The 144,179-nt window shown below is 37.1% G+C and overlaps 2 protein-coding genes and 1 pseudogene across 5 annotated transcripts; 1 reads left to right on the top strand and 2 right to left on the bottom strand.

The window, feature by feature from the left end:
• Positions 1 to 46,963: 46,963 nt before the first annotated feature.
• LOC139117076 (ras-related protein Rac1-like) lies at positions 46,964 to 98,835 on the bottom strand. 4 transcript variants are annotated; one of them, XM_070679908.1, is made up of 8 exons: positions 98,608 to 98,835; positions 97,490 to 97,642; positions 96,365 to 96,561; positions 94,961 to 95,129; positions 94,278 to 94,429; positions 93,821 to 93,935; positions 93,166 to 93,358; positions 46,964 to 47,141 (listed from the first exon to the last, which is right to left on the bottom strand). In XM_070679908.1, exons 3-7 carry the CDS (start codon positions 96,545 to 96,547, stop codon positions 93,273 to 93,275), a joined length of 705 nt encoding a protein of 234 aa, XP_070536009.1. In that variant the 5' UTR covers positions 96,548 to 96,561; positions 97,490 to 97,642; positions 98,608 to 98,835; the 3' UTR covers positions 46,964 to 47,141; positions 93,166 to 93,272. The 4 variants fall into 4 exon arrangements, with proteins under 4 accessions (XP_070536009.1, XP_070536008.1, XP_070536007.1 ...); XM_070679907.1 differs by having other exon boundaries at positions 97,490 to 97,763; XM_070679906.1 differs by having other exon boundaries at positions 98,239 to 98,835.
• Positions 88,018 to 92,202, bottom strand: LOC139117641 (rho-related protein racA-like; annotated as a pseudogene).
• LOC139117075 (protein zer-1 homolog) lies at positions 98,143 to 104,180 on the top strand. Its single transcript, XM_070679903.1, has 2 exons — positions 98,143 to 98,226; positions 99,763 to 104,180. Exon 2 carries the CDS (start codon positions 99,786 to 99,788, stop codon positions 100,968 to 100,970), a length of 1,185 nt encoding a protein of 394 aa, XP_070536004.1. The 5' UTR covers positions 98,143 to 98,226; positions 99,763 to 99,785; the 3' UTR covers positions 100,971 to 104,180.
• Positions 104,181 to 144,179: the final 39,999 nt, after the last annotated feature.

Raw genomic sequence — 144,179 nt, forward strand, 5'->3', positions numbered from 1 at the left:
CTTATATCATATTAATTAAGCACAAACGTTTTCAGAGTCAGTTTATGCGCGTGAATAGTACGTAACGGAAATGCGAAGAATGACAATGAAAAGGTATATAAAGTCATGCAATTCAAAATTATAGAGATACTAGAAGAGGCTTTCTGATCCTTGATACATGTTTTATTGCCCAAGTTACCTTCTCATACAAATACAAAGCCAGTATAAGTTGTGCTCTGTCTGTGTATACGGATGTCAGAAGGTTACCCACGCACGAAAGAACTCTGCGAAAATGAATCTTGACTGGTATTTAACGCAAAGCTATAGACGTAACTGACTGATCAGCACCATGGCTAACTTGGGAGAAGTGGTTTGGGGACGGGTGGTAAATTGGGGCGAAGTGTAGCCCTCCGTACAGGTCTGTGTGTTCCCGACGTTGGCGGCCGTATAACGCCGGGAAGTGGTATTTGGGGCGAAGTGGTTTTGGGACGAGGTGGTATTTGGGACGAAGTGGTTTTGGGACGAGGTGGTCTTTGGGGCGAAGTGTCATGGGACGAAGTGGTGCTTGGGACGAGGTGGTTTTGGTGCGAAGTGGTTTTGGTACGAGGTGGCGTGGGGCGAAGTGGTTTTGGTGCGAAGTGTCTGGACCCCCGTGAAATTGCTTGTGCGTCGAAAGTTCACGCAGCTGCGGTACACTCTTAAACAGGAGGACTCAACATTTGTCGAGTGGATGTACTTTGTCGGACTACAATAATTACGACTGATGGTTAATAGCGTTTCATATCAGACAGAACTTTCAATCGCTAGAAAAATACCATCCGTCATGTTGTCTGTTCCCATTGACGAGCATATCGAAGAGCGTCGCGAAAAAGTGCCAACTCACCAAAATTGATTATATTGACATAGAGCGACCAGAGGACAAATCCTGCATTTTTGGTAAAAAGATGACAAACATAGCTTGTGCATGTGATAACAGATCATGGCCCTATTTGTGCTTTAAATGAAGTGTCGCCTAACACAGCGCAAGGGTCGTACTCTTTAATGTGTATTGCATATTCATAATACAATTCTGTAAACCCTGCGCTATGGTATTCCTTAATGTAACTTACAATTCTTTACTATAGCAATGGATAGAAGAAAAGACCAAGATCTGTTGTTACAACGAGCAAAAATTGCATCGCCTTTTCTTTCTTGTCAAATGATATTTGGCTATCATCAGTATCAACGAACAATAAATGCCATTCCCACCTGTAAGTATGCTCGCTAAGCCCTCTCAGGTAGTTACGTCAACATTTACAAACAAGTCTCAGTATCCTGAATATATATGATTCGTCTAGAAAATAGATAGTATCATTCAATTAAACAATGTAGCATTCAATCCATCCGTACTCAAACGCACCTGTCTGTCCATCTTATCCATTCATCCACTTATCTATCCCTCCATCTATCTATCTATCTATCTATCTATCTATCTATCTATCTATCTATCTATCTATCTATCTATCTATCTATCTATCTATCTATCTATCTATCTATCTATCTATCTATCTATCTATCTATCTATCTATCTATCTATCTATCTATCTATCTATCTATCTATCTATCTGTCTGTCTGTTCTTCTGTCTGTCTGTCTGTCTGTCTGTCTGTCTGTCTGTATCTCTATCTATCTATCTATCTATCTATCTATCTATCTATCTATCTATCTATCTATCTATCTATCTATCTATCTATCTATCTATCTATCTATCTATCTATCTATCTATCTATCTGCCTGCCTGCCTGCCTGCCTGTCTGTCTGTCTGTCTGTCTGTCTGTCTCTATGTCTCTTCTTAGGTCTTTCTTCTCAAAATATGTCTATCTATTCGTCTGTTTCCAGCCACTTGTTCATCATGGCTCATCTTTATGCCAGTCCTCTTGTATGGCTGTATTTATTCATGTTTATGTATTTTCATTCATTGTCAAAGGTCTCTACATATTGGTGTCTCCATTGGACTTCTCCATAATCCAAATTAAACTTGAAGGAACTCTACAAGACTGCTCTTCACAATGATCAATCATTAAGTCTCTAATATATGCCTCAAATGTGGATACGAGGATTTATACGAAAAGGTCATCCTTTATCTATATAAGCGCTTTGTTCGGAGTCCGCAGGTGCGAAACAAGTCGAGCGAATACCATGTCGGCGACACGGAGTTTTCTTGATTATTTGAAGCAGGTTAGGTGCAGATCGTGATATTAAAATGGCGACGACAACAATCTGTTTATCTTTTACGTTACTATTATAAATGATATATATTCACGATGTCCGCCGGGGGGCAGGAAAACTATTTGATTTCAAAGCAACGCGTCACCCTAAACCCTTTTCATTGTCCGCAAGGTATGCCCAGAGACAGTATTTTTAATTAAACTGGGAAAATTTTGCCTCCAACTTAGTTCATATGCGCTCCATAATTTTCTGTTATCTGGCTAGCCCCGGGGGACTCCCACTAAATCCATTTGACGACAAACTTTTATTGGATTACAATCCTGAAGACATTTAGATTGAAATACAAATTATGAAGATGAAAAGCAATATCTCCTTTTCTATAGTCAAGACGTATCTTTGCCTACAATCAAACATATTAGAAACTGTATCATTACAATCGTACTTTTTCAGATCTCAATTCCAAGGACGATGGCCAAGCATTTTGATATGATTGAGCAGAATTGCGAAAGGGCCTATGATTTTGTCCTACAAACAAAGGTAAGGGTCAGTCCTTGTGGAGAAGCACGCAATATGTTCTTTTCCGCGGTCATTTAATGCGCACGTTTGCCCGATAATTGACGAAAACATTTTGAAAGTGGTATGTTCTAAAAGTTTGACTGGTCGATTTTTTTGCCTTTCCAAAAAATTGACCATTTTTTAAGTATGCATACAAATAAAGTATTTCACACTTCTCCGAATAATGACAATGAGACGGGGCTTTCCTTTGTATTTGTATATCATCATGAGTGTGTTTTGAGGAGAACCATTTCAGTTTTGTTTCTGGTCCGCTATCCCTACTTTGAATATTACAATGGGACCACTACCTCCTGCAGTGCGGTCCACTACCGTCAGCCGTGCCATACGTCATTCTAGACATGGCGACAAAAACCAATGGATCTGAAGTGGCATCAATAAAATTATGGATTTTGCTTGCCGCGCGAACTGTTTGGTCAAGATGCCATCGTGGATACCTCCTATGAAGTTATTCTGATACATATATGTAAACGGGGGTAAGGTATTTCATTGGCCCCCTACATGTTAGCGAAAATTTTGAATTCGGCAAGATATTCGACGGATGAGAAACGCGTGCGCGATGATAATGAAAACAACATCTCTATAGAATTTTGACAGGAGCATTATTTTTATTGCAGAATGTTATACTTTTGAGTATGTGTCTAATACTACAAATCTAAAACATGACACCGGTTTTACGGGAAGATCTTGAATTTCATTTAAGCTGTATCCATCAATTTCAATGCAGTTAAAAAATTGAACAGCAACGCCGGCAAGTACAACATTTAATGACGTATTTCTTACTTTCGTATTGTAGAGGGACAAACCAACTACAAATCCTTGTACATAATAAATATTTCGACTCTGCGAAGGCGGTGCTATATACACAGTCAAGCAGACTACTCCTGTGAAGTTTCAGCGTGTCTTTCAATGTATTAATAACGTTCAATTTATTCCAAACGCCTGTTCCTCTGGAGTTGCACAACCCTATTTGTAAATACCTTGTTAAACAGGGCATTTGAATGTCCACATTCATACGGGGTTGTTTTAGCTTTTACATCCACATAATGCAGATATCATTGAGATAAATTTTAACTGCAAGAATGACGTAGCAGCTCCTTATTCGGAAGGAAGAAACAGTACAACAGGTACTAGGTTGAGTTATTCTTCTGATAATCGAAACATTTCGTCTTCGTTTCGGATTCTTTTTGAAATCGCACTTAACATCCTTCATCTGCTTATCGACCACATTCTCCTTCCATTAAAACCTCATTTTTGTCTGTTTGATTTCATACCAGATCAGCATGTAACATTAGTTCATTTCATTCACAACAGAACAAGCGACAAGCTACCGTGATAGATAGATAGATAGATAGATAGATAGATAGATAGATAGATAGATAGATAGATAGATAGATAGATAGATAGATAGATAGATAGATAGATAGATAGATCGGTTGGTGGGTGGTTGGGCGGATGGATGGATGGATGGATAGATAAGTAGATAGATTTCATACGTTGCTCTCCATTTTCTTGAAACGAAACCAAATATTAACATTTTCATGTGGCAGCTGTCACATACGTCATATCTATACAGCAAATGGATGATTTTTAGCAAAAAGGAACGCCAAACAAATATAGCGACCGTTAAACCTGCCGATATGCACGTGTTTACTTGGCCGACCTATTAACTTCAATAACGGCTTATGTAAATCCACCATTCATACGATTTGGTATGACAGAGGGATTTGAAAAGCCAGACAGGATGTTCAGCCAAGCAAGAACATTACAACAGAGACGAAATTTTAAAAGGAAGGGCAAGCAAAACGGGCAGAAAATTATGTCTAATGGTGATAGAATGACAAGACGTTACATGTTTGAGAGGTTCAATAGGCGATGTCACCAACTATTGACGCTTTAATCCATCATGGTTGTGAAATCTTGCCCTTGGGAAAATGATGAAACTATAATTTGTTGTGAAAAACATGCAGTGATATGAGACGTTATAGCTCACATCTTTTAATATCACCGAAGAAACATTTTTTATTAATCTGTGTCATATAATAATAAATATTTTGGAAGTAGATGTCGTGTACACTGAATATTATATGTGTTGAGATGCTACAAAAGAGATATTTCCCGGGAAATTTATGTCGTCTTGCAATATTAATACTAATAAGAAACATAACTTGCCATATGTTCCTTTCATGGTCCACAAAAATAGTCTACTCAGTTTTCATCAGACATTAATAAGTCACGTTGCTACTTGATAAAATATTCAAAATCAGGTGACTAGGGTTTCCCCTCATAGCAACCTTTGTCTGTAGTCAAGCTCTGACAGTGATCGATGCGGATGATACTGCAAAGTCTCGCAGGATTTCCTTCAGTCGGCGTTATTTCTGTGCATGAGGACAATGAAGATGGTCACAGTTAATATTGGACAGGGAAGGGTTTACTTATACTCTATGCCTGGCAAGTATACGTGGTTGAAACTTAACTTGACAGGGAATGATCTTTCTTATTCTACCATCAACAAGCTGATTTTTTCTATCTTATTTTTTAAAGTATCCGATATCGGTAGAAACTATTAATACAATTGCGTAGTTTTAACTCCTTTCTGTCCTTGATTGCGGTTCTCGAAGAGTGACAACCCGATTCATCAGGCACCATAATTGCTTATGTGATTAAATTTTAATGATAATTTAACACCGGGGCCATCTGTAATGCTCTGACGACCAAAGAGAAAATTGATCCTGTAGATCCATATCTGCTTCTGGATTTATCTGTTCATCAATAATCCAGATATCATATACAGATTTAACAAAAATAAAACTAGGCCAACATAAAAGATTGACAATCTGACAAGTTATAACGAGGAATCGTATAAACCATGCCAAAAATATTTTCTCCTTGGAATTAGCAGCTCAAACATGTACAAGTCAATTAAGGTGGTTCGCGCCTGGAACACGAAAGACTTAAACCTTTGCTCAAATTTTCGTCAAGAATTCTTTCAGCCATTGTCTTTCAAAATCGAGAATAAATATCGAGGTCACCGTGCAAATTTTGGTACTGGAGAAACAAATTACCCAATTGGACATTAACACGAGTTTGTATCGAGGCATCAGTATCAAACTTCAGGTGATAGTTAATGACCAATCAATGAAGCAGAGACTTTTAAATCCATGAGGAAAAAAGAGTATGGTGGCTTCGGGAGTAATGTTAGGCACGATTTTTCTTCAGAATAAAGCCAAAGCTAAATTGGCTGTGACATATGTTTTTTGCATTCTGTTTCCCTCAAAATACCATCCAATCTTCAGAAAGAGTTTTCAATCCCCTTTAATTAGCTACTTTGTCTTTAGAAAATGTTGTTGTCTCTTTCCATCCATAGTGATGTATTCGGTCGATTGCTTAAAGTTGTTGAGTTATTGCTCGCTGCGGTGAAGTATGACTCTCATTGCAAGTCAAATGTATTTAGTTGTTACAATCTAAGTTGAACGTTCGCCGATAATGTTTAAAAACCGTTCTGTTGTCATACCTTGTGAGAATTTTGACATAAGTTTGTCTCGACTTCAAACGACTTGTCAAGAGCTAATGAGTATATAACAAACATGACACAGTAATGAACAGTTTCTCTCTTACTTCAGAAATTTGATGCAGATATTTGTTAACCTTTATAACTTAAATTTTAAATTTCCAAAGATCTTCGTTGACATTTAGTGTTACTTTTAATGTTTGATGATTCATAACATTCGACGATTCAAGGTTGCTCCGTCTCATTGCAGAATCCAATATTGGACTACTTCGTAAATCACAATTAGACATTGCTGTTTTGGTGTTTTCATTTTATTGCTGTAGTTGCAATGAACATATAAACTTACATTAACACTTGCCTTAACTTGCATTATTAAACGATGCGTATACTGATTGCCCCTTTCGATTTATACTGTGTCGATTGTTGGAATATCGCCTCCGACACATGGCATACAAGGCCCATAATCACCTCAATGGAATTACCGAGATATAACGTCATGTAGAACCACTATCGCTTTCTTTCCCTGCAAGGCTCAAATATTTAAACTGTTAGTTGAACTTTTTACCGCGTTGGAAAATTCGACGCAACTTGAACAAGCACTAAAAACGCCATTTTTTTCAACCAATATTTATCGGGCAGAGAGTTGTGAAAACAGTCCAATGTAGCTTTCTGCCTCTATTGTTTATTAACGTAATGCCTAAGTGTAAACCAACAACAATACAAAATATAAAAATATACAATTAAGGTCAACTTATGTACATTGATATGTCTTCAAACACTTTTAAATCCAAAATGAAATAAAAAACATATACGTTTGCCGCCGTGATGAAAAAAATGCCAAGTGCATTTTGCACGTCTACATCTGGGTATTCGTGACAAAAATACATTCAAACGATACACATTCAATCTTATCCCTTCTATTTGAGTATATCCTTCAGCTAAATTTATCAATGTTTGTAGTAAATCCTGAAACGGTTTTTTTCCTCTGAATGAAGATAGAGATGACTAGGCTGCACCCGCTAGCACAATGTTATGTTGAGAGTAGCGTTGACATTACTTACCACAGTTTGCACAACACCACTCAATTATGATATACAACAAGATGCTGTATTGAACGACAAGAAGGCCAAGGTTGAATATATAATATCTCTATAGAGTCATGTTGCGATGCTAAACTAGAAAAGGTTTAAGCCGACTGACAGCGCATTCGGATCATTTCTGGTATTTGACCAGATAACCTCCACACTATGAGATCATGATGCTGAAGGATGCATTAACAAAATGTTACTGCGGATACAATAACGCGCTCGATCAAATTAAATTGTCATTGTCTTGACAATGCAAAAAAAAGACAAATGCAGACAAAGTCACACTAGATGTGAATCTTAAAATATACATATACACACACACACACACCACACACACATACATATACATACATACATATATATACACATATATATATATATATATATATATATATATATATATATATATATATATATATTATAGTATAGAGATGTTGTGGATAGTTATAGCGCTCGATGCTAAAAGCAGAGCGTTATACATAATAATAAAATTACTTCAAGTACAAAGTAATAATACTGTTATCTGTTAAGTTTAATGCATCCTGCAATCATCAGACAGAAATCTCTGAAATGGGGAGTACAAGAACTCTCTCCTGTAATATTGCAATAAAAAACGACGAGCGTCAGACATGAGTAAAATCCTCAAGAGAACGTCAGTACATAAACAGTCTACAGGACCAGACTATACTGATTGTCTTCTTAAAACGTAGAAGCTGGTGACGTTATTTTCAACAAAGGCAAATGGAATACTGCCATTTCGCTATAACTCTAAGACCCTACGCAGGGGATTATTAACAGACATGCAGGCTACCAAGCATATGAAACATTAAAATTGCATCAGTTTGTCACAATAAAGTTTCTACAGGAAGTACTAAGAAGTCCTATATTGACACGCACCAAAAAAAACTGCTCACTGTTCTCCGAAGAAAGTTTGCCCACAAAGCCTTTTGATGGGACGTGACATTATCGTCATCCTTCAGGCCTGATGTGAAGATGAATGACCAAGACACAAAATCTGTCTTTGTGCAGCAAGTGAAACAATCTTACATTTTTGTTTGATACGTAAAACAGACTGCTCTTTTTCCATACAATAATATTCTCATCAGCAAAATATATATTGGGGACTAAAAAGTGGTATATTCAGTCCTCCAACCAGTATTCCCCGAATACATTTTGGCTGCTCTACCGAACTGAGTTGGTCGAAACTAATGTGGTCGTCCCTCTGTTTCTCGCTCTGTGTGCATGGTGAGTAAGTCAGCTAAACTCATCATCAAACCTTTCTGCCAGGACTCAACAGGGCTCGCATAAAGTCACCGACTTAGGAATCGGTTTTGGCCGTTAGGTTTGCTCATTTGATTGGTGTAAAACCGAAGAAATGATGGCTCAAAATATGAAATTTTGTGAAGTAGAAATAAATCTTGAAATGACAAGTGACCCAAGTCGGAACCGAATTTACACACCCGAACACAATTTGCTCAACCATCTGAGCAAATGGATCAATCGAAATTAAAAGTGGTTAACATACCCCCCCCCACACCACACACACATATATATATATAATATATATATATATATATATATATATATATATATATATATATATATATAATATGTATAATATATGAAATTTAAGTGGTTATCATGGCATATATATATATATATATATATATATATATATATATATATATATATATATATATATATATTATATATATATATGGCTAAGTAAACTTCAGTTGTACAGATAGCTCCCGGTGTTGTTTGTAGCTATATATATGGCTTATAAACCGAGTATTTCTACTTTCTACTTGTTAAATTTGCTCTTCTCAGAAACCACTAGAAGTTGCATATATACAGACTGTAATCACAGCCGAGCTCAAAATGTGTGTTCAAGCCGCGTACGATGTGGACGATATTTTTCTCCAAAAACATTTATTATTCAGTGTTGAAATTTATAGCCTCGAGTCAACTATTTAAGGTAGTGGACTCAGTTTCGTTGACACATATTTTCAATCAAAAGTTTCACATAGAAAACAGGGTCTCACACCCAACATGTGGTACATTTTCTAATAGGTCTATATTTGAAGAAGGTAAAAATTTTGTTTAGTTGTCAAAACATGCATTGGTATGTTTGCTTAAGTCAAAAACATGTGATTTTGAATTTTTTCACTTAAAAGAGTATAAGTAAGAATTGGCAGCACCCCTAAGTGATCTGTTAAGGGCACTAGACAGCTGGATATACAGGGGGAAAAACCGTGTTTTGGATTTTTGAAATTCGCTTTTGTTTCTGCACAGTGAGCCTTCGAAGTGTGAACTGTCGGATTTTCGCATAAATTATCGGCTTTTGTTCACGTTTGTCAAGTTATCGCCACTTCAGGGGGGGTTATCAAAAATCTAAGACACGGTTTTTCAGGTCTATTCATGAAGTGTTAGCATGCGAAGAATCGGGGAAATCCGCCCACGCGTCGCCGACTTACACTCATTTGAAGGTGCGTATACATAGCAAAAATCGGAACTGAGAAAATCGACGATTTGTGTAAACGTCCCATTTTTCACACAAAATCGCCGAAAAAAGTCGGATTTTTGTGCGTTTCAAAAAAAATCATTCGATCTGGGTCTAGGTTAAATATTGGGCATCAGGTTAGAGAATTTCTGACAAGTCCTAAACATTAGTTCGCCTAAAAATGATGAAAATTGTGTGTAGAAACGTGAGGCTGGTCATCGTAAGCGGTGGGTACTATTTACACGATAAACACTAGAAAGATAATTCAGGGCATAATCTGTTTGTCAAATACGTATCTAGCTTATAATTATATTAACTGTACACTGTTTGGTAACGGTTAGAGTCTGGTTGCAAGACAAGAAAAGTTTAAAAAAATCATACAGCCGGACTGGTTTACAGGTCTGCGTTCTGCCGACGACGCGCGCTCGCTTTCTCGCAAGCTTCCGGTCTCACAGCCCGTATTTATGCACGTACCAAGTGTGAAATGGTTGCCTAGTTCATTTTAGTGCCGATTTTTGTGCCCATAGTACAAGGCGTCACTTGCTTGCTTTCGGAGATGAGACGACCAACTCTCGATGCTCAAAAAAATTCTGTAGTTGAGAAGTTCAAGGAATACGGGCAAGTCGCACTTGTTTACGTAGTTTTCACATGTGATCTGCTGCAGTCTTTTTGCTCACCATCAGGAATGATACCGGGTTTTTCGTGGGCTATTTCGCTTTCGACTGTGACATGTACTATTATGGTCCCGGGTATGAAACCAAATCAACTTCAGTTACACGTAAAAGCGATTCTTCATGACATAAAATAAACGACTGAGGCGATACTCGACAGATTCACTGATTGTAAAATTGAAACGGCGACGTATCGCCTCACCAGCGACACTCTCTTGACCACAGATAGAAACAGACCGGCACCGATCGTGAAGGGCATCGTGAAGCGACGTTTCGCGTAAGTTGCTGTGCTCTAAACCGACATAACAGTGTCGGATTGACAATTTAAATACTAAGTCCAAAAGATGGGCTGCTGTTTTAGAACGATATTTTCCAGTGAAGATTAAATAGAGTCTCGTGGGGCGGCAGTGTAATCTACAGTGCTGTACGTTCGCGTGTGTATGGAGTCCGGGTATGGAACTATAGCTCGCGATTGTGCAATACCTTAGTCCAAGCTTAGCCATGAAGCTTGGCGGCGAAGCCCAGAAAAATGGTGAGCCCAAGGTTAGCTGAAGCTTATCCTTGCACACCTTTGTTGAAGCTTAGGGCAAACTAACCTTTATACAAGCTTCCAAATATTGTTCTGAGCTTGGGCAGTAAACCTTGGGCCGAACTTTACGGATAAGCTTTTTATCGTCCTCGTTTCCACTATAGCATTTGGGTCCCTTGACCATCCAGCATTTGACCTCAGCATTTTTGCTTACTTTAGGTAGCCGATTTTGCTGCCGAGTCTTGGCAAATTATTGATTTGAAAGTTATGACCCGCTTTTAAGTATAAAATATAGACCAGTAAGCGGGTTTTGGATACAATAAACACGAACGCGTTAAAATTTTGCGTTGAGACCGACATCTCGACAGGAACACCTCTTATCATCATGGTCCCTCTTTGTCTGCACAGCTGAAGAGTGCGGCTTGATCGACTGCATCACGACTTTTATGAATGAACCGCTATATGACAAGTTTCTTGTTGACAAGGTTTAATACCGATGTACTGAATTATATCGAGTATAGCCATAAATGAGCCACGAAAATCCGGCTACACTTCTGAAAATGCACGACAGCGAAGAGATGCACACACCACACTTTACGATTCATAGCGACTCAGAAAGTTCGTGATCCTGTTCCTTGTAAGTTTTTGACACAAATCATATTACTAGTAAAGATACTCCCAAGAAAGACAAAGCTTAAATGTAGGTCGTTTAAACAAGTTTAGTCATCATATTTAGGTAAGCCAGTGACAAAAATATACGAGCAGACGATGTAAATATATTTGAAATGATTTATTCGTATATTGACAAAATGTATACACAGTATACAAGTTACGAAGAAGTACTGCACTCACTTCAAGTATTCTTAATCCGCTCTCAAATTCCTTTCTAAGATGGTAAATTCAGCATATTGGGCGTGTAAGGAAGGGCATGGATCATTCTTGAAGATGAACTGACTGGCACAAGTAATATTAAATGTACATCCGCGTTGCACTCGTACATGCGGCCGTACAGATTTCTGTAGGTTTTCCTCCGGGAGCTGCGCGAGGTCGATTTTGACCGGATTTTTGGTGGGCCTCGTAACTTTCATGAAGGGCTGTGAGTATTTTTCAGAGCTGAAAAATTTCTCACTTTACACACTCCAGCCTATGTTTCACATTTAATGCGGTACTTCACATAAATATAAACATCCTTCAAATTATGGAAACCCGGATTGACATCTTTATAATTAAATTGTTTAATTTGAAATTTTACCACAACCAGTGAAATGGCCCAAAAGCGGAATAATATCAACAAGTGAAACGGTTGCCATCACTCCTTCGCAAACAACTTACTATATGAGTACAGCGCGAATAATGAATAAACAAGGCCTATTTCTGTCGATTTCCTCGCCAGGGAAATGGTAATAATATGTATGCATGTATGATAAAGGGGTTATTACACATAATGCGTCTGCATTTTGGGTACAACAGTCTAATTTTTACATCCATGCTCGAATACAACGCGATATCGACAAAACTGCGTGTCTGCCTTTTCCGGCCATACGTAACAGCTCCGTTGTTTGTCCTTAGGTGAAGGTTAAAATGCCAAGCTTCACTGAAGCTTAATCCCAGGTACGCTTGATTTAAGATTTGGCAATAACCCTGTTCCAAGCTTTGGACAAAATCCTTATCTCAAGATTTGCAAACAAGATTGGATTAATCTTTATCGACATCAAGCTTGGCCGAAGAGCATTGGCAAACCTTCACCAAGCTCAGAGTACCGCCAAGCTTGTAAGTTGTAGTAGTAGAAGGATAATCGCGTGCTCAACATGATCACGCGTGCAACCATGTTACCATAGTACCAACAAATGTTTCAATGGCAGTTGTGGTATGAGCTAAGTTCAGAAAGTTTCAAATCGGTCCCAACGCTCGCGTCCATCAGCTTTCCATTTTGCTTCTTTGGCCTCCGTTTACGTTTTCTACACCGCTAGCTGCCATGTTGGAATAGCGTCTTTATGAAGACGTGCGCGCATGCGCAACATAGTGCGTAAAATTTACATAATCTCCTTCAAGGTATAACGATAACGCTGACAGTAATCCGGACCGTTAAAACAAAAAGAAAATAATAGCTCGCGCAGTGGTTAGAAGGCCGTGTTTTCACTAAAATTTCAGACCTTTTTTAGTATAATGTTACCTCACAGTTTTCTCTAATAGAAAAATCATATTTCAAGGGTTCAGAAGATGAAATAATCACAAAATTGCTAAAATTGACCAACAAACCTGAGTCACTACCTTAATTACATTCTAAGTGCTAAATAACATGAATTATTACTGCCCATCCTTTACATTGCAAAATGTCCACAGGGCAGGCTGCTACACTGCCATGAATTACTTCTATCCTGTACTAAACTGAGAAAGCTTTGACTTGCCACGGTCGTTTGGGATATATTAAAAATAATGTCTGTTTTAATACTTAATTTCCTATTGGCACTAAACGTTGTTGATGATGGAAGGTTAGATGTCGTATACACAAACATACCTGTAAATGTCAACCGCGCTATTTTCGTAGCTGTATATAGCTTTAACATTAGTTTGCGCTTGATTTCGACGTATCTCAGTCTGTTTGTCGGTGCCCTCTTCTGCCAATCTGTCTGTCTGTCTGTCTGTCTGTCTGTCTGTCTGTCTGTCTGTCTGTCTCTCTTTCTGTCTGTCTGTCTCTGTCTTTCTGTCTTTCTGTCTCTCTGTCTGTGTCTGTGTCTGTGTCTGTGTCTCTCTCTCTCTCTCTCTCTCTCTCTCTCTCTCTCTCTCTCTCTCTCTCTCTCTCTCTCTTCTCTCTCTCTCTCTCTCTCTCTCTCTCTCTCTCTGAAATACAGAGAACATTTCTCCGATACAGGTCATTGACATACTTGACGAGACCCTATTTGTTTTTTTTTCATGGTTTTATCGAGAACACTCATGAAGAACCAACAAAGTAACAATGATATATACAAAGCCTGTGAACGGTTTTTGAACTACGACTGACAATTTTTCAGACATGTTCCGATAGTGGGGATCCGGGAAATGCGTGATCTACAGACATAATCGCCATCGGTCGACGAATTCACGCACTCCTCAAAAGTGCCTTTGTTCGACAAACATTACTTGTATTCGCCGCAAGGAAGGAATGTTGAAACACATCTTGACGCAAACACCTCGATTGAACGCTTTTCACAACATTATTCAAATAACAAAGGAGCGATAGGATTTTTTTTTCGCTTGAACCGGAAGTAGCTGATAACCAGTCAAGTAATCTCTTAATCGTTTGGTCTCATGCAAATTAGGGCGTCTGACATCATCGATTCAGCAGCAATTTGCGTCATCGGTGCGAAACAAACATCAGTGACGTCGTTAGCTTCAAATACCCAACGTGGGCCGAGAATTTGCGCCATTCATTGAAGATTTGGATAGCTGTTTGTAGCGTGAACATATTGACCTGCAAAATATGAATTTCTGTGTCTTGGTATCAATCAACGGGAAACGCTTCTGAATAAAAGCAGCCCACTTACTCTACGAATAACAACTGACAGTGATTTACCGCATTTCAGAGAAATCTCAACCTAGAAAGAACCGTTTGACGGCTTTTACGTGTTAGAGTATCTCGCATCACAAACTTCACAGCCAAATCTTGGTCCCTCGTATACTCGATTGACATTACATCGCTTCCAATGGGTCTATTGAGTACGCATTTAAAATTAAAATAAACCATGTACCTCATATTTTATATGAGAACATTTAAACCATTAGGTCCCACGCGGTAATACTGAGTGACCGTTTTGCGGAAACTCGTACTGTTTATTTTGCCACATACATGAACCATTACATGGTGTAATGTTTTCGTAATTGGTTGTTTCGGTTTTTTAAGGGTCAAATAATTTATTATATGGTAATACTTGACATTTCGTAAATTGTGCACTTACCGGGCAATTCATGCACTCAAACTACGCTACGGATTTTTACAGGTTGTGTGGGTGCATTTTTGAAAATACAGCCCATGCATAAAGACGTCAATCTGATTCTTAAATTTATGTGGAATTAGTGATTGACCAAATAATGAAACGTTCACGCAAACGGAAAACCAAAGTATCGATTAATGAGACCAAAAATATGCACATCTTAACCGACATATTGCATCTTGACATATATATCTCATCTTAACCTACATATCCCCAACGAAGACAAAGGTCGTTCAAAAGACTAATTTTGATTTGTAAAACAAATTGCCTCGTGAAAACGTGAACTTTGAAGTTTAGGTCCTCACCGACAACGTTAAGAAGAAAAATGCTAGCTGGCTAGACAGCTAGCTACTTAAGCTAGATACTTGTATACATACATAGCTACATCGCTGCATAGATACGAAGATACGAAGATAGATAGATAGATAGATAGATAGATAGATAGATATTCCTAAAGAGGATAATCACCTTACAGCTCAGAGGATAAAAATAACGACCTGACAGACATAAAAAAAACAAACAAAACAAAACACAAACTAAGTAAGAAAACACACGGGAAAAAAAATACACTTCAGAGATTGAGTCTCTTAATGGCTGTTGGGACAAAGCTCTTTCTGTACCTTAATTTGTTACACTTCAAGCAGCGAAATCGATTTAGCGAGATAGATAGAATACATAGATACACAGATACACACGAACTTACATACATACATACATACATACATACATACATACATACATACATACATACATACATACATGCATGCATGCATGCATGCATGCATGCATGCATGCATACATACATACATACATACATACATACATACATACATACATACATACATACATACATACATACATACATACATACATACATACATACATACATACATACATAGACAGACAGACAGACAGACAGACAGACAGACAGACAGACAGACAGACAGACAGACAGACAGACAGACAGACAGACAGACAGACAGGCCGAGTGACACACAGAAAGATGGACAGGCATGCAGGTAGGTATGTATGTCAATAAAGTGAGACATACGACATTGAGAAAACCGTTACTTAGTTTATTGCTAATGCATGAAATGAATGTATTTAAATTGCAGCTTCTCATAACATGTTCGATCAAATCTTCAATAAAGTCGTCGCCATTTAGTGCTGGGTATTTTCTGCTATGGATGCAGAGACATGTCCAGCTCGGAGTGATTTTATTTAGTGTGGCCTGAACCAAGTGTACCTCAATCCAGCCCCTCTCTAGCCCCTTTAGGTTTCCTAATAACTTACTACCTTTTATGTGTGCATGGATGAATGGTGCTTTGTAGCTTCTGATGTTTGTGTTGTACCTGGCTTCGGGGAGTCAATGGCAGCCTTTTGTGAGCAAATCTATAAAGGTGTATTGCTGTTTGAGTATTCTTGGGAAAAACAACTATTGACGAGTACATTTGAGTGGGTTTCATCGCATAGTGATATGCATACAAAAAATGTAAGCTTTTAGGTCAAATCCTGGGTCATGCGTTGCTCTCCACTAATTGAACTGTGCTAATAGTTTACCTTCAAAGCTATAATCTTAATGATTTTGACATATAAACTACGTATTAACAGGTAAAAGTGTACTAATTTCAAAAGGTTAAGCATAAATTAATTACTCTTTATTGGGGCAGATCTAGTTTCTGCTATGGGACAAGATGTGATGTGAACTTTTAATATTTAGCTCGATAGGATCAGTTATCGGAACAAATACCCCCAACTTGGTGTTAAACCTTGAGCAATATATCAATTGCTTGTTCGTGTAAATAATCGCGCGTTGGGCGTCTCAAACAAGGGTAGCTGTATAGCGTGGCTTACAGTTGCCTTGGCGTTGCAAACGTGAAAACACGGCATACAAATAAAATAGTGATCTATAGCTTTGGGAAGGACACGGATTTCCTGCACAGCGTGCTTGGATACCGGGGAATCTAGCCCGTGACCTTTCCCCGCGGTGTGTTTTCTCAACAGACGCGTGCAGTCCATTGTCGAGGCTTTGAACATTTCAGTTTTTTTATTTCCCATCAAGAAGAAATGACTGCAGATCTCGTAGCGGCATAGTAGTAATCCAAAGAATTGTCATCATCTTTCTGTCATGCCCCTAATCATTTTTGCCATTATGACTCTATGATGCCGCGACAATTTTTGTGCCGTTATTAGACCCTGGGGGCGGGAAATTTTTCGCGCCACAGAAATCACAAGAAAGCAACAAAGGACGGTCCCAGGCACGACTTTTATCAACTTTGATCGAGAACATTTCATTTACCTGTTTACGCGGGAAATTCTATAGTCATCACGTGATACCTGCGCAAAAATGGAAACAGAAAGTACATCTTTATTTATTTTTCTGATGCAAATCGAAATCGAGCAATGTTTGTCATCAAAAACAATTCACTTTCTTCTGTATAAACAGGAGATATACAGTGTAACACGTGCCGTCGACAATACTTCCCTCTTATCACAAAGGGCATATACACACGAAAAAAATGCACCATTCAATTTTTTTTACTAATTTACTCGAATACCATCAGTGTATTAATTAAACAAAAGCGATGGCTAACCAATAGCCAGCTGATTTCAAAAAGGTAATTTTGTAATACTAAGTAGTTAACCCTAAATAGCAAGGCTTTATGTCAATAAAAGGGTCAAAGATCCTAAATAACAGGGAAAATGTGAGGTCGGGGAAAATTAAATGATTAAATATTTAGGACTTATTAGAGAATACAGTACACTTTTCAAAATAACGTTTTAGACCTCTCTTATTTGATCATTTAGCATGGGCTTCGTCGTTACATAAATGTTAAGTTGTCACTTTTTGTTGTCTGCTTCGTGTACGTTTCTACGTTGATTTCCCGCCGGTCGCCGGCGACGTATCCCAATTGTTCGTTATACTCAGTCCGGGGCTCTGGATTTCCGTTCAACGCTCGCTCAGTTTTAATATCTACTTTCAGGTGCTCAGAATATGAACAAAACAATTTAAGTACTAGAAACATGAAAGCACATACAATTAAATAGTAATAACCCCTTTCGCAGATGGGTATTCACTCGATTTGAGTGTAAATCGGTCCATATAGCACTCGGCCAGCCATTCGTAGTGTATGTTTCGCTGTGTATTCAATTGCCCGACAGCGGACAGGGGTTGTTGTTGTTGTAAATACCGGGATTAATGACCTGAACAATAGTCTTAAGGTAGCTACATACCTTTTAGACACTTTCAGATTTTTATTTTTTTCTCAATTGAACACGTCCCAAACCACAATAAAGTATACATTTTCTGAAAGCCCTGATATAGAGCTATCCGACCAAGCACAGTACATGGTCATTATTTGCAAAAGAGTCACGTGACAAGCGTTTTGCTGATGCTTCCAAAAACCGGTTTTTCCCGCCTTATGCAAACACGCTGCAAGATTTCCGGTTAGAATTTCTTCACTGTCAAGATTTGACACTATCCTTCAAAACCGTGTCTGCGATTTTTTCCCGGAGGCTCCATTCAAATTATATGGCGTGATAATTAAAATTCCTTGAAAAGCACCTTCATCTAACACCTTTAAGAGCGCATTAAAAAAGAACAAAGGCATATAAAGAAAATCCCAGACACGGTTTTGAAGGATATTGTCAAGGCTTGCCAAAGAAGAAATTCCAACCGGAAATCTTGCAGCGTGTTCGCATAAGGCGGGAAAAACCGGTTTTTGGAAGGTTCAGCAAAACGCTTGTCACGTGACTCCTATGCAAATAATGACCGTGCAATGTGCTTGGTCAGATAGCTCTATATCAGGGCTTTCAGAAAATGTATACTTTATTGGGGTTTGGGATGTGTTCAATTGAGAAAAAAATAAAAATCTGAAAGTGTCTAAAAGGTATGTAGCTACCTTAAGACGAATGATCAGGTCTTTTTTGCAGAGGTCACCTGCACAAAGTACCTTCTGAAATAATTACCGATGATCATGTAAAGTCCGGCAAAGCTACTTTCGACAGAATTTTAATTAACCTGTATAAGTCAAATGGCGCACAGTTATATTGTTAAACTTAATATGCTATTGTTTAGGTTATATTCGTGTTTTGAAAGGTACCGTAACGTTAGGCTACAGTCAAATGATGCTTGACGTAAACATTACGCCTTACATTCGATTAAAATTCATCGCTAAGATGTTGTCAGTGAAGGGCAGTAAAATCGTTGAAAGTTTACAGAAATAAGTTTGCTGATACGGCCATTAAAGGAAAATTCTTTGTTTCTCATCTTCTCCCGCGTTGATTTCAACAAGCCGCGTCAGCGATTGTTTTCCGTGCTCAACTAAAGGTAGCGACTCCGTTTCATTGTCACTTATTTTCAATCCTCATTTCTACAAAGAAGACGTGGTCACACACCCGACATGTGGTACTTTTTTTATCTGCTCGGTCACCGAAGAGTTCAGAAAATTTGTTAGTTTTTCAAAAACAGTGCGCATACGGCTGTTTTACTCAAAAACACGTGTTTTTTAGTTTTTTTACTCAAAAAAGTGTAAGTACAAATCTCCAATCGGCCTTGGTGATCTGTTTACGGCAATCGACGGCTGGGTATACTGGGCAAAAAACCGTGTCCCGGATTTTTGAAATTCGCTTTTGTTTTCGCACAATGCACCTTCAAAGTGTCAACTTGACGTTTTTTGCATAAATTATCGGCCTTTGTTCACGTTTGTCAGGATATTTTCACTTCCAGGCCCTTTATCGGAAATCTGAAACACGGTCTTTCAGATATATTCATTCACTGTCCACAGGTGAAAAATCAGGCTAGTCTGTCCAGGCGCCGCCGACTTATACTTATTTGAATAATGTACGCACTGCCAAAAACAGAACTGAGAAAATCGACGATTTGTGTAAACGACCTATGCGTCACACATTGTGACCAAGAAGTCCGACTCGCGCACTATTTTCTGCGAATTTTCTTATACCAGGAATAAGTTGAAATATTTAGAGTCAGTTTGGGAATTTTGAATATGTTTAGGATTGCAGATCGTGTGAAAATAGAAAGAAATTATACACTAAACTGGCAAATGCTTAGTGCCAGCAGTGGGTGGTATTTACACAACAAACACAGAGGGGTACTTAGCGATTTAATCCATTTTCGAACGTTTAACTAGCATATTAACTGTATACTGTTAACTCAACGGTTACAATCTGGTTACCAGTGTTCACAGTCAAGACGAAGACGTCGAAACTTGTGTAAAAAAGTCTATCAGATCGAGACCTGTGTGCTGTCGTCGCGCCGCGCGATCGCGTCGGGCATTCACTTGTTCTTGACTCAAGTTGTCTACTTCCTGTCTCGCGATCGGCAATTTATGCATGTTCTTTGTGAAAAGTGATTGTCAAGTTCATGTTAGCGCCGACACTGTGCGAACGGGACGTCACTTGCTAGTTTTCCTACCTCAAGATGAGACGAACACATGTAACTCTTGACAACTTAAAATGTCTGTCGTATTTTCTTAGCTTTTGCACCGCACTGCAAACTTGTCGCCCTTCGTTACGACGGGAGAGATTGACTCGTGTTATTTTTTCAAACTTTATTTATATGTGTTCTTGTACCGATTTTATCAAAATAACAATTATCACGCCGTAGCGTAGAACAGTGCAGGCTGTCATCGACAGCGTGTTCCGAGAGACAGAGTATCGACTAGTCTACACAGCTAGTGGAGTCACTCGACTTGCGCAATACCAGCGCACACATTATCATTTCGGAGATTTTTACTTTAGTCAAACTTTTGATGACTGACCTCATATAGCAAAAATTGCTAGTTTCAGCACTTCTAGAAGTTGAGCCGGATTTGTTTTACGTTCAGTGTTGAGGTCCAGCTAGCAGCTGTGGAGTCTACGGGTAATTGATAAGTTTAGACAACACGCACACAATAATCATTTGTGAACCCTCGCAATTCACGTTTGACGTATTTAATTTTTGGGTTATATTTAAAGAAAGAAAAGGCATGAAAAAAAAAAAATATTTCATTTCGTTTCGAAAAATTAGCAGATCGGTGAACTTGCTCTTGTGAATCTACATTATGTGTGTATGAACTCCTGCACTGGCTTGGAAACTCCTTGACATAAATGTCACTTGTTGTCGGGTACGGTGTTGTTCAAGGTTTCTCAGCAGACACGAAAAGACTGCACGATAGAAAACTCGAGTTTAAAAATATAAAAGAACACGATACTAACACCAAGCATGTACAGCAAGAGTGATAAAATTATCGCAACTAACAGAAGTTTCATCTCGCTCAGGCTAATTTTTGGACTCGGGTATGCAATCAGCATAGCCTAGAATATGTTCGAAAAGCAGCGTGTCCAAATACTTTCATAGTTGTCTCCGTTATCGTCTGAGTCCTCGGCCAAATCTGACTCTTCACTGCATTCTTGATCGTTATTGCAGGGAGTATGAGTCAAAGTCTGACTGTTTTACATTTAAATCGACCTTTGCGCACGTTGCCATCTTTTTCAGGTCCGCTTTTGTGGACCTCGCTTGCTTTTTCGACGGTACGGAGCGCGAGCGCCGGCTTTGGTCTGCTCGACGTGTTTGCCGTACCGATACATGCGGAGTTCAAAACGCTGAGCATAACGTTGAAGCTAGCGCATGCGCACTATACCGCAAAGCCTATACATAATCTCTGCGTGTTTATCAAAGATATCGTGGTCGGTAATCCGCGACCGTTAAGACAAAAGGGAAATAATGGCACGCGGTGTAGCTGATAGTTTTCCATTTTAGTAATATTTCAGGAATTTCCCGGTACGATGTGACCCAACACCTTTCCCCAAAAGAAAGACCATGTGTCAGTGGTTCGAAATTTGAAATAAAAAAAATTGCTAAATTGACCTTTGAACCTGAGTCGCATCGTTAAAAAAATGAAATAAACAAACTTGGGGAAAATGACAGTATGACACACTCTGCAGAAGGTTTCCACGTCTTTAGGACCGCAGATACATACTATATAAATTTGAACATTGAACCTATCGTCGACTTCTGGTATCTTGCTGTGTAGGATTACCGGTGCGTTCAAATAGAGAGTCTTTTTGTTGTCTTATTCATGCCGTTGGTTGCATCTCGTAAGAAAGCAAACGAGCACAATTCGAACATCCTCGTCATCTAAACGTATTTTGTTACAGACCTACTGGTGGAGAATCAAACCTATCACTTTCCTGGCCAATAGTTGTTTTTATCTGCTTTACGCTTTATGGATAAGAGATAAATGTCAAGAAATGCACAGTGAACATGTCCCGATGACGCTATCTGGATGAGAATGGAGGAGAGGTATCGTGAAATATTGGCGTTCTTGTCATGATAGGCATCGTCGGTAAATTTGCAACACGTAACTTCTAATCTACATCATAAACCCTTCGATACAATACTCAGTCATGTTTACCGTGAAACGGCGAATATAAATGGCGCGAATAAGATACATGTCACAGTGTGTTTCTGCGCATTGATGTGCATAATCGTCCTGGCATCGTCACGTGGAACACTGGCAACTTTTTATGTACTTAGTTTACGATGTCATTTGAGGGGCCTTTCCAAACGAATGTGACTTTATGCCCCTTAGGAACCCCTTCCAAAGCGAATTTTTAATTGGTACGGGGCGTGATCTTTGTAACTGCCATCGAAAATCGCCCGAAGTGATCTCGGAATCGCATTGTTCTCTTGACGTCAAATAGGTTATGTCCAATTACGATCGCCGAAAGTTACCTTTTAATTAGAAAAGGCGAAAATGTCAACGTGTATATATCTTTTCTTCCGTAAGCCCGGTGAAATAAATAAATGATTATTTTGGGTATTCTCTGTCAAGATTTAGTGCGGTTTCTCCGAGTGTCATGCGTCCGGGAACTCATCCAACTTGAAAATCCCATGTATTCATCGATGTATCCTTGCTTGGGGGCCTTGTGTCTGCTTTGATTACACAAGTGACCGACTATTCCCATCGTCTGATCGGAGCTAAAGCCGTTTCCGGGATGTCTGCCGATTTCGTGGATGGCATCTCGCTTACTGCCACATCCACGAGGAGTGGAAAATAGGCAGGATTTACTGTGCTGGGTTTACTGATCATTGCGGATCGACTGATTAATTTTGTGGGATTTTCCTTTTTCCCGTTTTATGCCGGGATGTAAACTCGCTTCGATCTCACATCACACTGAGAAAGTGCAGTGCAGTGGTGAATATATATTGCATTGAATGCTCACTAAAGTGCTCGAAAAATTCTTTGAAAAAAAATAAAAAAATGCAGGGTCAGCCGCAAAGTTCGGAAGGAGCACTACAAAATGTACTCGAGCACACTCCACCACATCAGGATCAATCCCAAGTAATGGGAGAAAACAAAACGGAGAAACGGGGGTTGCGATTCGTTAAAGTGCAAGAAAGAGGCTTTTAAAGTGATGATATCGCCAGAGGACTCTCACTTAAAGCAATATGCAGAGCTTCCAAATGAAAGGTAGAAGTCTTTAAACGAGACTATTCGAAAGAACATGACGCTGGTATGAAGTAAACAAGTTGCACTTCCACGTCTTTGATCAATTGCCGCCGCGATGAACCGTTCTTGAGACACAATGCATGTCTTCCACAGGTTCACTCATTGCTGTCGACAAATAAATAGATATATTGCTGTCAAAGGAAGATGGGCTGGTATGATTTTTTCATTAAAGTTATAGCTAACGTAGATGTATCATGGACAGGATAAAGTGCTGATTTGGTAATTTTGAATCGATAAGGAAAACGTAGGAACCATTTCCTGCCGAACAATCTCAGTTAGTAACCATGACAGTGTGCTGTTTGCACGGCATAAATCGTAAATATTTATGATGAGATAACATTTATAGTTTGTAAAGTGTTAAGCATGCATATGTGAGAGAGAGAGAGAGAGAGAGAGAGAGAGAGAGAGAGAGAGAGAGAGAGAGAGAGATTACGCATGCACATAGCCCCCTTGATATCTGCCAAGCCTCTCTTTTTACTTGTGACAGCATCGAGTTTTTTTTTACGGAAAACTTTGGCGAACTACATCTTTAAGTAAAATCATGTTGCAGATGGTGGATACTTTCGGATCCTTTACAATGTGATTACTGCGAGACAATAGTCAAGATGCAAGGTCTCCGACAGACATTTTCGTCATATAGTCAAAGGTCAGCTTAGTCCTTTGTGAATTCCCTCAATACATTATAGTCTCGTCTTGTTGTTCTGCCCCGCTTTTCCGTTGCCGTATTATCCTCACAAAGCTAAAGGGATGGATTATTACCGATTAAATAAGCAAAATTGCGCAAATCCGACCTCCATTTAGTAAAAGGTTCTGACGTGATTTAACTTCTTTTCTTTTACGGTTTTCACTGGCTTCGTATCGGCGACGAACAGCATCGCGAGTCTTTGCTTTCGTCATTGGAAGGTCGGCGCCCACAACAGATCACAAAAGCAACTAGGAAGGAGGTATGCATTGAGTATTCCGTGCCACACCAAGACGCATTTTGACATTTCGAATTTTCAGAAGGGGAATTCACAGTACATGGGGACATTTTTCATACCTTGCTCGTTCACAGGGTGCGCCATGCAATGCTCATGTGTATGACATATGGAAATTATTGACAGTCACGAGCGGCCAGAGTCACCTATCTGAATGCATTGCGTGATTCTGAATCGGATGTAGAGCGCGCTCTTTCGTTAGGATGCGTCAGATGTACAAGGAATAGTCAGCCACGATGCATCTTCCTGACTAGAATTGATAGCCATGTTATTACGTCATATCCGGTGATCAGAAAATCATTGGAATGTGAGTCGTGATTTAACGTTTACTTGTAAAGCATCAACGTTGCCATCATTACAAATCTTCAACAAAAACTATTCTTTTTGATACTAAAATTAAATTTCAAATCAAAAGGACCCTAAGGTCAAAACATAACACAAAACTAAGAGAGGATATTGTACGTAGTAGCCCATAATCTTTCACTCATGAAATTCTTCATTGTATAAAACGCCAGAGGCCTAAATTACTGAATAAAGTAAACTAAACTCATATAAAATAATATACAATAACATCATTATATATATATATATATATATATATATATATATATATATATATATATATATATATATATATATATATATATATATATATATATATATATATATATATATTCATATATCGAAGATATCGAAGTATACAGATGTCCTCGTGGGAAATTACAGTGCTCAATGCAAAAGCAGAGCGTTATAAATAAATAAACAGATTACTTCAAGTGCAAAGTAATGAAATCTATTACTTAAGTTTCATGCATCTTGAAGTAATCTGTTTATTTATTTATTTATATTTATATATATACATATACATTTATATACACATATATGTACATATACATACGTATTTATATATACATATATGTATATACATACATACACACATATTTATATATATATATATATATATATATATATATATATATATATATATATATATATATATATATATATCGGTATACAGAGAGATAGGCGATAATGTACTACTTCACAAAGTTTCTGTAATGAAATGACACCCAATTTTTCAGTGTTGATGGTTTTGTGATAACTTTGAGAAGCGTCGAGATATATACATGACAGGCTCGATGTAACCAAGATATATCACATGCTCCGCTACATGGCAAGTGTAGAAAGCGAATCGCTCATTGATTGATTGATTGAATTTATTGGCAATATTAAGATAAAATATATAAAATGTACATTTCACATTACTGCCGAGGATAACACAAGAAAGCAATTGATGCTTATTTCCATTGTGGTCCTCGATGTTAAAAAATACAAAATGACGGATTTGATTTTGACAAGACGGCAATTGTTCTGCTTGATGTATTGGAATACATGGGGAAAATGTCATGACAATTATGTTTTAAAAAAGTGTAGCTAGATATATATCATTCATTAAAATCAGAGAAACATTCTTGACATTAAGTGGTCTTTTACTCCTTTTTTGAATACACTGATTGACTCACATTGTCTTAGTGACAAAGGTAAACTATTCCAAATTACGGAACCTGTATAATTAAAGGAATTTATGCCACAACCTTTTACCCTTGGAATCTTGAAAGATGCAACACTATTTCTTGTATTGTAACAGCTTATGTATCTTTGTACTTGATTTCTCATGTAATCGGGAGCATGGTCATTGAAGATATTATGCATATGATTAAGTTTAAGTTGGTTTACTCTCTGTTCAACAGGCAACATACCTACTTGACGGAATTCGCCCGGCCCAATGTGAGCTCTAGGCGGGACGTTCAACAGAAATCTGATAACTTTATTTTGAGCCACTTGTAGCCGTGATTTAGATCGTTTTGTAAGTCCAGAGTACCATGCAGAACAAGCATAATCGAAGTGACATTGAATCAGCGCCGAGACAAGGAGCTTCTTTATATCAAGCTTAAAATCCCTTGCATTTCTGTAAAGAAATGCAAGGGATTCATTCATTCAGTCGATTCATTCGACTTGCCACCGTACATCCGCGATTAAAATTAGAAGCAAATTAAAACGCGGGCCGTGTTCATTTCCTGTAGGTAGTCCGAAAGGAGATTGGATAGGTCGAGTGTAGTTCCTGGCTGAGGAGAAGCAAAGAATCGGCGAGTAGGGGTCTTTCCTTCAGTCGCATCGAAAGAAAGGGGATAAACTCCCTGCTTACGGGGGTATTGACACAAGGAAGTATTAAAGAAACGTGATGACCGGATGCAGTGTCAAGTTGCGGAAGATAAGGGTCTCCATAGCCACGTGACTTAATCCATCCTTAATGTTCGAGTTGCGCACATCGAAATGATGCACGTTGTTTAAGACCGCTCTACTCCGACAGGATGGAGTTTTATATTTTGAAACAAATTTAAATGGCTGTCATAAATAAGCCGATGTCGGCTTGATATCGTTAAAGAGAAATAGCAGTTAAATTAAATGGTACAATAAAAGTAAGGTTTTCTGAAGTTAATCGCCTCTATTAAGTATAGAATTTATCTAGTGAGAAAATGTAGTGCTGTAAATGGAAGCAGGCCAAGTACAATGAATTTGATGAATATTTAAGTATAATCAGTGGTACAGTTAAGATTAGTTTTACTATAGAGACTGCGCTGTACTAAGTACGAGTTATTTTCTGTCAGGCGATTCTGGCCACTCATCCAGGTTTTTTGTCCTACTAATGTGTATCATTAAGCACTGGCCTTGTTCTCTTTTGTCGCGTGATATCTACGTACATCCTGGAGGAGGAAAGACAGTTCGTTAGGGCATGGAACGAATTAACAAGGGGTGGGAGGGGTGGGGCTGGTGCGATTGAAAAAAATTGGAAATGGTGACTCTCTCCATAACTTTTGCATAGGAAGTAGTGACCTTCCCCTAAATTCATGAGCGAAAAGTTATGTCCCTCCTCATATCCATTTTATTTAATGCCTGTAAATATATGAAAGTGATAATTATTATTTTTGACAATTATTAATAACTAAATTATTATTTACATACTAAAATTGTACGGTACTGTGAGACAAAAAACATTGAGTTTAAGTCAGAATATGAAATTGCAACATCAACTTTTTTCAACCTAGAAAAAAGTGATTGCTTGTGACATGAATTGATGTAACGCCACCATACAGTGGCATGGCAGACTTAATTTGGACTGGAACATAAATTTTCAACATCGTAGTTGCAGTGTTTTGTTCATATTCACCAAGGTCTTGTTTGAGTTTTGTTGAACTTGAAATACCTAACAATGACGCCGACGGATGACGTCATTGTCCCTGTCACAAGCTAAGGGTGTTGCTCGTCTTCGCCTGCACGTTTATCGAGTCACGTGATCGTCTGTTACAATTTCCCTGATAAGAGTCGGAATATTTCGTCTGCCCTTCACACTAGGGCCGTTGTAGATGTGGATAGTAAAAAGTACAAGCATACATTAAACTGAAACGATCAATGATACAATTGCCACTTTATTGCCCATGGCTAAAAATAAAAAACTGTTAATTCTCACGTCGTTCATTTCAATTTAGACGCTCATTTCCAATTGGTAGCCCGAAACGAACACAACAACTTCTTCATCAGAGCATTCTTCTAGATTCAGCCAATAGTATCAGTTTGCACTTCCGTGACATTTCATGTCTGAGAGTCAGCCATGCATGCTTTGAGTGGACCGACTATTTACTAAAATCATGATGGAAAGAGTCTTTCGTCCAAATGAGTAATTTTACACTGTTTTATTATGCCAGACTGTCCGAAATATCTCCAGTGTCTAAAAGTACTGATTCTCAGTTACCTAGAGATATTTACACGTCAACTTGGATGAATCTGTTACAGTAGTAAGCTTATAGATAGCCTTGTCTGTGCGATTGCTATGTTGCGAAATTACATGTATGTATGTATGTATGTATGTATGTATGTATGTATGTATGTATGTATGTATGTATGTATGTATTGTTTGGTAGGCTAGCCGTCGCCAAGCCTAGCTTAGTTCAACTGGACATTTTCTCCAATTTTATTAAGAGTGTCAATTTTCATACATACACTTGGTGTCATTTGGTTGAATATGTTCGCACAACGACAATATGAAACTTGAGTATGGTCTCTCTACTAAAAGGTGGCGTGTCAGGGCTAAACGAAATGTGAGTATATCTTTGGGCAGGTCTCACTTTAATTTGCAAATGTATAGAAGTGCGGGTACATAAAGTAGGTATACAGCATTTATATTAAAACTCACAACGACGCACCTGTAGGTGTTGTTGGCCACTATCGTCAACAGCTGCTGGGTAAGGAAGACGTTCAGGGCTGTTCAAACAGTTCAAAGCCACAATGTACTTATCGACAAGGATTTTGTACAAAAAACAATCCTACTTTATAGATTGCAGCTCCCTATGTTGAGGGCGCGAGTCTTGACCATGTCCAAAAATTTCAAAGAAAAAATTTAATTACGTCACACTTGTACTCGTGTACGCGTAAATTGTTTAAATATACACATGCTCGTCTGAACTAATACAGGTCAGACGAAAACGTCGAGATTATTTGGGCTTCCTGGCACGGCGACAATGTGACATCAAAACAGGCCAAGTACCCAGTGTCATTCAAGGTCAATGAGTAATTTACCAGTTGACAAGTTGCACTTGAACAGTCGTGACTTTGGAGTCGGTAAAAATAATTTACTCGTTTTATGTAAATCTTGATGAAACCTCGGGGAGGGGGGAATTAAGTATCGACGAAAGCGATTGGACTTACAGGCCAAATTCTCGGCGAATTAACATTCTTAACCAAGCAATTCTACATACCATACGAGGTATACAAAAATGTCCACAAAGGAGGGAAATATTTCAAGCGTTGATGCCGTATCAGTTCTTCTATCCTGATGTTTATATCGTTACTTTTAAAGCACCCGAACGACTGGCATAATGTTTGAACCTTTGCAATCACGCTTCCTCTATCGCTGCACATTGAGTGATAAATTTTATATCACTTTTTATTAGTAACCTAGCTAGCGAAGAGCTTTGCCAGAGCCCGAAGCGAGCGATTCCGCGCATAAAGCATTGCGTGAGTTATCGCTGCGCTGTAATCGCTCGTCTTGCTTCCCTTTTTCGTTTCCCATCATCTGTGTAACTGGCTAATGGACACCTATCATCGCTTCAAAGAATCTAAGGAGCTTGTCAATATCATGTCCCTTTGGGATCACCAGTCCATTAGAAATATTGCGTTTCCAGTGGTATTCTATCCCAGTCTCTTTTTTCCCTGCTTTTAAAGGGAAGAGAGACCCGTTTTGGAATAGCACAATCTTTATTCTGTTTAACCACGCACTAAATGGGACCGCTTCTGGACAGCATGGTATAGCAATGAGCAAATCCAGAGCTTTACTTCATTCAAATACACCGAAACACTGGTTCACAGTATAGGAACAACCAGTTCCACATACACATGAAAGATGGTTCTCCGCACTGCTTGAAATACATCAACATATATATTCTGTCCACCTTTCATTGTAATAAGAATTTGGGTTTTTTTTATTCCCCTCAAGCGAGTTGTCATTATTTTCTTGCCAAATAAAGCAGAGATCTTCTGAAAATGTTGCTTCCGCTGATAGTTGAAAGCTACCTGATCAGGGGCGACGTCAAAAGTTCAATGTAGGGTAAAAAACTTTAATCCCTAAGTCCCCCCCACCCCGTAGAAACTTAATTGACATATATTGAACCGATTGCCGGGCTCTTTCTATGTAAAGCTAAGGCGAGGATCAGTAAATTTAGGGGTGAAAGAAATGTGACACTTTAAAGATGCTTTAATTTCGTGTTTCATCCAATGTAAATACCACAATAGTAACATTAAACTTGAAGTTTATCTGTGAATGAACAAGAACAAGAACAATAAAGTCCAGGTTTCTCCTTTCAGAGTTATTAAAAACAAGAACTATCTCACCTGTCCTGGTGGTTGTAACATTGCACACTGCTCCATCTAGGGGGACTAATGATGTAGCGAACTATATTTATAGATTCTAAGTGCAACTTAGGGCCAACAGCCTGCATTGTTTGCGCTAACCAGGGCAAGGACAGTCGTGCACGTGTTCAAAAACTCCATCCGCTGGCTTCAACACGAAATAGGCATTTCGGCTGTATTTTATCCCAAAATATTCATTGCCAGGCAATTTTTTATTTTTCAGTAATTTTGTTCCGTCTTTGAAACACCTGAATCAATTTCTTGATCTTCCTCGAAACTCACTTCAACACATGTGTTCAATCAAACTTTGCAGCCTGTGATATGCCTAATGGTTTTGAGTCGGGTTAGAATTCATTTGTCAACAATAACATTGCATATGGACACAATGAAATACTAATAACCTATCACCTTAGAGAATAGAACACAGAAATTGAAAATATCATAAAAGTTTATTATTATATAGTCCATTTAATAAAGGGGAAATATTAGTTCGAAAAAATAATATACTTTTTGATTTTATTGCATTCTGATTCGCAGGTCTGCCTTTCTCGAAGCGTACAAGAATACTCACTGTTTGGAAACATCCTTCTCAGAGAGTACTATGCAAATTGTTGTTTGACAAGATAGTTTAGGTCCGGACTATCCTTCGTCTCGACCAGAGAGTCATTTTTAACAAACGGCACAGAACGCAGAACGTCACAATGTGGCGATTCGCACTAAGGCCCACCTGAAAAAAGAACTGTGCCCATCTTCTAAATGTATTAATCAGTGCTTGTCTACGGGTGCTTTTCGTGATGACTAAATTCAAACGTGCCCCCTAGAATAGTGTTGAATCACAGAAGGTAATCATGGGAAATTATTAAGGTAGTTCGCACCTCGAAATTAAAAGTCTTCAACTTTTCAATTTGTTTGTTTAAACTTTCCATAAAGAAACATTAAACCATTCCATCTGGAAATCAAGGATAAAAATCGAGGGAGGATCACCGTGCAAAATTTGGTACTGGAGGAAAGAATTACCACTTTACTGACACTTAAAAATAAAAATGGCCGCCATCCTTGGACAAAATTTGGTACTGGAGAAACGAATTAGCACTTTACCGACACCTAAAAGTAAAAATGGCCGCCATCTCTGTGTTAACTCTATGAGAAAAAATAAATTTTTGCTTTTCATAAAAATAATCCGATGAAAATTTCATTCACTCTTTGAGCTTCAAAATAAGCCCAAACAAGAGGTAGACCAAAACTATATTCCAAACATATGTCCTATAGAGCCGCATTCTACCTTAACAACGCGCGCAATCAATTCATCGTCGGTGTTTGAAATAAAAAAATGTTCGTTCATGTGTCATTACTGATTTCGATTTTTCTATATCCCGAATGAACCTTCATTCAATAAGGAGTTACGAAATAGTGCTTCGCAGTCTCACAACGCAATAATTCCCCGTGTAGAATTTTCTGCCATTTCAGGCCGTCATCGGGGATTGTCGGAGTCGTTGCACTGATGTGATACCTCTCAGTCAAATTCTCTGAAGTCAAACATCAGCTATGGTCGTCTACTCTGACATCGCGCTGTCAACGAGACATTTAAGCAAAGGTCATCATGTAACTCACTCTCAAATAAGAATGTTCGGCGATCAGATGTGTGGTTATACGCACTGGACAAGCTGAATAAATACGCTCTCTCGCCTTGAAGGTTTGCGGAAAAGCGGAGCTGAGGTAATTGACCCATTCGCATTCCATTACTATTTATAGTACAGGGAAATAGCTCCCCATTCCTTCGGTCTGGCTGCAGTCGTTTATGTGGTTGAAATGATACAGCAAAGGTAAGCGTGTAAAGTATGTCTTACAACTTCAAGTACACCGTCCCGTAAGTGCAACTACGTTAGGGTTGAGAACAAACTTAACTACGTGTCCATTGCAATGTCTCCTGGGTAGAAGTATCCCACGCCACGTGACCTGGCAAGATTCAGCCCAAGAAGCTCATTTTGGATTTATTTTCAATAAAATGATACACGCAGTGACATTACAATCCTACATTTGCATATCTTCTATTGAGAATGTACATTTTCAGCTGCACGATAAAATCCATCCATTTGGAGTTTTCGATATGATTCTTAATTTCGTTGCCTTCAATCTCAAAAACTGTTCCTCGATCTCATAGAAAAAAACCAAACATTTTAAATATTTAAAGGCATATCGCCGAGCTACTCAAATTTTTGGAAGTGCATCCTGGGATAGCATTATGCCAATCATAACTCACTCAAATGTACTTTAGAAGTTGCATCCTGAGTGCGTTTTCTTTTTCAATTTACTCTCAAAATTTTTCTTCAAGGCGAACTGCACATTATTTTAAAAATATACTCTTTTCCGCCGCAAGCTTCACAGGCGTATGTGTAATCACCATCCTTTCCTTCTGTTTGTTAATACCTAAGGGGCTTCAGCGATAGACTGTGATACCATCGAGTATATTTGTCCCCTGTGCTCGAGTTAAGATCTTAACTGAGTATGACTGTACTTAGAAACTGTCTTTCTACCATTTTGAAAGTGAATATATCTTCTAAGTTGGTTCTCCCCCGGCCTGGGCACATGAAACCCGTTAAGCAAGTTAGGCGACAAAAGAATAATGAGGAAGGTGGTCTGTGAGAAAAATATATATCACGATAATTTAAAAGCACGATGCACGTCAGAATGCTAGACAAGTAAAGAAAAACAATTTCAAAGCTACAGAACACTGTAAACTAACAAAATACGTTGATATTTTGTTTGGTGACCCTAATCAAAACCGCGTCGATGGCAGGTCAGGACGAAACAAACTGCGCATGCGCAATGGGTTTCAGCCCCCTCAAGTTCACTTCTTGATGGATCAGTATTTTTATTAGGAAGCTAAAATTTTCGCAAGGAATAAAACGAAGACTGATCGCCCTGAACGTTTGTAAGTCACCTATCAAGTATACCGTACATATCATCATCAAGGTGATAAAAGCGTGAAAATCTTTGAATTTCCTTGTCTTGTTTCGGTTTTTGCTTTAACTACACTCGATCAAAAACTCGACAGCGTTTTACACAATATAAGATAGGTCAATACACAGGGCACGAAGTGCTTTTACACCTACGTTCGTATCATAACGTTGGTGGCAAAACAATATAAGATTACTCAACCAAATTTGATGCGAATATTTGCTCTTGTGACCATTTCGATACACTCACCGCAAAATTAAGATTGTGTTCAGCCTTCTTCAATTTTTTAAATGCTTTATCACGAAAAAGTTTCTGTGTATTTCTGTCTTCCGGTGAAAAGACATATATTCTATCATTTACAGTAAAGAAATCGTGGGTGTTCAAGTTATTCGCATATCATCTTGGTACGGTCACACACATTTAAAATCAGCAAAATAGGCCACAGGGCTTCTGTCTCAATCCCTATGTCTAATTATACTAAATCGTAGTATCCCCATTTCATTGTTAACTACACCAAGAAAAAATAAATCAAAAATGTACCTTCAGGATTGTTCCTTATTCTCTATTCTATAAGAATACATATATAGATTGTGTTTGCATAAGGAGGTCGGTATAACCCACTTATTAATATTTTAACCTAAAAAGCGTTTTCACAAAAAATTAAATTATATCTGAACTGTGGATAATGGCCCATTTACGTACTAATGGTAAATGTGCATCAACTATCAATTGTGATAGCATGTGCAATCTAACTTTGAAAATATATTTCATCGTTTCATTCTGTTCAATTCATTGTTTCATTCAGTTAAGTTACACCTTTGAAGTGTGAATATGCAATGTGGACAAACGCACTCCCATCCTATGCCATGCGCCGATATACAACATGCATCTTATATGTTTCGGTACATTACAACATTAGACAGGTTGTCACGGTAACCGTCTTTGAGATTCACTGACCAGTCAACTTAAAGGCCCAACAAAAAATTGCATATGTATCGCCAGCGTGAGGAGAGTTGACGCTCTGCGGGTGCTCTCCAAGTTTGTGTTTGTGTGTCTGTGTCTGTCTGTCTGTCTGTCTATCTGTCTGTGCGCGCGCACAAAAACCTTTTTTTACAAACAAATAAACATTTTGCATACATTTTCTTTAGCATTGACCAGGAGTAAGCTACGATCGAGAAGAGGGTTGTACAGCTCCCTGAAGGACACGTACGAAGACTTCGGAGATGAATTAGTTACACAGCCTGCAAAGAATGATCCCAATCTCGTTTTTAGGGTCTGTGGTTCAAAACGCCACCCTTCAAATTAATATACATGTAGGGGCAGTAATAGCTATACATCTGCAGTAATAATAATTTATTTCGCAGCCGGTACGTTATAAAATGGTTTTTCACGAAATTCAGAGACGTTTGGCAACTATTTGATTTACAGAGTTTAAAAGTTTTGCACATCCCGCGAAGAGACAGAGATAAAATTTCAATCATTATTTAGCTTTGGTATGCTCTGCGGCGATGCAGAAACTAAAGAGAAAATATGAAAATGTTTATATAGGCTAATATCTCGTTTTGTCTGAAGTTTCAGTACTTTTAGCCTAGGGACACAAGATTAGTAATTGAATTGTTTATTATGTTCCTTTTTAATTAAGTTTTTTCGTCTGAATGTTTGGTTTGCATGCAATGGTGGCTTATTTTTTAAACAACTTTAATAAAATTAATGTAAGCAGAGTCACGACTATTTCAGAATACGCCTGAGGAATTGCACAACGCCGATGTCTACGTCATTGATATTGACGATGTCATCGCCCTCGTGTAAAGATACAACCAACACACAAACAGACATGAACAACATTACTTGCATTAACTTTCACAGAAGGAACAATTATACAAGTTAGTTACCATGACAGCAATGGGCATGTACTGGTAGGCATTCGAACTTCACAGTAGCGCTGGACGTTGAAATAGATGGAAAGATAAACAGACAGACGGACTGACGAACGGGGGACAGGCACACAGAAAGACGGAAGCGTCGAATGTATAGATGGATGGATTGAAAGATAGAGAGTAAGATAGATCGGTGCAAAGGACAAAGCTGAACAGACAGACAAAGAGACAAACAAACACCAAACAAACAAATATACGAGGAAGAATGGCCGGTTAAACCATAGACTCCGCTCCATGATATCACTAAAATGGATAGAGGAGCTAAGAACAGATCCATAGAATGAAGAGATACCGTCTTAAGGGGCAGGTTTGCTTTAATCTGAATAATAGATCCATGCCAAGTACAAGCAAACCGACGTGTTGTCGAAGCAAGCATTAAACGTTGTTCTGAACTACAATATACATAATATTTCATTCACTGGTTGTCCAAACTGTAGAGTAGAAATCATCATTTTTTCGAGAGCTGCGAAAGTGACGTGTGACTGATATGCGATATTGGATCGGTCGCGGTCGGCCGAAGCTGTACATGCTTCTAGAGGACTTGAGTACCATTGAACCTTGAAGAAGTTGACGCTGTTTTCATCTTAGCGGGTTCTCAGAGAATTCCCTCCAAGATGTGTAATTTCCGTTGTACCTTTTGTGTGGCAGCGATACAGGAGGGATTTCATTTGTTGAACAACTGTGAAAGACACGAGCACACCATTGGACGGCCGACAATCACGATTTTAATAAACGCAGAGTGTTTACTTGCTGCAACGTAATTTATCATTCAATTGTCCCTTGCCTCCTTTGTCACTGCATGTATTAAAATATTGAAATCCTGTCCAAACACTCTTCATATTCTGCTTTTGCAGTTTTTGTCTTTGAAGTAGACGTCCTAATCGAGAGTGAGAGGTGGAAGACGGATGCACTTGACCAGAGTAGCGATGTTTCCGGGTTGAATATTTCATGACGAAATATAAAAATTATCGTGCACAACTGTGCTCACGAAGGACGCGGCTTTCTGTGTTTGCCAGACCTGGAACATGGGTTGAGTCGTTTCTATTACACATGAACAACCTTCCTTAAACAATCTTTACATTGGCATTTTAAAAGGATATTAAAGATAAAATTTCTTTTGTTAAAGAGAGGAGATATATCGCCATTTTTAAAACTAACAAAATTGTCGTTATTTGGGTGAAGTATGACGAATCTGTCGAGCTTGTAGGAGCTGGAGGCCTTTCAGATGCCAAATATTAATTAAAACGTCAACGGCCGGTCGCCGGTAAATCCCTAAGCTGTGCAATGATCACATATGAAAAGTGCAGTTCTTTGTCCGTTTGAATGCGGGCAAGATACTGTCGTGCTGTGATTTCCTCCATATCCAATAACAGTACTGTAACTTGCCTAGGGAATGTCCCAGTGATCATACAAAAATGACTCGACTGTCAATATAAAAAATCTGGATACGAGAAGGGTATAGATTGTGTAGCGTGCATCGTTGCCATTAATAATTTCTAAGGGTTTTGGGGGTCCTATTGAATTACCATCGTCAAATTTTCACCTGATTAATACATTTCAAGCAATTATGTAACGTCGCGACAAGAAATGTACAGCGACTTTATTCAGCGAAATTGTCAGGTATTTCTGACGTAATTTTCGGTCAAAGTAGTAGTTACCAAATGCGAATTGTCCGCGGGTATGTAAAGATGATGGGATGCATGGTAAGATAACATTCAGTGATTCGACCATGCCTTGGTGTCAATCAGCGCGTGAGGCCTTTGAGGATGACGCTACACGGGGATATAGCAGATTTGCATAATCCGAAACTAAGCATCACGTCTCACAACGTCCGGTTTACGAGACAAAATGTTTGTGAAGGAAAATGGTACATTAAGCTTGCCGAAATATATGGCATAGTAAGTTCAACTAGATTGTTCATTATGGGAAAGCTGCAGTAGAACTGATAAAAGAATCAAATCAGCTTCGTCCGAGGCAGCTTGGCCACGTGTCGACGCTGGAGGCGCTCTACTTGCGAACCGACCAAAGGTGCTCTCTCAGGCTGCGTTCACAAATAATGGTTAGGACGGGGCGGGGCGGGGGAGGTGGGCTATAGGAATCGTTATTGAAATTTTATTTTTTTTCAAATCCCCCTTAACACCCTCAAAAATTTTCAAGTTCCCCCGTCTATATGATCAAAAGTTTGCAAGTCCACCAATTATCATATAGCCGCATACTTATTAGGCATGCACGCAAAGAAAAAATAAACATGTATTGGTCAGTTCTACTCGCAGATGTTCGACACGACCTGTTAATAGTAGTTTGTAGAGCCATATTCCTGTTAGACATGTTCTTAAATTGATTTATTTTTAAACGTATCAGTGGAATTTTTTGGATTTATCAGCCTAATCCGACGAGCTAATCCAACTCTGGCCAGGTCAATGGCAACAGTGACTGCTGAAGAGCACACAAAATGACGAGCATGAGGGAGTATGCAAATTGTGAATTCCTGGCTCCATTTTGCCAAATGGTCACAGTGAAATACTGAGCACAGTGACCTACCAAAAATATTTTTTCAAAAGTATGAGACATTTAGACTTAAATGCTGCTCAAACTTGACAATACTGGAAGGTTAAAATAATCCATTAAATAAACGTTTTTATCTCTAAAATGTTAGTTTTCAATAATGGGAAAGTTGGTAGAAAATACATAATTCCGTTTAATTACACATTTTTTGTTTAGATTAGTGTCTTTACTGTTCAAAGTTTTACTTTTGTGTTATTTTACGATGAGAATGTGAATATTTAGAAAATCAAGCATGGTGATCCCATCTTTTTTCTTGAATATTTGATTATTCTCATACGCAAAAATTAAAAAATACCTGCAAACCTTCAAGTTTCCTGATCTTTCATGTGTTGCTCTCTGTCCTGATCTTGTTTACAAGTCTGTTTCACTATTCTGAACCTCATTTGAACTTAAGGTAATATGCACCTCGAAAGTGAAAGACTTAAACTTTTGCTCAAACTTTCCTCAGTGAAACTTTCAACCATTCTCTTTACAAAAGCAAGGATAACTAGAAAGCATTTGCAAGCAAAAGCGAAGTTCCAGAGACCAGAGCAGCGGAAGAAACAAGAGAATGTGTGACAAAGATAGGTGCAGAATGAAAGAGTGCTTTGGATTTTAATATTCATGCACGTGCACGTACCTATAGTTAGGGCTGATAGCAGTAAACACAGTTGTATTAAATACAACTAAAAGCAAGGCAGTCCGGGAATTACAGTACACAGATTACAAATGCCTACATGTAGGCCTACGGTAAAAACGCAACAGATACATACGGGAGCGACAACGCACGGAAGACGACATTGTCGCGAGCCAGAGCAATTATTTTCGCTCCGCTGACCTACGCAAAAATCAATCGCTTGACGGGTAGCGCTGAGTTGTTGCCGTAAAGAGGCACGTAGTTTAAGACGATGATCAGACGAGAGGAAACATCGGACCTGGGCCGTTGAAATTGAAAACCGAGGCCACATGCATTTTCATTTGATTAAAAGCACAGACTAAAACAATTTTCATTGCTATGTCGCTGTTTTCACAAGATACTGACCGTTTGATCTTGGAAAGTTGAGTTGCTTTTACGTGCAGCCAACGCATGCCGGTGCGGTGACAGACAGTTCACTATGAATGCCTAGCTCTGCATGGCAGGGCTGTGTGTTACCGGCGTTAAACGGCCTCCCACCACAGCCCCGCAGACTGATATGGGAAAAACCGCTGGTGGCTCCTCAGAAATACGGCGGGCAGTTTCTCCGCCAAAACAGCCAATTTTGAATCCAAATTTTGCATTGATCTTCGTTTTCGAGCACACCCACCTCGCCTAGGTACACGATGTGCCCAGCCGCGCTTGTAAACTTATGGAAAGCCTAATTTTCTCTCTCTATGCGAGCGAGGCGATTGTATGCCGCCGCCATTTTTAATCTCATTCAACCATGAGCATTCGGGCGAAACAGTATAGCGCCACGTACGGCGAGTATTTAGAGAAAAATAAAATCAAAAAGCAACAAAAACAAAGCGAAAGAAAGCTAGAATTATTAATAGCTGAACGCAATATGATAGTTGAGCAATCCAAATAAAAAATAAATACATAAACAAACAAGAAATGCCCGTAAAACCCGTCCGAGCTGAGCGATGACGTCATAAGCGTGCCACAATGCATTCTGGGTAATTAACGGGAAATTTGTGTATAGCATGTTCTAGGTAGTAATACCGGAAAGACAGAAAGAAAGAAAGAAAGAAAGAAAGAAAGAAAGAAAGAAAGAAAGAAAGAAAGAAAGGAAAAAAGTGAGCAAAAACTAACAGTTCCAGAGCTGGTCTCTGGAACTAAAAATCGGGGTCACCGTGCAAACTTTGGTACTAGAGAGACAAATAACTTGTGATTTCTCGATATTTGAAATCCAAATGGCCGCCATCCCTGTGTTAACTCTATGAGAAAAAATAAAATTTTCGATTTTCGAAAAACTAAGACGGTGAAAACTTTTCTTTCGCCAAGAGCTTCAAAATGAGCCCCCACAAGTGGTAGGTCAGAAGAAAAGTGATAAAATTTGAAGGCCTGAATTTCTGTCCCCGAGGTGCGTTCTAACTCTTCTTCAACTGCATCAGAGTCAGAGCTATCTCTGTTCCTGCCGACACTGCAGTAGCAAGGCAGTAGCTGTATTAACTTTATGTTGACAATATTTTCGTTCAGTTTATACAACCGTGCTCTTGTTCTACTCCCTACAGCATGTTGAAATGTCCAGTTACTCAGCTTGCCAACACAGCCTGCGTATGCACACTGGGCATTTGTATTATTGACAAATTACTTTCAGTCTCGATTCTAATTCAATTTATATCATCCTATATTTATATATACAGGCACTGTCGACAAACTGAATATTTTGTGTTTCAGCATACCGTAGGGAGACAGCATGAAACTGTATTTGATATGTTGCATAGAAATATTGAACAAAATGTCAACCGTTGCAACTTCTGTCCCGTTACTTGGCCCACTTGTTTTTTTTTTTACGAGAAATCATACATTTTTAGATTGTCTCGTGATGAAAGTCATGAAATGTGACAAAATGGTTCTAGATTTTGTTTAATTATAACTAACATTAGAACAATTGGATGACATTAATAATACATTTTCCATTTTTCATTGAATTACCTGAAAAACCTTGGAATAGGAAAATGTTAAGGTAAAAAGGAATTTAAAATTTTTCAGGTCCCCCTTATAGGCAGTGCAAAACGTTCAAGTTCCCCCTTCACTACCCCTAAAATTTTCGAATACCCCATGAATTCCTCCAGCCCCCCCCCCCCTCCCCCGTTTTTTGTGAACGCAGCCTTAGGCCATATTTTACTCGGATGGCTTACAAAACATGCAAATGTATGACGCTGTATTACTGGCCTCCGTTTGTGCACATAAAATACACTTGGAAGAAAATTATAAATTTTAACCTCGTTTCTCAGTCTGAGTCTGTCGCAAAGAATTATTAGGTTCAAATTCGACACATGATGTTATTACTGAGTGATGTGAAAGCAACAATAGCGCACACAGCGGTAATTTAGACACATGTACGCAGCAAGATAATTTTACTTTTCAGAATTGTACAGTAGGTATTGTACGATAGTAAAATTTTCCGCCGTGCGTCATTTTTATATTAAATTTTCAAGCAATCGTGAAAACGAGGCTAACGTGGACAGTTGAACGACCACCTTTCCTCGTACTAGGCCACCTGAGCCAAATCACTGTCTAAGCACTGTTTTATTTTCACTAAGAACACTTCTCCTTGCAATTCATCAGTTTGCCATGACTTGATTTCTCATCTGTTATATTTTCGAAAAAAGGAGCCATTGTTTGTCTTATTAAAAGCAATCAAGCTTACTTGGGGGTCTTCTTATGATAAGACTCGTTACTCCTTAAAATAACAAATACATAGCCTTTCAACTTACATTCAGTGGTTTTATTTACAAAATACAGCTTTACTTTATCAGGTGCTTCGTTAAAAACAATCATAAAGAGCAACTAAGATATTATTTTTCTTTGCTAAATGTTTACCATGAATAATATGTACGCTATAATTCAAAAGATTTTGAAGACTTGCCATAGGTGGCGCTGTACACTCTCGGCTCTATAAACACTTTCCACCTGAACATGTTCTTTCGTTTTCAGTCTTCATGTTGATCTAGAGTGTAATTCCAGAGATTGTATTAAAACTGGAAGTTTTGAATGAAGTTCTGTGATACACCGATTACTAAAAGAAATGAAGGAACTATGACAAGGTCACCAAAACGACAAAATTCGTATGAAAGAAAGTGAATGAAGTCAATGTCAAATCGCGCCAAAACCGACTTAGAACCTTGATCAATGCAAAATTTCTAAACATCTGCAAACATAAAGTCACATGAATTCAACAAATATTGTCCTCTAGATGTTCAATAATTTACATTGAAAAATATACCAAACTGACAAATTCTAAGACTGACAAAGTACCCGAGATTTACTGATATTTGAAATTCAAATGGCCGCCATCCCTGTGGTAAATGTATGAAGAAAAATATAATTTTCGATTTTCGAAAAACTAATACAGTGAAGTATTTTTACCCAAAGAGCTTTAAAATGACCCCCACAAGTGGTATATCAGAACAGAATTGTAAAAGTTTGAGAGTTCAAAGTTGGAGTCCGAATATCTATCCCTGAGGTGCGTTTACCTTAATGCAATACAGATGTCTGAATAAAACATTCTGTGACATCATCGATGATGAATCCCTGTGGAATATTTACTCTTTCAATGAAACACCTTTGAAGACTATTTGGTAAATATTTGTTGCAGATAAATCCTCCGCCCCATACTCAAAGACACAGTTAGCGAAAATAAAATCATATCAACGGTAGTGGTAGATTTAAAATGTGACTCGGAGAAATAATGATAACATTAAAAATACTTACATAAGTGCCGATTCAAAAATTTGTTCTAAAATTGATGAATTAGGCAGAAACCACATAAATACAATAGCAGCTATCTATTGTATTGTATTGCTAAGTATTGGAACTCAAAGAACAGATGACATTTTGAAAAGATATGCCATGATTGGTTAGTTTGAAAAACATCAATTGACACAAGTTCCAGGAAAAACAAATTCCACTTAGTTTCTAGCTCTGATGCTGCTAGTGTAATTGAATGGTGTTTCAACAATTTCAATCTCTTATATTTTGATACCAAGATTTCTGTTATAAATGAAGTATTTATCTTTTTGTGTATTTATTTTGATGTAATTTTAGTTTTAAGATGTGATTTTTAATTCAGTTCAAGTGAAAAAACTCTGCGGGTCATCTATGTGAGGGTTCTGTTGAAAAAGGAACAGATAGTCCTCTTATAAAGAAGTAGGTGAACCTTAGTTTTCTTCTTTCTGGAACCTAATTAAAAATTTGACACCTCAAGAATTATGCACCTCAAGGACTGATATTCAAATTCTTAAACCTTATAAAACTTTTTTGTCTACCACTAATGGGAGCTCATTTTGAAGATCATTGAGAAACTTTAAGGTTTTCACCAGCTTTTTTTGTGAATATCAAAATTTATTTTTCCCCCATGGAGGTAACACAGGAACAGGGGCCATTTCGAATTCCATATGTCGATAAATATTGAGTACTTTTGCATGGTGAACCCATGATTTTTATTCTCAATGTTGAAAGAGGATGATTTCAAGTCTCATCACGGAAACTTTGTGTAAAAGTTCAAATCTTTCAATTTTGATTTGCAAACTAGCTTAACCTGAAAGCAAATATCCAAGTCTTTGCAACAGAGTTTCATATTATAAGTTGAAGGAGATAATCAAGCCAAGGAAAGGACAAACGTCCGTGATTAGGCCAAAAAAAAAGAAAAGAAATGTTTCTGGTCAGCGCGCGCGTTACTTGAACAACAGCGCGTCACCCTTTTTTTTCCTGGTTTGTGGCCGGCGGCTGTGGCAAACTACATACTGATTACTATACACCAAACCAAAACGGCTGAAGAGAAAGACAAAATTCTTTGGGGCACATGATCAGTGAATGCATGAACAATTTAAATGTTACTATATTGATAATACTGTAAAACTCAGTGTTCTCCCCAGACCATAGCGGTCCCGCTACGCTTTCGCCTCTCCCCGTACGCTTTGATTCTCCCCGTTACGCTTTCAAATAGTCCCGCCATCCTTTAGTTCACACGCTCTGCGTAGCTACCAGCTGATGCATGCATTGTCTACACATTAGCGCTCACTGCAACTTTCAACCTGGTGGAAGGTGTGAAGTATGGTATGCATCAGATAAGTTGTCCGTAAGTGTTGAGAGGAACGTTAAAACAATAGAAGAATCGGCTGGGTTGTTCACAAATTTTCATTCCAGAACGACGTGACTATTACGACCAACAAAGACCTTTAATACTAAGTAGGCCTATACATCGCGGACAAGTGTTTACAGAGGTAGGCGGTGTAGCACTAGCAGGGCCTTTGATCACATTCCAATGCTTTGATCAACGAAATGGATCGCAAAAGAAACAAGAGTTGACTGGTGAGGTTGATTATGATTGTACAACGATGAGTTTTGTCCTAGTACGATCACGATCGCGATCGAGTTCACATTGCATAAATTTCAATATGGCGGCGGCCATGTTGGTCGACGGGTTTATAACGTGTTGACATTGATACTGGCGTCGCGTGTGGTGCCACTCTGACACGTAGTCTGAAAGATTTTACACCAAATTTTCGAGGGATTCTAGTCGTACTTAGATCATGTCTTGTGATCATCTTGGTGGTATTTTAAAATCAAGAATCGAGCGACGATGTCCAGTGGCAGTAGAAGTTGGGGGGGGGGGGGGGGGGGCGCTGGTTGAAATCTATCCCCGTGATGAAAAATTATTCGCGGTGTTTGTCGTTCAAAAATGATATAAAACTCAATTACATTTGAATTGTGTAAAGCTTAAACTTGTGAATTTTCCTCTTTGTTGGCAAGTTTTGACAATTTATTAGCAACATATGTATTAATGAAACTCCAATCAGACGAACCATTTCTTGCTCTCAAAGTTTCAATCTGAATCTTCTGTTTTAATTGCAATTGTAATTACAATACTGTGATGATTTATTTAAGTGTAATAAGAGTTTCCATGATGTTCAAACTGCACACTTGTGTGTTACCATTGCATTTTGTTGTGAGTGTGTACATGTATGTGTGGATGCATGTGCAAGCTTACATCCATATGCAAATATAAATTAATGATATGCAAATGATTATGCAAATTAGCCACTACGCTTTGGCGCTTTAACTGACCCTCCTCCCTCCCTTGAGGAGGAGAAAAAAGAAGAAAAAAAAAATCCGCGTCGCCGCACCATTTTTTAAAGAAAGGCCTGACCAGAAACATTTCTTTTTTTTTTTTTTTGGCCTTAAGATTATAAAATGAATCATACCTGTGACACATGGAGCAATCCAATGACATCGATGTCTGCCTTTTCAATGCTGTTGGCTGTCTACCTTTTCAACTTCTTTGTGATGTACAATTCGCATAAATTAATCAATCTGTCTTGACAGAACTGATTGGCCAGGGTGAGTATTCCTACTGAGTCGGTCTCTTCGATTGGAGAATGGTCTGTGTATAGGTACTCCAGCAGAGCCAAGAAGCAGTCTAATTCTGTGTCTTTTATTTCAACCTGAGTACAGAATTTCACATTAATTATTAAATATCAATGAAGGAGCATACATTTGAAAAAATAATAACAAAGTATTTCCCTTATAATGTTAAAGCAAAACTGTCATATTTTCACATTCGCAAAATCTTTCACTTGTGACAAATATTGAGACATTGTTTTCAAAGATAGTAATAGGCAACTTTTAGTAGTCTCTGTCATGTGTTTGGTTTCAGTGATAGGGAGATCTTACCTTTGAATTTGAACTTTCAGAAAAATGACCACCAAACATGGCTGACATGACTTCGCATCTCGCAGTCCGGACAACTTTGTGATCATACACAGTCGTACCTGCCAACAATTGACAGAACAAAAGTTTGATAAGCCCTGTGTTACGTCTATGGAGAAAAATAAAATTTTCGATTTTCGAAAAACTAAGAAAGTGAAAAGTTTTCTTTCAACGAGAGCTTTATAATGAACCCCAACAAGCAGCAGATCAGAATAGAATTGATAAAGTTTGAGAGTCTGAATATGTGTTCCCGAGGCGTGATCTACCTTAAATGGCTTATTTTTGTGAACAATTCTGAAAAAAAACAATCATTTAATTTTTCCAATGTAGTTACTAGAACAGTGGGATGGCAGCCTTTTCGAATTAAAGTATTAGTAAATGTTGCATAATTTATTTATGCAGTACAAAATTTTGAGCAGTGACCCGAGATTTTTATTCTTCATTTCAAAAGGAAATGTAAAATGTTTCCTAATGGAAACCCTTTCAAATTTGAAATACAAACTACCTTAACAGGAAAGAATGCATTGAAACTGTGGACTTGTGAACAAACCTGGATAGAACTTACCTCCAACATTAAGTACAATGTCAGTAAACTTTGATTTATTCAAAAACAGTTTCTTCATAACTGCCCCAGTGCAATCATTGAGGTACGTGCCGATGCTTGGGTTCAAGAACTCATCACTGGTTACATTCTTACAAACTTCAGCCAGCCTAGAAAGTTCAAAGATTTTGGCTAGCGCAGCTTTGGTCAAGTTGTAAAGCAACTCATCCGATGGATTTAATGGTAACTTGGGTAGGCCTGTGAAGGACAAAAAGGAAGAAAGTTCAACTCTAATTGTTTTATCAAAAGTCATACGCTATAAAAGTAATAGATTCCATTTCAAAATTAAACGTATACCTATGCAAGAATAAATAGCAGATGAAAACAATTCATTATCATAGGATATTAAAGCCACATTCTATACCTTTAAGGTTGAGACCCACCTTGGTAATTCTAAAAACCCTTTCAAAGTTAAAATGAACCTAAAAACCCTTTATGTAGTGCATTTTGTGTTAACTTCTTATTGAAAATTATGGAAATTATGTTTATTTCTATGTGCCTTTAGAAAAATGTGGATTTTTAAGGGTTTTTACTCAAACACTGTAATTGCAAAAGGTACAGAAAGGCTTCTTCGTACATTGGATACGCACGATGCATTTGCAATGATAGTCAGAATCTGCACAAATTGAATGTATTACGGTATTACACAGCTGAAAATTGAAATACTTAAAATTTTGCTCAAACTTTCGGCAGAAAAATTGAATTTTGATTCTCACACAAAATGCTGGAGAGAACTTTCTTTACTCAATGAGCTCCAAACTGAGCATCTACAAGTGGTAGACCCAAAATTATTTTAAAAGTTTGAGAGTTAGAAAATATCTGTGCCTAAAGCATATTCTACTTTAATTTCCTCTCAAAATATTAATAAATTTATGGCAGGGAAAAAGGACGACTTGCCAATCTGCTATATCAGATGAATGCATACGAGAATTAGTGAGAGAAACTTGCTGACTAAACAATGAAAGAAAGTTTTCAGAAAACGAAATTAAGTAGAATGTTTCTTACCACTGTAGAGGAATTGTAACACATGTTTGAAAGTCTCAAACGTAATGTCTGCACTGATTGTGATCATAGTTTTTGTACCACCAGTGATTTCATAGCCACTTTCATCCATGATGTTAGAAATGCCGATCACTTTTCCATCATTCATGTCATTTCTAGAAAACGGCTTCACTGGTACATTACCCTTGAGCTGATTATTCTGGTGAGAGAAAAATATTGCAGTTGAAAAAGAATAGTAGTGATGATGATTTTCATTAGTGCATACATACAAAGGTGTGGTACTTGTCTTTGGATTACTTGAAAGTATCAGATCTAAGTTCACTGCAAACCTAATGGGTGTACACAATGCAAACTTTCTCATTCTTCAAAAAATTCCATTTAATTTAAATTAAAGGTTGCACCTAAATCAGCCCCATGACAATTTAACAAACCATTTTGATTAGTTTGATTATAAGAAGGACTTACAGAAAATATAAAGCTGTTACAAGTTAAAAAATATTTTGAAAAGGTCTATCTTAGAGACTATCTGAACCATATTATTAGTTAGCATTATCCTAGGGGGTATTATTCGGTTTATTGTTCGAAAGAAAAGTGGATTACTTCTAAAAGACTTTACCCTTTGAATTAAAGGTGTATTGAAATGTGTAATGTTCTAGCTTTATGCAACTTTCTAAATGGAGCATATAGGAAAACTATATTTGACAATTTCACAAAGCTTATGAATTATTACATATGTACCACAGATTACTTGCATCGAAGCGCGCGCGTACTACCGGTATTTGCACTGCAGTGCAATACCAAAAACATTATGCCATACCTTTATGTTAATGAGTATTTACCAACTTTGACCCGGAACTATTTTTGTTTGTAAACACAAAAAATGCCGTCTACAAGATTTCATTTCACTTTGGTTCGATGCTAGTTATAGTAAAATGCATGGCATTACCGATTAAAAACTACAACAAAGAAAATTGTCTGTACTTATTATAGTGTGAGGATGATTTTTATTATCCGGAAGAGCAGTTTTTTTGTCAGCGAAGCAAAAACATGGACAACTGGCGACGTCCGTTTCTAGTTCCATGGATACACGGTGGCCGCCGTACCACGGCGGCCATCATACATCGAAACACATAACTGCGGACGCAGCGGAGCCAATTTAACAAACAGTTAACATTTTCAGAGACGTTTTTGCCAGTAGTTTTCTCACCGGACATTCCCTGTTTACAATAGAAAGTCACTTTTGCATGCAGTTTACTCTGTGCTTGTGTGTCCTACACGCTAATGATAACAGTGATCTCTGTGCAAGGTAGCCTAAACACTGAAATTTGATCGTTCGACAAGTTACGTTTGCCGTATCTTAAATTTCCCGTAAAAATCTTCGAACTGTTATTTGTATCGATCATTTAGAAGAATTTCAAGCTCAAAATGTGAAAAAATCAAAAGCGTTCCATATTCAAAGTTCTCTTCGTTTGGCTATCTGTGGCTACGTATGTATGTGTGAGCGATCGCAAGCAGAGTTACGAGCCCTCCAACGTTCCTCTTACGTCATCCTTGATAAACAAGTAAACAATAGTTTAGCCAATCAAAATAGAGGGTGTGGCGGCGCTGACCAATGAAAATTGAAAGCTGATTCGATGCCTCATTACAGTGATGTCAATGTTATATAACTCCGCAGGGTCGCCCTGAAGCTTTGACAGACAAGTAGTACGCACGACTAATCGTCGATTTTCTCGATAAATGATGCAAATAAAAGATAGAACATATGTAATAATAACAGAACCCCATGGCCGGTGAGTGCAAGCGCGCCGTACTAGAGGTATTTGCACGAGTGCTGCGGTGTATTCGGCGGCAGTCCTTTCACAACCGAAGAGAGTGAAACGACCGCCGAATACACCGCAGCACTCGTGCAAATACCGCTATTACAGCTTGAGCGGACGTACAGAAATTTGCATAATTCAATAGGCTGCAGAGCCTCGTTCTGAATGTAAACAAGCAATATGTCGGAATACACGTCGTTCGAGCGACTTGGTCGTGAAATTGGGCTCGAAAGCTCACAAATATGATTATTTAATGCGAAATTGAACATGCTATGAGGTAATGTACACTTTTGAGAGTAATTTCATCGTATCTATGTATGATAGAAATAAATACTAATGATAATTGACAACTGAATTCGTACGTTGCAATGATGGTTTATACCTCTCAGCTGTGTGCTATTTTTAGACTGTGACCCGAAACACACTGATACAGGTCTTGAACAAAAATAATACTTGTTGTGTCAAACCACTTGCTATTGAACAACGCTTGTGACAAGTTTCGTGAATTTCTGACAGTGCGCCTATATTTGCGGCATGATTTCATGATGCCATGTATGCGCTGTTAGCGTTACTGCACAAGGCCGATCGTACAGCCCAGTGTACGCGTGTACAGCGTACAACGCTATGGCACTGAATGACCAAAGGGTCCTCAGGCTCCGATGATGATGATGTTGTTGTTTTTATTATTGTTGTTGTTGTTGTTGTTGTTGATAGTATTTGCAGAAAAGAACAAAGTATGCGCTGCGAAATTCAATACAGCCTAACTATACATGTGCGTTGCAGCCTAACTATACTATGCGTTGCAAGTTCAATACAGCCTAACTATACATGTGCGTTGTTGCCTAACCATACATGTGCGTTTGCAAATTCAATACAGCCTAACATTACCCAAGGGTTGTCACTTCATTGCCACACACTTTTTTTCAATCGCCAAAAATGCACCTAGCAAGCATCGAAATCGGTAAAATTCGACGTAGGGTCAAAGCACATTAGTCCTTCTCAATCATACTCAGACATTTTTACCTCTTGCCGATGAAAAGTCGACAAATCGGCAGGTTTTTCAATGCATCTCGTCGTCTCTTGATTCCAGATTTAAAGGCCCCGCGAAAGATCTAGTCACGTGGGCGCATTTCAAATCGAACCAATAGCAGAGCTGGATGGGCCCAGCGTGAAAACCCGGCAGTAACGTAAGTTTCTCACGTCTTTGGAAAGAACGTTCTCTTGCTATGGGTGAACTGGAACTGTTAAAGTACCAGAATTTCATACGCAGACGCACGCAGACAGTGTCACCCATAGTCTTCAAAATGATGATATGATGTACGAAATGATAGTGAACAAAAACGAAACACAACTTGTTCATAACAGTGTCAGGCTGTTTAACTTTGTTATTAAATATGCAGGAGAGAATTTCGAAACAGTGCCTCAGTATAAAATCTAGGCGTGGTTTTCAATGAGTTTTTAGATTACGAAGTAACGGCAAAAATTTTATGTAATACAGCAGGAAGGGCTTTGGGAGCTGTTATTTCTAAAATCCATAGATTTAAGGATTTCCATTACAGTACTCTACTTTGTACAATTCCTTGTTGTTTAAATTCAGACTACTGTGCTGGGATATAGGGATTTGGTCAGTTTAAAAACTGTTATATAATACAAGATCGAGCATTGAGATATCATAGGTGTACATAAATATGCACCAAAGTTGGCTTTAAATGGAGACATGGGGTGGGATAACCCAAGTTTTCGTCGAAAGCTTGATATGTTACGTTTCTGGAATAGATTGTTGAAAACACCAGACAACAGAATGACGAAATCAGTTTTTCTGTTGGATTATAGTTTGCAAACAAAAAAATGTACTAACGATATACAAAGTATTTTCTCAGAAAGTGGCTTTCGAAATAAATTTGTTAACCGAGAAACGATAAAATTAGAAGAAGCGCGTGAAATGTTAAGAAATGTTCATGCTAAAAAATGGGAATTACATGTGCTACAAAAGTCAAAACTAAGAACGTATTTTAAAAAGGAATACGGAAAAGAAATGTATTTGACAGGCTGTATGTCTCATGCGAAGGGGTCTCTCATGGCCCAGTTTAGGACGGGCATACTCCCACTTAAAATAGAAACGGGGAGATTCAGTAATCTTGCAGTGGAACAGAGGTTATGCGAATTCTGTCCTCTTAATTATGAAGATGAATTTCATTTTTTGTTTGATTATACTCTGTATGAAGATTACCGCAAGTCACTTTTATACATGATATTGACTGTTATACCAGATTTTTATGACTTAAGCAAGAAAAGCAAGTTATGTATACTTATGGCAAAATTCTGTAATGAAACATTTATAAGGCATTTTATAGAAGAAAAAGCACACTTTTCAAATAATGCATTCCTTTTTCTCTTCAATGTGAATGTGGTATTCAACGTGTCTTATAAGCCAGCGGGCTGGATGTGGCAATAGAAAACATTCATTGTAATTTATTTAAATGGTGAGTAAGTCCACATAGGACACTTTTTTGAATAAATAAAACACAACAACAACAACAACAACTCGCAGGAAATTAAAGTCAAAATAGATAGGCAAAGGACGGGTAGGAGTTCGTTTTTAATGTCAATTATGTTCATTTGATGTAAGTGTAGATTATAATGCGAAATCATATATGTATAATAATTGTAATATGGCTTGACTGATTGTATGATGTATAATGTTTGTGATGATCGATGCTATCCCGAGGTTACTGGTGTAAGGTTCCTATAAAAACGCACATACAGGGGAGCGGTACACCATTATCAGATAGTTTAATTACGTTATTTTACATGGTAACAATATACAAAGACGTGGTCCTACTTCAATATATTTTTAATGGATCTGTTGGGCTGCTGATGTTCGTGCAGAATCGTTTGATCCAAATTTTCATGGTTCGGTTAGCCCCGGGTATTGCTTCACTCGTGTGTTATCCCACAAAACAGGAAGGCCGACGGGTTTAATTTTTGTATGACATCTTGGTATTTCACAAAATGAGGTGACCTTGCATGAATCACAAGATCAAAGCGCTTGCACGAAGTAGAATAAATCTGATAGTCACGTTTCTGTGTACTGTCTTCTTTGCAAGACTTTTTGAGAGTTTATTGGGTAAAGGGTAAAAGTAAATTTCCAGCAGTATGGATTGTTGCTCTTAAGTACATAAGATGAGGCGGCTATAGCTTTTTGACGAATATGACGAATATACAATCAGGTCGATCAGACAATTGTCTATATATATATACACACACACACACATATATATATATATATATATATATATATATATATATATATATATATATATATCAAACATCTACTGTAACACCGAAAGACATCATATATAACACAAGACTCAGAATAACTTAAGGTGTGGTGGTACCTGATCAGTACTGCTTGGGGAGTCAAGGCAGTTGACTGTATTGTTTTCAAATCCCCGAAACAGTCGCCTTGGTAAACAACTGATGAACACCTAGGAGATTTTGATGATGTTATTTCTTTGCTGTATATTAATTGTTATAAACTAATCCTGCTGATGTCATATCTTCATCATTCATATGACACAATCATAGAGAACCCATAATGATCTATTGCTTGCACTTGCATGACGTCACTTTACATCATTGCTGTATTTATTTCCATCCGAGTGAATTTAAGCTGTTTAACTACTTTTGACTATATATATATATCACATGAACAGTCTTCTTATTTTTCCTTGATGTGGATGGACCAAAATTATTGTAACAAATTGCATGATTTTTGTCGCGATTTTGTGTTTTATTTGGCGGACAACTTGCATTAAAGCGGCCCGTCACCCAGGAGATGTGCAAATGTGTACAGGTATACTTTCATTCATAAATCCGATCAAGCTGAAAGTTTGATACATAAAATGGTATCTCCACCAGTCAAACATACGGATTCGGTCACGTGTAAATCATTGTCTCGCGTTGGACCGATGCGAAGACAAGTCAGCTATCGGTTGACATAGCTTTCACCGCGGTAGCGACGGATAGCTATAATATTTTGAGTTATTTAGAATATTTACAATTACATTTATGAAGTTAATGCAACGACACGATTAAACAGTAGTTATCATTCTTAGAGATGCCGTGGCTTTTAAAATATCACATGTTTACGACCTTGGCGAGCCCGAAAGATTCCGATCGATGACACACAGTGTATACGCTTGTAGTGAGCGCAGCACTGCCGTCACCGGTCTCCGCCAGCGGCCACCTCGGTCGTCAATGTTTTCGTCTTATTGACTTTGATAGCTGATATCGCAGCGGTATTGTGGGGCCACAAGTACCGCTGCGATGTCACAGCTAGGACCCTGATGTTTGCTGTGACACATATTTCGCCCGTAGGTACATCCTAATTTTGTTACTTGACGGGAACTCTGTTCTGTTGTGAGTGTTGTCCGAGTCAACTTTCGAAATATATCGGATTCTACAGCGCTGCACTGCAGAGTTAAGGCCACAGCTCGACAGCCTATGTCTTCACTACAGCCTTACGCTGCAGGTATATATATATATATATATATATATATATATATATATATATATATATATATATATATATATATATATATTATATATATATATATATAGGCAATTCGACAAGTCAGAAACTGTTATACTACTCACAAACTGAAGGAAACAACCGAACAAAATCTCTCTCACTTATGGGTAAATATTAACATCTGAGCACGTCTAGAGCTATAGTCATAATTTGTGCCACGTTGCAAAGAAATCTTCTGACATTCCTTTTCGATTGTCCTTTTTGTTTTGCGCTGTTTTTTCTCTCAAGTTCAAAGTCGTCTTTTAGTTTTTCAGTTATATCTCTAGATGTAGTCCAAACTTGTGCATTTGTGGTACTATATAATCAACTCTCCCCAATATTTCACTCGTATCGATATCCTCATTAATAACATACTGTCAAGATACCGTCGTCTGATTTTATAACCTCTGGCACCGTACTCATGACAGGATGTATAGTGACAGTCATTACACCAAGATCATGTCACTTCCTGAAGGTTTTATCGCTTTTCTGCAAGTCAGCACTCATTAACCATCAAGTCATAGTGACAAAAATTCCGTGTATTCCCAGCTGTAACCCGGTGACATTCCACACATTTACCCTATCTATTGATTTTAACATCACACGACACTTTATTTCTAAATCTTTTGTGACATATTATGTATTCCAAGGCTTGTTTACCTTTATGTCAACTTTGTATTTTTCCTAGAGTGTAAATGAAGATACGTGTAGTCTTGGTTTTCATGGTTCGTTCAACGATATCTCTCTTTAATATGTTTAAATTGATTTTCTGTCACAGGTGCTAAAGATTTTAATAATGTACCTCTTCATTAAGAGCACAAGATAGTGTAGAAACTTTAAAGCCTGTCAAAATGATTTATTAGGGGCCCAAGCCGACCGGCTGGGCCCCTATTGGTTTTATAGGAATTCAACTTTCTTCTTCTTCTACTTCTTCTTCTTCTTCTTCCGCTCTTTTTTTGTCGACCTAGAACTCAAACACCGCTTACAGCAAACTTCTGAAACTTGCAGGGCTAATAGGTACCTATGAGATCTCGTGCACCTGGGTATAGAAATTTCGAATAGTCGCGCGACCTGGCGGCCATCTTGGATTTTCGAAAAATTCCGATTTAATTTTAAAAATCTTCTTCTCCAGAACCAACATACAGATTTGGCTGAAATTTTACTCATGTCATCCTTAGAGTGATCTCTTTCAAGTTTGCGAAAGACGTTTGGATCGGTCACGTGATTTGGCCGCCATCTTGGATTTTACGAAAATCGCAATTTAATCATTAAAATCTTCTTCTCCAGAACCAACACACCGATTTAAGTGAAATTTCACTCATGTCATCCTTAGAGTGATCTCTTTCAAGTTTGCGAAAGACGTTTGGATCGGTCACGTGATTTGGCCGCCATCTTGGATTTAACGAAAATCGCAATTTAATCATTAAAAATCTTCTTCTCCAGAACCAACACACCGATTAAACTGAAATTTTACTCATGTCATCCTTAGAATGATCTCTTTCAAGTTTGCGAAAGACGTTTGGATCGGTCACGTGATTTGGCCGCCATCTTGGATTTTACGAAAATCGCAATTTAATCATTAAAAATCTTCTTCTCCAGAACCAAAACACCGATTTAACTGAAATTTTGCTCATGTCGTCCTTAGAGTGATCTGTTTCAAGTTTGCGAAAGACATTTGGATTGGTCACATGATTTGGCCGCCATCTTGGATTTTACGAAAATCGCAATTTAATCATTAAAAATCTTCTTCTCCAGAACAAACACACCGATTTAACTGAAATTTTACTCATGTCATCCTTAGAGTGATCTCTTTTAAGTTTGCGAAAGACATTTGGATCGGTCACATGATTTGGCCGCCACATTGGATTTTCAAAAAATCCGATTTAATCATTCAAAAACTTCTTCTCCAGAACTAACACCAAAATCTTTTCGCAAACTTTATAGGCCACACTACTAGATGCTATATAATAAATTTCAAGGAAATTAACAGGCAGTTTTTGAGAAGAAAATTTTTAAAGTATTATTTTTCTGATTTTTCAATGACCTTTGACCTCCCTATACCTCTGCAGCTAAGCTATACAAATGGCTTATTCTGGCCTATGTAAGAGTCATATCTAATTCTGGGCAATCTAATAGAGCAAGAGGTCAGATTTTTGGTATATAGGGATAACTACGAAAAACATTTTTTTTAACAAAATGTCACATGACTTCGATGACCTTTGACCTCAAATATACATATACGTCCATAACTTAGGAACCACAAGTGCTACATCCTTCATATTTGGTAGGATGGGAGACCTTATGGTGCCATATCCGGTACCTCATTAAATATGCACATATCTAATTCTGGGCAAGCCAATAGAGCTAGAGGTCTGATTTTTGGTATATAGGCATAACTTAGCAATAAAATTTTTTTGACAAATTGTCATGTGACCTCAATGACCTTTGACCTTAAATATACGTATATGTTCATAACTAAGTAACCACAAGTGCTACACCCTTCATATTTGTATGATGGGAGACCTTATGGTGCCACATCCTGTACCTCATTAATTATGCGACAAATCTAATTCTGAGCCAGCCAATAGAGCTAGAGGTCTGATTTTTGGTATATAGGGATAACTTAGCAATACAATTTTTTTGACAAAATGTCACGTGACCTCGATGACCTTTGACCTTGAATATACGTATATGTCAATAACTCAGTAACCACAAGTGCTACACCCTTCATATTTGGTATGATGGGAGACCTTATGACACCACATCGTGTACCTCATTAATTATGCGCATATCTAATTCTGAGCCAGCCAATAGAGCTAGAGGTCTGATTTTTGGTATATAGGGATAACTTAGCATTACAATTTTTTTGACAAAATTTCACGTGACCTCGATGACCTTTGCCCTTAAATATGAGTATATGTCCATAACTCAGTAACCACAAGTGCTAAACCCTTCATATTTGGCCGCCATACTGGATTTTACGTAAAACATGCAATTCCCACTGACACGAACAGTAACTATGAGATGATGTTCAAAATCATACTTCCAAGATCGAATTTTGCACATAATATCATTAGCGCCATCTTGGATTTTACGAAAATCGCAATTTAATCATTAAAAATCTTCTTCTCCAGAACAAACACACCGATTTAACTGAAATTTTACTCATGTCATCCTTAGAGTGATCTCTTTCAAGTTTGCGAAAGACGTTTGGATCAGTCACATGATTTGGCCCGCCATCTTGGATTTACGAAAATCGCAATTTAATCATTAAAAATCTTCTTCTCCAGAACGAACACACCGATTTAACTGAAATTTTACTCATGTCATCCTTAGAGTGATCTCTTTCAAGTTTGCAAAAGACGTTTGGATCGGTCACGTGATTTGGCCGCCATCTTGGATTTTACGAAAATCGCAATTTAATCATTAAAAATCGTCTTCTCCAGAACCAAAACACCGATTTAACTGAAATTTTGCTCATGTCGTCCTTAGAGTGATCTCTTTCAAGTTTGCGAAAGACGTTTGGATCGGTCACATGATTTGGCCGCCATCTTGGATTTTACGAAATTCGCAATTTAATCATTAAAAATCTTCTTCTCCAGAACAAACACACCGATTTCACTGAAATTTTACTCATGTCATCCTTAGAGTGATCTCTTTTAAGTTTGAGAAAGACATTTGGATTGGTCACATGATTTGGCCGCCATCTTGGATTTTACGAAAATCGCAATTTAATCATTAAAAATCTTCTTCTCCAGAACAAACACACCGATTTAACTGAAATTTTACTCATGTCATCCTTAGAGTGATCTCTTTTAAGTTTGCGAAAGACATTTGGATCGGTCACATGATTTGGCCGCCACATTGGATTTTCTAAAAATCGCAATTTAATCATTCAAAAACTTAATCTCCAGAACTAACACCAAAATCTTTTCGCAAACTTTATAGGCCATACTACTAGATGCTATATAATAAATTTCAAGGAAATTAACCAGGCAGTTTTTGAGAAGAAAATTTTTAAAGTATTATTTTTTCTGATTTTTCAATGACCTTTGACCTCCCCTATACCTCTGCAGCTAAGCTATACAAATGGCTTATTCTGGCCTATGTAAGAGTCATATCTAATTCTGGGCAATCTAATAGAGCAAGAGGTCAGATTTTTGGTACATAGGGATAACTACGAAAAACGATTTTTTAAACTAAATATCACATGCCTTCGATGACCTTTGACCTCAAATATACATATACGTCCATAACTTAGGAACCACAAGTGCTAATCTTCATATTTGGTAGGATGGGAGACCTTATGGTGCTATATCCGGTACCTCATTAAATATGCACATATCTAATTCTGGGCAAGCCAATAGAGCTAGAGGTCTGATTTTTGGTATATAGGCATAACTTAGCAATACAATTTTTTTGACAAAATGTCATGTGACCTCGATGACCTTTGACCTTAAAAATACGTATATGTCCATAACTCAGTAACCACAAGTGCTACACCCTTCATATTTGGTATGATGGGAGACCTTATGACACCACATCCTGTACCTCATTAATTATGCGCATATCTAATTCTGAGCCAGCCAATAGAGCTAGAGGTCTGATTTTTGGTATATAGGGATAACTTAGCAATACAATTTTTTTGACAAAATATCACGTGACCTCGATGACCTTTGACCTTGAATATACGTATATGTCCATAACTCAGTAACCACAAGTGCTACACCCTTCATATTTGGTATGATGGGAGACCTTATGACACCACATCCTGTACCTCATTAATTATGCGCATATCTAATTCTAAGCCAGCCAATAGAGCTAAAGGTCTGATTTTTGGTATATAGGGATAACTTACCAATACAATTTTTTTGACAAAATGTCACGTGACCTCGATGACCTTTGACCTAAAATATACGTATATGTCCATAACTCAGTAACCACAAGTGCTACACCCTTCATATTTGGTATGATGGGAGACCTTATGACACCACATCCTGTACCTCATTAATTATGCGCATATCTAATTCTAAGCCAGCCAATAGAGCTAGAGGTCTGATTTTTGGTATATAGGGATAACTTAGCAATACAATTTTTTTGACAAAATATCACGTGACCTCGATGACCTTTGACCTTGAATATACGTATATGTCCATAACTCAGTAACCACAAGTGCTACACCCTTCATATTTGGTATGATGGGAGACCTTATGACACCACATCCTGTACCTCATTAATTATGCGCATATCTAATTCTCAGCCAGCCAATAGAGCTAAAGGTCTGATTTTTGGTATATAGGGATAACTTACCAATACAATTTTTTTGACAAAATGTCACGTGACCTTCATGACCTTTGACCTTGAATATACGTATATGTCAATAACTCAGTAACCACAAGTGCTACACCCTTCATATTTGGTATGATGGGAGACCTTATGACACCACATCCTGTACCTCATTAATTATGCGCATATCTAATTCTGAGCCAGCCAATAGAGCAAGAGGTCTGATTTTTGGTATATAGGGATAACTTAGCATTACAATTTTTTTGACAAAATGTCACGTGACCTCGATGACCTTTGCCCTTAAATATGAGTATATGTCCATAACTCAGTAACCACAAGTGCTACACCCTTCATATTTGGTCGCCATATTGGATTTTACGTAAAACATGCAATTCCCACTGACACGTACAGTAACTATGAGATGATGTTCAAAATCATACTTTTCCAAGATCGAATTTTACACATAATATCGTTAGTGCAAGATCTTTCAATTATGTTATCCGCTTGGGCCCCACCAACGCTGCTTGCAGCTTTAATTTAACTCAGTTTCTAGAAGACAGATCTTTGTAATTCTAGTGCGTTTAAAGTTTTTGTCTTTATCTTTGTCTTTGCTATTTTTGAAAACGTTTGATTGTACTTAACATGTCTTTTGTTAAGTAGTTTTTTCCATGTGGAAATGTTGTTTTTATGTGTCTCGACCTCCTGAAAAGAGGTTTATTGTAAAAAACCCATGGAGTTATCGAGAGCAATAAATGTTTAATAATATTAAATAATAAATAAATAATAATATAGCTTTTTGACGAATCTATGTACAATGAGGTCACTGAGAAAATTGTATAAAATTTCACGCTGAATATAATTTTAACTTTATGTTGTTTTTTCTGTTATTTACATCAACCTGGATATTTCTGTGGGTAAAATTTTATCTGCGATCACTTCAGAACGAAGTAAAAGCGACTTCACTTGTTATAGTCAGCAAAATACTGTGTTTTCGATGGATCTTCAAACAAAATAGAACAATCAATTTGCAACTTTGTATATCAATTTTTGCAACAATGTTGGAAAATGCTGGAAATTATATATATATATATATATATATATATATATATATATATATATATATATATATATATATATATATATATATATATATATATATATATATATATATATACTTACGTCACTTTTGTGTGTCTCCGGCAATGTATCGTCAGCAATGTTATCAAGCGAATGGTGTTGGCATCAATGTTACAGATAGATTGACAAATCTTTTCTATCTTAACCTCTTATTTTTATTATCCTGACGTCCTTGTCTCCAGCTCTTGACCTTCCACTGCAAATTTACATCTTTTTTTTTTTCTTTTTTTTTAACGTTTTTATTGGAGTTATCAAAACTTTTCAAATACATGTCTCATTAAATCTGAGAAAAAAAAAAGACATTACAGAAATCAATAAAGTAGTGATCATACATCATTATTGTGTATGTATTTAACACGGTCCTTGTACATTATAAAAATAATCGTATTAGTACCTTGATTTTTTATCAATTGCATGGGGCACGATAAGATCGATGAAAAATTAAAAACAGGAATCTTTAGAATAGAATTTGCCTTTACCCTATTTGAAAAGTCTCTTATCTCACATATATCAATAAAGATGCATTTATTGCACATGATTAGGAACAATCAAAGATTCATTTCCTCGACTTATGTGTCAATGTGATTCATTCCAAAGGTTAAATCCACCTAGGAGGTGCTTTTTCTGGCAACCTTATTATGCAGTACTTTCTGAACTACTAAAGTTATAGTGCTTTCCAATTCATTGACACAACTCTGCATTTGAAATACACACATTGTACATAAAATGTAAACGATGAACTTTGATAACACATAAAATGTAAATGATTCACTTTGGTATCACTTTGGTATCACATTTCAAAGTTACCAACTCGCAAGTTACAGAAAACCAGCAGAGGGAACTCTTCAGGACCGATAGCTGAACACTTGTTTGCACTTGATCTGTAATGTAACTCTTTTATTATTGCAATCAAAATGAGAAGCTGTTTTCTAAGGTAAAACTGTCTCAAAAATGGAGTTGTGGCACCGAATTCAAACCAGCTTTACGTAGACTCGAAAGCGGACATTTTGAAATTCAAGTATCGGCATAGGCAATTTGACACGTTAATCCAAAGTGGATCTGTGACCGTAGTATAAGATTCTCCGATATTGAAGAGAGTGCCTGAACGTTTATTAATCAAAGTTCGTTTCCGTACTAAGTTCCTACTCACAAAGTGAAGGAAACAACCGAACAAAATCTTTCTCACTTATGGGTAAATATTAACATCTGAGCACGTCTAGGGCTATAGTCATAATTTGTGCCACGTTGCAAAGAAATCTCCTGACCTTCTCTTTCGATTGTCCTTTTTGTTTTGCGCGGTTTTTTCTCTCTAGTTCAAAGTCTTCTTTTAGGTTTTCAGTTGTCTCTTTAGATGTAGTCCATACTTGTACATGTGTGGTACTATATATATCATCAACTCTCCCAAATATTTCACTCGTATCGATCCATACTGTCAAGATACCGTCGTCTGTTTTTAGAACCTCTGGCACCGTACTCATGACAGGATGTATAGTGACAGTCATTACACCAAGATCATGTCACTTCCTGAAGGTTTTATCGCTTTTCTGACTCGTGCTGTGGTGTAATAGGCAGTCCTTTCACGAGCGGGCCGCCGAATACATCGCAGCACTCGTACAAATACCGCTAGTACGGCGCGCTTGCACTCACAGGTCATGGGGTTCTGTCATATTACATTATGTGTTATACTACTGCTACATGTACAATTTATAAGACACACACCAATATATGTTAAAGGGGTAGGATATTTATGAGCTTTATCTGAAAGCAAACCAACAAACTTGAAAACTCTTTCAATAAAAAAGACTGTCTAAACCACGTAAATACTCAATGTCAACAAGAACTACTGCAAGAGCTAGGGATGTATATGTAGGACCACCCTTCCATGGTCAATCCACGCTATTACAACATATTCCTAGCATCACATGGCGAAGAGAAGTTTAAATTTTCAAACGTTTGTTAAAGCCTCGAAACAGTATATACAATGCAAGATCCGAGGTACATGAATATTCCACATTGATTAAGGGTCATTAGCATAGAATTTTAATACCGAAACAATGCTCATTAATGTAATCTGCATATTTGAATAGCATTATACCTCGCATCTTGCACTAATAGAAACAGTAGGCTACAGCAAATTGCTAAAAGTACCCCAAGTCTCTTTAATGACAAGAATGACGAACAGGATATAGATAAGGGAAACAAATAACCGAAACTTTAACCAGTATTTGAAATTACCTACCATTTTTAACTTTTTGTTTCTGCAAAATCAAAAATTTGTTGTTTCTCATAGGGTTAATATTTAAATCTACGAGGAATATTACATTTTCATTTTCACAGAAACAAGACGGTAAAAAACTTGGTTACTCCACATGCTTCAAAATTAGGAAGAAATACAGTAACATGAGAGAAATGTTAGCTAGTGTATCCTTCCGCAAAATTTAGGTCTCCATTTCTAATTTTACTCACTACCTAAGTCATAATGCTGAAATGTTGGGGATTTATGGTTTGTATTTTAAAAAGAGCGGTTGTTTATTAGACGACCTAGTTGGGCAAACATTTCTGATTCGAGTGTTATGTGAAGTTCAAGACTACAGGGAAGCTTGTCCAATATCTCAGATCATGACACTTTTTTGGCATTTGAGAATTGCCTTTAATGTTTTCCTCAAAGGAACCTCTCTCAAAGCGTAGAAGGCTGGATTAAGAGCGGAGTTGCCCATTCCCATCGAAAATGTGATAATTCCCAGAACACCGCTTTCGAATGTGGAATAGATATACTCCAGGACTAACGTGAGCGAAAGGTAGCCAGCAAATAGCAAACACGCCAAGGATCATCACCAGAATCGTGGTCGTTCTCATCTCCTTTTGAACATTTTCAATTGATTTTGTTGGACAGGGGACGAGTGCACGGACTGGCTGGACGAAGCTGCCGTTGCTGGTTGATGCCGAGACAGTCACTATGTCGTTCCGCGAGGTGATGGAAATGTTGTGAAGGGCATGGATTTTCTCCGCTGCTGGACGGCAATGTGAGCAAGTTTACAGTAGAACGCACACATTACGATGAGCGGAAGGAAAAACAACCCAAAACAGAAAAACAGTATAGATAGTCAAAAAATATTAAATAATCATAAATAGGAGTCTATTGGGCAAACTATTAACATTTTCCCCATAAAAACAAGCTATATCTCTACATTTATATGTGTGTTATGATTCATGTTAATGTGCTTTGCTTGAAGTAGCAGGTACAAAATGCATGTGTTTACAAAATAATCGATTTTTGGATTTCATCGATAATGTTGATTCACTATACATGGTAGTCTATGTGAAATCTATGAACGCGTATTTTCCAAAATTCATTTTGAATGTTCAGAATGTCATTCATTAGATTGCAAACTTTCACCAGCGTTTGTAATTAAAAAAAAAAACGCGAAAAATTCAAGATGATCTAATTGTTTATAATAGTTACTAAACATCTCTGTTACAACAATTTCTGTCTACCTAACGGCAAAAAGTGGTATAGTAGTCGATCAAAGAAGGGCATTTTAAGGTAGAATACGCTTCGGAGCCTTTTATGTGCACCCTAAGTTTTGAAGCCCTTGGAGTGAGGAAAATTGTCACCGCCTTAGTAATCGACAAGGGGTGGCGGCCATTTAGAATTTCATATATCGGTAAATGTTTGCAAATTTGTTTCTCTAGTACCAAAATTAAAAGGTGACCTTTGATTTTATTCTTGATTTGGAAGAGTATGGCTGGAAGACTATGAAGAAAGTTTGAGTAGAAGTAAATTAGTCGTTGAGTTTTGAGGCACTTACTATCTTAAGTGCATTTGATTTTCTGATTTGTCATATTATGAATTCTCGTTATTAGAGGTTCGGCTTTTCCTACGAAACACAGAAATAATCACTGCAGCTCAGATGCTTCCAATCAGCACAGCACAGCCGACGGCATTCTCCGTACAGAGATTCTAGCGCGGATAATTCTAAGCTAGCTATTAGAGCGGCCAGTAAGACCCCCTAGCTAGGTTAGCTATAATCTCTGTACGGAGAATGAGCCGACGGTAGACTTTGGAGAATGGAACCAAATGATGAAGACTGAAAGAAGACCCTCATGTGCGTATCCTCGAAAATCACAATATCAACGGACTAATGGTAATCGCAAACTTAAAACTCGTTGGAATTTACAGTCAAAATAGATAGGCATAAAGCGTTGCCCAAAAGTTTAAGAGGACGGGTAGGTATTCGTTTTACTTAATGTTAATTTCATGTAAGTGAAGATTATTATGCAAATATATAAATGTTATATTGTCATGTGGTTTGCCAATTGTATGTCGTCCACTGTAATTATTATTGGTCGTGATGATCGTTGCCATACCCCAGTTACTAGTGTAAGGGTCCGATAATAACGCACATACAGGCGAGTGGTACACCATTATCAGATAGTCTAACAACTATAATTTTACATGGTTACGATATATAGAATGGTCGGCCATTTACAAAGACGTATAGAATTATTCTGACCCAAGTTCTGATGGTTTCGTGAGCCTCGTGTGGTTCCAAAGCACAGAGATGCCGACGGCTTGTTGTATGACATCTTGGTATTTGACAAAATGCAATTATCTCGTGTAATTAACACGATAAAAGCGTTTGCTAGAAGTAAAATATACGTGTTCTTCAGTCACGTTTCTGACTGCTGTCCTTTCAAAAACTTATGGGGACTAAATTAGCTAAAAGTCGATCTCCCGTAAAAGTATGAATTGTTTCTCTTATTAAAGGACATAAGACGAGGCGGCTATATTTAGCTTTTTTACAAATATACGATCAGGTCAGCTTATGGTCGATATCTGATATATTATATATTATTACCTGAATACGTGAGTTTATGTGCCCGAGAGCAGGTGAGAATTTGCCCGACGCCAGGAGGGTGAATTGTCTCATGCTGGACATGACACATGAACTTATGTATTCAGGCAATAATATTTTTATTACATGCCTTTTCAAAGTTAATGCTATATGACATTCAGTGACATTCAGGGCATTTTTCAAACAATTTTAATATAATCGACAAACATCAAACAGATTTTAACGAAAATCAAAATAGCTTTGCACATAAGCTTATGGATATTTTACATCTAGCGTTAAGCGTCTACTTTGACGTCAAAAACGTCGAAGGGCTTCACTGGACCGTGTAACCATGGAAACCGGTCAGTACATCGTTCACGGGCCTACTTACTCCCCGGGTGATCCTATTCAAATAAGTGCACTGATTTGCACTCACATCGAGGCATGTAATATATATGTATATATATATATATATATATATATATATATATATATATATATATATATATATATATATATATATATATATATATATGCGCTTTCGTCACTTTTATGTATCTCCGGCAATGTATTCGAAGCAAAGTGACCGAACGATGGAGTTTCGATGAGTGTCACAGATACATTGGCAGATCCTTTCTATGTTTACTTCTTATTTCAATCTCTTTACCTCCTTGTGTCCAGGTCTTGACATTACACACAGATGTACATGCACATTAAGAAAAATAATCGTATTATGCCCTGATTTTTTCATTCTTTGCATACGAGCACGATAAGAGCGATGAAAAATTTAAAAAAGGAATGCTCGGAACAGGATTTTTCTTTGTGGAAAGTGTCGTATTTCACATTTAATACTGCCCAAGATTAGGAACAATCAAAGATTCATATCATCGACTCATGTATCACTGTGATTTGTCCCAAAGGTTAAATCCATGTAGGAGATGCTTTTCCTGACATTCTTAATTTCGTAGTACTATATATTTTGAACTACTACTTACAGTGCGTTTCAATTCAGTGGCACAACTCTACATGTGAAACATAACATTGTACATAAAATATAAATGATAAGCTTTGCATGGTATCACAATACACAAAACCCGTCAGTTACAGTAATCAGCATGTGGAACTCTGTCTGGACTGATAGCTGAACAGTTGATTGCACTTGATCTTCAATCTAAAGATGCTTTGGTTAACAATTAGAGCTAAAAATTAGAAGATGTTTTCTAAGGTAAAACTGTCTCACTCACAGAGTTGCGGCACATTGAAACGCAACGTACTTAGACTCAAAAGGGAACATTTTGAAAATCAGGCATCGACATAGGACATTTATGACTCTAATCCAAACGTTTGCTATGACCCTGATTATTATTCTTCGATATTGAAGCGAGTGCTTAAACGTGTATTTGAACAAAGTGCGACACCATACTAAGTTCCAACTCTTAAATGAATAGGAAACTGAAGGAAACAGGTCAACAAAATCAGAACACGTTAAGGGCTATGATCATAATTTGTGCCACGTTACAAAAAAATCTCCAGACCTTTTACGATTGTATTTGAGTGTTTCGTGTTGCTTTTTCCCTCTAGTTCAAAGTCTAATTTTAGGTTTGCATTATATCTTTGGATGCAGTCCATACTTGTACGTGTGTGGTACTATATAATCAACTCTCCCTAATATTTCATTCTTATCGATATCCTCATTCACAACATCCTGTCAAGATATCGTCGTCTGATTTTAGACCCCCTGGCACCGTACTCCTCAAAGGATGTATATAGTGCCTGTCATGACACCAAAATCATGCCACTTCCTGAAGGTTTCAGTGCTTTTCTGCAAGGCACCATCTCATGATGACAAAAGTTCCCTGTATTTCCATCAGGAACCCAGCGATATTCCACACATTTATCCAATCTATTGACTATAACATTACACGACGCTGTATTCTCAATCTTTTGTGATATATGTGTTCCGTGACTTGTTTATCTGTCAATTTTGTCATTTTTTCGAAAAGTTTAAATAAAGATACGGTAGTCGTTGGTTTTTCATTTCTCATTATGACAAAAGTTCCCTTTATTCCAATCTAGAACCAGGTGATATTCAACACATTTATCCAATCTATTGATTTTTAACATCACACGACGCTTTACTTCCCAATCTATTGTGACATAAGTATTCCGTGACTTGTTTACCTTTACGTCAATTCTGTAAATTTTTCGAGAAGAGTAAATAAAGGTAAGGTAGTCGTTAGTTTTCATGGTCTGTCAACGATATCTCTTCTCATGTTTCATTTACTTTTGTTTGAACATACACTGGTTTTCTCAATCCATGGATGCATTACCTTTGATTTCTCACTTCAATTTCTGTGCAGTGTTAATTTTCTTTCTGTAGCAGAATAAACGTCCCTTGTACAAAATGTAATGTTCACATTATTATATGTACATTTTCCTCGTGTAATAAACCTTTACATGTCCATTATATGTTACTACAGTCACATGTGCCATTTAAAAGACACACATCAAAGTATTTTAAAGGGGTATGATATACAAACTTGATAACACTTTCAATGAAAAAAAGACTGTTTAACATCGTGCAAATACTTAGTGTCAACAAGAGCTACCGCAAGACATTAAGGGATGTACATTGTAGGCCTGCCCCTTCATGCTCAACCCGTGCTCTTACAACATATTTACTGGTGCTAGTATGACACAGCAAAGAATATTTAAAACTTCAAAAGTACTGTTAAAGCCTTGAAACAGAAAGCTTAAAACTGCAAATTGTGACAAGTATATACTGAAGGAAACTGTATACAATTCTCTTTCGTGGACAAAAATGACAACAGGGCACGGGTCATTATGCAAACTTACGAATAAGAGAAAGAAACAATTCAAATTTTAACTGGTATATTTGAAATTAAATACTAGTACCATTTTAAAATTTTGTTTCTGTAAAAAATCAAAATTGTATTACTCCTCATAGGGTTAACATTTAACTCTATGAGGAATATTAAGTTTTGATTTTCACAGAAACAAGACGGTAAAATTTGCTTCACTCCACATGGCTCAAAATGTGTAAAAATACAGTAACATGAGAGAAATGCTAGCTATTGTATCCTTCCGCACAAGTTAGGTCTCCATTTCTGACTTTTACTCACTACCTAAGTCATAATGCTGAACATGCAGGGACTTATGGTTTGTATTTGAAAAAGGTTGGTTTAATTATCTTTATTTTTTATTCAATCCTTCATTCAACAGGCGAACACCTAATTACAGGACGAGGTACCCATGGCCTTCTACCAAAAGGGCGCAATCGGGAGCAAAGTGCCTGGCTCAAGGGCACATCACAGTGTTAGAGTCTCGAACTAACCAATGTTTTTATTTCCATTTCTCTTTTCCAAACCAAAAAAATATTTTGTACTTTTTTCTCCGTACTCAATCCATTTAGCCCTAGAGCGGATCTGTTTGCCTTTAGTTTCATAGGCATATAAATCGTCAAGTTTTTGTTTAAGAACATTATACTCATTATACAGCGATATTGATGGATCGGTACTTAAAATTTTATCCATTTTTTGTAATTTATCACATATCTCACTTACTTCATTTTTATGACCCATTGATTTTGTTACACAATATTTAATTGTAAATTCTTTTAATTAAAGAATTTAATTAAATCCCATTTCATCTGATTTGACCGAATATTTTCGTATTTTACTTTTAGTTGGTCCATTAAAATGGCAAACTTGTTTAAATACATGGTATCATCCAAAAGACTATTATTAAATTTCCAGTATCCCTTTACTCTCTCATTTTTAGAAATATTTAACTTTAAAACTACCGCTGAATGGTCAGATTTCACTGCAGGGCTTATTTCTGCATTTATCACAAATTTCAGCAGGGATTGACTAACAAGGTGGTAGTCAAGTCTGCATTGAACAAAAGGCAAACATCTACGCCACGTAAATTGTCTTTCATTTGGATGTAGCTTTCTCCAAATATCAACTAAATGATAACGCTTCATAAAATCTATAACGCATTTTCTAGCTTGTCGATTTTCATCCCTCGGTAATTTCGCATCTCCTTTATCTTTATCCAAATCAGGATTTAATGCAATATTTAAATCTCCCGATACAATCATATCATCGTAACAAATTCCATTTTTTTGGACAAATTTTTCCAAAGAAGTGAAAAAATTTTGTTTAACTAATGGTGAATTTGGAGTATAAATGTTAACCAACCACACTTTTTCATCTTCAGTGCTTACCGAGGCGGCTACTATGCGGCCTTCACTATCACAACACGTTTCATTAAGACTTAAATCACTTTCTTTTGAAAACAAGATTGCCACTCCTCTACTATGATGTGATCCATGACTCCAAACGATCTTATTTCCCCACTCTTTTTCCCATAATTTTTCATCTTTTACTGAACTGTAAACTTGTAAAAATATAACATGAAATTTACTTTTTTTACACCAATTAAATACAACAGCTCTTTTTCTTTTATCTCTAAGGCCTCTTACGTTTATCGTAGCAATAATCAAAGTACTCATTTAAGCAGCAAGGAGAAAAAAAAATGTCTAAAACAAACTAACCATCCTACGACAGTGAGTCATTTACTCTGGTCTTGCGGGGTCTCGAACTCGCCATACTTTGATAGTGAGTCCGGTACTACTGCCCCACGGTGCCCACGTTTTGTTTATAAAACGTTCCTCTAGGTGGACATACATTTCTGACGTCGAGCGTAATGTGAAGTTCGAAAGCTAAAGGGAAACGTGTCCAATGTCTTAGATCACACTTTTTGGCATTTGAGAATTGCCTTTATTGTTTTCCTCAAAGGAACGTCTCTCAAAGCGTACAAGACTGGATTGAGAGCAGAGTTTCCCATTCCCGGCGAAAATGCGATAATTCCCAGGATACCGCTGTCGAATGCGGGATAGATATACTCCAGGACTAATGTGAGCGAGAAAGGTAGCCAGCAAATTGCAAACACGCCAAGGATCATCACCAGAGTCTTTGTCGTTCTCATCTCCCTCTTGAATATTTTCAGTCGATTTTGTTGAACAGGGGCGGCCTGGCTGGTCGAAGCTACTGCAGCGTTTGATGCCCAGACAGTCACTAGTTCGTTCCGCGAGGTGTTCGAAATGTTGTGAAGGGCTTGGATTTTTCTCCGCTGCTGGACGGCAATGTGAGCAAGTTTACCGTAGAGCGCGCACATGACGACAAGTGGAAGGAAAAACACCACGAAGCAGAAAAATATTAGGTACTCGCCGCTCATTACTGAGGACGGGACGCAAACGATGCGAGCTTGAAACCGCAAGGCCCGTTGCCAGCCGAGTAGTGGTAGGCTAGCGACCGATCCACCGCTCAACCAGGCACCGGCGATGAGCCCTGCACATCGAAACCGCGTCATAGTTTCGCTATACTTGAAAGGACTTGTGATTATTAAATACCGATCAACAGCTATGAGGACCATATGAAATATACTTGTGGACCAGAGAAAGAACAATGCACACAAAAGGTAGACGCAGTTGTGTCCATCATTTCCCGCCATCTCTGGCACGGCATTGTACACCGCTCCTACTGCAAAGTACAAACCAGTCAACGTGTCCACACAAGCTAAGCTACCCATGAAGGCATGCCTTGTGGCCCGGAGCTCCCTGTTCACAATGACCGAAGCCACGACGAGAATGTTGCCGAACACGATCAAAGCTCCGAAGATTGAAATGCGTATAGCCCCACCAATGTCGTTAGAGAAAATGATGGTCGCGCTGTTGTTCACATATTCATTTGTGCCGTTCAAGATTTCCGTTTGATTGAACAGCAAAATATTGATGCTTCCGTCGTTCATTTTTCTGAATATCCTATTCGTGAGTGATAACCTCCTCGGCTAAAACCAAGACCTGTTGTATATTCTTGCCGACGTCAAGGCATCTTTGTAAAAGCTTACTTGTCAGTGCTTCGTGCACGTGCGTCCAATGTCCGTGTATGACATCATTAATGTACAATGCGAATTTTCTAGCAATGCCAGTAGAGACGTTTCCCGTATCTTTTGCCTTCAGTACAACAACGACTGATGGTACCGCTGTCACAAGTGGCATTTACTGTAGAAGATTTGCACGACAAGGGCAGGCTATTGACGCTGCCGATTTCATGCCGAAGTTTGCAAGCACCATTATTGCCTTGATTTTCATATTTAATTGGTGCCCTCCCACGAATATTTTAATGTGAAGATCACGTGACCGGAGGTAGAGTTGATTTTCGGTGTTGATGTAAAATGTGGATAAAGAAAAAGTGAAGAGATTTACCATCATGTCATGATCTTTAAGAAGAGCTAACCATTGTCTTTCAATCTCTCTTAAGTACGTACGCCCCCATATGACATACGAAACATGCTACACTCTCAGTAGCGTTATAAGCCTCATCAATTGTGCTCATGGGTAAGCTTAATACAAGCAATATAGAATCTTTGGTCAGTAATTTGACATTTCGGTAAAAGCGCTCGAAGAAAATTGTCAGAGCTTATATTTGAATAAATGTCAGTCGCCATCATACCTAACTGATAAAATCTTCCTATTTTTTCGTTTAGATTTTACACGTAAAGCCCAAAATTTCAGCGAGTTTCACGTCACCTGACTTTATTGACAGTCGAATCATCAAGGAAAACCTTTCAGTCTTTACAGATCCGTACTGCAATTCATAATCTCGAAAAAATCAAAATCTTTTTGTATCATTAGCAGAAGGGAAATAATGCTCGCAACGAAGTGAACAATATACCAGTTTCATTAAGTTTACATTAATGCGTATATATTGGGTCGATCGATGTACAAACGAGGATGTTTATGTCATAAACTAAAGTCAGAACATAGAAATGTGGTTTATTCGATCGCAGACGTTCACCGGTGTTTTAAAGTTTTAAAATAAGAAATATATTCAAGATGAGCTAATTATTTTAGTTACTAAACATCGCTATAAAAACTATTTCCGTTTTTTAACGGTGAATAGTTGTAAAGTTGTCTATTGAAGAAGCGCATTTTATGCTAGAATGCGCTTCGAAGACACATGCGGACTTTTACACCATCATTTTTACTCTAAGCCCTCGGAGTGAGGAAAATTGTCAACGCCATAGTTTCGGAAAATTAGGCAATTTATTCTATTCCATGCAGGTGATGACAGGGGCGGCACCCATTTAGAATAATTTTCATATGCCAGTAAATGTTTTGTAAATTTGATTATATTGTAGCAAAATTCCACGGTGACCCCTGATTCACTCTATTCTTGATCTGGAAAAGTGTGGCTGACAGATTCTGAGGAAAGTTTGAGAAAAAGGTAAATTGGTCGTTGAGTTCGGGGCACTTACTATCTTAAGTGCATTTGATTTGTCTTATTATGAATTATCGTTCTATAGATTCGATTTTTTCCTGCATAGTAATGAGGTAATCACTCCCCCTCATATGCTTCCAACGAGCAGAGCACAACCGACGGCAGACTGTAGAGAACGGAACCAAATGATGAACCTTGAAAGAAGACCTTCATGTGCGATCTCTCAAAAATCACCATACAAGGCAGGACTAATAATGGTAATCTTTAACCTAATACTCCTTGGAAATTACAGTCAAAATAGATAAGCAAGAAGCAATGCCCGATAATTTCAGAGGTCGAGTAGTAGTTGGCTTTTCTTACTGTCTATTTCATATAAATGAGGATTATATATATGCAAAACGTGCAGAATCGTTTGACCTAAATTCTGATTGGTTCTTGGTGAGTCCCGGGTGATTGCTTTACCTCGTGTGCTTCCATAGCACACAAAAGCCGACGGGTTTGTATATCATCTTAGTAGTTCACAAAATGAGATCATCGTGCATGAAGCACACATAAAAGCACTTGCGCGAACTAGAATTTATCTGTCCTTCCGAGTCACGTTTCTGACTACTGTCCTTTCTGCAAGACTTATGGGGATTTTATGCCTTAGTTTCCACGCACTCTTATTGCCTTGATTCAGTCTTAAAGGTATACTGTCACCTGTTCCAATTTTCCACAGTTACCATGGAAAGAGAAAATCTAACCAATCACAGATTTTAAGCGGGTGGCCGCTTTTAAAAAAAGCGCCTTCACATGGGCATTTTGAATACCAAAGAACGCCCCTTTGACCATATATGGGCATATTTAGATTACGGTGACTGTATATCTTTAAGAGGTATCCTCCCATTATTGTTAATATCACGAGACTGGAGGTTGAGCTGATTTTCAGTGTTAATGTAAAATGGCGATACAGAAAAAGTGAACAGATTTGCCATGACGTCATGGGGAACTAGAGCTAACCAATCTTGTGCCACACCTCCAAAGTTCTCTCCAAGTACGGAAAACGCCCCCTCCCACATGGTATACAAAACACGTGTAGTTCATGATCATCAGTAGCGTAATAAGCCGCGTCAATTGTGCTCATGTGTTAGCTTAATACAAGCAATATAGAAACTTAATAGGAAAAACCAAGTCTTAGGTCAGTAATGTGTAGTTTCGGTAAAATCTTAGGAGAAAACATTTCACGGTTGTGTTTTTTATTTAGATTTTCCAAGCAAAGCCAAAATTTCAGCGAGTGTCGCGTCACCGGATTTTACCAACAACCGTATCATCGAGGAAAACCTCAGTCTTTACAATTCTGTACTGCGATTCACAATTGCGAAAAGTTTTTTTTTTTGCATCATTAGCAGTAGGAAGAGAATGCTCGCAACGACGTGAACAATATACCAGTTCACGTTAATCGTATTGTTGGGTCGATGACCCTACAAACAAGGGTGTTTATATCATAATGAATGCCAAATAATCGGAACATGGAACTCTGGTTTCTTCGATCGCAGAATTCACCGGCGTCTTTAGGGAGCCTTCAGTAATTACAGGAGGTGGGAGGGGGAATTTGGGGGTCGCTTTTTAGAAACTGTTCAAGGGAAGGGTCACTTTTTATAAACCTATCTCGGGGGAGGGTCACTTTTGACAGAAGCTGATTTTATGGCCAAACCTGTGATTGTCTGTGTGATATTTCCTGAATAGGGAATCACCAACGAAATACACCGATCCTTTCAAATACATACACATTATCCACCAGTTTCATAAGCAAAGAAGATAAGTGGTATCTTACATTAAACACCTTAAACAGTTAAAACTGATGGAAGTCAAGAGACAAAAACATATGCAACAGATGGAAAAGTGCACGTGTATATCAATGACATAAATGCAAAGATACTGTTAGTTTTAATGTATAATGGAAAAAAAATTGTGCATACTTCTCCATAGACTACCATGTACAGTGAATCAACATTTCAGTGAAATTCCAAAATCAAATTTCTTGCACAACGATGGACTTATAACCACTCTAGTCTAATCAAGAACATCAGAGACTGACGGTTCTTGCAAGGAAATGAATATTCATAAGGGCAGTGACGTCAAAAGAAGCACCTATCTAACTGGGCGGAGAGAATATTATACTAGACCTATAGGCCCTATACGCGGTATGTTTTTATTTGTAATTTTTAATTTTATTTGGCTATGGCACTTGTCATTTGTTTTTGATTAACGGATGTGTGGAGTTCTATAAAGTACCCCGATCAGGCAGAAATCCGACTGTCGCTTGCAAGAACGTCCAGACCCTGGAGTTGCGTCGCGTCCTGGAGGGTGCGCGTGTGTTCCAGCTGATTGACATGGAAGAATGCGAATTGTAGGGTCTCTGCAAGACTAATTTTGAAGTATAATGCGCTTCAGACACTAATATGCGGACTCTAACTTTTACACCTCCTTTTTCAAGCCCCTGCAGTTGGGAAAGTTATTAATATTTTTTCATGCCGTTAAAAGAGGAACGGCGACCATTTATAATTTATGACTGTTTCGAAATTTCTTTCTCTAGCAGTAAAATTATACGGTGACCCCTGATTTCTATTCTTGATTTGGAAGAGTATGGCTGGATGATAACTAAGAAGATTTTAGAAAAGTAAATTGGTCGTTGTGTTTTGAGGAACATACTATATTAAGTGCATTTAATTTTTCATATTATGAATTCTCGTTATACAGATTAGATTTTTCCTGGTTAGTACTGAGGTAATCACACCCACTCAGATGCTTCCAATGAGCACAGCCGACGGCAGAGTGTGGAGAATGGAGCCAAGCGATGAAGGTTGAAAGAAGACCCTCATGCGACACAAACGGATTAATGATAATCTAAAAATTAATACCCGTATGGAATTACAATCAAAATAAATAAGCAAAAACCGTTGCTCGAAAGGTTCAGACGATTGGTAGGAGCTCATATTTCTTAATGTTAATTTGGTGTAAAAAAAGATTATTATGCAAATGTATAGGTGTAATATTGTCACGTGACATGGCCTATTGGAGTATGGTTCTTACTACTCCGGTGTGTATTGTTCATGATGGTCGTTGCTATCCGGCAGTTATTAGTATAAGGGTACGATAATAACGTGAACGGTACACCATTATCAGATAGTTTAATCATGATACTTCTACATGGTTACAATATCTAGAAAGGTCGGCTGTCTACAAAGACGCGGTCCACCACAGTCAAGCAGACTGGGCTTCTCAGTGATGTCAGTGCGTCATCGTCTTAGAGCGTCTACATCTCTTTGTTGTCTTAGCGCGAGTGCCATGAGTTCAATGATGGGAGGCCGTATAACGCCGGTAACACACAGCCTGACCTTGCAGAGCTAACGCGCCCCGTATACGTGTGTATATGCCTTAGAAGTTGGGCATCACGCAAGGCATCACGACAGAAGCCCTATATAAGCCGCAAGGCCTGACTGCAATAATTTTAGCCCACAAGCCGTGCGCCGGCTTTTTTCTCAGGTGTTGGCTGTTGTAGCGCCGGCCATCGCTTCACAGCCAACACCTCAGAAAAAGCTGGCTCACGGCCCGTGGGCTAAAAATATTGCAGCTACGCACGGCCAAGCCCATTTAGGTCCAGCCCACCTAGGTCGTCAGTCATCTCCAAATAGGCCGTGGGAGAGGGGGTCTACGTGCACCCCGCCCCCTGCAGGATAACAAACCTGTATTTTTCAGAAGCCTTGGGATCCCTAGAATACGACATGGAATTTTAACAGAAAAAATATGGGGATGCAATAGCTGTTACGGTCATGTTTTGAAGGGTGCCGCAAAATCACGATTTTGCGACCCACATGCATTTTCTTTCTGTAATTAGGCCTACTCCATATCCCAAAAAGTTGACATCGGAAATTACTGTCATAGCTGATGTCAAATTCTACCATTTTTTTTACCTAGACATAAAAATCGGGCAATATTTTGTACTAAATCTACTTTATTTGGCACTAAGCGATATCAGAAATATAAATAGGCTGTAAACAGAAAAAATATTGGAATTCTGTAGTTGTAACAGTCAGATTTTAAAGGCTATCGCAAAATCTCAGTTTTCCTGACTTGCATGCGTATTTGTTAAATATGTCTTCTTATAAGTCATCTGCTGAGCTTGTTATTGAATATAACCTGGTTTGTAAAGTATTATTAGAAAGCTAATTTACTATTCTTTAAAGTGACATATTGTAACATGCACTATCTTGTATACTTTTCATGACATATTGCCAAAACTTACCCATACCCAAAAAAATTGACATCGAAAATTACTGTCATAGTTAATGTCAAATTCTACCAATTTTTTACCTAGACATAAAAAGTCTTTCAATGTTTTGTATTAAATCTGTTTTATTTGGTACTGGAACATGTTAGAAATATGAAATAGACTTTTAACAGAAAAAATATTGGGATTCTATTGCTGTAACAGACGTATTTTAAGGGTACCTCAAAATCTCAGTATTCCTGACTAGCATGCGTTTTTGTTAAATCTGTCTTCCTATAAGTCGTCTGCTGAGCTTGTTTATATTGAATATAACCTGGTTTGTTTAGTATCATTTGAAAGGTAATTCACTAGTCTTTAAAATGACACATGGTAACAGGCAATATCTTGTAAAATTTTCATGGAATATGACCAAAACTTACCCCATACCCCAAAGATTGTATCGAATATTACTGTCACAACTAACGTCTAATTCTATCAATTTTTTACTTAAACATAAAATATTGTGCAATTTTTGGTATGAAATCTATTTTATTTGCTACAGAAGCATATCAGGAATATAAAATAGACTTTTAACAGAAAAATATTAGGATTCTATAGCTGTAAGAGTCATATTTAGAAGAGTGCCACAAAATCTAAGTATTGCCGACTCGCATATATTTTTGTTAAATCTGTCTTGTTATAAGTCGTCTGCTGAGCCTGTTTTTTAAATATAACGTAACTTGTTTGATATCATCAAAAAGGTAATTTACTAGTCTTTAAATGACCTATTATACCAGGCAATATTTTGTACAGTTTTCATGAAAATGACCAAAACTTACCCCATACCCTAAAGTGTATATCCAAACATACTGTCACAGCTAACGTCAAATTCTACCAGGTTTTTACCTAGACATAATAAAAACGGCAATGTTTTGTGTTAAATTTGTTTGACTTGGTACTGGGACATGTTAGAAATATAAAATAGACTTTTAACAGAAATAATGTTGGGATGTTATAGCTCTAACAGTCATATTTTGAAGCATACCGCAAAATCACAAAATTGCTGACTTGCACGAGTTTTTGTTAAATCTATCTTCTTGTAAGTCGTCTACTGAGCTTGTTTTTGAATATAATATGGCATGTTAGGTACCATTAGGGTAATTTACTAGTCTCTAAAATGATGTATGGTAACATGCAATATATCTTGCACAGTTTCATGACATATGACCAAAACTTACCCCATACCCCAAGGTTTATATAGTACTGTCATAGCTAACATGATCAAATTCTGCGAATGTTTTAGCTAGACGTGATAAAAAGGGCAATATTTTGGTATTAAATCTGTTGTATTTGGTACTGGGCCATTTAAGAAATATGAAATAGACTTTTAACAGAAAAATATTGGGATTGTGTAGTTGTAAAATCAATATTTTGAAGGGTAACGCAAAATCACAGCACTGCAGACTGGCACCTTTTTTGTAAAATTATTCTTCTTGTAAGTCATCTGCTGAGCTTATTTTGTAACACAATCTGGCTTGTGGGGTATCATTAGTAGGGTAATTTATTATTCTTCTTCAAGATGACATATTGTAATATGGTCAAACTATACCCCATACCCCAAAAGTTCAAATCGCAAATTACGGCTTATCTTAAATTCTACAATTTTTAGCTACGCATAATACAAAAGGGCATTCTTGTATGAAATCTGATTTGTTCGTTACAAAAGTATGTCACAAGTATGAAATAAACTTTTAATGGGAAAATAATATGATTTAGTAGCCAATTGGATCATTTTTGGAGGGGAACCCATATATGGCAAGTGTATGTGTTTCAGCAAATTTGACATGATCCCTGGGTACCCTTCCAAGTATGATTCAAAAGGCTACTAAATCATGTTATATTCCAGTTAAAAGTTAATTTAATATTTGTGACATACTTTTGTAACAAAAACACAGATTTCATAGATTGCATACAAGTTAATAAATAAAAAGTTAATAAGTTGTATAAAAATGGTAGAGTTTCAGATTCACTGTAATTTGCTGTGTACACCTTGGGGTATGCGGTAAGCTTTGGTCGTATTTCATGAAAAATAAACAAGATACTGCGTATTACAATATGTCATTTTAAAAACTAGTAAATTACATTTCTATTGATACCTAATAAGCCAGGTCATGTTAAAAATCAAGTTCAGCAGATGATTTATAAGAAGACAGATTTAACAAAAAAGCATGCGAGTCGGCAATTATATACTGCCATTATGCGGTACTCTTCAAATATAGACTGTTACATTTATAGAATCCCAATGTATTTCCTGTTCAAAATTCTATTTCACATTTCTAACATGTACCTATACCAAATAAACTGATTCCGTACAAAGCCTTGTCTTTTTTGTTATGTCTAGGTAAAAAAATGTAGAATTTGATGTTAGCTATGACGATAATTTTCAGTATAAACTTTGGGTTATGGGGTAAGTTTTTATCACATTCCATGAAAATTATACAAGATATTGCATATTACAATATGTCACTTTAAAAACTAGTTAATTATCTTTCTAATGATACCTAACAAACTAGTTTATATTCAAATGAGCTCTGCAGACGACTTACAAGAAGACAGATGTAACAAAAATGCATGCGAGTCGGCAATACTGTGATTTTGCTGTACCCTCAAAAATGTGACTGTTACAGTAATTTAATCCCAATATTTTATCTGTTAAAGGTCTAATTCATATATTTCTGACATTGCCAAGTGCCAAATAACAAGATTTCATATAAAATAATTACCTTATTTGGTATATCTAGCTAAAAAAATTGGTAGAATTTGATGATAGCTACGACAGTAACTTTCGATGTAAACTTTGGGGTGTGGGGTAAGTTTAGGTCATATTTCATGAAAACTATACAAGGTAGTGCATGTTACAATATGTCATTGTAAAAACTAGTTAATTATCTTTCTAATGATACCTAACAACTCAGGTATATTCAAAAACAAGCTCAGCAGACGACTTACAATAAGACAGATTTAACAAAAATGCATGCGAGTCGGCAATACTGTGATTTTGCTGTACCCTCAAAAATGTGGCTGTTACAGTAATAGAGTCCCAATATTTTTTCTGTTAAAAGTCTATTTCATATTTCTTACATTCCCCAGTACCAAATAAAAAGATGTCATATAAAGCATTGCCTTATTTGTTATGTCTGGCTAAAAATTTGGTAAAATATGACGATAGATGACAGTAATTTGTGATATAAACTTTGGGGTATGGGGTAAGTTTTTATCATATTCCATGAAAACTATACAAGATAGTGCGTATTACAATATGTCACTTTAAAGGATATTAAATTACCTTGCTAATGATACTAAACAAGTTAAGTTATATTCAATAACAAGCTCAGCAGGTGACTTATAGGGAGACAGGAGAAAATGCATGCAAGTCGGCAATAATGTGATTTCGCGGTACCCTTCAATATATGACTGTTTCAGCTGTAGAGTCCCAATGTCTTTTTGTTGAAAGTCTATTTCATATTTCTGTCATGTCGCTGCACCGAATAAAACAGATTTCATACAAAGCATTTTTTATTATGTCTAGCTAAAAAGTTGGTAGAATTTGAGATTTACTGTAATTTGGATGTTAAACTTTTGGGTACGGGGTAAGTTTTGGTCATATTTCACGAAAGCTGTAGAAGCTATCGTTAGTACAATATGTCATCTTAAAGAGAAATAAATTCCTTTCTAATGATATCAAACAAGTGAGGCTATGTTGGAAAATAAGCTCAGCAGACTACTTACAAAAAGACAGATTTGACGAAAATGCATGTGGGTCTTAAATCGTGATTTTGTGGTATCCTTCAAAACATGACCGTAACAGCTATTGCACCCCTATATTTTTTCTGTTAAATTCCATGTCGTGGTCCCATGTTTCTGAAAAATACAGGTTTGTTATCCTGCAGGGGGCGGGGTGCACGTAGACCCCCTCTAGCCCACGGACTAAAGTGGCCTCCACACGGTCTCCAAAATGTTTCTGTCTGTCTCACTAAATGAACCGCTGTCACCAAAATTTCACGCGACGTGGCCTATGGAGTATGATTCGTAATCGTCCTGTGTATAGGCCTATGTTGTTCTTGACGGCCTTTGCTATCCCGCGGTTATCAGCGTGAGGATCCGATAAATAACGCACATACACTGTATACAGGCGAGTGATACACCATGATTCCGATAGTTTAACTGCGATACTTCTACATGGTCACAATATGTGGAAATATACTACGAGAGCATACAATCTAAAAATATACTATACAATATACTACATAACACTTAAAACTTAAAACTGGTCTGCTTAAATGTAAATAAAATTTCAAGCTATATTTGAAGATATCCAACAACGTTTTCTACCATAGTATTCCCTGTTCGACCAAACAGAAGAGCCTCAGTCAATAACACATCTCATAATGAGCAACAAAGACTTACTGGCAAATATGTAGAGGTTAGCCTTAAACTAAGGTGATTAAAAGTCTCCAGTGACGAAGTTTTTAGCATGAAATACGTAGTTATACCTGAGGTAATATAGACAAGCGACCTAGCGGCCGATATAGCTCCGCTGTGTTATGTAGAGAATAACTATTTTGACACATGTTGATGAAGAAGGTGGAAATCTTTGATAGCTCAATGCAGTGGCCAGAAAAAAGTAGCTAAAATAGCTGCAAAAATACACAATCGAAGATTTCATCATACTTTGAATATATCACATCGGATCATCCCTAAGAACATGTCAACCAAAGCTATCTGATGAGTAGTTTTTTGGAGAATAAAATTTTCTGACCAAAAATGGCAACAATTGCCCCCAAAAATAAAATTTGCAGATTTCATCATAATTTCAAAAGATCAAATTTAGTTCATCTATAGAAACCTGTATACCAAATTTCAAAGCTGTTAGAGCAGTTATGTTATGCTATGTTATGTTATATCTATTTATTAAAGTGTCATGTGTGGTCTTAAACAGCTTGGTTGCCACACCCAGCCCCAAGGGCTTACAAGACACCAAAACAGTATATTTTGAGAAACACATTTTTTAACCAAAAATGGAAAAAATTGACCCAAAAATTCAAAATTGCAGATTTCATCATAATTTCAATAAATATTATTTAGTTCATCTATAGAAACCTGCATACCAAATTTCAAAGCTATCAGATGAGTAGTTTTGGAAATACACATTTTTTGACCAAATATGGCAAAAATTGCCCCAAAAATACAAAATTACAGATTTCATCAGAAATTCCATATATATTACTTAGCTCATCTGTAGAAACCTGTATACCAAATTGCAAAGCTATCAGACCAGTACTTTTTGAGAAACACATTTTTTGACCAAAAATGGCAAAAATTGCCCAAAATTACAAAATTGCAGATTTCATCATAATTTCGTAAATATCATTAAGGTGATCTGTAGGAACTGTATACCAAATTGGCAAAGCTTATCAGATGACTAGTTTTGGAAATACACATTTTTTGACCAAAAGTGGCAAAAATTGCCCCAAAATACAAAATTGCAGATTTCATCATAATTTCAATAAATATCATTTAGTTCATCTGTAGGACTAACCTGTATACCAAGTTTCAAAGCTTTCATATGAGTACTTTTGGAAATACACATTTTTTGACCAAAAATGGCAAAAATTGCCCAAAAATACAAAATTACAGATTTCATCAGAAATTAATATATATTACTTAGTTCCTCTATAGAAACCTGTATACCAATTTCAAACTATCAGACCAGTACTTTTAGAGAAATACATTTTTTGACCAAAATGGCAAAAATTGCCTTAAAAATGCAAATTTGCATATTTCTGCACAATTTGAACAAATCTGAAATAGATCATCCCTAGGGACATATGTACCAAATATCAAAGCTATCTGACTGGTAGTTTTGAAGAAGAAGATTTTTAAAGATTTTTTTACCAAAAATGAAAAAATTGCCTTAAAAATACAAATATGCAAATTTCACCACGATTTGAACAAATCTGACTGAAGTCACCCTAAGTAAACTGCATATCAAATTTCAAAGCAATCGGACAAGCGGTTTCAGAGAAGAAGATTTTTTTACAAAAAACACCAAAAATGCCCCAAAAATACAAATATGCAAATTTCACCACGATTTGAACAAACTTAAGTGAGGTCACCCCAAGTGAGCTGCATATAAAATTTCAAAGCAATTGGACTTGCGGTTTCAGAGGAGAAGGCAATTGTTGACAGACGACGATGGACGACGGACGACGACGGACGACGACGGAAAATCAACCTATTTGATAAGCTCTGCGTTGCTGACAGCGGAGCTAAAAGCTACGATGTCCTTGATTCTGCAGGAATATGTTGAAGAGATCATCTGTCATTGAAATAATCATTTATACATTAAATTTGCCTTAAGATCAGTGACACATCAATTTTAGTAGTGTAAAGTCCAATTACAAATAGAGGCTTCTATGCCGTGCAGTATATATGTCATGTAGGAGTTGATAATTCTGCACAGGTAAGTGTCATCTATACATGCAACCGATGAGAGAGATTTGAAGAATAATTTTGTCATGTGAAAAGATGGAAGTTCGGAAATGCTGACTCAACTCTGAATCAATTAGGTCACAGAGAGACATCATAGACAGAGTGGCAACGCTTGCATACCTTTTGTTCCATGGTCGTCTCGGTAGACTATTGGCTTTTCATATTAAAAATGAGCTTCAAAGGTGTTAAACTTTTTGGAGGCTTTGTTTGTGGTTGATAATTACACGAGATTATGCGAAAAATACGACGAGATGGCATCGTACTGCCAGTCGCGTAGCAACCATCATGTTACTTTGTGAGCTCTCAGGCCAGAAACACTGCCTTCACGCGCAATCAAAACATAACACGCCAGCAGTTTCATAAACATGTGTCCTTCCTGACGGCACGTTGTAAAAGGACGGTATGACTGACCGTAAACCATTGAGTAAAACCAGACAGTATCGATAAAAGACTTTCAAATTTGGTTCAAACACACTCATTATATATTCATAAAATATATGAGAGGAATTTTTAAAACGGTAAAACTCATTTTCCTAAGCTCAAAACACTCCCGTTTTCGCCAGCACGTCAACGTTACATATGGATACAGGTTTTCGTATCGCATAATATTTTTTAAATAGCTAAGAAATAGTCCAAAATGGGTGAGGCTTTGGCACAATTATTGAAGGTGAACAAGTAGAATAAAAGGTTCAATCATATCAACCACTGTATACAATGCAATCTAGGATGCTGCCCTGTTATTACCTTTGGAATCATTGTTCTCATTTTCTCTAACATTTGAAAGTTGCCAGCAGCAAAGATTACAATAACAAGGCAAATTAGGATCCCAGTCTTCAATTTAATTAGAACACATACAGACAAATAGGGACTTATAGTTTGGAAGCTTCATAATGTCGGTAGGGAGATTGTTTCCCTCGGATTGAAAGATGCTGACTCAAAAATCAGTTTACATTTGGGCCAAAAATGTTTATTATAAGGCAGAGAAAAAATTGTGCTGTTCTGATAACCCGACTTACCCTATTCTTTTCCCGCTGACCTGAAATTTTTGAAGCTACGTAAACACAAAAGTGAAAATAAGAAAGAAAAACCCATAAAAACACGCATTCATTACCTGGCATGTGAATTTTGCTTGAATGGGGATTTCTTTTAATTTTTATTCGTTTTATATGTATGATACATTTTTGTGGAAATGTTGTGGCAGGTGTTTGATCGCCCTGAATCCCTGAAAATAAAGCATACTTAAAAATAAAAATATTTTGGCAAAAAAAATACCTGCCGATATACCTAACCTATTTTTGAAAACCATGTTTAGGAACAGCACAATTTTTTTTATTTTTTTTATTTTTATTTTTATTGCCTAATCAAGAAGGGGAAATTAAGGTTGTCCTTTCATAAGAGGATAATCCGCATTTCATATTTGATTGCAATGTCTGACATTCAGGTTAAACATGTTTTTGGAACTGCCTAATAACAAGGTTATCCCTACTGACGAAAATGCCGATACAGCCGGCTTCCGATGAAAATACTACATCATCCAGTAGACTCAAAATTATTGTGAATGGATAGTTTTGGAAGAAATTATATATAAAGTTACTGTACACATATGCACTTCTAACTTCCCTACTCTAATCATAAGCATTTATATCAATTTTAAACTGCTACAAAAGTACAGGTATAGCGGTAGTTTTGAATGGGAAAGAAACTGTATTTACAGTTTTCTCCATGGATGCTCATGTATACGAGTTGATACTTTGTTGAAATCCAAAATGGAAGTCATGTAAACGTATGAAGTTTCAATCATGCTACTCTAGTTAGGTACATTTATTTGTGAAATAAAGAAAAAGAGAAATGAACTGAAATGCTCATGTTTCAGTATATGTTGCAGTTGTCTGTAAATTGACCCTTTTGCAATAAGTTTTAATTTCATTGAAACTGCTATGATCAACATCATGAACAATATTCACCACAGATTAATTACAGAGATCATTGCCTGTAGATATATGTAATTAGCTGAAATAAAAAATGCTAAATTTCTATTACTGATGTCATTGTATCACGACTTTATATAGCAAATGTATTTTGCTTTATATGCCAAAATGTGAAAGCTCATAGTATCTTCAATGAACATGCCAACGTTTCGTCAACTTTGATCAAGTCATTTCAGATATATGTAATCCTAATTATGAAAGTTCATTCAACATGCAGAGTAAATGCTAAGTGAGAGTATGGTGAAAATACAGGAGTTCTTACCTGAATGGTTCAGATGTTGAGAGAATGTTTTTATGCGTATTTATAGTGTGGCTGGGAGGGCACTACAAGTGTTGGAATTTGAATAAAGACAATGGGAGCAGCTAAGCTGTGAATATTTAGGCCATCAGGTGTTATATATATATATATATATATATATATATATATATATATATATATATATATATATATATATATATATATATATATATATATATATACTATATATATATATATATATATATATAGAAGAAACTTTGGTTGAAACACACTACCACACCTGGTTGTTACATATTTATTATACCTCATACACAACGTTTTTGCTCTAAATTTAGAGCTTCTTCAGGTGTTTTCTCGAGGTTGTGAGTACGGTCAAAACTGTCTGGACCTACGCCGAGAGCTCTAAATTTAGAGCGAAATGTTGCGTTTGAGGTATAATAAATACGTTTGGAAACCTAACAACCAGGTGTGGTAGTGTGTTTCAACCCAAGTTTCTTCTATCTTCACCCCATTCCACGCTTCACTGGGGATCACCTGAATTCCTACTGTTTCTTATATATATATATATATATATATATATATATATATTATATATATATATATATATATATAATATATATATATATATATATATATATAATATATATATATATATATATATATATATATATATATCACGTATACTCGAGATGTACCGATAGCTCCCAGTGTTGTTCGTAGCGTGGTTTGGTAATAGTGGATGAATAAAATTGCAACACGTCTACTGATCTGCTTGTATATTTTTCTGTTTATTCTGTTGGTGATTTTGATACAAAGTTTCATCCTAAAAGTAGGACTTCATCAGGTTGAAGATGTCTACAAGGGAGATTACAGAATATATATATATATATATATATATATATATATCCCTAATTATGTGAAAGTTCATTAGATTTACAAATAAATTATTAGCTTATCTAAAATGCTGAAACAACCTTCATAAATGCCATATCATTGCATCTAGCAAGTTTTTGTCTGCTCCATAATTAGCAAAGTTCATTAAATATGCAAATAATTAGCTTTTGGCAAAAATTCTAAATGACTTTCTGAAATTATATTATAGTATGTTCAATGTTCATAGCAAGTTTTCTTAAACTTTGATCAAGTCAATTCAGATATATCCTCAATAAGAAAAATTCAATTAAATATGCAAATTAGTAATTACCTACAATAAAATGCTAAATGACTTTCAGTATTGTTGTATCATAGTATCTTCAATGTGCAAAGCAAGTTTCATAACTTTGATCAAGTCAATTAAGATGTATATCTTAATTAAGAAAAGTTAATTAAATATGCAAATTAGTAACTAGCTTTAGTAAAATGCTGAATGATTTCAAAAATGTTATCATAGGTATCTTCAATGTAAACAGCAAGTTTCATCAATTTTTGTGAAGTCATTTTGACATTCTTGTGATATCAAGAAAATACAGAAAACTTGCATACAGATACTCACTATTCAAAATTACCATGGTACATAACTTCAAAAGTGTCAAAAATTACTCCTTAACTGAATGAAAAAAAATGATTTTGTTTGTGACTCAAACAAAATGGATTTTTCCCACTTTGACCACAGGGGAACTCAGGTCCCTTGTTTGTTTGTTTGTTTATGTGTTTTTGTTTATTTGTCACTTATGATTATTTCCTTTAACAATAAAGAGCTAATAAATAGTAGTATTTGTATTTATATTTTATTAATAAAGAACAGTGTTTGTTTGTTTATTTTGCTTTGGTTTGTTTGTTTGTTATTGACAAATATAGTGAATGAATGATGCTCTAAAACGTTTCTTATACAATCTCATATGTGGAAAATAAAGCATATCCTGCCTTTGCGATGAGGTTGATGTGTGGGATTGCATTAGAAAGTTTTTAGAGTATTATTTATTCACTGTACTTGTAAACTAACAAATAAAACAAACACCATTCTTTATTGACCAACATGAACAGCTTTTCATTGATTTTTTACTATATTGAAATAATCAACTGTCCCTAATAAACAAACACACATAAACAGACAAACAAACAAAGGGCCTGTGTTCCCTGTGTTTTGACTTGTCTTTCTGTGTCAAGTAAACATTCCATCAATGTAAGGGACGTTGCTATCCTTGTCTATATGACAGTCACCATCCATCAAATTTTCACTATAAAAGTTGGCATACATGTATGGTCAAACTTTACGTAAGAGTGTTTCAATCATGCATGGTTAGACTTGTACACTTAAACCTTTCAGCTCAATTTTTAGGTACAGACCGTAAAATGTTCACTGAATGCTTAATATTGTCTGGCTGCAAGAAGAGTTGAGGTTGTGTACAGTGTTTCAGCATGTTTCAAGAAGTTAAACAACAATAGCTACTATTGATATCACTCAAACTCAGGAAAAAATACTCAGAAAGAGCCACTTAAATAAATAAAAAAGACATTTTCAAAATCTCTTCCATCAAGTTTCCTGTTTAACTTTATTGTTGGTATATAAAAATCAACAACTGAAACAAAATTCAGCAAAAATGTTTTGTGAAATACGCACTTCTTTGTGCAATACATCAACTGAAAAAAACAGCCTCACACATGCAAGGTAGGAATTTTTACTCTTTCATAATGAAACACCAGACTATTCGGTGAATATTTGTTGTAGATAAATCCTGGGCCAAATATTCAAAAATGCCATCCTGGTGGCTGATAAAGCACCAGCGATAAAACAACAGTCAACAAAAATAAAATCTTATCCATCGTAAAAGTGGATTTCAAAATGTGACTTTGAGTAATAAAAATAACATTTTAAAAACTTTAATAAATGCAGAGCCAAAAATGTGTTCCAAAATCAATGAATTACGCAGAATCCATCACTGACACTTAACAATATAAATACAAATATGGCTTGCCAAAATTAGGCTCAAAAATATAAAACTGCTAACTGCATTGTAACATACATATGTATGTTATCACAACAATAAGAGAATTAATCTGAAAATAATGTTTTTACAGAAAGGTCATAGAATAATAAGATGACAAAAGTGACCGAGTCAGTAAATAGCCAGTGATGAGGTATACATGCACTCTGGCCTCTGGAAGATCATAGGTTACTTTGCAATAAACAACTGTAATTTAATGAGCGCCCTCACATAATGGAGACACAAACTGATACTTTACTTTACGAAATGCTGCCAGGGTACAAGGTCTTGACAGTGTATGTAAGGTACCTTCATCAGTACCTAGGGATAGCTGTTTTGCGTTATATCGTTGCCAAAGTTCAACCTGTTCACCCCATCACCTTTAGACAGGTCAACGATCAGAATACGTTTGGGACAAACCATGATGGTGGAACGGTTAAATCGCTGACATGCAGGTGCGTTGTCTAGGAGCCAGTAACTACCTGACCGAAGTACATTTCACACTCTTGATGATAAACTTATACAAAATTTTCACATGACCACACATTTAACATCTCCTCGCTTTGCCATCAGTTTTTCGTACTCTTCAATCTCCTTCAGGTAGGTGACTGGTGGCCATTGGTTTGTTGTCACATACTCCAGGTTGTCACCTTTGAGCTGAGAGAATTCATTCCTGCTTTTAAATGCCACATAGTTGGTGGAGATAAAATGCAGACACCATTTGGACAGTTGTTCTGCATTGTGAAGCTGCAGGTAAGAAAGTTGGAAAGTAAAGGAAGAAATTATATAACAGTAGTATGTGAATGAACTTCATATTGTGTAGGGAAAGGTTAGACTCACTTACTAGTGGACTACTTTGGTCATCTGACCATCTAGGATGTCAAATTAAATAGGAGAAAATTCTGTGCACAAATAGTCAAATCTTAGAAAAGTTGGTAATTGTGGAGACTCAAAGAAGAGATGACATTTGAAAGATATGCCATGATTGCTTTGAAAACACATAAAATGACACAAGTCCAAGGAAAAATATACTGTGTATCCATGAATTTCTAGTTCTACTGCTGTTAGTATGATGAAATGGTGATTTGAAAATTTCCTAAAACTTAATTAGAAACTTGCAGTTTAGAAACCAAGTCAACTGCTACAAATGAAGCGATTGTGTGGTTGTTGTATTATTTTGCTGTGTTTTCAATCATTTGGAAGAGATTTTTCTTCGCTTCGATATAGTGTGTATGTGCGATGTATGATAGTGAGCATGCGTGCGTGAGTGCTTCAGAACTCTACAACGTGTTGAGCGGTCTCAGTCAGAAAAATGTAACAACTTAGCCGGCTATTGAGCCACTCTTTTTTGGAGTGGAGATTTAGCCGAGCGGTTCTCTCTGTGGCCTCTCAGCTATGCGACTGATGCCGTATGTTGTGGGTTCGAATCCGATTGAAAACTAACCGTATTTAATGTTCAAGTGAAAAAAACAAAACAAAGCAAAGGTTTGTCTACTACTTTGCATGAAGGTTAAATTGGTTATAAAGCAGATACTTATGACACAATACCTCTGTGGGACCAATATTCAGATTATTAGACTTTGACCTACAAAAATTGTTCTGTCATTTGCAAAATTAGTTGTGGCATTTTGCTTGATAAACCTTTTGGATGAAGAATGCAACAAAGTTGTCACCCATTAGGTAGAATGCGCCTCTTGGGACAGATATTCGAACTCTGGAACTTGTTTTATTCTTTTCTGATCTAACACTTGTTGGGGTTCATTTTGAAGCCCTTTGAGTAAGAAAAACTTTCATGGTCTTAGCTGTTTTAAAATCAGAAATTTCATTTTTCTCCATAGAGTTACCACAGGAATGGTGGCCATTTTGAATTTCAAATTTGGGTAAATCTTTGGTAATTTGTTTCTCTGATTCAAAAATTTGCATTGTGACCCAAACTTTTATTCTTGATTTTTAAAGTGAATGGTTGAAAGATTCCTTGAGGAAAATTTTAGGGAAAGTTTAAGCCTTTCACTTTCGAGGCGCATATTACCCTTATCAGAATGAAATGAACCATACCTGTGAAACATAAAGCAATCCAATGACATCAATGTCTGCCTTTTCAATGTTGTTGGCTGTTGACCTTTCAACTTCTTTTGTGATGTAAAGCTCGCATAAATTAATCAATCTGTCTTGACAGAACTGATTGGCCAGGGTGAGTATTCCTACCGAGTCGGTCTCTTCGATTGGAGAATGGTCTGTGTATAGGTACTCCAGCAGAGCCAAGAAGCAGTCTAATTCTGTGTCTTTTATTTCAACCTGAGTAAAGAATTTCACATTAATTACTAAATATCAAAGAGTAGGAACGTATATTTGAAAGGAATAATGATGAAGTTTTCCATTACTGTTGTAGCAAAATTATGTTTTATCGGTAGTACATCAGCAAAATCGTCAACGGGTGAAAAAACATTGAGACACTGTTTTCAAAGAGAAATAGGCAACTTCTAGTAGTCTCTTGTCACGTGTTTGGTTTCACTGTTAGGGAGATCTTACCTTTGAATTTGAACTCTCAGCAAAATGACCACCAAACATGGCTGACATGACTTCGCATCTTGCAGTCAGGACAACTTTGTGAGCATACACAGTCGTACCTACCAAAAACCAACAGAACAAAAATTCCGTAAAACTAAAATCAGTTTATAGTCACAGGATACTGTTTTTTTTTGTGGAAGACCTGTGTGTTGTAATATAAAGTTAAAGAATTAGACAAATTTGGATTCAAGTAGCTGGTCATGCGCCAGTTATATATATGTTCCTCCGGGCTGTATGTGTTGAGGAAGTTTTTTCGTTTCCTTTAACAAAGTTTCAGCATGAGTTCCTCACTTTGTCATTTTTTTATATGTGTGTAACACAGTAACACACCAGGAAAAGGATATACAAATTCGGGTAGGATGATGCATCTCAGGAACAGACATTCAGACTCTCAAACTTTTACAAAAGGGTTTTGATCTACTACTGTATTGTGGGCACCATTTTGAAGCTTATGGATGAAGCAAAGCTTAATAGCTTATATTTAACCGAAAATCAAATTTTAATTTCCCAGTAGAGTTAATACTGGGATGGTGGCCATTTTGAATTGAAGAATCGGTAAATGTTGGCTAACTGGTTTCTCAAATTTTGAGCAGTAACCCCTGATTTTTATTCTTTAAATTTCAAAAGGAAAGATAAAAAAATGCCTCATGGAAAATTTGAGCAAAAGTGTCAATCTTTCAAATTTGAGGTGCAAACTACCTTAACAGAAGAGAATGCATTGAAGCTGTGGACTTGTGAACGAACCGGTATAGAACTTACCTCCAACATTAAATACAATGTCAGAAAACTTTGATTTATTCAAAAACAGTTTCTTCATAACTGCCCCAGTGCAATCATTGAGGTAGGTTCCAATGCTTGGGTTCAAGAACTCCTCATCATTGGTTACATTCTTGCAAACTTCAGCCAGCCTAGGGAGTTCGAAGTTTTGGCAGCTTTGTCAAGTTGTCAAGCAACTCATCCGATGGATTTAATGGCAGCCTGGGTAGGCCTGTGAGGAGACAAAAAGGAAGGCAGTTCAAATCAATGGGAAAGCACTAATTCTAAATTATAATATTATAAATTGTTTATTCTAAGTTGAAATTTAAGTAATGCATTACCTGTTAATTTTTTAATTGCACATTATAGAAATAATGATATCCAAAGTAGAATTAAATGAAAGAAGCAGGCTGAATAAACAATGAAAAAAAATGTGTTAAGAACACAAAAATAAGTAGAATGTTTCTTACCACTGTAAAGGAATTCTAATACATGTTTGAAAGTTTCAAACGTAATGTCTGCACTGATTGTGATCATAGTTTTTGTACCACCAGTGATTTCGTAGCCACTTTCATCCATGATGTTAGAAATGCCGATCACTTTTCCATCATTCATGTCATTTCTAGAAAACGGCTTCACTGGTACATTACCCTTGAGCTGATATTCTGGTGACAGAAAGTATTACAGATTGATGAAAAAAGGAAGTAGTGATGATTTTAGAGGATTGGTCTCAATGGCTTTGGCTGACAAGCAATAGAGTCTGAATGTAAGCCACTGCATGCCTAATGGTGTACACAATGCCAACCCTCTCATAATCTTCAAAAATTCCCGGCATTTTACTGAAAATTAAAGAGTGTACTGACTCAGCCCCATAATAACTTAGCAAACTATTTCAATCAGGAACACTTTATCTCTTGTCCCAAACTTTGATAATGAAAAGAACTTACTGAAAATATGAAACGGAAAAAATGTCTCGGAAAATGTCCATACTAGAGACTATCTGACCCATATTATTAGTTAGTATGATCCTAGGGAGTATTGTTGTACTTATTGTCCAAAGACAGGTACACTATTTCTGTTCTGAAAAGACTTTATACTACCCTCTGTGTTAAAGCCCCAATAGTTGTAAATGTTTAATAAACTGATCTCAAAATATCCTTAGCTTTCAGAGAGTTTTCTTTGAATAAGACCCATTAGAGATTGAAAAAGTGTACAACACTGCCATGCAGTGTCAGAAGTGGCATGTAAATTCAGACGTTTTAACATCATTTTAGACTTCCCGCCATTTTCAAAAACTAATCATATAACAGAAAAAATAAAGATTACAACAACAAAATGTTGGCCATTGTGTGTTGTGCATTCAAGTAAATGGCATCATGCTTGTTTGCTTTATCGTCACGATGCGTATGTGCAGGAAATACTATTTTTTGTAATTTCCTGTGGGGGGCGCCATTTTATGGGTGCGGCACCTGTTTATTATCGAGCCTGTAAAAATGTCTGGGTATGGTCCAAATCAGCGAGCAGTGATACTTCAATACACATCCTTCAGTTAACTCATTTACATGAACCAACTTTGGTTTGAAAATAAAATCATGAAAATAATGCATAAAATTAGCAGCTATTGGGGCTTTAAAAGTGCATTGAAATGATATTCTAGCTTTATATCATTTTCTAAATAGAAAGCATAGAGAAACTATGTGACAATATCACTAAGTTGATGAATTATCTCACTTTGTAATTGCAGCAATTAAACTAATATCATGCTAATATGCAAAGATCATGGTCATGGTATCAAATAAAATCTTACTATGTTATCATAAACAACTTAAAATACATATAAAATGTTCATTCAAAATCATATATATTTGCTTTAAAAAATCGTAGGTTCACAGAGTAAGATTAAAAATTAATTAAATCTTAACTGTCGCTGTATGCATCAGACTTAGAATGTAAACACAAATTTTAATCTAACCTCCAAGAGTAATGGCTGTACTCCAAATACTCTGCAGAAATAGGTTGATGCACTGCACAGGATAAGTTTGTGTGCCTGCAACTGACGAGTGTCTTCAACGATAAAGGTCACATCAGCATGGACGGGTTTTCCAGCACTTTGTACCAGTGCTCGCTGAAAGTTGATGTCTTAATTTCAATCCATGGAGCCTGTCCTAAAATAGAAAATCAAAGTTCAAAGTTCAAAGGACATGATGAGAGACAGGGGTGTGGCCTTTAAAACACAAATTCATATATTCATATCAATTTGAACAAATCTGAATAAGGTCATCCATGGAGACCTGTACACCAAATATTAAGCTGTCAGACGCAGCCATTAAGGAGAGGAAGATTTTTGCCCAAAATAGCAACATTGGCCTCAAAAATACAAATTTGCATATTTCATACCACTTTGCACAAAGCTGATTAAGGTCATCCCTCGGGACCTGTACTCCATGAATTGGACTGGCTGTTTTGAAGAAGAAGCTTTAAATGTAAAAAAATTGGACGCCAGATGACTGCACATCCACCTATTGGTTCAGCTTTGTGTTGCTGACAGTGGAGCCAGAAAACTGAAAGTATAATTACAATCTCAGCTTCATGTTTTGCATATCATCTTGAAAAGTTTCCTAACTCACCAGCTGGAGGCATAATTGGAGGCAGAGGTAAGTTGTCTTTGCTCCTGGATCCAAAACCACCAAAACCTTTTTTCTTCGACTTTCCACTGCCAGAACCCTGCGCTCCAAGCCTGACCTGTGATAAATGTGGTGTACAAATTTAATTTGAGAATTACCAGTTGCTGAATTTTACCATATTCAAACAGAATCAGCAAATCTGGGGACATGGAGAAAAGCGCCCTCTGTTGCACTAATGTACAAATCTTTTGTAAATCAGTGGTTTTCAGAAGCAGCCTGGTCATTGATCCGTAGAGGGTTCATTGGACATGTCCACATATTTTTGAAATATCCATACTACTTGTCTGTGGTGTCAGTTTCAAGAAAAACACTGATTTGAGTTTAAGAAAAATCCATCGATGTCAAATTTCTGTGATTTAACATTCCTCTTAAAGTCCACACAACAACAGATATTACTTACTGCATCATCAAATAGAGTCTTCAGCCCTGTGGATGTGAGAGCACTTGTTTCATAATATCTCATTCCATTTCTTTTGGCAACTTCTAGACCTTTTTCATAAGTCAACAAATCCGTTGTTCTGCGATGACTGAGAGTGCCACTGGTTCTGAGATCTTCACGTGAAATCAAAAAGAGTTAATTATTTCTTAAAGAATAATAGGTGACGAAGTAATCTCACTATGGAAGCCTTTGAATTATAGTATTAGCATAGATTTGGAATTCAACAAACAAAATTTGCAGACTTGACTATTCAGCACCATCAGCACAGGTTTCGGAAATATAAATTGGTGGCTGCTTATCACTGACAGAAGGAGTCTTCCATCTCGTTATAAAAATTTAATGCCTGGAAAGTTTAAAATATATCCCCAGATCACACACCTCTCTGATGCAAGCAAAATTCTTAGCTACAGTAAAATGTCAATTGATATGTAAATGTAACAGTTGTGACATGCAAATAGTATTGATTGCCTTGTACATAACTTTCATTATGTCTGTACAAATTCACAGTCAATAGGTCGATGCTCTTCTATTGTGTTTAAAAAAGAAAGAATCATTATACGAGGATTATACAAGGGAATAAAAGCTTTAAAAACAAGCATCACTTGGAAGTTTTCATTAAAATATACCAGTTTATACTTTCTTACCAATTTTGTTTGCCACAAGGATGATTGGAGTATGTGGCATATGATGTTTCAATTCGGGCAACCATTTGGATTCAACATTGTCCAATGAACATTCATTTTCAATGGAGAAACAAAGGAGAAAGACATCTGTCATTGGGTATGATAGAGGGCGCAGTCTGTCATAGTCTTCCTATGGATAAAACAAATTTATAAGAAAGAAATTTTAAATCCTTGAAATGTGCAGATATGATGCAGTCTATACATGTACTGGTTGAGTTGATAAGCTGAATACTGCATACCTCAACATGCGTATGCAATTTTAAACAAGGAACAGTACATTAAAAACAAAATAGTGAAAAAAATCATCAAAAGTTATAGCAACTGGCCATTTAAGACATCATCAAAAATTACGGCAACAGGCCATTTAAGACACACACACACATATATATATATATATATATATATATATATATATATATATATATATATATATATATATATATATATATATTCATTAAAAAACATACGAATAATATCAAACAAAGGAATTATTACATAACTTCTTACCTGATGAGTATCTTATGAATTTTAGGAAAGGTTAGAAAAAAGTTGATAGAAATATTTTAATAATAATTTAATAATAATTTATTAATTTTAATTTGATTTATTCATGGATCTTGATATTGTAAGTATTTTATTTAAAAGGACATAAGCTGTAAATTGTTGCAAGTTTTTCAGTATTCTGCTTCTGTACATCAACTACCGTGTCTGACCCTAATCCATTTATCATGTTGAAATTTCGAGTATTCTTTTTGTCAACACAGCTTGTATGTGTGTATTGATCATTGTTTATTGTTTACAAATGAATTCTAGTTCGGACTTGAATACGATTTTCAACAATAACAATGGATATTATCTCATATAGGTTGTGTTGATTTGCTAAATACTTGGTATTAAATTACAGTTTACGGATTCAATGCAGAAAGTGTAGAGAAACCACAAAACAAACGTTCTGAAAAAATAGCCAAAAGATATAGTTTATGGAGCTTTAAGTTTGGTATGCTAATCAGTGTACATATATGGAGATGATATATAGCAGGAGTTTATTTGAAGTTTAGTTGTGTTACATAATGGGAAATGAACTAATTTTTTGCTTTTGCACAATTTCTCATATTTTTAGAGACTTTTTTTTTAATTCATAAAATTTTTTATCGGATTTGAACTCATAACGTACAACATCCAGTCATCCAGTGAAGACATCGAATTCAAAACTGCTCGGCCAAATCCCCACCCTCATATTTTAGCTTTGGCAAAATTTAAAGCTTGTGAAGTTTGCCTAAAGCAAACAATCTTCACATACTATATTTCTATTTATCTATTTTCTAGAAGCAAGTCTTGAAAGTTTATGGTAGTTAGGGAACTTACCTGCCCAGCAGTGTCAAAAAATGCAATGCTGTATGGCTTTCCATCTACCATGGTATTAGCACAATAATTGTCAAAAACGGTGGGCACATACTCCCCAGGGAAGGAGCCAGTGTTGTACGCTATTAGAAGACAGCTCTTACCAACTGCACCATCACCGACCACGGTCATCTTCAGGTTCTGCATTTTATCAGTTTGCTCTGTAAATATAATTATTTTTCAAATCTACAATTAAATTTTATTCACCGGGAATTAAAGTTATGTTATAGCAAAGATGAAGCACATAGTCACCTTTAATCTCAATATGCCCATATATGGTCAAGGGGCATTCCTTGGTATGCCCATGTGAGGGCACTTTTTTTAAAAAGTGGCCACCCGCTTAAAATCTGTGATTGGTTAGATTTTCTCTTTCCATGGTAACTGCAGCAAAATTGGAACAGGTGACAGTATACCTTTAAGTTGTCACGGCACCTACATGTATATTAAGCAAGTGACTGACAGAAATTCAACACCGAGTGACAATTTCCTCAAATAAGATATCAGAATCTTCTAACTGGCATACTTATATTTTGTGAAACTTTATTGGAGATCGTCAAACAAAACAGTTGAATGGAAATAAATGTGAATCACTTTTTGTCTGTTTTAGAAAAATAAATATATTAAAATGTATGCATAGGCGGGTACATTATAACCTGGGTAATGCACAGAGGTAAAAAATCAATATTTGCCACTAAGTTTGACCAGCTACTACCTTCAAAACAGCAATGATATTGTAAACGGTTTTTTTTTGTTTTGTTTTTTTTGTTTTGTTTTTTTGTTTTTGTTTTTTTTTTTGCAAATGCACTACGCAATGCAGGACCTGGTTGATCAAGTTGAAGGTGGGAAACCTTTCTTCAAAGTAATTTCCGTGGTTATGATTTCCGTCAAACAGTTATTCCAATTTCACAGCATATGTCTGAGTCCTCTGCGAATGTATTAGGTGACGGGACGGAGGTGGTCTGACAGTACAGTGTTTCTTCTTCCGAAAGAAATTTAAGCCATAGACGCCAGTCCCGTTGCCCCTATGCGTGGGTCGCACAAAGTACATCGAATAATAATATCCATGCTTAAAATATACCAATATCTTACCTTTTCACACAAAAAATTGGGTTTGCAGGATAGAGTTCAGAGGTTCCGACGGTGAGTACTTCACGACGTGACGGTCGACTTGTTTTGAAAGTTCTCCTGGCTTCAAGCGACGATGAGTGTCATTTATACAGGACTCACGATAGCTAAAAATATCTGCCAATCAGATAGCGTATAGAGGGAAGTCCTGACTGCTATTTGCGAGCGGAGATATGACATCATTCCCCTATACTAATCATTTGTCGATACCGATTCGATTATTTGAAAATTTCCAATGCTTTCGAAACCAACATAAATAAGATACAAATATATATATAATATATAATTTATCAAATTATATGAAAGATTTTCGTCACGATTAGATAATAATTAGATATTTCAAATCTAAGGTATTCTCGACCGCGGAGTGACGTCAGTAGGTGAAACACATACGAGCGCGGTGAATGAGAGATCAGACGATACAGAAGAGCAAATGATACAGAAATTGTGTGGAGGAAATCAGAACTAAAAGTTATGTCACTAATGTATATTGAAACTTTGAATATTGTTTTGGTGGTTGAAAAATCCGAACCCCTTCACGGCGCTGTGACGCAAAAATGACGTAAAAAACCGCAAGTACCCGGATGACCCGCGGTCGAGAATATTAAGTTGCAGAGGTCAAAGTTCACCATTGCACTATATATGGTCTCAGTCTGCAGTACCGACACCTTCGTTGTTGGAGCAAAACATTAGCATTCAAGGTAAATACTAACCTCTCTTAACCCTAGAAACGATATCTTCCAAGTAAGTAGGTACTGGAAATTATGTATAGTTGTGTCTGTTTCCCGAAAAGACGTTGCAATGACGTGTATACTATTGTTAGCGTATTCAGTCGGTGGTGCATTAGTCTACTAGCTACAGTCACAGGACATGACGAGTGTTTCACAACACCGAGTAACCCTCGTAGGAGCAGGAGATGTACTTCTATTACTATACTATAGCACCTCCAGTTTAGGGTACACTGGCGGCACGATTTTGTTTTTTAAACCTATTGGCCGTCATTTTGTCTCGGCTGCCGGTTAGAATAGGCATTTCACATCTGAGCGAACTAAATGTGAAGCTGCTTGCTATCGGAAACTTACTGATGTCTGTGTGTCACTCCCGCAGTGACCCCTTTGAAGAAACCTCCATGGAAATTTCATCGTAGCGGCAGAAAACACTTCATGTCATTTGTGTTAGATGGGTCCAAAGTTGCGTTTGTTCGTGTCTTCATTGTTGGATGCACGACCTTTTGACGTTATTTTGTGATGAAAGGTCCTCTTGCTAGCTTTGTTCGGTAAGGCGCGAAAAATTAGCAAGGCCATCGTCGTAAACTGTATCCCCCTTTTACGGCAACAGCTTGGCGCAACCCATTTGATTTTTGCGTGCGTCCGCGAAGCGGAAATCATGCACTTGCTCGCGAGAAGGGGCAAGGCCGGACGGGATTACTGAAGATCAGTGGCTAAGTCCAGGGGAGGGGGGGGGGGGGTCGGGGGCTGTAAGATACGCCCTCGAGCGATGGCTCTTCGCAGGGGTAATCTACACGATACTGCCAACCAAATGACTGTCAAATGAAAGTGATGGAATTTGACCTGACACCTTTTCTTCCATTGGGCCAGAAAGATCGTTTCTGGTTACCGGGCGCGTCATTTCAGAACCTGAGCGTCATATATATATATATATATATATATATATATATATATATATATATATATATATATATATATATATATATATATATATATATATATATATATATATATATACAAATTTGTTTCGTATAGGCTGCAGAGCCGCCTACACTCATCGGGTGGCTGTGATCGACTGAAACTTTGGGCGGGAACGATTTCTTTTGTTTGTTTTTGTTGGCACCTGTTTGTTGCAAATGGTTGAATAATTAGTGACTGCACAAGAGAAATTTTCTCCTGTGTCTGCAGGTCGATACTAATTCGTTTCTATTGTTGAGGGAGCACATTTCTGGATATCTGAGGAGTATGAATTTCTCGTGGAGGCACAGATTGCATTTTTTTGTGACGTTGGAGTATGGATTGCATTGCTTTATTATTTTCCAGTCAATCCTGTATTCTGTGCATTCATCAGGGTATTCACGAAAAGCAAGATTTACATAGACATATAGACACAATAGGTACTTGGTTTTGCTTAATTGTGTATGATACATGATAGCCTTATTCTGTTACAGTACCAAACAGTTTTAATACCCTGTTTGAATAATATCCATGTTTCTCTTTTTTCTTTAGATTAACTAGATACTGGACAGTCCATGGAAGCAGCAGCTGTCAATAGGGATGAGTCCCAGGAGATGCCTGGGTCATGTACATGTAACCCAGATTTGTATTATCCAGAATCTTTATTCAACTATGCAAAGGTTGTGTCTTTCCGATGTCCAAAGGCACTCTTCCAAATTGATGAAACGGGGGCAGCTGTCCGCCTTAGGCCGAACATATGCCTACCAAGTCTCATCATGGATGAACTTCTGATGCACTTTGTGAAAGACGGCAAAGTGGACAATGCATTTCTTTATCTCCTTGGACAAGCGGAAAATATTTCACTGAAGTGTGCTGCTCTCCATGGGTGTGATGACATATCTGATGATGGCCTGAAGGCGCTTTTCAAGCACAATTTACAATCTTTAGATATATCTGACTGCAGTGGTGTTACCGCCAAGACCATGGAAAACTTATTGCGGTGTAAAGACTCCTTGCAACATTTGAATATTGATTTTTGCAGGGGTATTATCACCAAAGAAGTAATGCAAAACTTCAACTTTACAAATCTAATGTCTCTGAATGTGAACTCCATACAACTCTTGAAATTCGAAACCCACCTGGTGGAGCAGTTCTTTAGCCAACTTAAGAACTTGACCTCGCTTGACATGTCTAATCAAGTTCAAGTCCACTCAACCAAGTCTCTTGACTTTCTAAACCTGGTAGCCGGACAACTACAATCTCTGGTGCTCTACAACTGCAAGCCGAAGTTAATCACTGATAGCTGGAATATAATTTGCTCCATGCCCCGTCTGCAACACCTGGATGTATCACAGGAACCGACCGGAATGACCTTCGGCCAGCCCCGTTTTCTCACAAACGTTATCACCCCTCAAATGCTCTCAAAGCTAGCCGAGAGTACACCAACCTTAAGATCTCTAGATATCTCAAGACATAACCTGGGCTCGTGGGACGAAGAGCTGGCAGATGAGAGTGATCCTAATGTTTATGTTCAGAGCTCAATACCTGGACTGAAACGTTTGAGGCGCCCTTTAGATTTCATTGGAATGTGGATGACGAGGTGGATAGATGGTGTTCCGCCAAATGAAGACCAAAGAAGACAACGGTCTAAGCATACTCATGTGCCTGCAGAGAAGGTCGCCGGAGGACTAACCAAAGATACACTACTGGTTGCTCTGGAGGTGTACACCGAAAGGCGGCGTAGGTTCTCAAAGTCCTGACCATCTATCATAGACACCACCGACTTCTTGAGAGTGAAGAAGTGATGGTCCGTGTCGCCAAGAGTATTTTCCGAGCCATGTCGTATCATTCTGTTGATACTGACCTTCATGTTCAGTGCATTGATATGTTGTGCTCAATCATTACCAAATACTCAGAAGATGGCCTTAAGTTTCCTAAGGGCAAACTCCACCAACAAATGATCCGGGCAGTGCTGCGTTCAGCTGCACGACCTCAGTGCGGTCAGTCCTTCGTAGACAGTGTCTGTGATGCATTCAGTATCCTCGAAATGTGGGAAAGTGACCTTGAATTCATTCCGTTTGTCAAGATCCTGTTCAGATTTGTCACAGAGAACATCATCTATGATATGCCGGACCTGTTCGACCTTCTGGTAATGACAATAAATACCGCTGATGCTGACAAGATAGCCCAACTCATTGACAATGATGTGGTGCAGTTGACTATGACATTGATCAACATGGTAATTAGGCATGGTGAAACAGAGAACCCTAATGATCCCTACCCAGATCCTGACGACACTGTGGAACCACTGAATGTTGGATGGCACATTCTCAAGAAAGTGACGGCTTTTGGCAATAGTAGGGGACAATTTTGTTCGGAGGTGGGGTACCCATGATCAAATTCTGCATCAATCATATGCTACACTGTAACGAGTTGCTTGGCCAATCCAAAGCTCACAGACCACCCTATACATGTCTTGCTGAAGAGCTCCACATGCCTGACGTTTGTTGGTGTGAAGGGTTCGATGTCTCAGTTCAGCAAAATACGAAAATGATGACCTCAGTAGCAGGGGTCATCTGTAACCTTGTACTGGATGCAGAGTGTCAGCCTTTCTTTGAAGACTTGGTCCTTCATCTCTATATCTCACTTACAAGAACCAATATGATGCCGTCTAACACTGCCGTGGCATTTTGCATCCTCGCTTTGGAACAACCAAATCTCTGGGAGGATGAGTCCGCGAGACTGTCCATGTTCGACCAGGTTGTTGGCTATCGTGGTCTCAGGAAAGATGTGGCTACAGACGTTGGTAAGCTCAGGGAAGCTCTGATGAATAAAGATATAAGTGCCTTAATTACTGAAAAAGCTCCCTAAATCCCTGAACTGCTGTAGGTGCTTTGTAAGTTCTTGCACACTTGTTCAAGCTCTGTTGGATCACGACAATCAGAATAACGGGTTCCATTTCTTAATTAAAGCTCTGTTAGCTTTCACTTTTGATGTGTTTTCCAGTACTGTTGATCTATCTGTGAAACAAAGATAAAAACGAGTTTCTTTATCTACTGCCAAAATCGTGGCGTGATGCCCACCGTTTAGCTTGTTAGCACAGCCTCTAATTGTATGTATTATTGCATGCCTCGTACACCAAACCTCTCACATTCCATAGGATTCAATGGAAACATGCGAAAAGACCTGAATTTTATTCAACTTGATGACAACTTCTTGATTTAAAAATTATCAAATTACACTGTTTCTCATGAAAGAGAGCCACTGCATACATATTCCGACATGGCCGCCGTACAGCTAATCCTGTGTTTAAAACGTTATCCGGAGAAAAATTCCAGGAACTGTGACATAAATAAATTCATACTGTATATACAATGACAAAAATCTTTTATTTTGGGGATTTTACATATACTACAGTATATCATGGAAATCAAGAATATGATCGTCTTTTGCAAACAGAAAAAATTTAGTTCCGAAAATTATGTGGAAGAGGCACAGATAAAAAAATTATTGCCCCAATGAAGGACTACCATATGTGCCCAAAAAGCAGGAGATCACTTGCCTTTCTGATATTAGCCAAATGGTCAACACTGTCCTCAGGCACATAGCCCGTCCATGTTTGGTCAATAATATCCAGTGTTACTGTTGATAACTGAATTCTGGTCCAGACTAGAATTTATTTGTCAGCGATCATGACTAATACGGTACAGTCTAGTATGTTTGCATGACTAGTACTAGTATTTCAACATATATGAGAAAGAAAAACTAAGAGAACCTGCCTGTATGGAAAACACTACATTTACTGTCAAAAGTGACAGCCATTGTCTCTTTAGATTACATGTACCATTTATGATCTTAAGTACACCCTGGTTGTCACATCATGTTTACGAAATCATGTACACTTTCTCCTTTATTTCAGAGAGACAAAGTCACCATGTTTGCACTTTGTTTTGTTGGTTTGTATAATCTGATGAGTCAGCAGTAGCATTGATCAGAAACTTGAAATACACTAAAATACGCACATGCTTTACTGTAGTGAAACAACTGAGCAAAATGGTTTGGTTTCTTCTGGCAATCTGAAAGATTTTATGCAGTTGAGCTAACATTGCTCTTAGCCATTGATAAAGAAAGCTTTTAGTCAAGCCTAAGAAGGCTTTGCCCTCACTGAGAAATTTTGAAATCATCATATTCTTATTATCGAGTCCAGTTACTTTAATATGCCATATGAGGACCCCTGATTAAGCTGAATTGTTTTTATCAGAAAGACTTAGCACAGTGTTCATCTTTTATATGTAAATTCTGTCCATTCATGATCAACATGATCCCAAATGTAATACTTAAACGTTTGCTTGAATTTTCATCAATGAGAAACTTTCAACCATTTTCTTACCAAATCATGAATTAAAATCGAGGGTCACCGCATGAATTTTGGTACTGGAGAAACAAATTACCTGGAGCATTTACGGTACAAATATATGAAATTCAAAATGGTCCCGTCCCTGTGCTAACTTTATGGGGGGAAAGACTGAAATTTTGTCTTACTCCAAGAGTTTAAAATGAGTTGCCACAACCAGTAGACCAGAAAATATGAAAAGATTTTGGAGTCCAAACATCTGTTCTTGAGGTGCATTCGACCTTAAGACAGGCATGTATGTAACCATTTAAGACCACACAAAAATTTAGTGCAAAATCAATATGCCTTAATGACAGTTTTCTCACACAATATGCCCATTTCTGTTGCCATATGCCGCTAGGGGATGCTGTTTTATGTCACTACATATGGTTGTAATGTGGGTGCCCCTAACTTAATATTTTACTGTAAGGCCATTAAAAGAAAATTTGTTGTTTGCCATTCTTAGATTTTTGAAAAACCTACCAGTCAGCCAGGGAAAAAAAAAACAAACACAGATAAAAAACACAAACAGATTAACACAAGCTCAATTTTTAGTTGGTTTCTTATGGAAAAATAATATTTTTATTTGTAATAGTGGTAACATTGTGTTTGTTTTCGTAATTTTCTCTGAAAACCTACCAGCCTGCTGACAGCAAACAAAGAATTCAATATAAAGCGCCTAATGTAAACTCATGTTCAGACTTGCAACAATATTGCTAATGGTGGAAAATTCTGCAAGAAAAGTGTGTGCTTTTTCCTGGAAACAAACTCTGAAAACCTATGTGCACCCAGACACAGATTGTAAAATTTGCTTTCATTTCATTTAGTTTGTGATTGATTTCCTGATGGGAAATTACAACAGAGAAATCCAAACGCATACGGGTGACTTTGTCTGGTTACATTGATGCCGTCGACTTCTCTGTGAAGTTTTACATTGATCTGTGTTCGCAGAGAAAACAGTAGTTTGAAATTTCCTGTAACGAATGATATGTCATTATTGAGCAATACGTATTGTGTGTAAATGTGTATACTTGGTGATCCATTATGAATTTTTAATTTCCTTTTCCTAAATCCATGCATTCATCTTGGATTTTCATGCGATGAATAAAAATACGCAGAGATACAATAAATTGAATAAAAGGTAATCATAGTAACAAAAAATCATCAACAAGGGAGAACGGAATGTATGAAATAAATTTGCCTTGAGTACATGAATGAAAATAAGTACAATTTTTTTAAAAGTTGACACATTCATATCAATGTTGTACTGTACCGTCATCCACTTTTCAGCCCTGATATTTTGTAAACATACATTTATGAGAATCTGCTATCTACATGTACAGTACCCCTTTCCGTCAAGTTCATCTAAATCAACATAATACTTACATACACAGAAGATCAATGTCTCCCGCAGCCCAGTAACATCCCGCAGCCCAGTAACATCCACTGTCATTACAGTATCTGGTCAAGTCTCTTAAAATCACCATGTCTGTGTACAAGTCAGTCAAGAAAAAATGTAAATGTATGTTTTACAAGTTCCCAATTGTTGAAGTCCATTGAAATATGTTATATGAGCATAGTTGTGTCAAATTCTCATAAATAGAAAGATTAGCTGTATACATGTATTACCAATTTGATATGATGACAACTGATGTACATAGAACTGAAGAAAAGGGATTATTATAGAAATAAGAAAGATGTAAGTCTGTATCTGTGTTTACTGTAATATTACTCAAACTGGTACATTACAAGTATCATGATTATAAAGATGCCATCTTTACATAAAAGAATTAAACCTTTGAACTGTTTAACTTTTTTTGAATACAATTTTCAGGTATTAAGGACAGATTGATATTTATATCACATATCAATTTTTTTTTTCCACTTTTGGTCTTATTATTGTTCACTTGTCAAATATAGTATACTAAAGTATATACTAATATACTATACTAAAATTTTTCTAACAATAGAGATTGGATCTTATAATTTATATGTATATAGATGCAGTGACCATGGCATTTTCTTGAATTCTGTTATCATTTTTCAACATAGGGACCTTGAGGTCCATAGGAAATTCACAAATTTTTCTTCTAAAATAAGTATTGCATAAGACAATACAGGAAAAGGTGGCGAGTTATTCACAAGGTGCTAGTATTTTTAACATTTATTGACTTTGGGGATGGCAGTAATTACATAAGCAGTTGCTTAAATTTGTGATTCTAGTGAAACCAAGTAGCTTCTACTGTGTAAACTGTGATCAACTTTTCAACACAGCCTCTTTGTTAGAAACGTGCTTCATTTATTGAAGATTAATATCCTGGTATTAAGGTAGAATGTGCATCGGGGACGGGTATTCTGACTCTCAAACTTTAAGAATTATTTGATATACTTCTTGTAGCCGTTCATTTTAAAGCTCTTGGTGTAAGAAAACTTTTCACCGTGTTAGTTTTTCAAAATTTTAAATATTTTCTCTGTAGAGCTAACAAAGGAATGGCGTCCATGTTGAATTTTAAATATCAGTAAATCTTGGGTTATTTGTTTTTCCAGTTCAAAAATTTGCATGGTAACCCCCAATTTTTATTCTTGATTTTGAAAGAGAATGGCTGAAAGATTTGAGGAAAGTTTTAGCAAAAGTTTAGGTCTTTCACTTCTGAGGCGCATACTACCTTAATTCTGGTTGTGAACCCAAAAGTGGGTTGTCAGTACAGATTGTATGGGAGCTGTGAGTAAATATTTGACAACAGAGATGCAATTGCAGCAACATCCAAAATTATGGAAAGTATTATCGGAAGGAAAAGTAACTGACCCACTGTGATTCTTGAGTACAGAAACCATAGAAACATGATTTTGTATCAGTACAAAGTCACGTATGCAAATGTTTAAATTCAACAAATATGCCAGAAAAAATTAATTCTATAACAGAAGCCGTCATGAATGTGAAATATGGATGTACTCATTAATATTTAATAATGGTCCTACATAAATATTTTCATTTTTGTTGAAATTCTACCACTGCAACGTGTGTTTATAAGTCACTGTCAGAACAAGAGGAATTTCAACAAAAGTGTCAGGTATGACCTTTCACAGACATGACAATGGTTTGTCTCATCTCGTTTGTCTACCCTGTTATATAATAAGGACTCTACACTGTCGATACGCTAGAGTTAATGATCTGATTTTCCGCTAAATTAATGGTAAACTAAATACATTTCTAGATACCAGTAGTGTAACTTAAAAGTTTAGTAGATTTATGCTTCAGCTCACCAAGACATTTTATGCAGAAATTACAAAACCTATCTTAAGGGACAATTCAGTGTTGTAAGAATTCAAGAAGTTGATCATTTTTCCAGATTTTTTCATCAGTATGTAAAGCCTTTGTTATTTCAAAATTAAATATCAATATCACATATTAAAGTAGCTGTGACTTTTGATGTTTCTGTTCTTTTATTTTTTTGCTATTTTCGTTTTGAATGTCCTTAACTACAGTTTTTTGTTCCACTCCCCCTTTGGGAAGCATGTTGAGAATACACGATAGTCAGCTTGTCAACTGAGCCTGTACATGTGTAGACTGCATTGTTATTGTTGACAAGCTGAATACTGAGATACCCAGTATTCAGCTTGTCAACTCAGCCTGTACATGTGTAGACTGCATTGTTATTGTTGACAGGTGAATTCTGGTCTGGACTTGAATTCAAATGTACGCATTAACAGTACACTCTACTACACACATAGATGCTATATAGGCAAGCTAAATGGTAGGTATTATTACGAAAATAGGGAATAATTACAGCTACAGGTGCCTTAAGAAAGAGGATGGGCATTGACCTGAGGGCATTCCATTATGTGTTCCAAAATATCTCCTCTCAGTCGTGAATGTGAGGTTTATGAAATATTTATGAAATATTTAAGTTGATTTATTGCTATTATATCATAACAGTATATTGAAATTCTGGTGTGGAACGTCAAAAACGGATTTTTGTTCAAGCTAATAGCTCCCGCGTATGCCAGCTGTGGTATATCGCCAATATAACACGGTTCTTTTCGCGTCTTGACCAATCAGATGCTGTATTTGCACCACCAATATACTAGTATGATATAATACCCAATAAAGGCTGTTAAAGAAGTCGTCCACTTCCATTTAACCTTTCAGGACAAAATTTGGTACAACCCAGTTGTTCTGTGTTGTAAATCTGGACTTCTACACAATAAATAGAGGGAGAGGGTATTGAATTTGCATCATTGCTTCACAACATGCCAAGAATGACCAGTAGATTTTGACCGGCCTCATTCATAAAATTTTTGTATTCAAAGGTTCATCATTGCCAGACATACCATTATGCAGAGCTATTAACCCTTTGCACCCTGACCCCTGGTACTCTATGACGTCATCGGACATTATGTCCGAGCCGGGTTCAAAGGGTTAACACACTGGTTAGGCTCTTCTCTGACCAGCTGTTTGGCTCCTGTGATAAACCCTCAACAACAATTATGTGGCACTGCAATACTAATTTCTTTCATGTGTAGCATAGACCCATCACAATCTACCAACTGTGTTTCCCATGAAACGTTCATAGAATAAATCCCTGTCACCGTTGGTCATGTTGTTGCATTCCAAATCACAAACACATTCACTGCAGACTAAGATACAGATAAAGTATTATGCATACATATACACTTTATTGCATATACAGCAGGCCTTATACAAAACACAGACGCCTTGTAATTATGGCCCTGTGTATTGTGTACAGCAAATTTGACGTCATCAGTTTGTGGTGATACCACTAGTAAAATGGTGCCCAACAGGCCTATGGCTGAAATGTATACCTTTAACAAAGTGAATAGTTACATCCCTGAGGATGCTATTATTTATTACACAAAAATTTTGCTATTGTCTTTTAAACAAAATATAGAAAAACTTAGTTGTGATCATGTCTGAAATTGTAATTGATTTCATATTTCCTCATTGAATAAAACAAACGGCCAAACAAACTTTGATAAATTATGTATAGAATGAGTATTCTTTGATACTAAATTACACAATTTGTCAAAGGATGTGTAAATATTTCTGGTAAATTTCTGATTTCTTGAAAAGTGGGAATATTAGACAAATAAGGTACTTGTCTTTAGTAGTATTAGTAAGCTTATTCAATAATTACAAATTCTTTCTGCTGGATGAATATGTAAACATTTGTCACGGTCAATGAAGAATGGTCTGAGAATCTAAATCGACATAACGTATAATAGTATTCGAGTATGTCAATTACAGATACTCAAAATATGTGTATACTGAGTAAATGAGCACGCAAATCCCCTGCCATCAAGCCAACTGAAAGCAGAGAGATTTGCCTGCAGCCTGCTGATCCTGAATGTGAATATCTTTGAAACGTTGCTTCAATTTTCTAGCCAATCTAATGCCAACCCCCTTGGTTGGACAAAGCTTCCTCATAGATTGGGCTCGCTTTCTCTGTTATCCTGACTGCTTTGGGGCCGGGCCCTCTCGCTGAGCCAAACCGTGCTCGGCTCAACTGTTGAGGGCGCACGTATGGTCCAACTGAGTATATCATTATGTGTGCCAGGTGGTTGCGCAATTCAAGGTGCTATGAGAGCGCCTATTCCATTCTGTCTGATTCTGTAGCTTGTGGCCATATAATCTAACACTTTAGACAAGTATCAAAATGTTATTTAAATTAGTTGGGAAGTCCTGCGCTCATTTGAAATCTGGAATTATTAACTGTTCAGAGAGTCAACTGCCGAGGCAGTACTATAAATGGGGCATTTTGTGCAATGTTACTATATACTCTATTTCTCATTGTATTACGACTGTGTGAATTTGGCGTAAGTAAGGCTTACTGATCATCATTCAGGATTCAAGTGCAGTTGGGTACTTTTATAAGTATACAATAATCACAGAAATATCCAATTTTCAGCGATATTCATGATCATAAATTTATTCGCTTGTTGACACTATTGGTATGACTACGCCTTATGACGCTGTGGCGGGTTGCAGGGTTGATTATTTTGAAAGCGTCAAATGCCGCTAATGGGCCTTAATGTAGCAAAGGGAACACAGGATAAACAAACAAACAAACAAAAAACCTCCAAAATTAACCAACCAACCAACCAAACCGACAAACACAAACAAAAACAGCTAAAAATACAAACAACAAACAAAACTGAAACAAACAGCCATCAATTCAAACAAAACAAATACACAAGTAATAACTAAATATCACATAAAACAAAAACAAAAAATAAATAAATAAAATAAATTTATTGATTAATTAATTAATTATTATGAGAGAAAACAATGAATTGAATAAGAATTGAAGTAATTGACCGAACAACACATGCAACATATTCAAAACGTGACGATTGTATCACTACCCACTATACTCCCTCAAGGGGATGTAACTTCATTGCCGCCCATGCCATGCCATGGGCGATGATCCACGGGCGATGATTTAGTTTATCCTACTGCAAATAAATGACCGTCTCACCGCCGATGTGTAAAAATTCATACAAGTTTGGACGAGTTACGTGATTGGCCCATTTACGATTTCAGAGGAGTGACGACCATGGCTCATGACGAACCTTCGGCTCGGGCATCATCAATATAACCGTCATGGGCATCATCCCTCGGCCGGGTAACTCTTCCTAGCGTGTGTTATTATTTAAAAATTAACACCGGTACGGGAACATTCATGACCTCATGAATATTCATGAATTATACATTATAGTTCGTGAAAAAATTCATCCTGATTTACCATCATATCAATGATAATATTTAGCTGACATTTTAAGATATGTGTGCACGGATATTTTGAGTTTAAAGGGACCCCCCTGGACTTCAGAGCGCCAATTTCCAGCTCTCGGCGTTGGTCCAGACAGTTTTGACCGTACTCACAACCTCGAGGTTAGTCTCTCTCCTGTCATTATGTACATTTACAGATTTTCAGATACTTGTAACTCCACATGTTCGTTTTCCTATACAATTCAACCACTGTAATTGTTTAGTCTCTCTCCTGTCATTTATGTACATTTACAGATTTTCATAGACTTATAACTTAACATTGCTCGTTTTACTATACAATTCAACAATGGTAATTTTTATAGTCGTACTTTTTATTGTAGAAAACACCTGAAGAAGCTCTAAATTTAGAGCGAAACGTTGTGTTTGAGGTATAAAAAATACGTTTGGAACCTAACAACCAGGTGTGGTAGTGTGTGTCAACCCAAGTTTCTTATAATATATATATATATATATATATATATATATATATATATATATATATATATATATATATATATATATATATATATATATATATACAAACAGATTACTTCAAGTACAAAGTAATGAAATCTATTACTTAAGTTTCATTCATCCTGCAATTCTCAGATAGAATTGAAAGGATTACTAGCTTGACACTCTTACATATATAATAAGCACGAACCATTCTATTTGTAGGTGATGTTAAAACTCGATAAACAATATTTGTTTTGGTGGCGACATTTTGAAACCAACTCAGAGCGAGGAGAAACAATAACAGGAAACGTCATATCACGTGGTTCAACCCCCTTTCAGCAAGAACATGGAAACTAATATCGGCAGGAAATTTCTTCAACTTGTTGACAAACATTTTCCAAAGGGGTCTAAACGTCACAAGATCTTCAACAGAAAACAATTAGAGAGAGTTATAGCTGTATGAAGAATGTGGCAAGTATAATCAAATCGCACAATAAGAGGGTAATCACCGGAGATCAGCGTAAGGACCAACCAGCTGATTGTAATTGCAGGGTTAAGTCAGCATGCCCCTTGAAGGGTAACTGTCAAGTCAAAGGCGTGGTGTACAAGGCCAAAGTATCAACGGAGGACAACGCAGAGAGGGTTTACATCGGCCTCACTGATAGCACCTTCAAGACGAGCTACAGTAACCACATGAAATTGTTCCGTAATGAGAGATACAAAAACGATACCGAGTTGTCAAAATTTGTATGGAACTTAAGAAATAAGGGCCAAGTCTTTGACATTTCGTGGTCAATTATTGATAAAGCATCGAGCTACTCTAACATAAGCAAGCGAAGTAATCTTTGTATATCAGAAAAGCTGCACATTATCAATGCTGACAAATCTACACTGTTAAACAAACGCTAAGAGTTGGTTTCAAAATGTCGCCACCAAAACAAATATTATTTATCGAATTTTAACACCACCTACAAATACAATGGTTCGTCCTTATCATATATGTAAGAGTGTCAAGCTCGTAATCCTTTCACTTCTATCTGAGAATTGCAGGATGCATGAAACTTAAGTAATAGATTTCATTACTTTGTACTTGAAGTAATCTGTTTATTTATAACGCTCTGCATAGCATTGAGCACTGTAATTTCCCACGAGGACATCTGTATACTTCGATATATATATATATATATATATATATATATATATATATATATATATATATATATATATATGATATATCTGGATGTTTGCAAATTGAAAGTCTGTTTTGCAATGTGTAATATTCATTTTTGAAATTTGCAGTTCATTTACAAAGCATGACAAAATCCGGACTCTTCGCTGTTTTTTCTTTGAGCACTCAGTGTGAGAAAGCAACACGCACTCATATTTCACAATACATTGATATACCGTGACATATTTCAGAAGGAGAAAAATGACAAGATAGTTTTCATTCCCATCGATGCAACTTATTTTTCCTTCCTGTCACAGGTTTCAAAATGTTTATTTTTTATGAGTAAAATTATAGTTAGAAAGGCAGTTTTTGTCATTATTAGCTCTGCTTTTATTGTTACAACGATAAAAGAAAAGGTCTCCGTAGACATTAGATTTTGCTAAATTGCTCTGGTATTTCTCAGGACTGTAATTGGAACCACACAAATATCCATTTTGCTTTGCTTCTGTTAATTCTTTGGTACAGGCGTGATTACTACTGCTAGTGATATTTTCCTCGATAAAGTTTCTGAACCTTTCATTAAAGACGTAAATAAAGGGAAACAAAAATTCATGTTCAATACATTGGAAGCTAGTACAAGGACAACTATTAAAGGATGGTGTCAGAGAACTAAAATAATGCATTGTCACTGAAAATAAACTTTTTAACCTAAATTATAATGAAAACACAGAGTTAAACCTAGTTCTCATTTAAGGGGGAACATGTAGCCATAATTTATGGCAGTACAACTTTATCGTTATTTTTTATCTGTAATATCAACCACAGTGTCATGAACTCTCTGAACCTTTTGACTCCCATCTTCCCCTGTAGAGGTGCACCATGATGGTGAAAGGGTTAAAGGTACATCGCAGTGCCCAGTGTTATAAGCTTGTTGAAATTGCCTTCATATGTATAGGCAAAAAGGGAATTTTCAGTCCAGATCAAATTTCATGTATTGGTAATTTTATTTACCTTGAATTATACTGATTATTGGACCTATACGTTTATTTTATACATATGTATGCTATGTTGACAAACTAAAGTCTGGGCATTTTTGGCATTAATATACAGAATAAAACATGAAATAATGACAATTAAATAAGCTTTAATCACAAATGAGGAAAACCAGGCTTTCAGTGGGCAAAGCATTGGTTCATAGGCACTTAACATTATGGCTGGTAACAGTCTAATTACCAACTGAAGTGTTTGATTTACTGCTGTTCTCTCTTTGATATTAATGATAGACATCAATTTATGTAAAACAGTTCTGGACATCTGATTATGCGTAGAAAGTGTGAAATACATTCACAGCTCATTTAAATACTGTATTCACATTTTAAAACTGAAATATGAAATTCCTGTAGCACATGTCAACAATATCCCCTAAGCAGAGTGAGTGAATGTTTGAAATATAACTATATATATATATATATATATATATATATATATATATATATATATATATATATATATATATATATATATATATATATATATATATATATATATATATATATATATTTATTCATTTATTTATTTCACCTTTTCTGTCACCTTTGTCTCGGGGGTCACCCTGTTTTCGAAACTTAGAATAGGGAGGTCAGCCACTTTTCGATGTCCGCAAAATTATCCCCCCAGCCGAAGAAACTTACCAGTTCCTTAGGCCAGAGAGAGAGAGAGAGAGAGAGAGAGAGAGAGAGAGAGAGAGAGAGAGAGAGAGAGAGAGAGAGAGAGAGAGAGAGAGAGAGAGAGAGAGAGAGAGAGAGAGAGAATTTGCCAAGTCATTTTAGCCTTAAATTTCGATTAAAAAACAAATTTTCGAAAATATACTGTTTTAATGGTTTTTATATTTTAGTCGGCGGCAGATGTACCCGTAGAGCAGTATTTTTCCTTCGTTTATTTAAGTTTTATCCACGATGACTCTGCAAAAACTGGATGAGCAAACCCCAATAGATGATCGGGCGTTCGTGAAGTTTATATCATACCTTACACCTGTATTTGTATCTCAATCACTTTATTGTACAAACCACAAACTTGTACGAGAGGAAATCGATGACATTATATTTATATCGATCATTACGTTTTTAATCAAAAAACAAGCCAAATTCCTTGAAATCGCTTTAAGTAGAGCGCAGAGAGTCTAACCAAACTGTAATTTATGTTGCTTGAAGTTTGTCATATACTGATTCTTTTGTTTCTGTGAACAGCTTCTCTTGTTCAAAGTTTGAAGATTTTTCGGTACAGAGGTTATTGTATAGAAGTTCACCATACGTTGCAGATAAAAAACACCGACATGTTCGTTTTCAAATTGTTCGTAGACATTACAGTGCTGGTCAGATGGGCGTTGCATGGAAGCGTGCTTGATGGAGGGGACAATTTATCATACAGGTATAGAATACGCCGCGGGACAGATATTCGGACACTCAAACTTTTACAATTCTTTTCTGATCTAACACCTGTGGGGGTCATTTTAAAGCTCTTGTTAGGAGAAAAAAATTCACCGCCTTAGTTTTTCGAATATCGAAAATGTTATTTTGCTTCACGGCGTTAACACCGGGATGACGGCCATTTTGAATTTTAAATATCGGTAAATCTTGGATTATTTGTTCCTACAGTACCAAAATTTGCACGGTGACCCCCGATGATTTTAAAAGAGTATGGTGGAAATATTCCTTGAGGAAAGTTCAAACAAAAGTATGTCTTTCACTTTCGAGGCGCATACTACCTTAAACAAAGAAGACTATGTCTTGTGTGGTCCAATAAGTTTCTAAAATAATAATTGCACCCAGTGGTCAGAATTTGAAGGACAATATATCACAGCTTTATTAACTCCGGTCTCCTGCCCTTTTTTCCAGTTCTAGTCAGCTGCTGTACACTGTTATTCAACGATTTCAAGGGCACTGACCGTGGAAAGACGAAAGGGGTTTTTCAGTTATGTCAATATAGGTGAGCGAAAACTAGATTGCCCATTGATAATGACTGGTGATAATGATTAGCGCAAGGTCAAATTCAATCACGTGATATTACCTTGGACTCACCGGTTTGCCAGAAGACAAACAAAGTTGTTGACAGTGTATGACGTGACGATATGGAACTAGTGCTCTTTAGACAATAATTACGGCAATTAGGACGGGAATTAGGACTAATTTCAGGCAAAATAGTCACGCTAGTATGTTTTTCTCCCCTTCACAACGAAGCATTGAGGCGATGATGATAATGAACGCCAAATCAACGTCACACTTTTTGTTTACCCTCATAATGTATACTGCAATGGGACATAACAGAATTTATTTGTTTATAAACAAACACTTGGAGGCAAGAAAAACTACGCGGCTTAGGGTCATTTGAATATACTGTTTGTCTTTTTCAATGAAAACCTCCGATAGTTTACGAGTACTGGGACGCAAAGCACTGAGAGTATTTTTTTCTTCGGCCTAATTCGTCTTTGCGCTTCGTGAACACATTGTCAGAACATAAAAGGGCAGCCGTCATCCTCATCAGAAGAGTTGGACTAAGGTCCACATTCACATTTACATTCACATTGAATTGAGAGCTGTAAGGTCCCATTAAGATTCACATTCACAGTGAATTGAGAGCCGGTGAATTATTGGAGAAAATGCTGTCTTACAGAATCAATGTCGATTATTTTACATAATATATTATCCATGGGAGGGGCTAATATGATTGAGAAAGAAAAGGAAGCGTTTCAATTTCACAAATGAAATAAATCGCAGACAAAGAATATATCTCGCAGAAGTGAAAACTCCTTTAATCATCCACGAGTTAGTAAGAGGTGAAATGAGAGGTTTCAAAAGCCTTGACTATGTCATTGACTGCAGTGAAGAGAGATTGGCATCATAAAAGAAGAAGTTGTACAAAAGATTCCATGACGTCAATCGCTGCATTACCTAACCAGGAACTTTTTTCAATCGTTCTGTCTTAACTTTGACATTAAACACTAATTACATGACTTACTCTGATGTCCATCATGTGGCAATCTGCCCAGAATGACATATACTTTGGACGACTGGGAATTAACATTTCGTTCTGTAACAGTAATGACGTCCAAAGTTATTTAGGTAACAACATGCATCTCAGAGTAGAACACAGCTGGCGATAAACTGACTCCAAAGCTTTTAAGACAATGTCAAATCTTCTACGAGCACTCTACCTCTTCTTAAAAATCCTTTAAAGCCCCAATAGCTGCAAATGTGTAATAAACCAATCTCAAAAATTCCGAGTTTTCCAAGAGTTTTCTTTGAATAAGACCGTTTAAAGACTGAAAAAGTATATAACAACTGTCATGCTCGATAGTGGCATGTAAATTCAAACGTTTAACATCATTTTAGATTTCCCGCCATTTTCACAAACTAGAAATGTGACAGAGAAAATAAAGATAACAACAACAAAATGTTGGCCATCGTGTGTTGTACATTCAAGTAAATTGCATCATGCTTGTTTCTGGTTAAATCACGACTTCTATGTGCACGAAATGGTGACTGCATTTTTTTACTTTTCCTTGGGCCCGTCATTTAATGAGTGTGACACCCGTTTATCATTTAACATGTTAAACGCGGGCATGGTCCAAATCAGTGAGCAGGATACCTTGACAATGTCCTTTAATTAGCTCATTTAGGTTGCGTTCACAAATAATGGTTAGGGGGGCTGGAGGAATCGCGATTAATATCTTAATAATATTTTCTTTTCATATACCCCCTCGATAACCTCAATTTTTTTTTAAGTTCCTCCCTCCCCCGTCTATATGATCAAAAATTTACAAGTATCCCTAAAATTATCGATCATGTAGCCGCATATTTATCAGGTTTCTACAAGGTCACGTGGTCTAATTGATTAATCTATGCTTTTTGTATTTTGATTTCCAATTTAGGTTGTTTGTAATTTATCTATTCAAGGTCACTGTTTGTTATTTTCGCTGTTTGTCATGTCGTTGTTATGTATTATTTTCCAGCACATAGGGCTGGAGACCTACAGTGCAAGTGGAATAAACAATTATTATTATATTTATTAGGGTGCACGCAAAGAAACAATAAACATGTATCGGGCAGTTCTGCTCGCAGATGTTCAACAACACTACCTTTTATTAGCAGTTTGTAGAGCCATATTCCTATGAAAGGCAAATTCAGTGGACTTTTTGATTATCGGTAAAAGCCGACTCGAGTTAATCCAACTCGATCTGCCAAGGCCAATAGCACCTGATCTTGTGTACAAGTATGTTTTACTGTCACGAGCCCAACTCTCCTTCAGCTCAGTACTTCATAGTAGCTATCTCTGTCACTGCCGATATGCAGTGACAGTGACACTGCCCATAGGCAGTAACAGGGCAGTAGCTGTATTAACTTTGATAATTTTGACAATAATTATGTTCAGTTTATACAATCGTATTCTTGTTCTACTTCCCACAGCGTGTTGAACTTTCCAGCATTCAGCTTGCCCGATACAGCCTGTAAATACGTACCTCGCATTTATATCATTGACAAATGACTTTCAGTCTGGACTCTAATTAAACTATCACCCAATATTCCTATATGCGGGATTTTGTCGACAAAATGAATATTGTGTGTTTCAGCATGCTGTAGGGAGATAGCAAGAAACTGTATTTGATGACTGCACAGAAATATTCGAAAGATGACCAACAGTTGCAGTTTCTTCTCCGATACTAGGCCTACTTGTTTGTTTGTTTTTACTGAAATTCATACATTTTTAGATCTTTTCGAAATAAAAGTAATGAAATGCGACAAAATGGTTCTAAATCTTGTTTAGTTATTACTAAAATTAAAATAAATGGATGGCATTAAAATGTTATTAAATTCCATTGCATTACCCATAAAACCTTGGAATCATAAAAACGGATCCAAAAACTTGTCAGCCCCCATCGGCAGAGCAAAACTTTCAAGTCCCCCTCTGTCATCCCCCTCCCCCTCAAACAAATCTCCTTCATGTAAACTCGGTTTCAGGGATAATGTGTTGTTTGTTGTGGAGAATTTCAAAAACCCAAGTTGCGTAAAATGAATATAGATAAACACGCTTTACTTTACACTTTTTCAACGTTCAAAGTAGACTAAGTCTCCATTCTTCTTTAAAAGTTAAAATACATTTGTTTTGCTTTTCAGGTTGTAGTGATCAGTTTCCAATATTTTTCTCTGTGAACGCGGAGTTAGTACTACGTCGGAGAACCACATCACGTTCACAACCGCACACGAATAGTGTGCTCCGTGTCTGTATTGTCATTTTTTAAAAATTTTCTGTCGTGTTTCTCTCTTCCGTTTTGCTTTCCTTTCGGTCTGATGAACCATCAAATTAAACCTATCGTCACCAGCCTTCGACATAATTGGCAGCTAGATATTGTTGACACTACTAACGTACCAAAAAGAGTGGTTTGACCACGAATGGGTATGGTTTTCTTTATGATAGGACGCAACACGCACGAAGCGAGCGAAGATTGTGCAACAGAGAGGTCAGTAATCAGGGTCATAAACCCAAGCGATTTTATGTGTTGCAATCAAAACATCGTATTTGTTATGGTTTCATGGTCAATTTTTTTAAATTTTATTTTTGTCACAGCAGAATCCATATTGCGATTTTGAGGTATGCCATACGAATGGGGCCCTAATCCCCTCATAAACTAAGGGATTACGTTTCTAGCGCGTCTTCCCAGCTTGTATAACCGACAGCCCTATAAAACTGTTCGCTCTTGGGTTTGTTTTCCCATCAAATCTTGTAAAATTTACGAATACACGACAGCTATCTTTAACGTCAGCTTAATGAACTATGCGACCAAAGTAAACATGATCGCCAACTTGAGGTACGAAAGCGATCAATGAAAGTCAAACGTGTTTGTCATAATGTATGCATCGTAAAATTTAAATGGTACAGCTACGTTGACGCGAAGCATCTGGATCCCGTACACGAAATACATTGTTTGTAAACACGAAAGTCGCACATGAGCAGTTCCGACGACACCCTTTAGGTGTATCTGTTCAAGCTTTCCCCTCACGTGGTGGTGGGCATTTTGGGGGACATATCACCATTCTTGAAATAGCACTGGCAATGTATACCTGGAGTCTTGCAAAGGAAGTCTGCTGAGCTAGGATTAAAGCCATCGATTTCTGCATCTTTAATATTCACCCTATTTTTGACCATTGTTGCTAATATTTTTGACTGAAACCTTTCTGAGCTTCCCTTGGAGATACTACGATACCAAGACGTGCTGCAATCTAGCAATTAAGATTTGCAAAACGCGTTTATGAATGAAAGGCGTTTAGTTGGCTGCAGAAAAAAAGACTCAGAAAGGTTCTAATTCAGAATTGCTCAAAAGAAGCGATTTTTTGGGTGAAAGGCAGACTACCTCAAATATGAACAGTTGAAATTCAAAATGGATGCCACTTTCAATGTGAGAACAAAGGCTGTAGGGCGTAAAGGACCGAAAGATGTTGGTTAATTGCGCTGACTTCTTTGTGTTAAGGTAGAACGCGCCTCGGGGACAGATAGTCGGACTCTCAAATTTCTACAATTCATAATGATTTACAACTTGTGGGGGCTCGTTTTAAAGCTCTTGGAGAAAGGAAAACTTTCACTGGCTTAGTTTTTTCGAAAATCCAAAATTTAACTCCCCTGCCCATAGAGTTAACACAGGAATAACGGCCATTTTGAATTTCAAATATCGAAAAATGTTTGATAATTTGTTTCGCTAGTGAATTCCAAGTTTTGCACGGTGGCCCCCGATTTTTATGGTTGATTTGGTAACAGAATGGTTGAAAGTTCATTCAGGAAAGGTTGAGTAAAATTATTATAAGTCTATCACTTTGTTAGCGCATACTACCTTAACCTATAGTCACATAACAAAAAGTAAAGAAACATCGCCACAGCTTGTTTTTATTTCAAATAAGACGAATGCTTACTTTTCTATATGGAATTTCATGCGAGTCTACATTCGCTGTTGACACACTGAGAATGATAAGATTTAGAGAGAACTCTGTTTAGGATAGCGTAATTATTAGTGATCACATTTTCTCTGATGATAATGTTTCATGTGTACGTTAAAACAGGAAAAGCGATTTACCTGAAAAGATGAAGTTTAAAGTTGGAAATCTCAGAAACTCAATATTAAATGTATGAACGACCCTGAATAACGCTGATTGAATGAAAAAGTTTTGCTTTTGTTGTCAGAGGTTACTCGTGGCTCGTAGTACTCTGACACACAGTCATGGTCATGTGACCAGGAAATACTGTATTTCCTGTGACTGCCGGTGCGTAACCATACACACATAACTATTATCCTCGGCATACGGTCTCGGGAAATAGAAGTGCATTTTTTCAAGTGGTAATGCATTACCGTAGGGGCAATAAACAATAACTACAGTTTTAAGCGCGTTTACGTTTGAATCACAGTGTCAATACACAGGGGCACAGTTGACAATTTGTGACACCCAGCGAATTAGCTACAGTGGACCAAAGTTTCTTTAAACTTCAAATCGATAGAGCGAAACATTTTGTGTTTCTTCTTATCTTTCCAACATTATAGTGGCCAGAATAAATTATCGAACATTATTACTGAACCATGACCCGTTTTGGTTCTGTATTTACAGTCTCTTCAAATCGTGACCGGGCGTTCAGTAAACTTTGCGAACGATGTAGTCTTCCTTCAAGTTTGATCGCTTCACCTCGGGCGGTCCCAGAAGAGCATGTATCAGGTGGTCTGCCGAGGGTGGGGAATCTGCAATGGCGAATCCCGGATGCAACAAGTGCTTTTGCATCGGTACCATTTTCACAAAACTCTTTTCGGACTCCGCTCGCCGCGTTCTCCTGACCCCGAAGCTTCTCTCGATTGGTTTGTTGACGGTGATGCGAGGAACTGAGGTCTTCTGTCGTATTTTCATCAGGTTGCTCTGTCGCGAATAGTCGGAGCAGGCACTCTGGGTGACGATACCGCTTTCGCTTACCGTGAGGCTTGCGAGCGAGAGCACGGCAGTTGTCACTCGACTGCCGGAGCTAGCCGGCGGGGAACTGTCATTTGCCGGGGAGGGAGAACTCTTGGTCTGCTGGAAGCGACCGCTATCGGCACCTCGCTCCATCTGTATGACAAAGGGTAGATACGAATGATAGCCGCCTTCGGTCACAGAAGATCGCGGATCTTTCGTTGACTGAACAAGCATTCGGTCAGTATACAAGTTAAAAACCCCATTGCCTGCAGCCTCCGGTCGTTTACCATCCTTCTGATCGAAGAGGCTCTCGGCAAGCTTCTCCATCGCTCTGTGCGCCGGTAACCTCGCGTCAGAGTACGCCATCTTCAATCGACCGGCCGCCTGGAAATGATTGTTCGGGAATTGTCGGTACACGGGAGCTCGGACGGATCCGAACATTGACCCTCTGTACGAATGTAAGATGTTTAAAGAGCCACTTTCGATATCCAAAGTTGGCGTTAAAAGTCTAATTTTAGACTTCGGCACGGTGAGCAGATGGTACGGCACCGGTGACTTCTTCACGTGGTCGGCATCATCGGTGTCCGTGTCATCGTCGGAGAAGTCCGATAAATCACTTCGCTCCGATTTCTTCTTTTTCGACCTGGCTAACATCCGGTCAATAAACTTTTTAACGGACCTGGGTAGCTGCGTTTTATCATCGTCTCTATTTTTGTTTACTTTTCTCTTTCTTCGTCTTTTCTTTTTGATTCGCTTCTTACCTTTAGCTTCCTCCCCAAGAGCCTTTTTACTTTCTTCTAATAATTTGAGCTCCTGAAGCTCCTTCGATATATCCTTCATTTCTTCCTGAATATCCTCTTTACGTGGCAGACCTTTCGAGCCTAAATCTCCGACGGCTCTCTGGTCTTCAGAGACCGCTGCTTGCGAGTTGGCCCCGCTCTCCATGGCCCCGGATGTCTCGTTTGTTGCGGGCTCGGTGTTCGATAGTGCTTCAGACGTGACCGACTCAGCCATCTTGTTTTGCACGGAATAGTTCGGTTCAATATGCTCTGTAAATCTTAAGCGAAGCGGAGGGACATAAATCTGTAATTAAAAATAAACCAACAGTTAAAGAAAGTTGATATTTCAGCCATTATTGGTAACCATATCGATACGAACTTTACAATATTCTTTTTTAAGGTTCATTTTGAGTGAGTCTTGTATTTGGTAATACCTTTAAAAGTACCTGCTTGTCTTATTCATTTATTTCTTCATTTAAAATCATCTTGGTAACACTTTTATTTACTATACATGTACTTATTTACCACCAACATGTATACGTATGTATCAGTTTATATTTGTGCATCTATCTCTATTGATGTCATAGCGAAGTGGCCGTCTCTTTTATTGTACATTTCCATCTTGAACTTCGCCTTCATCATCAAATTATCATCATATATTTATTGCACAGTCCCTCTAAATAGAAGGACTGTGGTTATCGCCTTGCATCGAAAGTTAGTTAAATTTGCATTTGTGTCTGCTTCGGGTTCGATGACGAGTAAACACATGAATGGAAGCCCCTTCTCACATAGAAACTTGTCATTCATCTTCGCTAACCAAGAGATGTTCCTTCTCGTTGGAGACTTGCCATCCCGAGCAATCCGAGCCGTTGTGGTCGTGTTTTGGGCCTTTTTGTACACGCATGGCTAGTGAGGGATATGTGACATGTTACAGCTGGTGAAGGATATGTTGTAGGTTGAGGAAAAGGGTCATGTGATTCTGAAACTACGCAAATTTAAATCCATTTCAAGGCAAACATTTAGTGTCCATGTGATCGAGATATTAAGGTACAAACACCACCATAAAGCAATTCACACCGTTGCCTAATTTAAAAGTAAATGGTAATTCACTTTATTTCCTTCGTTGCGATTTGAGCAAAACGCCTGTGAACCGTGCCTGAAGATGGGATATCAGTAAAAAACACTACCCGTGAACTAAGTGTGCATTACATTATTGCACTCGATGGGTGCGTAAATTTTTAAAGGGCCGGGGCTGTCACTTTTGATGAATGTTTGCACCGTTTTTGATTTGACAAATGTCAACAACAGTTTTCTTGTTCTACTCCTAAAGTTGAGGCACGCAGTAATCAGCTTATCTATTCAGCCTGTACATGTCTGTATTAGGCCAAAGAAAAAAATTGTGCTGTTCCGATAACCCGACCTACTCTATTTTTTGCCTGCCGACCCTAAACCTTTTAGAGCTACGTAAACACGGAAGTAAAAAAAAAAAGAAAAAAACCCGTTAAATCACGTGTTCGTTACCTGGCATTTGATTTTTGCTTGAACGAGGACGTCTTTTATGTTTTTATTCCTTTTATACATGTATGATACGTTTTTCTGGAAATGTTGTGGCAAGTGTTTGATCGCCCTGAACCCATGAACAGTGCATATTTGAAAATAAAAATATTTTGAGAAAAAAATCCCTATCCAATTTCCTACCCTAGTTTTGAAAACCATGTAACTTGTATCGGAACAGCACAGTTTTTATGCCTTATACTGCACTGTTACTGTTAACTAAAGAACTCTTGTCTGGACCGGAATTCAAATGTAAGCAATAAAAGAGTGTATTTACACGTACATTCGCTATGTTTACAATCCAAATAATGGTGTTGCAACGTGATTTGGAGTGGAAAAAGAACTCAAAATTGACAAACAAAACATAGATAGCGAAAACAATCATCAAACGTTGCAGTTACTGGATCACAGTGTGGAAAAGCTTAATGCGCTTGCGTTGACACTGTGTCCATGGCAGTGCAAACCTAATTTATTTTTGATGGAGAGGAAGTTCCGGTCTCATAAATGAAGCAATTGTAATGCTGCACTCGTGTTCAAAAACACGACATCATGACGAGAAACAGGAAGCGCCAACAGCTCTCAGAGCCCTACATGGATTAGCACGTGCAAGATTGCCGCCACAAAACCTCCGCCGAAGGCCTTCGCGGTTGGAGAAGCGAAACCTCGTGACCGTATATTAATGACGTCGCATCGCCGAATGCATTGCCGGTTGATAATCGGCTGTCAATTTCTCCTTGAAAATTATGTCTTCATGTGACTGTTTGATGTGATCTGAAATCAGGCTAAACTGAAAATCTGTTGCCTTGTGTGACGATGCGGTAGTATACATCACGGAAGCACATAATAGTCATGTTTGAACAAAACAATCTGCGCCCAAGATACTATCTCAATTGTGATCACATGATGAGTTCTTGTGAGTACTAGAAACTATCTTGTATGCGCGCGAAACGAAAATTCTTATGCTAAAAATAACAATGTATTTTACACATGCATAGGATGCTGTCTTCAATTGTTTTAAACAATAACAATGCTAGCTGTGTACAATATATAGTAAAACACGTTCCGATTGAGCGAATCTGCTGGACTGTACATTCTATGTAAACAAAAATTATTTCAGTTGTGGGAAATTAACATCACTTTCTTCTGTTAGTTCCTTTATATTAGCATTATATAATGTAACTCATTCAAGAACAATTCTGTCTTTAGGCTGCCTTCATAAGACCGGTTGGGGGCGGGCTGGAGGAATTCTGGGGGCATTCGAAAATTTTTAGTGTACTAGAGGGGAGACTTGAAAATTTTGCTTCGCCTGTAGGGGGACTTGAAAATGTTTTGTTCCCTTTTACGTTTTACATTTTCCAATTCCAAGTTTTGTAGGTAATTCAATGAAAAATGAATAATTTTTATGTCATCCAATTGTTCTAATGTTTGTAATAGTTTAACAAAAGGTAGAAACATTTTGTCATATTTCATAACTTTCGTCTTGAAAAAATCTAAACATGTATCATTTGTCGTAAAAACCCAACTTGAGCCCAGTAACAGGGTAGAAGCTGCAACTGTTGATGATTTTTGCAATATTTCTGTGCAATATATCAACTACAGTTTCTTGCTGTTTCCCCACAGCATCCTTAAACACACAACATTCAGTTTGTTGACAAAGCCTGTATATTCAAATATGCATTAGGTGATAATTTCATTAGAGTCCACTGACAGTCAGTTTTCAGTGATATAAATGCATGGTACACATACATGGGCTGTGTTAGCAAGCTGAATACTGGACAGTTCAACATGCTGTAGGGAGTAAAACAAGAACACAGTTGTATAAACTGAAAAAAAAATAATATCAAAATTATCAAAGTTAATACAGCTACTCCCTGCGGGTAGTCAGGTACCGCCCTGCTACTGCAGTGTCACTGTCACTGTATACCTGAGCAGTGGTAGAGACAGCTCTGACTCTGATGTACATGGTAGTTGAAGGAGAGTTTGGGTCAAATGACGCTCATGGCAGTGAAACATACTTGTATAGATCAGGCCAGAGAGCAACACATGGAAGACCAGGAGACTTTAAACGTTATCGTGGACTTTTGAATTCTGGCATAAGAGAATAATCAAATATTAAAGAAAAAAGATAGGGTCACCATTCTTGAGTTTCTAAATTTTCACATTCTCATCATAAAATAATACAAAAGCAAAACTGCGAATATAGTAAAGACTAAATTAAAAAATATGTGACTGAATGGAATTATTTATTTTTTACCCAAATTTGCCCTTCTTAAACCCAAAATTTCAGAGATTAAAACATTTAAGCTTATTTGATGGAACATTTAAACCTTCCAGTATTGTCAATTTTCAGTAGCATCTAATTCATATATGTCTTGTACTTTTGAAACAAATATTTGGTAGGTCACTGTGCTCAGTTTTTTTACAATATGACAATTAGCGATACTCTCTCATGATCGTCATTTTGTGTGCTCTTCGGCAGAAGCAATTGACCTGGCCAGAGTTGGATTAACTGAAGTTTGCTCAGACTGATAAATCCAAAAAGTTCACTGATGTGTTTAAAAATGAATCAACTTAAGAACTTGCCTTAGGAATATTGACTTTACAAACTGCTAATAACAAGTAAAGTAGTGTTGAACTCTGTGCGCGGAACAGCGCGATACGTGTTTATTATTTATTTATCTATTTATTTATTTATTTATTTATAGTGCGCGCACATCCTTTACTGATATAGGGGCTGAAATTTCGATCATATAGAGGGGAATTTGAAATTTTTTAGGGTATTGAGGGTGGATCTGCAAAAAAAGGATTTCAATCGCGATTCCTCCAACCCCCTCCCCCATCGTTATTTGTGAACGCAGCCTTACCCCACAAGTGATAAGTTTGTGGCACCTTTAGCATAGATGAACTCTACATTCTTTACAAATTATCACTGTTTTTACACAGATCTCGCAGAACGCGCCTCGGGGACAGAAATTCGGGCATTCAAATTTCATCGATCCTCTTCTGACCTACCACTTGTCGGGCTCATTTTAAAGCTCTGGATAAAAGAAAATTTTTCACCATATTAGTTTTTCGTAGATCGAAAATTTTATTTTTCCCCAGAGAGTTAACACAGGGATGGCGGCCATTTTGAATTTCATATAGCGGGTAATCTAAAGTAATTTGTTTATTTTAGTACCAAAGTTTGCACAGTGACCCCGGATTTTTATTCTTGCTTTGGTAAGAGAATGGTGTGAAGTTTCAATGAGTAAGGTTTGAGCAAAAGTTTAAGCCTTTCACTTTCGTGGCGCATAAGAGAAAGCATCTCTTGCAGACCAGATTCAATGACGTACCAGTTTGCCTCTCTGCGCATGTGTACTACCACTTGGCGATGGGCTGAGGCCCAACCAAAATCATCACAAGCTATACAGCTGCTGTCCTTTTAAGGAACGCGCCTCGGGGACAGATATTCGGACTCTCAAACTTTTACATTTCTTTTCAGATATACCACTTATGGGGGTTCATTCTAAAGCTCTCAGCGTAAGAAATCTTTTCATCGGCTTAGTTTTTCGAAATTCGAAAATTTATTTTTCTCCATAGAGTTAACCATAGACTCTCGAGAAAAACGGACAGGCAACTGCTGAGGTTTCTTTGTGCGATCTATCTTTGAATACATTAAAGTTTATTTGCCAAGCGGTCCCCGACAACAATACTTCGTACTTAACACTGAATCTCATTAACGATCAAACTGACGTTCTGAATATGTACACTTTGCTCTTGCATGGCACGTTCCGAGTAATGACACAGAGAATTTTGAGGGTTTTTTGATACTAGTCATGGTGAATGTTCTGGTAACGATGAAGATCACATTTTGGATTCAAGCCGAAGCCAACGGGAAAAAAACAGACGATAAAAACAGTGTACATTTAGCCATAGACGCAACAGAAAACTCTTGCTAGATATCGACAATATAAGTTTACATTCCCTACCATAAAAATCTCCGATAACAACAAACATTTACAAGTTAGACAGGTTTACACTTCCCCAGTCCTGCGAAACGAAAATCTGACCTTTATTTCATCTGTCACGCAACATTTGACGAAAATCAGGGAACACAAAAAATGACTACTCCATCGGAGCTCAAAAACGACCTCGAACATTTTGGTACTGTTTTAGCCTAAAGAAACACCAAAGTTCGGATAAGCTACACATGTTTACATCCGCAAAGTACTAGAAAATACATTTGTTACACTGACTTTCGCTGTCAGGAGAAACTTCGCGATAAATCGGGACTATCCATAGGGTTGATGGGGTCAGGAGCGGTAATGCAGAAGCGGTAATGCATGCATTTACACAAAGCTGAACGCTGTACTCGTAAATTTGGCCGTTCACAGTTTTCAAACAACAACATTTTAGTAGATAACATACATACTTTACCGAATCATGGAGCACTCCTCGCACAGAAAATATTCCGACGGTTAAAAAACTGCAAAAACGAGGGAAAATTCGGAGATACACGGAAGATTGTGGAATGTAAACAACTCTGTGATGTCAACTGCTGTTAAGTCTGGAACTGCAGCGGTATGTGTTTCGGATTTCTATTCGAAACTTTGTCACTTTACAGCAAGATACTGACTCCCTGCAGACTTCTAGTTGCATGGAATCTCGCTACCAATATGTAAAAAGTACTTTAAAACCATTTTGACGAATTCTTCTCAAAATAGTTGTAACACTTTTATTTCTAAAAATGGACTTGCGGTAATCCGGAATAACTTGTAATCCGAAAACATTACCGTATACCCGCATGCACGTGTCTATGAACCGGACGTTGTGCAATCGATCGGGCCCAGCTTCATTCCTTCCCCGACCCATTAACACCTCTTAATTATTCCAAGATAGATCAGACGCTGCTAATCCCATAGACCCTTTGTTCTCTATCGGAGTTGCCTGTCCCGTTTTTCTCGAGAGTCTATGAGTTAACGCATAGATGGCGGCCATTCTGGATTTCAAATACTGGTAAATCTTGGGTTATTTATTTCATTAGAACCACAATTTGCACGGTGACCTCCGATTATTATTATTGATTTTGAAAGAGAATATTGAAAGATTCCTTAAGGAAAATTTGAGCAAACATTTAAGTCTTTTACTTTCGAGGCGCATATTACCTTAATGAAAACCGATATATTTTCAGACGCTTATAAAACAAGACCAACGCCATTAAATGCAATCATAGTAACCAATACTTCAAATCACAATAGGATGATTTCCCTTAGGAATTACTCCATTAGCACATGAACTCTTGCAGTGTCTATAAAAAAGACAGGACAAATTTGCTTTCAATGTCTTTGAGGGGCTCTCGCCTAACAACAGTCTGTGACAGACGAAATTTTGTTTCTGCTTCTAAATTCCCTTCACTGACATTTCATGAATCTACTGGCAGGGTGACTGGCAAACAGACGCTCTTTATACCAGAAGAGACACAGGCACAGCTCAGACAAACAATTGTACAGTGAAAAATCTCATGTTAGCAAATACAGTAAAAGAACTCGTTGGTTGGGCAGACAGACGAATAACGTCGCTCTCGGTTAACACAAAGTTAGAACTCACTCTGGGGCATATTTTCGATCTACAAATATTGAACAGTGAAAGATTAATTTCTGACGGTCTTGTTTGTGTCAAATTCTAAACTTCGGCTATTTCAAATCGAAATTACGGCCTAAGTGGCTGTCACTTTGAATTGAGAAAATCACAATACTTAAATTTGAAGTGATTTGCTACTACATCAGCAGCAGCAGACAGACAGACAGACAGACAGACAGATAGACAGACAGACAGACAGACAGACAGACAGACAGACAGACAGACAGACAGACAGACAGATAAACAATTTCGTGGATGATGGACAATTATTGAAAAAAACAACAACATATTTTGACGACGATGGGCTGAAGGCGAACTATTTACGACATTTTACATATTGTGACGTTCACCTGTGCCAGTGCTGTTTAGTGGCAGTGCACGGAACTGGACCAAACCCTAATATTAATGAAAAAAAAACAAGTATCCACAAAAACATACCTGTTGACACCTTTCTTTGTGATTCGCATCAAGTCGGGACCTCGGCAAAATGTTGTCGTCAACATCAATCCAGCAACCGAGAATCTTTCAAGCAAAATACATATCTTTCGGTTGACGTTGGTATTCATTATTTCAGGGGGCGAATCCGTCTCCAGGTGCAGATGTTTGTGTCATTGATGACGCGAAAGCGCACCTGCCAATTAAGCGTACCGTGTGCCTCCGGGGACTTTCATGTCTTTCAAGTAAACACCAATCGGACTTCGATTTCGTTCACATGAACTTTGACTATTTGTGAAAAATGTTAACTATTCAAAAGCTTCGGGGTGTTATGAAGAGAACAGTCATGTCCTGCAACTACATTGAAAAAAGTCCCGCCGATCTACGGTCCGATATAAAATTCTCTAGAACATGATTATTTTCCGACCCCACACGAGAAAAAGTTACTTCGATTGTTGCTGTATAAACTGCAAATTGCCAAATATCTAATGAGAAATCTGTCCACGGAGTTTACGGTATCGATTTTCGGACACCAAATTATGCTGTACTGGTCACTCGACAGAGTGCTAACCCCGTCCTCGACAGTTGCAATGAACAAATTGAAGAGCCGAGCAACCACACGAACCTGTTTCATTACCGCTACTTGATGTGCAGTCATCACTTTGCGCACGTGGCATAGATCCTTCCGGATGACGACGGGGAAAATACTTTCCATTTCTCTCAGAGTTTGCTCCAAACAGGAACTACAACAAGAGGCTGCAGAAATTCCGACTTGGTCATAATTTTTTTTAAGAATGGAGATATAAATGCATCTTTAAAGAGGAACACATATGTCATCCCTGGATCTCTTTTACGTTTTAGGAAATGTTGACATTTGAAATATTTGAAATAAAAGACAGATTATTTTGTTACGACACGTTTTAGACATGGAATGCATCATCGGTAATTTACCATCAAAGCTTACAATTTTGATCTCTGAAAATTACGCTTGTGTTTATTATAGATGATTAACTTGGCCGATTTTATATAGCAAAATGGGTTGCTGGATGATTAATAGGATACATAGACGAGGACACAGTCAGAAAGAGAGGTTGATAGAAGTATACATTGATAGAAGGTAATATCGATGGATAAATATTTATATAGACAAACACATACATACATACATACATACATACATACATACATACATACATACATACATACACACATATTACATACATACATACATACATACATACATACATACATACATACATACATACATATTGCATTACATAAAATATACACATTCGATGTTTCCTGATGTTGCTTAATTTTTTTATTATTTATCATAACTATATGCATTATTTATCACAGGAATATTGATTGATTGCGTTCACTTAATTTTCTCTTATTTTCAATAAGAAGTACGTTTTTCTTCACGCCGTTCCGTAGCACATGTGGGACGATTTGTTCGGGCAGGTGTTTCAACGGGATCTGGTCAATGAGACTGGTCTTTCCGTAGGAAATTATTGTATTGTCTGTAGTGCCGTGTGTTGCTATGGCCGTTCATCTACTCGGTGTTTACGTCCGTATAGAGTTAAGTCAACACAAGAAACGACCTTGGAAACCAGGAGGACAGAGGTGTCTCACCTTAAAAAAGACTCAAGCTACAAGATTTAGAGACGCTGGCTTGACGGGGAACGACGGCGCGCATGCGCACAATTTTATGTGCGCAATCGCCGAGCCTGCAAAGCGCAAAACACAAGGCAATCCGTGTTACATGTGTTCGATTAAAACACGACCATTATCGAATGAAATAAACATTTCTCTGAGCCTGGTGAGAATGGTGAAATATGCCGGCAGGAATGTTTTGACAATCATTCCGCTAGAGTTTTTGGGAAATCATACACAACTGCACAAACATCGAAGTACACTAGTTTTATTACAGTCAGTCGACACTATTTTGCCTCGAGGGGTGAAGCTACACTCAAGTTTCGAAGAAGTCGATCGATTACTAGCTATAGTAATGATTATTTTTTAATTTTGAAATTGTTTGCTCTCTTTTTTGAATTTCAGCGGCGTAAGTAGTGGACGTCAACCAGCTGATCGACAACCCCATGCGGTTCTTCAAGTACTGCGTCCTTTACTTGCCGCAGAGTTATAAAAATATCCCAGCAATCTGGCAGGAAAAGATCGAAATCTGCAAGCGTGAGACAAACCTCCATTAGCGGAACTCGTGATCCACTGTACTAGCTTCACAAAATATCTGACATAAATAACCTTTTCGCTAATTTAGAGATGATTTGTACTGCCTAGAATTGAAAAATAAAAAATCATATTTTTTTTTCTTTTTGGGGGATGGGGCACCACCCATGGCATCTGGCAGTCTATATTTTTACAGGGATGTTCTCTTTGTGTATGTTGGCAAATAAGCACCTATTCTTAATGGGGTATATTCAATTTCCAGATTGACAAATACCTCATCAGTTGTTTATGTGTATCATTAAGTGTATCTGTCCAAAAATACGAACCAGTCTCGTTATATTATAAGTATTCCCCTCACGTGGCGGTTGGCATTTTATTTGGGGGGGGGGGGATATCAGCATTCCTGAAATAGCACTGGCAATGTATAATTTACCTAGAGTTTTGCAGAAGAAGTCTTTCTTAGCCGTCGATTTCCGCATCTTTAATATTCACCCTATTTTTGACTATTGTTGCTAATATATTTGACTGAAACCTTTCTGAGCTTCCTCTGAAGAAACTACGATACTACGACATGCTGCCACCGTGCAATTTAAATTAATGGAGTATGCGCCTCGAAAGTGAAAGACTTCAACTTTTGCTTGAGCTCTCCTCGACCATTCTCAAACCAAATCAAGGAAAACAAATCAATGGTCACCTTGCAAATGTTGAAACCAGAAAAACAAATTACCTAGAATTGAAATTCGTCGATATTTGAAATTTCAAATGGTCTCCATTCCTGTTTCAACTTTAAGGGGGAAATGACATTTTCCGCCTCCGAAAAACTAAGATGGTGGATTTTTTTTCTTACACCAGGAGCTTTAAAATGAGCCCCTCCCCCAACACGCGCGCGCATGTGCGAAAGGCCAGAAAAATATTGACAACATTTGAGAATGCGAATATCTGTCCCCGAGGCGCATTCCGCCTGAAAGTATTCAACGCGATGCGTTGTTTATAGAGGGATCTAAAATCGTTCTTAATTTGGACAAGTTATAGGTTATGTAATATTATATAGGGCTCAGCCCTTGGTGTCGTGCCAGGGGTTAAGATTGGCAATGTTATTTGTATTGATTCATGATAAACTGTAATTGTTACTTCATAAACGTTTATATGAAAACTATGCCCAGTTTCCCTCTGATGAAAGCAGTTCACGTACGTACACGACGTCAAACCCTGCAGCAGGGCAGGTATAGATTTTCTGTAGCGTGTAAAATTTTGGACAAAAATTGGCAATTTTTACAATGATAACAGCCTATTGCGATAAACAAGGGACGTATTATGCAATAATTATCATTGCAATGGTAACCGCACTGCCCACCTTCCACTTGCAAGCTGAAAACTATAGCGTTCCGTCTAAAAACTTGCAATTTTTGAATCTAATTATTGACACAGGGGGCGCTCTTCTATAATTCAATCCCAGCATTCTTTGCGTATGCCCCCGTTCATATGCACGACAGTTTTCTCCGTTTATCTATATCAAGAGGAGAACTGCAGATAATCTTTTAGTTTTGCGTTCAGCTATTGATCAGCATGTCTATGCGAAATTTTCTCAGTCAAGCTATAGTCCCAGTCGTAGGTACCTATATTGTTGTTTTGTAGATTTTCAGAAAGCATTTGACAGGGTTTGGCGTACAGGTTTACTTTGGAAATTACAGAAATATGGCATTAATGGTAATTTTTATAGCTTAATTAAGTCCATGTACAACAACATTAAGTTTTGTGAAAAGTAACAATTGCTTTACTGAAGAATTTGACTCCAATTTAGGAGTTAAGCAAGGGTGTAACTTAAGTCCAACTTTGTTCAATATTTTTATAAATGATCTTCCCAGTACATTTGGTTCCAGTGAGGACTGTCCTATCAAACTTGGTAAACTCCTTTTCAATGTCTAATGTATGCTGATGATCTTTTATTGATTTCAGGATCTGAAACAGGCTTACAAGCTGCTTAGATAAACTTCATAGTTTTTGTCGTGAATGGAAATTAACTATTAACATAAAGAAAACGAAAGTTATTGTGTTCAACAAAAGTAATCATCTTGTAAAAGGAGTTACACTCACTTACAATGGAGTGACTCTTGACCAGTGTCCCGCTAAGGCTTATTTGCGCGCCAATTGCGCAGTGTCTCCGACTGCTCTCGCAGTGAAATTTCATGTTTTGCGCAACTTTAGTCTCAGTCATTTCGATCGGTAGTTTTGGAAACGATAACTCGGGGCGAAATGTGCGATCTCGGCGTAGATTTTACTTCCGCGTTTCGGGTTTAGCGCCCGTTGGTAGCGCAGTTGCCACCAACGTTCATTGTACGTTGTGACGTACCTCAGTAAATTAGCATATACATGAACGGACCCAGCTGTGAGACAATAATCCGACGTATCTCAAGTTGCGCACCCTCTTGAAACCTCAGAGGGAACACTGCTCTTGACTTAGTGAAAGAGTACTGTTACCTTGGTTTTGTCATTACCCCAAATGGTAAATTCAAAGTAATTTTCACAATCTTAAATTGAAGGCAATGAAAGCTCTTTTCAGCCTTCGTAAGGGCCTTCAAAATGGTTCACTTTCTGTAAAAGTTGCATTATCACTCTTTGATAGTTTAATTGTTCCTATTATGACGTATGGCTGTGAAATATGGGGACATGAAATTAATGACAAGTGTAACTTTCTCAATGATGTTAGTATTTCTTATTATAGATTTATCCTAGGAGTCTCTAAATATGCACCGTCTGATGGTGTTGTTGGAGAGCTGGGTAGATATCCAATACACTTTTTGGTGATAAAACACATGCTCAAATACTGGCATCGATTTATCAGATGACATCTTATTGAGATCTGCTTATACATCCAGGTTGAATTCAGATTGGTATAATTATATACAAAGAATATTGAACTCTCACAGTGGGAGCGATATATGGTCTTGTGTTTGCAATATTAATTCCACAGTTAATAATGTATATGATAGTTTATGTGAAACTTATGAACAAACATGGCTGAAAAACATTCATAATGATAAAGGAAGTGTGGAATGCAGAGGAATAAGCTCCGAACTTACAGACTTTTTAAGACAAAATTTGAATTTGAAAGTTACTTGCTAGATATAAGATCTTTTACCTATATAGGCGAGCGGCGAATCAACAAAAAGGGCCTTATTTTAGGAGTTTAATGTACCCACCTTACATACGGCCACATCATACGTCATTTGAAAGCTTATTATCTCTACTTTAAGAAAATTGACGATGTGGAACTGCCAAGTAGGGCCATAACCTCCTAATTTGCATAATTAAGCAGGGTACCCAATTTGCATAAATGAGATATAATATTTGAAATTTATTGTTAACTTCTCTAACGATACGTTTAAACTATCGAGTGATATATCAAATGAAAGGTCTTTCCATGTAGAATACAAAATGGATATTTAAAGAGATATTAAAATTGATTATACTGAAATATTTTCATGTTTATATGGAAAACAATATTTTCCCCTATTGAATAACAATATTTTAAAAATTTTAACACATACAGCAACAACACACAGCCACACCATACGTCATTTGAAAGCTTATTATCTCTACTTCACCAAAATTGACAATTTGGAGCTACCAAATCGGGCCATAACCTCCTAATTTGCATAATAAACACGCATACCCAATTTGCATAAATGCGATATAGTATCATAAATTTATAGTTAACTTTTCTAAACATACGTTTAAACTATCGAGTGATATATCAAATGAAAGGTAGTTTCATGTAGAATACAAAATGAATATTCAAAGAGATATTGAAATGGATTTCACTGAAATATTTTCATATTTATATGGAAAAAATATTTTCCCCTTTAGAATAACAATATTTTAAAAATGTTAACGCATAGAGTCCTATCATACAGCCACATCATACGTCATTTGAAAGCTTATTATATCTACTTGAAGAAAATTGACAATGTGGAGCTATCAAGGAAGGCCGTACCCCTTTATGTCCATAAATTACACTGGTAAGCAATTTGCAGAAATGAGATATGAAATTAGAAAATTCATTGTGAACTATTTTAAACACACTTTTACACTATCGAGTGATATATGGTCTGTGGTGATGGTATTTGCATGTAAAACACAAAATTGATATCAAAAGTGATATTTAAATTAATTTACGGAAATATTTTCATATTTCTGTCGAAATAAATATTTCCTCTTTTTAATAATGGTATTTAAAAAAATAATTTAAGTATCAATGCAACAAAAAGATCCACACGAAAGACACTATTGTAGTTGTTGAAATGTAGCTTTGTAGCTGAAACAATGTGTCAGAGTAAGCTACAGTCAAAGTAATGGCATGATTCATGATCCAAATCATTCATGTCATTTCCAGTAAATCTAGTAATTGTAGGAATTCATCATCCTCTTCTTCACCAGCATTGTCATGAGTAAAAGGGTTGCCACAGTTATCGCTGCCTTGGCAGGAATAAAGGTCTGTGCAGGGAAGATTAATTCGACAGCAGACACAATTGGTGACATGTAATAAGAGAAAGCAGCTCCGCAAATCGTTCATATCTTAGTTGTTTGAATTTTGTGTACGGTACATGTGTATATTGTAAGTGTATATTATGTTATGTTTGGCCGTTTTATGTATAGTGTTGATTTGCCATGGCGAGACGCAACCCTAATCTACGTGTTCTGCCCTATGGGGTAGCAAGACTAATGTGACACCGCGATCCTTTGATGCTACCTTTTGAGAGTACTGAGTTGTCTTCATCAGTCCTTCATTTTCTTTTGGTGAAACATGTGCACTGATTGAATGATTGTAGGTGTTACCAATCGAGTTGTTCCACTGAAGTTTAGTTTGTTCAAGTACGGAAGCTAGAATGTCTACTGTTCGTTCAGGCTGTATTTGTGTACGCTCATTTGAATCGGAGATCGGACTGTTGTAGGTTTTGTGAAGTTTGGCATCATCGTAACGCTTATATTACCGTTTCTTATGTATGTGATTAGGCTACGCTCACAAATAACGGTGAGAGGCAGAGGAATTCGGGTTGGATTCGAAAATTTTGGGAGATTGTAGAGGGGTACTTGGAGATTTGATCAGCATATAGCAGGGCTCGAAATTAACTTTTTCCCCTGGTAGTCCACTTGGGCTACCATTTTCTGAAGTTGGTAGCCCAGTGACAATGGCTGGTAGCCCATGCATTTCATAGTTCAGGGATATTTTACCCTTAACCAGGCAAGAAAAGACCTATTTTTCAAGACTCTGCCCAATGTGAATTTTCTATTCATTTGATGTAAATACTTGCACACCTTTAAGATTCCAAGACAAGAAATTGACCATTTTAAACAACAATTCTCTAGTGTTTAAAAAGCTCAGAACCCCCGTAAATTGTATATTTTCGGGAAGCCTAGATATAGGGAAACAGTTTGGTTACCATAGTGTCACCATTGTTTACATAACTATCACGTGACAGGTAATTTGCATAACCTTTCAAAAATCGGTTTTCCCCATGTTTTGTTTCAATGCTTTGAGATATGTGGCTGAAATTTGTGTGAGTGCAAGTTGTCCAAAGGGTCTTCAAAAGTATGTCTCAGAATTTTTTTAAACCTTCTACAACAGTTTTTATGCCAGAAAAACTTCCAGAGCAGTGAATTTAAGCGTAGTTGATTTCTTTAAAATTGTGCTCCAAAAAAACTAAGCAAGATATAAAAATCTGAGACACTCTTGGAAGAGCGTTGTGACAGCTTACATTCCAGCAAGTTTGAGTCAGACATTTTGAAGTATGAGACAAAACATAGGAAAAACCGATTTTGAAAGGTTATGCAAATTACCGTGTCACGTGATAGTTATGTAAACAATGGAGACACTGTGCTTCGCAAAATGTTCCCCTATATCTAGGCTTTCAGAAAATGTATACTTTACAGGGGTTCTGAGCTTATTAACCGTTAGAGAATTGTTAGATTAAAAGGTCAAATTTCTTGTCTTGGAACCTTAATACCCAAAGGAAAACAGTAATACGGTATGAATTGGACAGCATTGACACTCAAAAGTTTGATGACGTATTGACAGCCCGTTTCATGCTCAGAGTTGTATGCAAATTTTGACAGTCGCCATAACAACGGCTTTCTCTGAGTTGATGAGACATACACTGTAGCACAGCAGGGCTAAAATAGAGCATGGGTTTTCTGTGCAGGGGAGGAGACAGTAATTTTGGTTTAACTGTGATTGATACATTGTGATCTAAATGTAGTGAAAATGCATTTTCATTGGCCATCATTTCCTGTACCTGTCAATCAAGTACATCAGTTCAGATATTGAAACTTTGTTGCAAAGTTCCTCTGCACTGTCGCCTTTCCAATTTGTATAACAATATTGTCTGGCCTTTCTGTGTCCAGCTATAGCTAGCTAGGTTTGACTGCATTCAGCTCGTCCAAAAGTGACGGACATTGCATGCCAAGTTCTAGTTCTGACTGAATTTCATGTCCCAGGTGTTGGTAGTCCGTGTGGGCTACCATTTCATGGATTCTGGTAGCCCAAGGGAAAAGTTGGTAGTCTGTGGACGCGGGGCTACTGCTAATTTCAAGCCCTGTATAGGGGACCTGAAAATGTTTTGGTTCCCTTTTACTATTTACGATTCCAAGGAAATTTGAAATTAATTTAATGAAAATTTAATAACATTTAAATGTCATCCGATTGTCCAAAGTTAGTAATAATTCAACAAGATTTAGAATCGTTTGGTCGCATTTCATTACTTTTCTCTCGAAAATGTCTTGTATATTCTATTGCCTTGTTGTTGCATAATTGTTCTAATATACCGTAATGTTTACCGTTTAACAAGGCCCTTGAATGTTGCCGTTTGGTTTCGTGAACCGCAATGTATCTGTTGGTTTTGTGTGTGTTTTGCAGTCGAGAATGTCCTCTTTGTTCCACCGATGACCTTTATAGATAATGAGGTCTAACGATATGATTTCTTGAGAAGAGCTTTCGAAAATTTGAAAGTATGATGCATTTTTTCATGTTTGATATGAATTCATTAAGCTCGTGTTGAGTTACAATGAGAATCATACATCGTTTCTGAATCTCAGTCAGAGCGATATTTGTTCAGTGTTGCTGAATTATTCTCATTTTATCTCGTAAAATGTATTGTCGGGAATTTCTGGTGAAGCTGGAGATCCCATACTATGTACTTATATATATGACGGTAAAATTCATTGCTGAATTGAAACGTGTTATTTTTCAAGATTATTTTCAGCATTGCTATCATGTATTTTATTGTTGGTTGTTTGATTATGCAATCATTTGATGATCTTTCCTGCTCTGTCGATTGATTCAATTGCTTCATTGTGCGGTGTATTAGTGTATTGACATAATGTCTAGTGTTACAATGTCGCATCGGCCGGAACTTTTATTGTCTCAATTTTCTGTGTAAAGTCTGTCGTATCTTTGATGTATGTTGCGATTTGCTTGAGAAAATAGTCAATGAATTCTGATATGTGAAAGGTTGGACTGCATCATCCACTTATAATTGGGCGGCCAACGAACTTTCCTCGTGGGCGTCATTTTGTTCACTTGTATTTTTAGCATAAGGTACCAACTTGTAAGTGGTGCTAGTGTTTTACTCTTAACTAGAATAATCGCCGTGGCTAATTAACACTTTATATAAAACAGCCAAACATAATATACACTGACAATATACACAATATCATACACAAAATGCAAACAACGAAGATATGAACGGTGTGTTGAGTTGCTTTTCCTTCATTATATGACAATAAATACGATAAATGAAATATGGTGCCCTATTCCACATAACTGAACTGAAAATACAGATGTAACACAGATGTAGTAACCAATGATGTATCCATCAAACAAGATTTCTAGAGAAATTGAAACAAAAATGTCATCAATAATACAAAAGGGTCATTCAACACACAGCTATTTATAACAAGATTGGAACTAATTTGGGATAATTGGATGGTGAAGTAATGTCGGTTTAATTTGCAAATTTAAGCTCATCTGCTTTTTCTTTTACTTGTAATGTTTTTAAGAGTAACTTGTTATATTTCAACACTCAACTATAGAGCACAAAACACGCTTTAGAAAATTTGCAAAATATGAAGACCCAATTATCCCAAATTAGTTCCAATTGGTTTTATGTATTCTTGTTGTTCAGCTATATGGGAATTAGACAGGAAAATGTTCCAGTTTTCGTATCCTTAATAAACAAAAAATCAATTGCAAAACAAATTCAGATATTTATCCCCAAAACTTTAGCATTATTCGTTATTAGTACACAATATTTTGAATATTATAAACTAGTCAAAACGTTTACGATTTAATTAAAAATATTCAATAAGAATATTTTGAATACACGTTTGGAGTTCATGATTCTATTCTACATGCAAATACCTATCATTTGATATATCACTTGATAGTTGAAAAGTAAGTTTAGAGTACTTTACAATTGATTTTTGTAATTTTATATTGTATTCATGAAAATTAGGTACCCGTTTGCATTATGCAAATTAAATCATTACAGCCCTATTTGTCAGCTGCATATCGTCTTTTTCATGAGGCAGAGATAATAGGCTTTCAAATAACGTTTGATGTGGTTGTGTGAAGCGGTTCTATGTGTTAAAATTATTATAATATCGTTATTAAAAAGGGGAAAGTATATTGTTCTACATTAGTACGAAAAAAAATTAGTAAAATCATTTTAATATCTCTTTGGATATCCATTTTGTATTCTCCGTGCAAACACCTTTCATTTGATATATCACTCGATAGTTTAAAGTATGTTTATAGTAGTTAATAAATTTCTAATTTTATATCGCATTTATGCAAATAGGGTACCCATGTAAATTATGCAAATTAAGGGCCACGTCCGTACCTGACAGCTCCACATTGTCAATTTTCTTGAAGTAGAGATAGTAAGCTTTTAAATAACGTATGATGATGCTGTAAGATTTAGCTTTTTGTATTAATTTTTTTTAAATATTGTTATTGAAAAGGGAAAATATTTTTTCAATATAAATATGACAATATTTCAGTAAAATGAATTTAAATATAGTTTTGGATGTCTTTTTAGTATTCTACATGCAAATACTTTTCATTTGATATATCACTCGATAGTTAAAAGTATTTTTCGAGTAGTGAATAATAAATATCTAATATTAATCGCATTTATGCAAATTGGGTACCCGTGGGACTTATGCGAATTAGGGGCTACGGCGTACTTGACAACTAAATGTTGTCTATTTTCTTCAAGTAGAGATAGCAAGCTTTCAAATGATGTATAATGTGGCTGTATGATGAGGCTGTATGTGATCAAATTTTTAAGATATTGTTATTCAAAAGGGTTAAATATTTTTTTCAGTATTAATATGAAAATATTTCAGTAAAACCATTTTTAATATCTTTTTGGATATCAATTTTGTATTCTACATGCAAATACCTTTCATTTGATATATCACTCGATAGTTTAAAAGTATGTTTAGAGTAGTTAACAATGAATTTCCTAATTTATATCACATTTATGCAAATTGGGTACCCATGTGAATTATGCAAATTAGGGGGTTATGGCCCTACTTGGCAGCTCCACATCGTCAATTTTCTTGAAGTAGAGATAATAAGCTTTCAAATGATATATGATGTGGCCGTATGTAAGGCGGGTACATTAAGTGTGAAAAATGGGTGTGTCTGCCGCTCGCCTAATAGGAGGTGGCTGACAAAACTAAGAATTTCGGATCACAACCTACAAATAGAACTGGGTAGAAGGTCAACTCCTAAAGTTCCTGCAAATGAAAGATTCTGTAAGTTTTGTAAGTCTTTAGTTGAGGATGAATTTCACTTTGTTATAGAATGTCCAAAATACAGAACGTATCGAGATGGTCTATTTTCATCCACAAGTTTGTATAATCCAGGCTTTCTTGATTTGAATGACAGAGAAAAGTTCATATATATCTTTACTCACAAAGATAAACTACCTCTTGCCAAATTTATTTCTTGTACTTTAGTTCCTCCCCCAGCAGCGGCTTCATCCAGTGTTTGCTGAGTTTTGTAATTTTTGCCTTACCGCACTCCTTGAGTGTGTTGTCGAGCAATAAAGTATTGTATTGTATTGATACTTTGTATCAGCGACAAGGTGTATAATAACATTTACTGGCTAATAAGAAAGGTATATTTTATAAAAGGCATGTAATATATAATTGTAATTTGTTTCGTATTTGTTTATTTACGAGTACTCAAAAAAAAAACATGGCGGCGCCCATCATGAGAAAGAAGGGTACACTTCCGGTTACTCGCATAGTATATTAATATGTAACAGGTCTGACCTGAGAGCGAGCGCAGCGTAGGGTATATCGTCATTGATGTTTTCAGGCAAAAGCATGCTAATTTCTGTGTTTGATGCATGATGCCATTGAGGTTGCTATTGTTGTGAATTGTTTTCTAGAATAACATTTATAGCAATTTAACTCGGAAATGCCAAGTTCACTAGCGAAAATTATTTAAAACTGGTAAATTATATGATTCCGATCAGTTTATTATATTAAACAGGGGCGGGAACAGAGGCAGTCTAATGTAAAACACGTACTTGATATTCCGTCGGTAGCTAGCTCTCAGCACACTATTTTTAATTCTCGCGTGAGTTGACCGTTCGTTCTCGCGAGAGTAGGCTTGTTTCAAAATGGCGGCGCCCAGTGATGACCGCTCCGGGCCTTCAAAAGTGATCGAAAATAGTCATTTTGAAACAAATTTCACGCTTTCTTTGGAACAGAGAGATTCTTTTGTCGGCAATACACATTGTCGAGTGTTTTTGTGGTAGATGATATCTTTAATTTCACGCATCCGTGTAAAAGTATTCGAAATGGCCGCCTCCATGGAACTGTGCTCTCTTTTCAAACTCGTAGGTATATAGAGATTCCATTCCAAATTTCTTGTACACGCATTAGTCTTAATGCTCGCTTCGCGAGCGGCCTTCGGCCGCTCTCGCTGCGCTCGCTATGAATAAGCGCATGCGTAGTCAGTAAGCCGCTGGCGCGACTATTAAAGGGCTGGCGCATTTGCTTATTTCTGAATTAAGCCTTCATTTCGAAAGAACTATTTGAAGGTTTAATTCGCTACGGGGACAGATATTTGATTTCCCGCAGACTCACTCTAAACTCGTGCGGTGAATACACTTTTCACCACTTTTGTTGAAAATCAAACATTAATTTTTCCCCATAGAGTTATCACTGGGCCATTGTGAATTTGAATTTAAATTTCGATGAATATTTTTCTTTATGTTATCAAATTCTGCACGTTGAACAAAAATTTTAATCTTGATTTCAAAGGGAATGATTCAAAGTCTAATTACGGAAAATTTGAGCAAAAGTTTAAATTCTTCGATTTCGAGCTGATAGAATAAACTTTTCCCGCCCTCTGCTGTCACAAATGGACGCTCGCCGCTTTCCAGCTTTCTAATATGAAAGGCAATTATTCCTGCACCTTCAATTTAAGAAATTGCTTTTTACCCGGGCATCTTTGTTGGCAATCCTAGAAAGGCCATCTCGTCAAATCGGATCTGGACCGAACATTAATTTATGTTATTGTAATAAGTTGTGACACTTACAAAGTCTGTTTTGCGTGGTTTAACTGGTCAGTGTTTTCGATGGCAAAATCATGCTTTGACCTTTTCTTTACATTGTTAAACTTGTACTTGACAAGTGTTTGAAAACAATTTTTCACTCTTATATGTCGTGTGAACAGACGGCTAGCTGCGATAATTAGCCTTGGTGGGCTGGCTCGTGCAGCTTGCGCGATAGGACATCGCCGCACAACCAAGCCCACCAAGGCTACAATTATTGTGGCCAACAGATGGTTTGATTCCGCTGATAAAGACTGTTTTTCGTCTTTTTTTCTTTTTAACAAGAAATTATGGAAAACAAACAAAAAACGACAAGGGGAACAAAACAAAAACGAAAGGGAGACAACTGATAAGGGAAATAGGGGAAAAAGAGAGGGAGGAAGAAGACGAAAGCTACGCATCAAATTGAAAGAGGCTAAGAGGGGTCAATTTCCTTTCGAAGGATACCAAATCATTTTTCTGAGCGTTCGGTTTTTCTGATTGCATAGAATGTCCAACAGTATTAAGAAAAAGGTTCATTGAGGGTTTGACATTGGAATAACGTATCACATATGTGGTATTTTGCAAATGCGATTAAGTGATTTAGGATGTTGGGTTTTCCTCCGAACAGTATACCAAAATAACATCTTTGCAAGTCAATTCTGTTGATAGAATATTAAGATTTATACATAAATTTTGAAATTTAATCCAAAAGGCCTTTGCTTCTCTACATTCCCAAAATAGCTGTTCTAAAGTTTCTTCAAACCCAGTGTTGTCAATAGGAATTCTGTTTAATCTTCACTTTCTTTAGAAAGGCGCTTGTGGCAAGTATTCTACGGAGAACTTCAAATTGGAAGGCACGTAATTTTTCTTCGACAGTTGTAGTGTATATTAGATTCCGATAGGATTTGCAGTCAAGATAATTTCATATGGATGATTAGAGAATATAGCTTCTCAGTGATTTGGGCGGGTCATAAAGTTTATCTCTAGTGTAC

Source organism: Ptychodera flava, chromosome 18 (assembly GCF_041260155.1).
Source record: "Ptychodera flava strain L36383 chromosome 18, AS_Pfla_20210202, whole genome shotgun sequence".
NCBI classification, from domain to species: domain Eukaryota; kingdom Metazoa; phylum Hemichordata; class Enteropneusta; family Ptychoderidae; genus Ptychodera; species Ptychodera flava.

Coding starts and splice junctions, on each gene's coding strand:
- LOC139117076 (XM_070679908.1), bottom strand. CDS start 96,547: ATGCAGAACCTGAAGATGACCGTGGTCGGTGATGGTGCAGTTGGTAAG. Junction 95,130..96,364: donor TTTTTGACACTGCTGGGCAG/GTAAGTTCCCTA, acceptor TTTTATCCATAG/GAAGACTATGACAGACTGCG. Junction 93,359..93,820: donor TCCAATTATGCCTCCAGCTG/GTGAGTTAGGAA, acceptor TTTCTATTTTAG/GACAGGCTCCATGGATTGAA.
- LOC139117075 (XM_070679903.1), top strand. CDS start 99,786: ATGGAAGCAGCAGCTGTCAATAGGGATGAGTCCCAGGAGATGCCTGGG.